General features: G+C 37.8%; 6 protein-coding genes and 1 pseudogene across 9 annotated transcripts; 3 read left to right on the top strand and 4 right to left on the bottom strand.

The window, feature by feature from the left end:
• Positions 1 to 19,937: 19,937 nt before the first annotated feature.
• On the bottom strand, positions 19,938 to 23,029 carry LOC104607502 (arginine decarboxylase-like). The gene has a single exon (XM_010273157.3). The coding sequence runs from the start codon at positions 22,402 to 22,404 to the stop codon at positions 20,239 to 20,241; it is 2,166 nt and encodes a 721-aa protein (XP_010271459.1). The 5' UTR covers positions 22,405 to 23,029; the 3' UTR covers positions 19,938 to 20,238.
• A 21,970-nt stretch (positions 23,030 to 44,999) lies between these two features.
• Positions 45,000 to 50,407, bottom strand: LOC104607501 (V-type proton ATPase 16 kDa proteolipid subunit). Its single transcript, XM_010273155.3, has 3 exons — positions 50,166 to 50,407; positions 49,752 to 50,037; positions 45,000 to 45,449 (listed from the first exon to the last, which is right to left on the bottom strand). Exons 1-3 carry the CDS (start codon positions 50,242 to 50,244, stop codon positions 45,317 to 45,319), a joined length of 498 nt encoding a protein of 165 aa, XP_010271457.1. The 5' UTR covers positions 50,245 to 50,407; the 3' UTR covers positions 45,000 to 45,316.
• A 2,427-nt stretch (positions 50,408 to 52,834) lies between these two features.
• Positions 52,835 to 65,260, bottom strand: LOC104607500 (lysine-specific histone demethylase 1 homolog 3-like). Its single transcript, XM_010273154.3, has 8 exons — positions 61,920 to 65,260; positions 60,766 to 60,907; positions 58,239 to 60,524; positions 57,864 to 57,957; positions 57,110 to 57,597; positions 54,279 to 54,995; positions 54,063 to 54,137; positions 52,835 to 53,635 (listed from the first exon to the last, which is right to left on the bottom strand). The coding sequence occupies exons 1-8, from the start codon at positions 64,751 to 64,753 to the stop codon at positions 53,570 to 53,572; spliced, it is 6,702 nt and encodes a 2,233-aa protein (XP_010271456.1). The 5' UTR covers positions 64,754 to 65,260; the 3' UTR covers positions 52,835 to 53,569.
• Positions 65,261 to 70,502: 5,242 nt separating this feature from the next.
• LOC104607499 (NADP-dependent D-sorbitol-6-phosphate dehydrogenase-like) lies at positions 70,503 to 85,339 on the top strand. The gene is made up of 6 exons (XM_010273153.3): positions 70,503 to 70,826; positions 82,194 to 82,288; positions 82,402 to 82,519; positions 83,281 to 83,413; positions 84,603 to 84,822; positions 84,933 to 85,339. The coding sequence occupies exons 1-6, from the start codon at positions 70,694 to 70,696 to the stop codon at positions 85,161 to 85,163; spliced, it is 930 nt and encodes a 309-aa protein (XP_010271455.1). The 5' UTR covers positions 70,503 to 70,693; the 3' UTR covers positions 85,164 to 85,339.
• On the top strand, positions 71,462 to 75,194 carry LOC104607599 (calcium-dependent protein kinase 5-like; annotated as a pseudogene).
• A 4,837-nt stretch (positions 85,340 to 90,176) lies between the features above and the next one.
• Positions 90,177 to 94,677, bottom strand: LOC104607497 (3-oxo-5-alpha-steroid 4-dehydrogenase family protein). Its single transcript, XM_010273147.3, has 6 exons — positions 94,522 to 94,677; positions 93,635 to 93,984; positions 91,906 to 92,140; positions 90,712 to 90,810; positions 90,532 to 90,603; positions 90,177 to 90,419 (listed from the first exon to the last, which is right to left on the bottom strand). The coding sequence occupies exons 1-6, from the start codon at positions 94,675 to 94,677 to the stop codon at positions 90,315 to 90,317; spliced, it is 1,017 nt and encodes a 338-aa protein (XP_010271449.1). The 3' UTR covers positions 90,177 to 90,314.
• Positions 94,678 to 95,300: 623 nt separating this feature from the next.
• EMB2757 (Transducin/WD40 repeat-like superfamily protein) lies at positions 95,301 to 123,397 on the top strand. Of its 4 annotated transcripts, none has more exons than XM_010273152.3 (14): positions 95,301 to 95,482; positions 95,767 to 95,887; positions 96,141 to 96,203; positions 96,317 to 96,388; positions 96,530 to 96,586; positions 98,006 to 98,268; positions 105,253 to 105,305; positions 105,393 to 105,486; positions 117,285 to 117,351; positions 118,653 to 118,735; positions 119,466 to 119,557; positions 121,502 to 121,608; positions 122,269 to 122,332; positions 122,626 to 123,397. In XM_010273152.3, exons 2-14 carry the CDS (start codon positions 95,781 to 95,783, stop codon positions 122,722 to 122,724), a joined length of 1,221 nt encoding a protein of 406 aa, XP_010271454.1. In that variant the 5' UTR covers positions 95,301 to 95,482; positions 95,767 to 95,780; the 3' UTR covers positions 122,725 to 123,397. The 4 variants fall into 4 exon arrangements, with proteins under 4 accessions (XP_010271454.1, XP_088743516.1, XP_010271452.1 ...); XM_088887390.1 differs by having other exon boundaries at positions 95,764 to 95,887; XM_010273150.3 differs by having other exon boundaries at positions 95,304 to 95,482; positions 95,764 to 95,887; positions 123,146 to 123,397.
• The last annotated feature ends 8,544 nt before the right edge of the window (positions 123,398 to 131,941 follow it).

Here is a 131,941-nt window from a genome sequence, read left to right as displayed (position 1 = left end):
TCTAAAACTCACCATGTCAGTAAGTTTTTATTTTTCAAAACTCACCTTTCGTTAGTGCAATGTTAATTCTTCTTAACAGAGGTGTCTTTGTTAGCATAAATAACAATTTTCATGACCAAATTACCCTTAAATGGTGAGTTAGAGGAAAAATGGTATTTTTCAGTTTTCAATTTTCTTGTTTTTTCTTTGCATTTTTTTAATGTTTTGTTATAATTTCCAATGTTTTTTTATAATTTCTGTTTTTTTACATTTTTCTATTTTCTACAATCTATAAATTTTCATGTATTTTTGTTATTTATTTACAATTTCTGTGTTTTTCTACATTTTTTTTTCTGATTTTGTTTTTCAATTTCTATAGTTTCTATAATTTGAAAGTAATTTTTTATTTATTTGTAATTTCTATAATTTTTATATTTTTTGTAGTTTCTATGTTTTTTATGTATTTTATATTTGAAAATATTTTTAGACAATTTCCCTTTTTTAAATTTTCTTGTTTTTTACCCTTGAATGGTGAGTTAGAGGAAAAATGGTCTTTTTCAGTTTTCAATTTTCTTGTTTTTTGCATTTTTTTAATGTTTTGTTCTAATTTCCAATATTTTTTTACATTTTTCTATTTTCTACAATCTATAAAATTTCCTGTGTTTTTGTTATTTATTTATAATTTCCGTGTTTTTCTACAATTTTTATTTTCTATAATTTGAAAATAATTTTTTACTTTATTTGTAATTTCTATGTTTTTATGTATTTTATATTTGAAAATATTTTTTTAAAATTTTTTCCTTTTTTCATGTCTAAATATTAAAATAGTAATATATTAATACCCGTTAGTTTGATTAACATCAAGTTAGTGAGATGATGAGTTTTAGACATTTTGAAAAGTTGTGGTGAGGACAAATGCTGAAAACTCATGGTGAATTTTAGACAATTTTCCTTTAAAAAAATGTTGCCTTAACTTAAAAATATTATATAAATATAAATAAATGATTGTATAATATTTATACATAAAAATGTCAGAGATAGGGTTGGATCGGCCAAGTCTTAACCCTAACCAACCCAAAGTTAAATTGGGTTCAAACATTTCAATGATAACTTTAATCCAACCCAGGTTGGGATTGGACTAACCTGGCCCAAGTGCTAACCAATCGTGATTGATCCAACTGTTATTTATTCATTAAAAACTTACGAGGATTTTTTGATTGGTCAAAAATTTTCAAGTACCATACCTCTCCCGCCGCAATGAAATTGGTATTTAGTTATTTACACACGTTCAAGAAAAAAAAAAAAAAAAACACTAACCAATCAGCTATCAAATTTTAGAAATAGATGACACTGAATTCAGAGTTTGGATTGGATACAAGTCCACACTCCACAGAGCGCATCCCATACAATTTCCATGGCACGCGTCAAGCATTCAATTAGAACATTTCCCATACTCGTAGAACCAATCTAAATTCACTGAACTACGGTGTGAATTTATAATGCTGGAGAGTCCAAATTTGGTCACAACTGTCCCCACACAACACCAATACACCACCTGTCATTAAAGTCTGTTTGGGAGGGCTTTTACATTGATTGAGCTGTTTTGGAGAAGCTACATAAGATAACTTCACTAAGGCTGTGTTTGGTTTAAAGGAAAGAGTAGGAAAGTAAAGGAAAAGTAGGAAAACCTTAACAAATCTTGTATAGGCTTTTCTGTCTTTCCTTTCCTTTCTCTCCCTTTTCCTTCAAACCAAATACAGCCTAAAAGGTCAATTTTGCATTTTCTATTAAACCCATTTATGGCTTTCTCGTTTTTATCAAACACAAAGCTTCATGGCATTTTAGGTTTATCAGCTTATTGAACCGTTGCATGAAAGCCCTCCCAAATGGAGTTAGGGTCTCCTACCAATAATACACGTTCCAATACCTTACCAACATAATCTTGATGAAGGGTGATTTGGCCCGACCTCATAGACAGGCGACGCGTGTACGTGACTTGGCATAAGCCAGCTCGGTATAAAGCGAGCTCGGGTATGCTAGTACTCCGAACTAGGATCACCTCGGCCCAAGGACACTTCGGCGTTCGCAAGGGCAGACCAAAGCGCGAGCTCGAGAAGCTCGCTACTCATTAGCTCGCTACCGAGCAGCCCGGTATCCTACAGGTAGCTTATCTATCGTACAGATCTCTGCATGGCCGTCTCGAGGAATACACCCCCATCCCTGAACCCCATAGGACCGTACTTATAACGGTAACATTAGTTCACCAACTCCCCATTCTGACGGGAAGTGACAGTATTACCGTTTGACGGCGCTTCAACCACCTAACACGCGACAGGTTCCATCGTAACAGGGGTTCAATGATCGTTCCACCTACCCACCTGAGCCAGTGTATAAAGACCCCGCTCTCACCAGGGGTGAAGGTATGTTCTATTTTTACTGTTATTGTTGTGCGAAATCTCTACTCTCTGAGCTCCCACTCTTATCACCTTCAAATTCTACACCATCACTGTGTTCTAACTTAGCCATCGGAGTATCCACACCGGGTGAGTCACCCCGGGATCTCTGAGCTCCTCTCTTTCAAGAACCCATCCTCATCAACGTTGGAAGCCAGGTCACCTCCAACAGGGAGTAGACGGATTACGCCACATCAAATCTCATTATGAAATTGTGATCCACCATAAAAGTGGAACTCTACTCAATACTTACCATGTATGAGTTATGCAATGTCAAATCATGTTGGTAGAGTGTTGGAATGTGTTTTATTGGCATGGGATCCAGACTCTCTCTCTCTCTCTCTCCCTCTCTCCCAAATGAGCACATAATACAAGCAGAACAAACACATGTGTGAAACCGATTTCGTCAATTTCACCTCCCTTGACCTCCATCTAAAACACTTTACCTCTTCCTAACCCTAAAATCCTAACTCGGCTTAATGCCTTCTTATTGGTGCTCTCATTAGCGTCATGTGAAGAGATCGACTTCCATTTCGTGCCCACACCGTTTCAACCGTCTTTTGCAACATTGCGTTGGGAATATCTTCCCATAAAATAAAGCACATAAACTGGGAGCTATTCTCAATACAAGGCTATAAAGGCTACTCGAGCGGACTTTGCCCTAATCGAAGTCGAATTCTCATTTGAATCTAAAACCCAGGTACACTTCATTTGCGTTATAGTATTGGAAGAGCTTTGACCAATCAAAATGCCCTTGTGAATTTTGATTAATATCACATGATTGGTCATCTCTTTTATGATGCCAATTGATTGGTAAAGGGATGAGAAATCCATCATATGGATGGCCGAACCATGCAGGGTGGTGGTTGGGCGAAATTTCAGAAATTTTCTTACTCCCATCCGGGAATCATATTCCCAATTTAGAAACCTGCATTTTCAAGGTTCGTTTTTGTAACCAAATCGGACCAAATTTGAAACCAAGATTAAGGAGAGGTATACCTAATATGGAATCCACACAAAAAGCTCATCCCAACGCAGGTGTTCACGCCTAAAGAGAGTACCAAATCCTCCCTCCACCAAAGATAACACAGCTTAGGATGAAGTAGGATCAGCAGGTGGTTCTTCACCAAGAACCTTAGATTCTTCAGCAAGAATCGAATGGGGCAGTGAACACAGCTTCAAAATTGTTTCTTCCAGCAAGAAACAATATCAAGATCAAATATTGATCACTTACAAGAGATGGAGATTGAACAAGGTGGGGCGGCAAGAGCAATGAGAGAGAACTGGAGGCAGAAAACAGTCAAACTGTGTAACCCTTTTCAGGTCCGCCCTGCTCTTTATGTATAGCCCTTAAAGAGATGATCTCCTAATCTGATTAGGAGTTTATTGATCCAAATCTTTATTTGGATCTGAACTCTTTAAGTGATAAGGATAATCCCTTATCTTATCTACAATTCAAGATCAACTACTCTTAATCAAATTAGAAGTTACCTAATCAAATCTCTATTTGGATCTGGACCCTTTAAGTGGACAAGAGTTATCCTCTTATCATCATCTGTTGATCCATACCCAGATTCGCCCCTAATTAATTAATCCAATTAACTTAGTCCGAAATGGGCTTTAGGCCCATTAAGCTTTCAGGCTCACTTCCTTTTAATGCTGGCTAGCATGGCTCTCTTTGTATGGCGTGGGATCCTATCATTGTTCTACACATCAGCCACATGGGTTCAGCCCAGCATTGGTTACAAGGCCTGGCCGAATTCACTATAAGACAATGAACCCCTGAGTCCATCACATGGGCTCTTAATGGGCCCAACATTTACACTAAATGGTCATTGGGTTCAGCCATCTTATGAATGCCCAAGGGCTGTGGGCAAATGCAAGATTAGGCCATTAGGTATAAACCTCAATGGTCTTACACTCAACCTCTCAACCCTTAATGATCAAATACTGCTCGACAAGAGATGACCTCTCTCTTGGCTGCAAGGTACAGTGCTGCACTTTCTACTCACATGGATCCCGGGAATTAAAACCTTTTGCAAACAATTTGAAAATATAATATATAAAGTATATCTCTATATAAATATATTTTGCAAGACCAATTTTCAAACACATTTGAAATTTACTGCTGACAGTTTAGGTTTCCACCAGAGAGAGTGCATTCCTCGATCATTCACTTTGTCCGACAAAAGGGCTGATCCTATCACTATGATCACACACTCAAGTGAATTCTCGAACTGTCCCAACATACCCAGGTTTTGACCCCCGCTAAGGATCTCACTGATTGGCATATCAAAGATAGCCCAATCCGACACCTAGTGCAATACCATAATCGAGTCTAGGAGTCAAGTGTAACATTCCAGTTTTGCTCATCTATTTCCAAGATCCAGGGCAACACTGGAATTTGGTCTGGTTCAAGGTTTCAAGAAAACCCACACTGTGTGACCCTGTCAGCTGAGACAGGCACCCCAACCAACTTGATAGCACATCAATGTCAGCCTTGACAGAATAAATCTCCCCAGATCTATCCAACGGCTGTGAATGTTCTAAATTAACACGAGTCTCATATGTATCCAGTTTAATGGTATTACATAGAAATACACCATAATAATATGAATGAAATATGTACTTTATTTATTTACAATAAATGTTATAATGTACATCAAGCTGATTGGAACTAAGGGCATACACTATCTAACAATTGGTTATGAATTTTTCTGATATCATAGTGAAACCCTATTTGTATTTGTATTTGCATATAATATTATTATTAGTTTTATATCCAATTTTACCCAATAAAAAGGTTAAAGAGAAAATAGGTGATATAAAATGGAAATGTACGATAATTTTGGAACTCTCACCGAGTCATTTCTACATTAATGCAATCCTATCAAGTTTTTATAAGCCAATGGAAGCACCACTATGAAATGCAAAATCAATTGAGGGAGAAAAGACAATAATGAAAGGGTTGGACCTTTTGCAGGGGCGTAGTCAGGATTTTTTTCTTCTCGCAAATACTATAAACATGGATGGGCCAAAATATCTTTAATTAAAAGAAATATCTTTGATTAAAAGGGCATTGAGCTTCACACACCATCGGTGAGTTTGCGGGTTAGAAGGAGGGTGTTGAGCTGAAAGTTCAGATCTGCTACCAACCATGCTATTAATATTGTCCCAACAAATGATTATAATCGCACATTGGGAAATTTCCCTATATTTGAATGTCAAAATAAATGTTCCTAATGTGCTGCTGTGTAAGTGGCCTGTTAGGAGTTAGGACAGTGTTGGAAGTGTACCCTTGAGCTGAATTAGGGTTTAGCATGAAAAATGAATAAAAAGAGGCAGAGTGTTTTTAGGTGGGGGTCGCACATGCATTGGTTTTACTCATGTGGAATTACCTTTTAATGAGGGCGTCAATGTTGGGTTGGGATGGCTATTGGGATTAGGGGTGTCAACGTTATTTGAAAATCCGATTTCGAATTCGATATTTGACATAATTGAATCGAATACAGATAATTCAAATATTTTAATCGGTCTAATTCGGATATCCTATTCTTACTGAATAGTTAATCGAATTCGAATTTGAATATGACATGATTCGATTCGATAAATATCTGAATTCGATCGATTATTTAATTCTTGTATATAATATATAAAATATTTTATATAATTTATATATAATAATTAAGTTATATAAATAATTTATATATTTATATATTTTATATCAATAAAAAATTTATTTTATATATTTATTAATTATCTAAAATAATTAACTAATCGAGTTTAAATCGAATAAAATATTCAAATATTTAATTGGATTCAAATTCAGATATTAATTTTTAATATCTGTCGGATATCAAATCAAATTCGGATATCGGATTTTCTAATCAGATTCGAATTTAGATATTGCCTAATCCGATTCGAATTCGATCCGTTCACACCTCTAGTTGGGACTTAGAGATCTGGACTCCATGTTGGAAAGGTATGCTATGGAAGAGCTTGATAGATTAAATCCCCTGTATATTTTATGGTACAGGGGTTTTGATGAACGACACTTGATTGATTACCACTTTTATGGTACTGGTTGCTTGCTTAGAAGTTTTTAGGGTGTTATGTCGACTATCATAATCAACCTTAGGCTCTGTTTGGAAAGTGTGCAAATACAAATATGTACAGTGTAAGCTTCAGAAATATCATATGCAAGGTTTTGCATGTGTAATGTTTAGAAATACTATATACAAGATTTTGGAGAGAAAGAGTGCAAATACAATATATGGTTTAGAAAATGCTCAGTTTAGAAAGAGTTCAAATACAAATGTATTCAGTGCAAAACCTTATATACAGTATTCCTAAACTATGTATCACTAGGGCTGTCAAATGAACTAGGTTTGGTCCAATCCAATATTGGTCCATTTACAAATGGATTGGACCAAATCCAGTCCATATCCATACAAACTAAGTCCAATCCAGTCCAAATAAAATGCAAGTGGACTGGATTGGGTCCAATCCAATCCAAATTGAATCAAATACCAAAATAACATGAGAAATCCAAAAAATATATGAAAAAGCTACAACACTTGCTACATTCCAATCCTGTCCAATTAAAATGCAAACAAACCATATTGGGTCTAATCCAATCCAAAGTGGATGAATAAAAGTATTTTAACAAAAGTTCTTTCATAAAAGTACATTCATAAAAATGCCTTTGTAAAAGTGCTTTCATAAATGTACTTTGATAAAAGTACTTTCGTAAAAATGCTTTCACAAAAATATTTTTATAAAAGTACTTTGATAAAAAGTGTTTTTATAAAAGTACTTTTGTAAAGGTGCTTAATGGTCCAAATCAAAACCATTTTGGACGAATTGGATGAACCAATACAACATATTGAACTGGACTAGTCCAAACTTAATGGTCCAAAGTATTTATTGGATTGGATTGGACTTGGTCAATCAGTAATGGATTTATAAGTGGACTGAATTGGATTGAACCAATATCCGGTCCATTGATAGAAGAAAAGAATATAGGTGTCAATGGACCAAGTTTGGTTTGGAACTGATCTAAATTGAAATTAATTTGAACAGATTGGACAGTTCAAGCATTGAATTAGACCAATCCAAAATGGTCCAAAATGACTCATATTGGACTGGATGGGGTTGGGTCAAATCTGATCCAATTGACACTACTAACAAATAATAGAAAATACAAAAAATAAGAGAGAGCTCTAAAAAGGAAAGTGGATAAAAATAAGAACATTCGAATTGGACCGATTTTGGTCCGATCTGATCCAATTTAACATAGGTCCACACAAATGACTTGGACCCAATCCAATCCAAATCCATACAAAGCAAGTCCAAACTGGTCCAATTGAAATGCAAATGGACCAAATTGGGTCCAATCCAGTCCAAATTGAATGAAATTTCAAAAATTACATGAAAACCCCAGAAATTATAAAAATTTACAAAAATATATAACAAATTCACAAAATATAAAAATGCATAAATATGGCTGCAAAAGATATAAATAGTTTATCCAAACAAAAACACAAATATTAAGAAAGTTATTGAAAAATACAAGTATTAATAAAAACACCAAAATTGCAAAAAAAAATGAAAAACACAAAAAAATGATATAAATTTAGAGGAAAAAAGGAAAATGATAAAATTAAGAAAACATTGTTTTAAAATGTAGAGAGTGATGTTGCGAGAGAGAGCGAGCGAAACTACGTATGTATTTGGTTCTGTTTATGTTTATTGAATAAATGTTTGTACTTTATTTGTTGGTAAAACCGAGAAATGCAATAATTATAACTGTTTATAACAACTGGGTGCCATTGGGCGCCACTAGGTGCCATATCAGGGTAACAGTGAAAAAACATCTGGTCGTTTGTGGAAGCTTCAAAAACAACTTCCACAAATGCCTGGCATGCACAAAAACCAAAGTTTACTTTTTCCTTTTTTTGATGCATGCAGGAGAGAGAAAATGTCTATGTGGTGCCTATGTGGCACTGCCAATAAACGTTTATTGAATAAACGTAAACGGAACCAAACACCCTATACAAGACAAATAAGAGTGATGTTGCATAGATAGAGAGATCGGGAATGTGACCATTTGAGCATGGAGACATCCCTAAGACCCTAACCTTCAAAATAAATGATTTTGAGCGGACCTGGATTCATCGATTTTTGTCCAATTTCGGTCCGTTGTTTGTATCCATCCATTACATTCAGACTAGTCCAACCCAACATAGTTCCTTGGATCGTCCAATCCCTCCAAATCAGATTCGGTTTGGATGGAGTCCAATCCATTATAATAATAATAATAATAATAATAATAATTATAATTATAATTATAATAATAATTGGTCGGTCAATTTTGAAGTGCAGAGGACTGCTATATTTTTTTGCTGAAGTGTGGAGGCAAAGCTGTGGGCAATTTTGAAGGCTACAATTGGAAATCTTTGAAAATTCAATTTGACTCTTTAATTTCTATTTTGGCAACTAATTAATGGAATGGAATTCGGTGGTTTTGTTGGAATAATTGGTCGGTCAAATAAAACTGTGCAATTCTACACCACTCAGTGACTACCCACTCCTATCCACCTTGATGGGACAAGTTTTTTTAGTTGAAAAATAGGTTTTGGGATTTTACAACCAGTAAAAGTATAGATAGGGTACAATATTAAGCAAAAGCTTGACTCTCCCTAACCCACATATTGTTGTAAGGTAATCCTGCAAATGAAAGTTCAGATACCTAAGTGTCACTAGTAGATATGTTCATGTACAACTCATTTCTTTTTTCTCTTCCTCTTCTTTTCACAAAAAAACACTTGTTCGATACTCAATTAGGGCATGTTTGGCATCAATGTTGTTTTTTGAGAAAATGGCACCACGTAGATGCCACATTAGAAAAAGTGGTGCTTCAAACAACGCCTCTTGTTTGGTACCGTTTTCTAGGAAAAACATTGTTCCAGACCACGCCTTGGAAATCGGGAAAGTGTGGTATGGAGCAACGCCAAATTCAATATTTTATGAGAAAATGGTGCATTGCTGCCAATGGTGCAATGATGTGGCATCATCTTGGACGTTGGATAAAATAAAACGTTGTTGCTAGCACAAGTACCAAACAAAACCAGTGTTGTTTTCTCAAAAAACAACCTATGTCGCAGCACTGACTCCAAACAAAAAATAAGCACCATTTTACAACTCCACATTCCCAGCACCGTTTTTCTCAGAAAATGGTGCGATGTAGGGGTTAACCGAACCATGGGTATGTGTGGATATTTTTGATGTGTGGATGTAGTGTCCTATGGGTATGTGTGGATAGGTCTTGTGAATAGGGATGACAATTCTACACCACTTGGTGATTACCCACTCCTATCCACCTCGATGGGGTAGGTTCTTTTGCTTGAAAAGTAGCTTTTGGGATTTTACAACCAGTAAAAGTGTAGATAAGGTACAATATTAGGCAAAAACATGACTCTCCCTAACCCGCATATTGTTGGAAGGCATATGACCTTATGTATTAGGAGTTGAAACTAATAATATTTTGAATTTTATGTGAAGAATAATTGATAGTTTTTGTGTTTTTACATGTTTTAATCAAATAATTGAAAGTTTTGATGTTTTCATACTATTTTACTTGTTTATTGCTCATATATAACATGAAATAAGAGGAAATTAGAAGAGGGTAGGGTTAAGGAGGGTTTTATATCTTCATGTGCAAGAGGTTCTGGATTCTAAAAATCCACCACGGGGTTTGGGGAGGGTACATGTTCAAAGAACTAGGGAGGGGGGTCGGATCCAAAATTTACAAAATCCTCCCCAATCCACCCCATTGGTATCCCTACTTGGTTGATTTGGTCATACCCCCAAAACCGCATTGGTTAAAAAACCAGGCAAAGTCACTAATCAAGATGCACAAACCCAAAAACCAGTGACCGGGTCCTGATTTTAGAAAATCGGCTAGTTTTTTAAAACTTTTTTAGCATATAAATGCAAACATCTGAAGCCCATAACTTTGCACTTATCTGATTGGGTGAGCTTTTTATTTTTATTTTTAATTTTGAGTAACTTTTCAAGACCTACGTGTTTCCAAGGTGCCAAGTGCCCCCACTATTTTGCCAAAAATGCCATTTTTGTATCATTAATTTTTAACATAAAAGGTTAAAACTAAAATAAAAGAATATATGTTATAGAAGTTTATAATTATATATATATATATTATATAAATTAAATTAAAACAGAACAAAATAAAAATGTTATAATATAATATAATATAATTATATATAATTATATATATCTTGTAAGCAAAAGCCCACACATATAGCATCTAGCTGCACATTTGGAATATTTGCCATACATAATGTTTGTCAAATTCATAGGGAGATGTTCCCAATATGCGATTGGATGCCCCTGTTTTAAGGGTGTGTGTAGAATTTTTGCTTGTCAGAGATCTCATTATAGTACAAGGTAATCCTGCAAATGAAAGTTCAGATGCGTAAGTGTCACTAGTAGATATGTTCAGGAATAGCTCATTTCTTTTTTCTCTTCCTCTTCTTTTTTTAAAAAACACTTGTAATTCACTTATTGATACTTAATTAGGGCATGCCCCTTGCCTCTTAACATTGAATGCTGAAAATTTATACATTTTCAGTGACAATCAAGTGGGTGTTTGACATTGTTGCCGTTCAAACAACATAGGCGCCACATTAGAGAAAACAACACTTCAGACAACACCTTCTTGTTTGGTACCATTTTTCTAGAAAAAACGTTGCTCCAGACCATGCCTTGGAAATCAGGAAAGTCTGGTATGAAGCAACGTCAAATTCAATGTTTTATGAGAAAACAGTGCGTTGCGGTCAACGGTACAATGATGTGGCATCAATGTGGTATCATCTTGGATGTTGGATAATATAAAACGTTGTTGCCAACACTAATACCAAACAAAACCGGTGTTGTTTTCTTAGAAAACAGCCTATGTGGCAACACCGGTTCCAAACAAAAAAAAATCACCGTTTTACAACTCCACATGCTCAGCATCATTTTTCTTAAAAAACAGTGTGATGTTCCCAGCACCGATGCCAAACACCTATCAAAGTGTCCGATTACCATTCTTGTTTCAGCCTTAATGCACTATTAATACATGTACTATAGCAATCATTTTAATTATTGTTTTCCAAAAGTAGGCCCAAATGTTGCTCCTATGTTATAAATTGATAAACAATATATGTAATAATAATAATAATGATGATGATAGATTAAAAATTTAATAATAATTATATTAATAATAATAATAAATAAATATTATACAATAAATATCTAATTGTAAGTAATTAATTATTTTAATTAATAATTATTACTTATTATATTGATTAGTTAAATATTAATTACAAATAAATTATTAGTTATTTCACTAATTAACAATTATGCAAGTTTTAGCTCATTTAAATATATTAATAATCAATTAATTATTAAATGCTAAATTCCTAAAAAATGATTATTCAATTAATACATTGTTATTATTTTTTTATTAAATAATTATTTACTATGTAATAAATATCTAATAATAAATAATGAATTATTTTAATTAATTAATTAACTATTATTATTTATTTCATTAATTATTAGTTAATTCATTTATTAAAAATTATGTAATTATTTATTTTGAATATATATAATAAGAAAAAAGAAAACAATAGCAAAAAACCTCTCCACCTTGAGAAGTGAAGTAAGGTTCGTATGTTCTCTATGGAGTTAATCAATTCAGCCAACATCATGAAATTAGGTTGGAAAATCCTTAATGAAGAAGATAACTTATGAGTCTAGGTCATGAGGAAAAAAAATACCTCCAAAACAAGGACTTCTTTGTTGTGAAGTGTCAAAAACGGCTTCGTGAGCCTAGAGAGGAATTTTTCACTAGCGGAAAAAGTTTTGAGGTGGAGGATGGGAAACGGAGGAACCTCAAACCTATGGAAAGATATCTGCGTTGGAAATAAACCTCTTGAGGATTATCTCTAACCTCAAGATGCTATCAAAGAGAAAAGCAATGAGAAAGTGGAGGTGTTAATAACAAGGATTAAAGTATTGGTATCGGGTATTGTATTAGACCACTCGGATACAGATACAGATACGCTTTGGAAAAATATGGATACGCCGAAAAATGCATATAAATTTCATAAATATATTAATAACATTATATTTAAGGTCAAAATAGTTATAATTAATGTATAAATACATAGAAATGCATATTCTAAAGGTATATATGAAAAATACACTACAATGCATAGAAATCATAAAATTTTATTGATAATGTAACAATCAAGAATCCCACAACATATTATATATATTTTTTACAAATTAATACATGCACAAAGCTATTATTATGTTATTTTTTACTGAATTTCATGTCACAAAACATATGCAACTATTATATGTAAATTATTATATCAATTATTTTCTATTTTGTTATTTTTAATTTTTAATACTCACCAAAAAGTCAACTAAAAATTAATTCTCAAATATTTAGTTAACAATACTTCTATTTTTGTAAACAATAAACATGTTACTATAAAATGTAATTAAAATATCAATTAAAAATGTATAAAAATATATAATATCAAGTTAAAATATATCAAATATAACAAATTTTCTAAGATACATATCATATGCAAATTCATAACTTTTAACTACTAAAATGATTATTCCATTATTAATATTTTTATTTCCATAAATTTTATGAGATAAAAAGTCATCTTTTGATATAAGTGTATATTAGTGGATTTGACAAATTCAATTTATATTATATTCCCAAGTATTTTGTAAGCAATATTTTTATTTTTATAAAAGATAAATATATTGTAATTTAATGCAAATTAAGATATTAATTAGTAATTTATAAAAATTTTAAGATACATATCATGCTTCAATTTATAAATTTTAAGTATTAAAATAATTGTTCTATTATTAATATTTTTGTGTATAAATTTCTTGAGATTAAAAACTACTTTTTGATACAAATGTGGATTTGTGAAATTATTTATTTCATTAGTTTACAAAATATTAATTCTGAATATTAATTTTTTATCTTTAATTGAAATTGTTGAAGAAAAATACATGTTATTTGTTTAGATTGCATGTAAAATTTAAATAAAAGTATTTCATTTCACTTATTATCGAAAGTTGAAAGTTGGCTTATTGGTTTAAGGTCGCTCTTAGGTTGCCAGGGTTCAAATCACGCGAGCTCCATTTTTTAATATGGACGCAAACTTGGGACTGTCAAGTGCAAACCGTGAAGTGTGAACACCAGTTAAGACGAGCTTTGAAATCAATAGGTAATATCAAGTGTCCTCCCAAAATTAAGTTCTAGCTAAGGGTGTCAATGGACCGGTTTTGGGTTGGGCTCCGTCTAAATCAAAATCTATTTGGATGGATTGGATGGACCAATAAAACATATTGAATTTGGTCGGACTGGATGGACCAATATGACATATTTGATTGGACCTGGTTCGTCCATAATGAATTTATATTGGATTGAGCCAATATTGGGTCCATTGATAGAAGATAAAAACATAGGTGTCATTGGACCAGGTCCATTTGTAATGGACTCACATTGGACTGGATAGTCAGTCATTTTAAACCTATCTGCATCGAACTCCATCAATGTACTTTTACACTGAAAACGAACACAGCCCAAGAGAAGCTACAAGTAAGGGTGTCAATTGGACTGGATTTGGTCCAATCCGGCTAGAACTTTTTTGAAGTGTGATAATTGATGCAAAGGTACATTGATAAAATTGATGTAGCATTTACATCAATTATCGATGTAAAACTCAATTGTGTATGAAGTTTGCATCGACTTTCGATATAAAGCTTACACCCTAATCAAATGGTTGAAAATACGGACAGGGAGAGGAGTTTTACACTGATCCAAATTTACAATGAAAATAAATATAGATAAATGCAAACCGACGATAGAAATTTACGTCAATTTACATTTACACCACAAACAAATGCAGCCTTAAGGAGAAGGCCTCCCACAAAAAATTTACTACCTTTCTCAAAGAGGAATCAATTGTGATCCAAATTGCTTAACTTGTGGAGTGGGTGATGATACGAATCACATCTTCATATGGAATGCCCTCTAACGTTCCAGGTGTGGTCAATCATTGAAGATTACCAACTCCAAGGCATGGTGAAAAACAAAGGTGGAATGAGATGTTAGATCAGAAAATTGGTATCAGATTTACATATTGTTGGGAAAATATTAGTTACATTTTGTGGTTATTATGGAAGAGTATGAATGAAAAAAATTTCAGTAATAGGACTTATATAACTCCTCAGGAATCATTCACAAAGCTGCTATTTTCCATAGGAGTCAACTCGAGAGGGCTTGAATAAAAAGTCTATGAGGGGTGTAGTCAAATGGATAAAGTGGATTCCGCCTAAATAAAACTAAATTAAAATAAATTTTGATGCTTTGATGGAGTTTTGTGCTTTTAAGCGTATTTAAAATTTATCAAAATTAGTCTGGGTATAGTAGCAGAAATGAGAGCAGCATTTGGAAACTCACATCCTAGTGAGCATATTCAAGGAAGAGAGTTCATAATAGGAGATTCAACGATTACTATAGAAGCTCTTTCAGGACAAGAACCCAGCTACGTGGACTCGTGGAGATGCAGCAGCATGAAAGAGGATTGCTCTCGATCGGATTATTCGAGAAAACCAGCTTCAGATCAAGTATGATCAGAAAGGCAATCAAGCTACGGATCGGTTAGCTCACAAAGGTCACTTTCAGCAGTCCTTGAGTGAAATTCTCGGTGATGCTTTTAACTGGTGATGTAGCGCGATTTGTCTGATCTCGTATGTCTGATGATTCGAAAGCTGATTCGGATGCTTGTCTCGTCAGTGGCCGAACTGTGTTAGGCCGAGCTAAGAATAACCGAGTTGTTCTGTTTTATAGGAGAAGTAGGATTAGAGTATTCGGGTTGTTTTTACTCAGGGTGGACATTTTCATACTTAAGTCAACAAGTTGAATTTAGAGTTCTTAGGAGATAAGAGAATTTGAGAGTTTAATCACGCGTACCTTAACATGTAAGAATGAGGGCTTTATATAGATGTGAGTGACCTGAGTCCTCTTACAACGGATCTCAGATTCTCGTGAAACCGTTTGAAAGTAACGTATCGTAATGTAATTCGGATGACCAAATTACCCCTCATCAGCTGGTCTTTGTTCAACTTTGGAAGAAATTTTGTCTATTAGTGGCCATGCTCGGCCCAATTAACAACAAGATGATATCATTGGCTCATAACACATTTTCCTCACGGCCTTGTCCATTTTCGGTACCCTCGTAATGTATTTATCCGGGTAAGTGTTTTTTTGGATAAAAAATTATCTGAGTAACTTCAATGTTAGTGTTCTTATGTATTTTCACTTATCCAGGTAAGAGATGGACTGGAGGGGATTAGTGTTTTCAACGGATGGGTAGGCAACTTATTCACCCTCCAAGAAGGTACCGGTTTCCTAGGTAATTGATACTCTTTAGAAAATTCACTTACTATGGGACTCATTATAACAGCATAAGAATATGAAGTAGAGATGGCAATTTGACCCATCCACATGGGGCCCCACCCTGCCCTGCCCTGGTTGGGGCGGGTTTGGGAAAGCCCAAAACTCTAGGGGTCAGGGATGGTATTTGTCCACCCGCCCCAACTATATTATATATTATATACAAAATTGTTAATATATGCTAATATATTATATAATTTTATGTTGTTACATTATACTATATTATATTACATAATCCAAAATAGTTCTAGGTAGGTTTCAAAAAAATAAAAAATAAATTTATAAGTATAAAAGAATGATCGGGGTGGGGCGGGGAATTTGAATTCAGAGTCAGTTATGAGGCATGTAAAACCCAGCCCCATCCTATTCCATTGCTATTCCTAATACGAAGAAATTGGTCAATTATCCCATTAAACAACTTATCCACGATATAATAACAAATGAATGGGGCATAATATGCATATGTTTCATGCACAACAAATACAATCCACGCTTTCCCAGTGATCAATCACATTTTTCACTTTAATATGAAAAGTAACAAGGGCGAGATTAATACATGACACAGTTTCCTAAAGAACATTGTATTCATTCTTTGTATTGCTTTCTTAGTTCTTACCAAAAAAAAGGTATCTAGCCCATAGACCATAGTATAAGCCAAACTTTGGAACCAATTCCTGGTCCAAAGTGGCCCATTTGGTATACCTGGACCATGCCCACCCTATGGCCTAGGCAATTTGTTCTCTGCTTATCTACCTCATTTTATACCTTATATCTTCGTTGTGAAGTCATCCATGTTTTGCTTTGCTGCTAGCACCAATGTTTTAAGACTCGAACCAGACTAAAAACTAAAATTTTCTACAGGTCCCGGTTTAACTGATGAACCGGGCAGTTGCCTGTTTAATCCAAAACCGTTTAACTGTAACCTGAAAAGGCCACCAATTCTCAATTTTCACAGTCCAACCGTCCAGTCCCGGTCCAGTGTTAAAACACTGGCCAGCACCATGATCCAATTAGAGCTTTTAAAGGTTATAGAACATAATTTATCTTTGTTCTCGTCTATCTTCAATTGTTTGAAAACGATGTGAGTTTTTGTAAGGATGTCCGTTAGTTGGGTTTTTGTTAAAAAGAAATTAAAGGTTGTGAACATGGTTTAGAATTCGGGGAAAGGGAATAAGAAGCTGAAGAATAAAGCAAAAACCTGCTCGTTTGAATATTAACAAAAAAAAAAAGGAAGAAGAAGAAGAAACGGGGGAAGCTGGAAGCTAGCTTGTTGACATCAGTACCTTCTCTACCAAGAGATGCCATTACCTTTCAATTCCCTAAAACTAAAACTGTCTACAATTTGTGATCGAATCAACTCTTTCTCTCTCCGTAGTAGTTAAGTAGTCTTTCTCTATTTTCTGTTAAATATGGAAATAATTAAGCTAAGAACAGACGGAATTGACATCAACACTACTGCCAAAGGGGAGTTATCTTCTCTTAATAATGTATATTTGTATAACTAAAAAATAAATCAAAATCTATGAAATCAAAGCTATAGATCCTTAATTTTTCGTGCCTTCACTCACATATAGGGCCTCCATTCATTTAGAAATTGGAACCAGTCAAGTTGTCAAGGCATCCCAGCAGTAGCTAGTTAGTCTTCGTCCAAGCGTTAAGCGTTGATTAAGTGCTGCAAATGGCCTGATCTGCCTATCAGAGTTTTGTATTCAAATTTAATATTAGTCATGGTTTTATTGTCACTTCTAATTCAACTAACAAATGTAGTCATTTCAACAAACAAAGTATATGCTCGGTATCGATTATTGACATTTACCCACAGAATGTCAAATTTGATGTTGTAGACTTGCAAATAAAAATGACAATTTGTATTAATGAATTCAATTTTTTTTTTGTGTAGAAAAATGTATTTTGTTTCGCATTTTTTATTGACCAACTCCTAATGTTGTAGGTAGCTGTGGCAATGAAACCAAACAAAACTAATTTATAGCTGACATGTATCTCAGCAGCTTGTATTGGGCTACAGTGGTACATAATCCAGACAAGCACCAAAAAGCTTCAGCTTGCACTCATAGCTTGTTATTCCCTGTTCTTTAGAAGATCTACTCATATTATTGAGCACAGTATAAGATTCTTCCATTAACACCAGCTCTAAGGAGCTATAAAGATTTTAGTGAACAGGTTGTGTTTGGATTAACTTTAGGATTTGTGCTTTCGAAGTCCAAAAGCACAGTCTCAATTTAGGCTTCATGCCTTAGGCTTAAAAGTGTTTTGGCTTTAAACTATTATGTTTTTTGAAAAGCAATTATTCCTTCCCAAATCACCTTTTTGCTCTTTGTTTTTTATAATTTAAAGCTCAAAAAAAAAAAAAAAACTTATCCAAACAGATTCTAATTTATGGGTTCCTATTCTAGCTACTTGTTTAGAGTTTAGATTGTGGGTAATGTTCACAGTGTCCATATTTTTCATAGAAATTGTTGGCCACGATACAAGGGTATAAAAAACATGTTAATTGGAACACAGAGTAATGCATAGACACGAACCTTTGGATTGTTTTCTGTCTAATTTTGTCCCTAGTTTTTGATCATCCACCAACACATTTATTTCTTCACTGTTTTTAGTTTTCCTTTCCCATTTTTATGTAATTGTTTGAATATAATTTTCAACAGTTTAATTAGGGGAAAGGGGGGGGGGGGGGGGGGGGGGGGGGGGGGGACGTCTTGGTTGATTGGATTTCTTTGATGTGTAGTTTAGAAAAGATGTATGTGGAGATAAAGATACAAGACTTTTTTGTTGAAGAAATAAATGGGCTGTGGAACAAGTCCAAGTATAGGTGAGAAAGAGAACAAAATTTTAGTTGGTTTATGAATTTGTTGAAAAATTCATTATTCTTTTTTAGTGGGAAGTGGGAACATATTATAAACAGTGGAAATTAGTTAGTTTGTTTCATTTCCGATCCGTCACCCTGAAAAGAAAACACGTGCCACAAGTAGGCGATGACCTACACGACTGACTACACTTTTTGTCTCTTCCTAATCCTACCCCCCAAGAAAACTTGGCACCATGGGCCCGCCGAGGACCCATGCAGATGAGTTCTGAGCAGACTGAAAGATATTTTTATCATCAAAGGTATTCTTCAACGGCTCCAGCAACTTTCTACTTGAACACAAGACTAGAGATAGGGTAACGATGCTGCTGCAGGATTGAAAAAGATGAGTAGAATGTCCAGTTTGAGTTTGTGAGTTTCATTTATGGAGAGGAGCTGGTACCGGTTGTTAAGGTCGTCGTATTGCTACTATAATCTTTAATTTGTTGACGGACGTGGCTGGCTGTTGCTTTTGTTGTAGAAAACAAAGCCATATTGGCCAACACCCTATTGGTATTTGTTTTTTTATGAGATGGCCGATGGGATTTGAATTGCCAAAAGAGGGAAAAGCGTTTTTAGCGTTTCCCTCGTTTGCACAAGGGGACAAAATAGAGCTGAGGGTGTATGAACAAGACTTTGAATATCCATCCAACTTTGTAAATTTTGTATGCTGGGGGATCAATTCGCTTATTTGTGGAAGGGCAACTCACAAAAAAAGGGTAAAAAATTGTGCAACGAATTTTAGTATAGTCCCGACTCGTCTACCATTTTAATATCAATTTCAACTCAATTAAAAACTTTTCAAGTAAAGGAAGTGGAACGCAAGGTTCTGTAGTCTCATTTACTAGACAGGTTCTATTAATCGAGTCGGGCGAGAGTGTCAGTCAGCTCATGATCCCCCGAATGACTGAACCAACATAGTAATTAACTCAATTATTCAATAGAATAACTCCAGTAAATGAAGCAACAACCTTCAGTTTCGTAGATTCCATTTAATAACTGAAAAAAAAATATTATAATTGGATTATAGGTAGAATCAGCGCCAAGCAAAAACTTTGAACCGGAAACCGCATGCTTTTCTTTTGAAATATTAACATGTTTATTAGAAAAATAGCTGAAATAAACTAAAAACAAACAAAGGAAACGAGATTCCGAATTTACACATGACGTATTCGGTTCTCGTCCCCAAAGGACCCGTCCTTGCATCATCATCACCTTCAGGCTCCAGCGAAGAGAAGCTACAATTAAAAACTAAAGAAAAAAAGTTACAAAAAAAAAAAACAGACGACCTCCAGAGGCAAACAAAGCAAAGCACATTAGAAGCGGTGGTTGTGGGGGGGATTTGATAAAAAAAAAAACAATTCTCTCCCAAAAACTCAAGCACAGCAATAGGTCCACTGCTCATCGTCACCCACAGCAACGCTGTTGTTGTTTTTGTCCTCGTTGCAGTAATAGTAGAAATTGTTATTGGCAGTTGCACAAGAAGCGGCTGTGGTAAGATAAGGCATGTTGTGGAAAGAGCGGGCCAGGCCGCTCGCCAGCTCGGCACGGGCGATCTCGTTCACGTGTCCGCACTCCTCTGCACGGTGCTTAAGCGCCTCGAACATGAGCTCAGGCTCGTGCTGCATCGCTCGTAGAACATCCCCGCACGAAGGTCCCGGCACCGCTCGCGTCACCGCGAAGCCGTGCGGTCCGTCACTTTGCGACACCCTAATCACGCTAGGACCGCCGAACAGGTTGTGCAATCCTCCGAGCGCCTCCTGGTAAGCACCGCCCAAGAACATCCCCAGATAATATCCACCACCACCACCACCATGAGCTTTGCCCTCACCCCCTTCCAATTCATGAAGCGGCAAGCTTGATTGGCCACCAATGAACTTATCGACCTTCCCATCACTATCGCATGTCAAATCCGATAGAATTCCCCTCACTCCAGGCCTCTGGTCGAGGCGATGAATTGGCACAATTGGGAATAACTGTCCGATTGCCCAGAAATCAGGAATTGACGTGAACAAAGAGAGATTCACATGGTATGTGCGCACAGATTCGGATACCCCGATTACCCTTGAGACAATTTCACAAAGGTCGTCAATGGCGGCAAGGTGCTCTAGGCTAACTGAGCCTTCTTTGAACTGTTGGATGCAACGTTGCTTGAGTTGATCAGCGTAAAGCAAACAGGTTTCGTACTCTCCGCGGATGGCCGCGGCCGTCAGGTTTCCGTAGTCTACACGGGCATCGTCTGTAAGCTCCTCGAGTAATCCCTGAAGGCCAGGACCAAACGAACGCATCGTCGGCCTGCTCGTTGCAGACGATGAGACCGCCTCAAATATTAGAACGGAATGGTGGGATACAATTGCCCGCCCGCTCTCGCTACAAATTATTGGATGCTTCACAAATTTTCTGTCACAAGCGTATCGGACAGCCTGAACAACAGTCTTAGCGTACTCTTTGAGCCCGTAACCGACCGAAATGTCAGAGTCGGATGATTGAGATCCATCGTAATCTATTCCGAGGCCGCCTCCAATGTCGATGACTTTCAAGCCAGCACCGAGACGGACCAGCTCACAGTAGATCTGTGCGGCCTCGCCAACGCCATCGGCCAGTAAGGAAGTTGAAGGAATCTGAGATCCAATATGAAAATGCAGAAGTTGGAGGCAATCCAGCATGCCTACTTGCTCGAGATTCCTTACGACGCGCAAGATCTGCATCGTTGTCAATCCGAACTTCCCCTTTTCGCCGGACGTCGATCCAAAATGTCCTGAATGCTTAGTTCTCAACTTCGCACGTACACCGATCATCGGACGCACGCCAAGTTTACGGCTGATGTCAATGACCAAGTCAAGTTCTTCTTCTTGCTCGATGACAATAACTGTGTCCACATGGAGCTTCCTCGCTATCAAAGCAAGCGAGATGTATTCCGCGTCTTTGTAACCGTTGCAGACAAGAAAAGCTTCAGGATTGCCTTTGCACAGACAGCTCATCGCAAGGAGGAGCTCGGGTTTCGATCCAGCTTCGAGGCCGAACCGGAAGGGCGATCCAAACTCAACGATGTCTTCCACCACGAAACGATCCTGGTTGCATTTCACTGGATACACGCCTTGATAATGCGAACCATAGCCTTGAGAAAGTATCGCGGAATCAAAAGCAGATTGCAGAGATTCGAGGCGGTTCTTCAAAACATCAGGAAAGCGCACAATTAGAGGAAATTGTAAACCTAATCCTCCGGAGAATTTCGGTTCGGAAACCTTCTTCACGACCTTCATTAGGTCAATCTCTTGGTGAGGGAGAGTCTCGGCACCGTGCGGGCTAACCGATATGTTCCCGGAAGAGTTGACGGAGAAGTAAGGGGCACCCCAGCTGTCAATCTTGTAAAGAGAGGCCGAGAGGGAAGGGGACCAATGGGAATGGTCGACGGAGGAGGTAGTGTTTGTCGCCGGAGGTACGCCGGAAAATGCTTCCGGCGCGGGAAGAGAGCTATCCCCGGCAATAGCGTAACCGGGAGGGAAGGCCGCAGCATCTATACAACATGCTAGGGTCGGCATCTCTTCCCCTGTCTGTGGGTTAGGAAAAGAATTAGGGGACTAGATCTTCCTTGTCAAGAAGGGGGCTTTGAAAGACGCCGAGGCCGGAGCCCCGGCTACCCCCCCAAAAGAAGCAGTAAAGGACTGAGAAAGGAGAGAGAAACCCTAGCTGCCCCCCACAGAAAGCAATAATCCCCACGCCGACCCCTCAGAAGAACAGGTTTTACTTTAGAAGATCTATAAAAGATTCAACGAGCTCGAAACCGAGCAAAGACCAACGATGATAAGAAAACGGAAACGAAAAGAAGCTAAAGATTGGATTAAAGCAAAGAAATATCCTTAGGAGATCAAAATATCAAATCAGAAGGAATAAAAATGAGACCAGCGAGCGGAGAACATCGAATGCATTCAGAGAACAAATAAGCAGTGGAATTAGAGAAGAAAACGTGCAGGGCACCGGAAAATCTTCGGAAACGGGGAAATATCGACAGAGAAACGTAAACAAGCAATAAGGATAGAACGGAAACCTAACCGAAAGGTAACGGCGGATAAAGGGAAGGGGACGGAGAGCTCTATATCAAGGGTTTTGAGGTTTCTCTTCGTGGAGAGAGGTGGAGGGAAGGAAAAACTGGCGAGATTTGAATGGGGGACGAGGCGGGTTTATATAGACCAAAATTCGGGGTGGCCGCTGGCCGGGCCCTGATTCTGTTGCCGAAATAAATATCTTTTCAATTTCTCGTATTTTCTTTCTTTTTTTTTTTAATGTTTTCTACTTTATGGCTTTTCTTCGGTTTTATTTTCTTTTCTCGTTCATCATCTCTTGTTGGCGAATCTGCGGCGGATGGCCGCGTGTCCATTCACCGATCCATCCCATGAGTCCCTCCCTCCTTACCGGTTTCTGTTTCTTCTTTCTCTTTCCACGTTTCTTCTCCCCCCTAGGCCAGGCCCTATCCATCATCCTAATCCCTAGCTCCCCCCCGTCTCTGTTTTATAATATCGTGAGATTAATAAAGCTATTTAAAATATCGTGATACCGATCCCGAGGAGAAAAGCCCGAGGGAAGTTTCTGAAGGCAACGGGCTAGATATGGCCACGTCAAGGCTCAGCAAGATGATCCTACAGTGGTGCCATTAAATGTTGCTGTTCTTCAGTGTAAACTCAGGAAACTTCTCTAGAAAACAATTAATTGTTACTGGCTTACAGTTCTCCCACAGGAGGGACGAGGGAGGGCAAACAACTTTCGCGACTTGTTCTCCATGGTTTACTGACTTCACTCTACCAAACTCAAAAACCAGGGCACCTGGCAATTGCAATAATCACGATTCATGTCCAGATTAAACGTGTATCGAGATGGAGGCAGGAGAGTGGAGACACACTCCTTATTACTTAAAAAATGGGTAATTATTTTGACCCAAACCCAGTATTCCGATTCGTATGAGACAATCCTTGTAATTGGTCCCACAGATCTCTGGGTTGAACTGGATTGGTTAAAAGCCCCTCAACGCAGTGATTCAGTGAATGATGAATAGATTCAGCCACTAGCCAGCATCATTTGGACCTTATGTTATCAGTAGATCATTGCTTTTAGGGATGTATCTGGGTCTGTGGGACATATTTAAACGAAATAATGAGACATTGCCGATCAATTCAGCGAGATCCCAGTTGCAAGAGAAAGGTATAAAGGCAACCAGTAAAAAGTTAACAAAAAAATTATCGGTAAAAAGAGTGTTAAGGCGTAATTTTATATCACGAAAAGATGAAGTGGCGAGCAAGAAGGAAAGAAAGGGAGAAGTATGGAGTGTGGATCCACAGCAAAACCTTATCCCGAGAGAGAATCTCTCTGAATGTTGACGACCATTTAATTGATTTGGACACCTGCGACGCGCTTTTCTTTTGTTTGACAGTTTAACATTTGACACCCACACTCCACCACAACCCCGACCCCCACCACGTTGAAAATAAAAAGAAGGTAAGAATGACGATTCACGGGTAGCTTTTAGTTAGTTCTACCTGGCCCGGTTCATTAAAATTTTCGGAGAACCAGCGCCTAGCGGGGCCAGTCGGAACTCAAAACTCAGAAAAAGAGCAAAGACGACGACGTCACGGCTTCTGCATCTTTTCAGCCTAGCTTGAGAATTACCCCCCTACCCCTCGACGATGACCAATGCAAGGGAAACTCTAATAGGAAGAAATTTCTATTTTTACCCGGAATCACTTTTTTATTTTTTTCTAGTTTTTGGATGTTCAGAAATCAGAATGGCTAGCTACTTAATAGTCAATAGGGGTTGTTCCCACCGTTGATGTTCGAAAAGCCGAACCCAGAAGCTGTGAATCAAAAAAAAAAAATAGTGAGTAGAGCGACCATTGGCCGACTGACCACGTGCCTTTGTTGCTCTGATGTGAAGTTTCTTTAGAGAAAAAAATATTCTAAAACCACCGAATTCGGGCCCTCATCTGCCAAGTAGGGTAGGCTACGACCACTTGCCGCAGATAATAATAATGGACTGGGTGGGAGTGGAGAGAGCATAACAAATTGCTTTTTTTCTGGAGAGACTCCGATCGAAGATGATTTGGTCTGGTCTGGACTCTGGAGAGACTCCGATCGAAGATGATTTGGTCTCGTCTATTGAGAGCATTTAATCAGCCACTCTATACAGCTTTTTGGGTCTATCATCCATTTTGTTTTGCATCAGTGACTAGGAGGGCATTAATATATAGCCGTGAGTCATATAATGAAAAGGTGCAGGGTGTTTTGGTCATGAAAAGAAATCAGCTTTGTTAATTGTTGGTGGGCCTGCTGTGCTCTGAATGATCTCGGCTCCGCTGCCTAATAGGCCCCCACCTGCCCGTTATTTTAGCGGTTATTTTCAGGGCGGGGGGGTACCAGGTACCACCACTGCTCCCACTCGCTCGCTCTGCGTCTGCGGGGTCATACCCTTTGTGCTGGTGGGGACCACAAGTTGCTTTTTGGCGTTTGTAAACGGGTGGGGGCGTTTTCTAGATTCTTTGACCACTTCTATGACTCGGTTGCACACATAAAACGTAAGAGATTCCATCGAGATAATCAGTTTCTTTATTTTATTTTTTTTAGGTTTTCGAGATAGATAGGTCGGTCGATGGGGAGAATCGAGAAAATACACCGTTTGCTCGTGCAAATGCATACCAGCAAACGTCCACAAAAGTCAGAGGTGTCAGCTCGACTATGTCCGAAAGGTCCACTATGTCCTTCGCTGCAGAAGTTACGTACCCCCTCAGAAGTGCTGGCTGGCTGGCCTTCGCAAGTCTTGGGCAGTTGGGCCTCTTGCCTAATAGCTCATGTGCATTTTCGTCTAGCCATTATAGCCTATGAACTACTTTTTACTGCACTAGCCAGATCATTTTACTGATTAATGTTAATCCACCAAAATGCCTATCTTTAAATTAGAAGCAAATCCACCTTTAGAAAAAAATGCAAATCCAATAGGACCAATACATTTTCAATCTTTTTTTTTTTTTGTAAGCTCATGTATTTTTCAATTTGTATAATGGCATGATTAGGGATGCCAACGGTTAGGTATTCATGCCCTTTCCATATTTTCGAATTCGCTTTTGTACTTTGATCTCAAATCCGTTTCAAATTTGTTTGGTTTTTTCTATCAAATTTTCACATCGTTAAATCTGTCATGACTCGATTCACGGGATTGTCAATTGTCAAATCTTATTATTGGTATGGTTCTTCAAATTTGAGATATAAATTTAAATACCTTAATTAATGCCTATTAAGTTTACTTTATTTAATATTTCATTTACTATATTGGCTCCATAAATAACCTTACCACTTATAGCATTAATTATATTTATTTCATAACTAATTCAAATAATTCCATTTAGATCTATTTAATATTAGTGTAAATTTAATAAGTTGTTAAAAGGATATGAAAGTGTGAAACTAAGGCTCCTTTTGGTTCGTAGTTGGAATCAGAATCGAAATTAAAATCCTTCGGAGTCAGAATGGCTTATTCCCATAGTCTGTTTGGTTCATAGAGGAATGAGAATCAACAAAAATAGGATTTCATTCCTAAGGGAGGGGCAGGAATGGCCATTCCTTCAAATTGGAGAATGCCATTCCAACTGGAATGGGAATTTATTCCACTCAACCAAATAATTAGAATCAGAATAACCCAATCCAATTCAGATCCCTATTCCTACAAATCAAATGGGGCCTAAATTATTTACTTGAAATGTAAGTGTTCTAACCACTAAACCATTCCAAAATATCATAAGTAGCATTGATAATCAATCATATTATATCCATACATATTAAAGTGCAATACCCATGTCTCGAGTCAATGCTTTTGTGTCTATAATCTCAATTATTCATTTAAGAGAATTTTTTGGGTGAATAATTTCAAAGGAGAATGTAATTGTTTTACTAAGACATATAATCATAATTTATTAAACTTAGTTTGTTGTAATATAAATTCAAAAGGATTTAATCCTTTCATTAACATTTATACTTATATATATATATATATATATATATAATTTCTAAACCTGAAGTTTTTAAAACCAAAATAGCTGAACCGAAAAAAAAAAATTCAAACCAAAATTATTGGTTCTGCTTTTTGTTTTTAAGTGATGCTCACCCCTATCTTGAGATAGACACCCATAGTATGTTTATTGACCAATTGGATTTGTTTTCCAAATTAAAGAAACCATCAAGAGAATAATTTATTTTTCTATTAAAAATAATTCTTTTAGGATATGTTTGGTTTGAAGGAAAAGGAAGGGAAAGGTAGGGAAACCTTTAGGCTCTGTTTGGTTTGTGGAAAGATTTGGGTGAGATGGGATGAGAAAGTGTAAAAATTTAACTTTCCATTGTTTGGTTTTATATGGAAAAATAGTAGGAAAATTAACCAACACAAAACAGAGTCCACCCTACTAGTCTCGAAGGACCTACCTCCTACGAAACTGAAATCAGCAGATTACTTGTTGGTCCAGACATTTCTTCTGAACATCAATCTGTAGAGTTCTCGGAGGTTCAATTTTAGAGCTAGTTTTGCTCAGAGGTTCAATCCGTAGAGTTCTTGGAGGTTCTATCCGCAAAGATCAAACAAAACGCAAACATCCATCGCCACTCCACCTACCGCCTATAATGCAATTAGAAAGCAGAAACCGCAACCTACCGCCATGGAAGAGAAAGAGAAGAAGAAATAGAGTAGCACCCCCTAACGCCCACCACTACCAAGCCGAGCTCTGCACTGGATTTCATCCCCCTAACGTCCACCTTCAACATCCTTATACAGCAACGAGGACTTGAGAATCCTAAAATCCCTTTGTTGCCACGATAATCGATGATAACGCTCAAAATCCTCAACAAGGAATCAACCACAACCTAAGCAGCGACGCTCTTCTAACTCTGACAAGCACGATCCGCTTGGATGCTCAGGTCTTTTTCGTTTACAAGAGGAGGGAGGGAGGAGGGAGATGGAAGTGAGGATATGGGAGGAGTTGAGGAGGTGGAGAATGAGAGGGAAGAGGGTAGTAAAGGAAGAAGCGGGAGAGGGTGAGTGGGAGAGCGAAAAAGCGTTGGTGGTGGTTGTAGAGGGGAAGAGGAGGATGGAAAGTAAGGCCTCAGAGATGACGGAGGACACAATGCCTGCCAACGCCCTAGGATCCATCTTTTGATTGTTGCTCATTTTGTATCTTGATCTGATTTGAACGATGCGCTTTTATCTTCTTCTTCTTCTTATGTCGTTGCTTGTTGTGGGGAATCAGATTTCATTTGGCACCCCACCAAGCACCGACGATCAAGCACACGTGATTGATACAATTTCTCCTAATTTCTCACTTTTCTTCTTCGTCAAGTTGGATGCCTAGAAAGGAGAAAGTGAAGAAGGTGGCGATGATGAAGAAACTGTTTTGGTGCGAGGATGAAGAAACTCGAGTTTTCTCAAGTTTTTCCACCGGGGTCACACTATTTTAGTACAACCCCAATTGCACAATTTTGGGATCTCGCATCCCATTTTTTTCTCATCCCATCCTCCTATTTCCCTTGAAACAAATTAGAGAAAAAGGAATATTTTTAAAATATTTCCTTTTTCTCATCCCTGTCCCACAAGCCAAACGAATCCTTACAGACCTTGTATAGGTTTTTCTATTTTTTCCTCCCTTTCCTTACCTTTTCCTTCAAACCAAACATAACCTTAGAAAACCATTAGTTTTCTTTCATTCTACATGCAACCAAGTGTCAATGGATCAAGCCTACCCTGGAACTGAAGCAACTGAGCTTTGTATCTCAAATATAATTGGGTCGATACCATTTTTTGCTATTCCGAACCGATTATGTGATTAATGATACATAAGGGTCTCCTGACTTTTGGTTATAGCTTATTTTTAAAAGAATAAATTTTGTAGACATATAATATAATTTTGGTTAAAATACTTGTTTTATAAATTGATAAATAGTTTATTATTTCATGTCAATTTTATTAAGGCTATATAATAAAAAGTGAAGTTTCAAGTTGTTATATCATAGGCAATTATAAATGTCAAGTACAATTGGGTACCGATTAATGTTTGATTGAATTATAGGTCTATTTTATAGAACCAATTAATAATTAGATCAAAACTAGTCCACCCTGTCGCTAACCTCACCTGTCCCAAGTAGACTGCTGCATATATATTTGAATCATGGATCCATGGAAAATCTTAAACAAAAAGTAATAGATTTTCGAGTTTTTAATTTATTTTGTTTTTCATCATAGTGTTATTAGGGGTGTCAACCGGTCGGTTTTGGGTTGGATCTAATCCGATTCAAATCTTATAAATTGGATTTAGATGGTCCATATAATTATTGGATTGAACCAATTCAAAATAAATTGGTTCATATTCTTATTGGTCTGAATTAGACCTAAACTAAATTTCCAATAATCCAATCATGAGGCCAAACTTTTGTCCAATTTGAAACCGGTCAAAATTGAAACCGGCATAAAATCACTTTTATGAAAGTACATTTACAAAAGCACTTTTACAAAAATAGTTTTACGAAAGAACTTTCACAAAAGTGCTTTTATGAAAGCACTTTTACTGAAGCAATTTTATAAAAACATTTTTACGAAATCACTAAGCACTTTTACAAAAATACTTTTACACGAACACACTTTTAGAAAAGAACTTTTATGGAAGTACTTTTATAAAAGCACTTTTATGGAAGTACTTATATAAAAGTACTTTTATGAAAGCACTTTTATGGAAGTACTTATATAAAAGTACTTTTATGAAAGCACTTTTATAAAAGCATTTTTACAAAAGCACTTTTAAAAGTACTTTTATGAAAATACTTTATAAAAGCACTTATACAAAGTACTTTTATAAAGGTAGTTTTACAAAAGCACTTCTACGAAAGTACTTAAGTAATTTTACAAAAGCACTTATATGAAAGTACTTTTATAAAACCTCTTCTATGGAAGTATTATTATAAAAGTACTTTTACGAAAACGCTAAAGTACTTTTATGAAAACACTTTTACAAAAGTGCTTTTTCAATGCCAAAAGGGTATATTTTTGTAATTTTTAGATTTTTTTATTTTAATATATTTTTGTAATTTTTATAAGTTCTGTTTTTATATATATTTTTTTATATTTCATTCAGTTTGGATTGGATCCAATCCAGTCCATTTACATTTTAATGGATTGGATTGGATTTGGTTTATATTGGATTTGGATTGGACTGGATACTGGCTTGGGCTGGGTTGGACCAAATCCAGTCCAATCCAATCCAATCCATTTGTAAGTGGACTCACATTGGACTGGATTGGGTTGGACCAAATCCACACCTCTAAGTGTTATCATCATCATCATAACAACAACAATAATAATAGATATTTATTAATATGGTAAGTTTATGATAATGGAAAGGTATTGTTAGGTCGATGTCCTAACTAGTTGAAGATGTCATGTGGATGTTTCTTTGGACAAAGTCCTGGGGCCACATCAATATACATCTACTCTGCCGCCCCACTGAAGACCTCGCAAGGAAGCAAAGTCATACGGAGACAAGGAGACTCATCCCCACTAGGGAGGGTAGAGCCTCCTAAAAACCTCGGTGGACAACCTCATCACGATAACCCCATGAAGCCCCTACCCGACTACTACATCATGGAACTTGTTTATTTAAAGGCATCTCCCCCTCAATATATAGGACTTTTGGCTCTTAACTCACTTTTACATCCATAGCATCCGTCATGATTTGGACTAGGCTGTTCTCTTCAGCTCATCCTAACTGATCACCCATCTCCTTTACTGGCTTGAGCATCAGAGTGCCTTCTTGGAGAAAATCTCATCGGGCCTCTAATATCTCTATGCTTGCAGATCTCAGTGCATGTCTTCATCCTTCCACCCAACCTTGTCTGTTTGGCTGGATCTTATCTGTCGCGTGGACTGGATTGACAAAATCTATGATACTAGATGGACTCACATTGGACTGGATTAAATATGGGACATTTATAATGGACTCACATTGGACTGGATTGGATTGGACCAAATCCAGTCCAATTGACATTTCTATTAACAGCAAAATTTAAATTTTATTGTTTTTGTTGATGTAACAGTTGTTTTTATTTTCAATAAACAAAACCAACAATGTTGCCTAACACCCATTAGGCTTCTTGAGGACCCACAAAGGTAGGGGGCGATAATTGGCAAATCTCAATATAAAGTAAGAAAAAAAAAAGCAAGGAAAATGACCATTTTATTCTAGTAGAGCAGTAGGTAGAATATTTGCCAATATAAAATCCCTTATTGTGTTACAACTTACAATAAACATGATATCAAAGGCTTGATGATAGTCACGTTAAACCCCAAGGATAAAAGGAAGCAACAAAAATGTGGTTGTACTTTGTATATGTACGAAAAGAAGAGCATTTGGAATGATGGGAAAAGCTTGTTTCTGAAGAAGACCGACCATTGACCAAATTCTAATGTTGGATGGGCTATATCCTTGGCTTGGGAGTTGGGATTGTTGGGGTCGAGTTCTATTTATTAACAATGTATTTTGCCTTTTGCATGTAAAAAGCACCACTCATGCAAACAAAGGATTGAGGAGTTTTGACACTTGAACATGGTTGAATTTGAATAAAGGGAGAAGAGAGAAAGCAGCTCTTTTATGTCAATAGTACTTACTGGTCGGCTTGTAATTCAAATTAAAGCTGGAGAAAGAAAAGTATGGTAATTTGAGTTTGGATTGAATCAACAACAAACCAACAAACAGAAGAGAAACAAACAAACTAACTACGTACGACTACTAAACACAGAACTACTTTTTGTCAACAGACAACACATCTAATAACCAAGAAGGGCAATGCCCTAATCACTAGCTCCTGGTCGGAAGTGAAACCCAGCATAGCAGCTGCATGCAGGCGCTGCTCCATTAGCCAACTGGCGCACAAAAGACATGCAATCTCCTTGAAGCAGTTCTGCCCACCATTAGCTGATGAGGAAGAAATTACGTACTAACAGTCAAACTCAATTGTGCAATTGCTTGCACCCAATCTCACTGCAGCTAGCTTAATACCTTCCTTGACAGCAAAAGATTCTCAGCCCATATTTGCTAGTCTGCTACAACAATTTCGTAAACAAGTAGATCCTAAGCCATGATTTTCTGTTTTAGCTAGCCCTGTGACAGTGCCGTAGCAAAAGTGAACTCAAAGCTTCTACCTCCAAAAACTGAAACAACTCTCCAAAAACTAACAGTCAATCTCAAAGTTGTTCACATCCTCATGAGCATCACCACATACATCCCAAAATTAATATTTTTGAAAGAAAAGTCTCCGAAAACCATCAAGCCCCATAACCTTTCTTGAAGCCATTTGCTTAAGAGCCGATCGAAAGGGTTTCCTCCAATCTTGGCCCGGCAAAGATTGTGGACTGAATAGATCTACACTGGTCCTCGATGCCTGTGGGATTGTTGTAGTAAAAAGCTCTCTGAAATTCATTGCAGAAAGCGCCCCTGATATCATGATCATCCTCCTTGGTTGACCATTGACCATTTGAGTTTTTAATTCTCCAAATTCTGCTTTTGGTTCTTCTTTTAATAGTTTGTGGTGTTTGTCTCCACACTTGAGCCATTTGATTTTGATTCTAGATTTCTAAGGTCCATAGCATTTACTGATCCAACTTCCTTATTCTTCCCACATCCAGATTATCGATCGAGCTTCTTACTCCTCTCCCTCATAACTTGGAAGAGTAATTCATCTCGTTAGTGCATGGCAACTACTGCTTTTATTTTCCGTTTTATTCCCTATCCAGAATGAAGTGATAGCAGACAAGGTAAGCACACGAAAGTCGAAACCCTTTTTTTTATGTAGTGGAGCTCTACCTCTAGGCTCCAGTGTTCTACTGTTCAATCTGTGAAGTGTGAAGTACAGAAGTAATCGACCCCATCAAAGCAGCGCAGCGCTTCAAGTCTAGACTCTGGAGCGAGTTGAAACCTCAGCCTCAAGATTTTGGGCATCCGAGCTGTCTGTGATCCAGAACTGAGTGGTGAGTATCAAAAAATGGATGGGGGAAGAGAAAGAGACGTTCAGTACAAGTTAAGCAAAGTAGTAGACCAGAAACATGAGAGGCAGCCCATCCAAGAAATGTGGGGTTGAGTGTGTCGTGGCAGAGCAATAACACGTAATACGAAAATGAGACCAGAAATCCATGAGGCCCAGCGTGCGTGGATGGACATGGACTGTTTCAGTTTTTTGAAGATTGAGGCAATCTCTATCGTGTTCGTTAAATTTAGCAGAGCACTCAGCCGGTCAGCCCCCCCAGTAGGCAGTAGCTCAGGGAGATGAATAAAGACACTATCAGCTTGCCTGTCCATGACGTGGCCATTAATTTCGTACCATACCTTTCAACTCGCTCCGCTTTAAATTTTTTTCTGAATCCTCTCTCCATCGGGGAGGATCGGAGAGCCTTCCTGTATCTTCTCACCCGCTGCCTTAACCTTATCCCTCAGTTCATGTTGTCACCTGTCACCCTGGCTGGCGCATCTGCGTGGGCCCGCCGACCCATATTGTCGCTTTTACCTGGGACCCTGTTACTTACTATCAATATTAATGCGGGGGTGTTTGGTATGATTTTTGTTTATAATTAATTTGTCACGTTTTTCTTTTACCTCGTTGACAATAACTAGATGTCATATAAGCAGAATAGTAAGTAAATATCTTAATGTTAGGAAAAACGTTAAAATAAAGCTTCTGCGGCGTTTGACTTACACGTAAATTAAGATAAACGTGTATTGGAAAAAAAAAAAAGACTTACCAAATAACATTTTGGTGCAAATGACTACAATGAGCTGACACCGTTTATCAAAGAAACGGAAATCATACCAAACATCACCGTGATGCCATGTATGACATCGATGCTGATTCTATTTTACAAAAATTAGTAAATTTTGTTATTTGATATCATTTCTACTATGTAATCTGATTTCTGAAAAATTGGCTTTAAGTCGATTTGCTACTGATTCTTAAAAGCCAATTATTTTTGTATTTGGGTTTATTATTCAATGTTATTTTGAATGCCATGTGCCCATGTCAACCTTAAAAAATTGGAATCAGCTATAACTCAGAAAAACACAAAAAAAAAATGATCATTTAAAAAGGGCTAATTTTCAGAATCGATTTTTAGCAAATTTCCTGAAAATCACCACAATTGCCCAACCAAATAGAAATTTCAATGCCAATTCCTCTAATGCTGATGTGGCTCAAACTTGATAGTGATTTTCAAAACAATCATCATCTAATTTGAGCCAAGTATATAAATCTTGAAAAGTTATTATCTCGCACCATACCACACAAATGCAATACATATATTGCGTGTGTTTTGTTTCGTGGGCGTTTCTTGATAGGCGTTTATTGAAACGTCACTATGTCATCGGCAAATCATCATTTTTCTCATCATATTAATCTGAATGTACTAATATTTACAAAAGTGGGTTTTGATTTATGTGTGCACCAATTGTTGGGGGAAGCTTCATTTAATGCTTCCCTCATCGGTTGAGCATTTATTCACTGTTCCACTGATGTAACACCTAGTTGTTCATAAACAATTTATCAAGTACTTTCCTCGGTTTTGAAGATACATTAATATTAAGTATGGGACCCACTCTAAAAGTAGCATAATGTTGCATGTGTTGTGTAGGATGTTGGTTTGCTTGGAAAAAAAATTAGTTGACCGGTTTTTTCTATTTAAAAGTTACAAGACCTTTTCGGTTTTTTCCAATTGGGTCGCATTAGTGTCATCACAACTATCATACGGTCTAGTAGTACAAAACATTGATTTATTGGAAGTAATGTTTTAAAAAGAAGATCGGACTAGACTAGATAGTTGGACCGAAAAAACCGAGAACCACTCACCTTATCGGTTTTGTTTAACCCCAAACCACTATTTCGCCAAAAACCATTGATTGGGCCGCATTAATGTCATCACAATTGTCATACGGTGTAGTAGTACAAAACACTGATCTATTGGAAGCAATGTTTTAAAACGCGGACCGGACAATCGAACCAAAAAAACCGGGAACTGGTCACTTGATCAGTTTTGCTTTACCCCAAACCACTATTTGGCCAAAAACCATTGATTTGGTCAACGAACTGCTGACCTAGGCAGCAGTCGAACTGTCATTTGGCCAAAAACCATTGATTGGGCCGTGTTAGTGTCATCACAACTGTCATACGATCTAGTAGTACAAAACACTGATTTTATTGGAAACAATGTTTTAAAAAGCGGACCGGACAATCGAACCAAAAAAACCGGGAACTGGTCACTTGATTGGTTATGTTTTACCCCAAACCACTATTTGGCCAAAAACCATTGATTTGGTCAGCGAACTGCTGACCTAGGTGGTCGAACTTTCATTTGGCCAAAAACCATTGATTGGGCCGTATTAGTGTCATCACAACTGTCATACGGTCTAGTAGTACGAAACATTGATCTATTGGAAGCAATGTTTTAAAAAAGCAAACCGGACCAAAAAACTAGGAACCAGTCATCTGATCGGTTCTGTTTGGCCAAAAACCATTGATTTGGTCAGCGAATTGCTGACCTAGGCAGTCGAACCATCTTTTGGTCGTTTTTCAGTTTTGTTAAAATTTTAATTTTTTTTTTAATTATTTTATCAAAACAGGCTGTCCGTTGAAACTGGATGATCAAACCGCTCGACCTAGGAACCAGGCCCAGAACAGTTCCCTGTCCGATCCAGTTTTAAAAACCTTAATTGGAAGCGAAAAAACGAAATTCCACCATGAAAATACACAAGATAAGAACAAACAATCTCGTGGCGGGTGCTTGATGCAGATGCACTATTCAATTCAATCAAACCTAACCCTATACCCCCTTCTACTTTTGCTATAAAAAAAAACCTAACCTAATTGATTGAATCCACTTACTATCTAGCGAGACCTCCTTTATTTCAGGTAATGTAATGAATCAAATCATCTCGCTTTCGCTTTGGTGCTTTTTCTGGTTCTTTAGGAAGTCGCACGGATGACCAGTACCTAATAAATAAGAATATTGTAGGAAAAGAAGAAACTTCATACCAAATATTGTTCGAGTAATGGCAGGTTTAATTAATTAGTTAATTCAGAGGCACGCGCATGGACCCTGGATGGGATAAGGTCATCTGCGTTTGAGCAGAAATGAACTGAATTTAGGCGATTAGGTCATTGCCATTTAATTAAACTAAATAACAACAGTTTTCCTGATAACAGGAGATTGGTGTGTGTTGGATCCCTCTCATTATTAATGAAGTTTTTGTCTCAATCTCCTTCGTTCACCGAAACCGAACTAGCAAATAGCAATGTAATCTCATTGTGTATAATATTTCTTGCTGATTCTGATTCTGGTTTTATCTGTTTCTTCTGTAATTTAAATTCAGTGGAGGGAATCCCCTCCCGGATGCTAGAGGCTGGAGCCACGATCTATCCAGCTGACGACACAGAAGGTCATGTCAATGGTTATCTTTACCAAATAATATTTCATGATAGGAACCAGAATCATTTGATTGCGATTGATCTAACCATGCATGACTTCATGAGATCATCGCACAATAAAATGGCTCGTGATCCATCGCAATAAGGTGATACTAAATTGGATAATGTAAAATGAACTTGGGAAGGAATTAAGACATGAGATCACGTACGGTAGCTTCACATTATCACATAACCTGGTTTCCAGTTTAGCTGAATATCTTGGGCTCGGCATAAAACATGGAGTTTGTATTTGGCCCGGGATCATTTGAATGTTAAGTTTAGTTTGTTGCGAGTTCAACATTGATCTAAACTTCGTATTAAAAATAAAAATTATACATATAAAAAATTATTTATTATTATACATAAGAAAATTACTATAAATGATTTTTTTTTTGTTTTTGACAATCCTTAAATTTTGCGAAAAAGTCACTTTTACCCTTTTATAATTTGATTGACCATTTTAGATCACAGAATAAGTTGAAAAGGCTGTTGTTAGCCCAAAAAACGCATAGTATTAGTGATATTGTTCACAATCCGTTAAATAATGAATAAAATAATCAGAACTGTTGATGTTGTATTGTTAAAGTTAAAAAATTGAAACTTGAAAGTGGGTCCCATTGGTAAAACGAAAACTATTTGATGTATAATTAATAAATGTTGAAAATAATATATAAGTGGGTTCCATTTGAAAATTCCTCAGAGAAAGGTGGGGCTCACTTGAAATTGTAAGTGGGTCCCACTTAAAATGTCTTCTTTTAAGAAAAAACTAATAGGTGGGTCCCACTTGAAATTTTCTCTTTTAAGAGAAAAATAATAGGTGTGGCTCACTTGAAATTATAAGTGGATCCCACTTAAAATGTCCTCCTTTAAGAAAAAATTAATAAGTGGGTCCCACTTGAAATTATTTGTGAATCCCACTTTAAATTCTCTTTTAAGAGAAAAATAATAGGTGGGTCCCACCTAAAATTTTCTCTTGTAAAAGAAAATTAATATGTGGGGCCCACCTATTATTTTTCTCTTAAAAGAGGAAATTTTCTAGTGGGATCCATTTATATATTATTTTCAACGTTTATTAATTATACATTAATAAATGATTTTTATTTTATTCAATGGAATTCACTTGTAATTTTTAGGTTTTTGAGTTTATTAGTGCCACGTTAACATTTTCTATTATTTTATGCATTATTTAATGGGTTATAAATGGCATCATTAATAATTTTCATTTTTAAGCTAATGGTGGCTTTTTTAATTGGGTAAATTTTTTAAACTACCATATGGTTTAGCTAATTGACTAAGTGTACCCTTATTGTTTGAAAATTGACTAATGTTATCCCTACTATTTCTGACAATTGACTAACTCTACCCATTACTATTAACATTCGTTAATATTCTGTCAAAACCCGTATACACGTGAGACCATGTTACGTTTAAGATTCTTTTAAAACTCAATATTACCCCCCTCCCTCGTCCCCTTCCTTTGACCGGCAACCCCTTCCTCTGATGGGAGTTGTGCTAGTTGTTGTCGCATTGCGAGCAACTACGCAACTGTGACATCCTGGTTGGCAGTGACAGAACCATTGCCGGCGACGCCATTGACACTGACGAGAACTGACACATTCCCCCCCAAAATGAGCATATGGTTTGCTCCTTGTTGAAATCCCACAAAGAGATGTGGCTCTTCGACATGTTTTGAAACCCTAGGCCTAACCTGTCCCCCAAAAATGAGCATATGGTTCATAACTGTTGCATCGTGGTTGGTGCCTCAGCTTAAAACCTTCCCCTCGGTCTTTGTTGTAGTTACCAAAACCCACCACTCGAAAATCTTCATCAACGGGTCTCAAATTCTCAAATGGCGGAAAAGAATTAGTCTTCATCATAGTCATCATCATCGGATGAAGATGAAGTCGAGACCGGCCATTGTGTTGCTAAACTGGGTTGCAAATCTTGCTTGTAATAGGGTCTTTGGATTGCACATGAGGGGTGCTCAGTGCTCTTGAATTGGTTCCCCCTCTTTCCATCGTTGAACTCCCATATCTTCGCCCTCTCCCTCTTGTTCTCTTCTTTGGTGTCACAGGGGAAAGCACCAATAACAGTGGCAAGCGGCAACAATGGTGCTCAATCCCAACCTTTGCAAAACTCCGATTAATTATTGTTGGATAAAAGAAACCGGAGTTCTAATCATTTCCTCCAATGGTAGCTTGTAAATCATACACAGTGGAGAGCTTCGATTCTAATGGAAACTGTGCTCCAAGTCATGTGGTAGAGCTTCAATTACTCCACCGAAATGCTCTACTTGGGATGAATCTAGGTTTCAACTTTGACACCAACCATAATTGGTCTCTCAGCAATGGGTTGGGATCTCACATCTCTCTCTCTCTCTCTCTCCTTCTTTATCTTCTTTAACTTCACCTCCCCTGTTTTTCCTCCCCTACCATCGCCATTGTAACTCTTAGCAGTGGTGATTTGGACCGAACCTCCATCACCAGACAACATGCATCTAAAATCTAAACAATACAAGACGATCGTTTCTAATCTGGGTTTCAGATCAGAAACAACTAGTTTTTTCTCTCTAATCTTAACTGTCGTTGATCTCTCTGGTGGCTCTCATCTGGGTTCAGATAAAAAACAACACAAGACAATCATCTTTTTTCTCTCATATCTCCATTGTCGTCGATCTCTCAAGTGGCTTCATCCAACGGCTCTCATCAGGGTTTGGAAGGAGAGAGAGAGAGAGGTCGAATGTTCCCTATAATGTTTAAGTTAAAACAAGGGATAAAAATGTAACTCCGTTGATCAGTAGTGTTTGAGTTTAAAGGTAAAATAGTCATTTTATATTTTCCCGTTCATGTTTAATGACCGTGATAATGTTTAAACAATTGTCAGAAACAAGTTAATCGATTAACTAACCATAACGAGTTTAGGAAATTTACCCTCATTTAAAAAGGACAAGTAATTTTTTCACAAAGTTCAAAGAGTGTAGGAGATAAAAATTGACGATGAGAGTACCAGACAAATGCACTTCAACTCATCCTAAACGAGGAGTCTCACCGGTCACCAATCACCATGAACGGCTTTTCCTACCTTACCTATCGAACCAAACGTAACCCAAGAAATCCACAAAAAAAAGTGCTTCACCTGAACCATTGAGCTAAGCAATGGCGTCATCAAGCGATTTCAGGACCATTTTGATTTTAATAATGTAGTGGTCCCACAAAAGGACGCCAAATCAACCAGACTGCCGATCACCATCATCATCAATATCATCGTCATCAGCCTAATTATTTACATACTTACAATTGTGATGATTCAATCCAGTATCCTGGAAGCCTTTGATCTGATGCAACACAGCAAGCCATAAAATTTGTGTTTATGTGCGAAGGCTGTCAACCCTTGGATTGGGATCAGAGGTGATTCACACCAAATTATTTTTCTTTTCTCAAACTAAGGAATGCTAAGCCAGTATTTTTCTTTTCTTTTCTTTTTATGTAATAAAATATATATAATACAGATGCATGTAATGCAACAAAATAAAACATATTTTGGCGACGACATCAGACACCAAATTGTGCTAAAGTTGGAGATAATAAGATATATTTTCTTGTTCAAATCTTCTGAGGTATATATTATTTTATTATGCACATTTTCTCTAACTTTTTAATCCTTTTATTTATTTAATTTTTTAGTTTATATTATCTGTTTTGTTGGTTAGCATTGGTCATTTGAAATGTCTGTTACAAAGTCCAGAACAAGAGAATAAATGAATTCCAATACGCTCATACAATACATTGAATATAAAATACAAGAGATATTCTTAATATGCGGATGGATGAACGTGACCAGCAATATATTGTGGTCACTAGATGTTTGGATTTTGTTAGTGATTATGGGGTCCAACAAAAGTAAAGAAATAAAAAAATATACAAATGCAGAGACAGTTTTGCCTAGCAAGGACAGAAATTGAGAGTGGTTTTTTGTCTTGTTTTTAAATTTTCTTTCCTTAATTTATAGACTGTAAATGCTTTTGTACAGTTTGGAATGTAAAATTGTCCCATATCAAATATTAATCAAGGGAGCATCTGTAGAGTTTTGCACTCTACATCTTTGTATTAATACACTTCCCAAACTGAGACTAAAGTGAAACGTGAAATTTGAAATAACAAATCCAAATTATGATTCAGTCTGAAAAGAGTACAAATACAAATATGTACAATGTAAATACATACAAAATAATAAAAAATACAAAGTTTTGCACTCTATGTATTTGAAAAGAGTACAAATGCAAATATAAACAGCATAAATACATACAAAATAATATAAAATATAAGGTTTTACACTTTACATATTTGCATTTGTACTCCTTCCATTTACACCATGTTTAGAGAATGCCCAAACTAGTGAGTGTCCCCAATGCATTGCTTTCAACTATTGGGACTAACATGCATCAGAATAGTCATACATTTAGTATATGTTTGGCATCGATGCTGTAGATACAACACCGTTGTGTCTTTTTTCTGTTTGGAAGCGTTGCTGTCATGTAGGATGTTTCTTGGAGCAACATCAACACTTTCTGTTTGGTACTAGTGCTCCATGTTTGTTTTCAGCACTGGTACCCTTTATAGGAAATCCATGTTACAGCCACATCACATCTTCGTTGACAATAACGAGGTACAATCTGAGAAAACGCCAAATTCAGCGTTGCTCCAAACCACGCCTTCTAAATTTCCAAGGCTTGACTTGGAGCACCGTTTTTTATAGAAAAATGGTTCCAAACAAACAGGTGTTTCCTAGAGCACCGTTTTTTTTCCAACGTGGCATTGATGTGTCACTATTTTCTAGAACAACAACATCAATGCCAAACAGACACTTAAGAAACGCATAGATGCAATGAGATGATTAAAGTATAAACTATTTTAAAAACAAAAGAAACACATTTTAATAATTTAAATGGAATATAAAATATAAACTATTAAAATATTAGCAAGTTAATTCATGCAAATGAATGGGGTTGAATAGAAATTTGCTTACGTTTGGGTTGGTGCATTTAGGTTTTGACATAATTTGATTCCAGACCAAAACCCATGTTCAAGGTTGGTCTAAGGTTGGCCCTTAAACCCGCCCAATCGTTATAATTTATACCCTTGTTTTATTAGAGGATCAAAATAGTTTCAAAGATATTTAATAAAAAATAAGGATTTAATAAGAAGGGGGAGGAGAATTAAGGATGATTTTATTAGAGAACAATAATGATGGACTTTACTATTGAAAATTAAGACACGAGGATTTTTTATGAGGAGACATGTGGGGCCAAAAGAGTTTCAAAGATATTTAACAGGTGGGTAGGGATTAAGGGGAGAGGGGAGATGTTGCAAACGTTGATTATTGAAGGCGGAGGGGAGAAACTTTTATTAGGAAACATGTTTGTATATCGAAATTTATAAGATATAAGTGGTTTTATTAGGAGACATGTTTGTATATTGAAATTTATAAGACTTTAAATTAAGATAGTTAATTTAAAACTTTTATTTTTAGGATAAATTGTTAAAACTTCCCTTAAAGTTTTTGACCATTGTTGAAACCTTTCCTGAACTTTCTAACATAATTGCAAGTACACCCCCCTTGTTAGAAACCTCTAACAAGAGGCATGAATATCCAAGATATCCATGCAGTTACTTTCAATCAAAATGTTTATTTTCCAAAATTTCTTTTTATATCAATTGCTGCACCAAATCCTTCCCGTATCTTTTCCAAATTTGATTTATTTTTCAAATGTGACCTTCATATCAATCACTCAAAAGTAAAATTGCAACCTTAAACTCTGTTTTTTAGTTGATCATAAAGTTTGCATTGTTTTTTTTTCTATATAAACCGGCCTCGATGTTAAATGCATGAGTATTTTGGACGTTTTCAAGACTCTTGTTAGAGGATTCTAACAAAAAGGTTCTACTTGCAGCTGTGTCAAAAAATTTAGAGAAAATGATTGCAATTACCAAAGTTCAGAGGAGGTTTCAAAAATTTTCCTATTTTTATTCTGTTAAATTCTTTACTTTTAATATTTCACATGTGTGCAGAGAAGGGGAGATCCGCCTGTGGTGAGAGACCCTTGGTCTCCACAAGCTCCTCTTTCGATTATACAAAGAAGTGGTAGAAGAATTATGTAAAAAAATTAATGGTGTATGTGAAATATAAAGCATAAACCACTAGAATGACACCAAAATATGGCATTGTTATCTCAATGAGTATTGCCCAATACAGACTGATAGATACATTGCTAATACTGTCAACACAGCCTGATATAGGCAACCGTCCCCCGTGCAGGTATACTAAAAAAACTGATAAACGTCACATAACACAATCATCATAATATATTGATATGCCTGATGCCCAAAAAAGGGTATCGATATCATTGATACTCTTGTTTTCTTTCTTTTTTTTTTCTTTTTTTTGTTTTAAATGTGTGAAAAGAGTGATGTTTTTTTTATTTCCTAAGGCTCAATTAGGAAGGAGCACAAATGCAAATAAGTAGAGTGCAAAATCTTATATTTTGTATATATTTGTATTATACATATTTACATTTGTACTCCTCCCAAACTGAGCCTAACTTTCAAAACCCCCCCTAACCCTATTTGTATCGGTGTATCATGCATTTCAGAGTCTCACTGATATAGATACAGTACATGTAATACCGATTATCTTGTATTGATATTTTAATTCTTGCATAACACAAGGTACATTCCACCATCCAAGTGAAACTTATGCATACAAGATACAATAATTTTCTTCTTATTTAGAAGTACAGTGGATCGGATCTAGAACATAAGGGTAGACCAAATCCATTCCCAATAAAAACATAACCCTGATCTAGGGTCTGTACCTTAAATAACAGACCCAGGGGCCAGAGCCAAGCCAGCTCTTATCGAGTCTGACCCGACAGGACCCAATTTCAACTAACAGGTCTTTAGCCTTACAATAAATCCGCTAATTTCTTGCCCTCTTCTCAAATATCTTGCATCTCCCATAAAGTGGCAACTTTTAACATTTTATATTTACAGGAGAAGCATAAATAGAATGTCACTAGATGTCTTCATCATGTGCTAAATTGTTAATATATGCTCGACAATATCTATATGCTGCAGCCTGCTGAGCATGTAAACACCATGATACTATTTTTTGGTAAATTACAAAGATCAGTGACAATTATTAACTTCCTAAAAGATTTCCATTCAGCTGTTAAAAAATTTTTTAATTTTCAAACTACCATTTTGTTATTTATTTAAATGATTCATGATTCAATACATTTTTTAAATATAATATTAAAGTCTTCCCAGATGTTCCAATAGATCCGTACAGATTTTTAGTTAGATTCAATATTAAGTTAAAATGGTAAAGGTTTTTTCTAATAAATATAAATATAAATTTATTGGAGAAAGGAGTGGATAATTTTTATATTTTAAAATAAAAAGAGACATTCATGTTAATGAAATGAAACAAGAATTTAAAGAAACTTGTTTTTTTACGTAAGTGAAATAATTAATGTTATTTTAGCTGATTTCATCTAGAGAAAATGAGAATATTTTTGGATCAATTAGAATTTAAGAGAAAATGGTAAAAATAGAAAATAAAAAAGTTCAAATATTTAACCCATTCCATCATCTGACTTACAATCGGGTGGTATTGATGCACAATGAATGTTTAGATGAATCTTTGTTGCAAATGAAAGTTTTAAGGGGACAACTGTCACTAACCCTATAGCATATAGCATAGGTAGGGGTGTCAATTGGACTGGATTTGGTCCAATCCAATCCAGTCCAATGTGAATCTATTATAAATGGACCAGATCCAGTCCAGTCCAATTAATATTTTAGACCATTTTGGACCAATCCAATTCAATGCCTGAATCATCCAATCTGTTCAAATTCATTTTGGATTAGATTTGTTTCAACCCAAACCTGGTCCATTGACACCTATATTTTTATATTATATCAATGGACCAGATTTGGCTTAATCCAACCCAATCCAATATAAATTTATTATGAACGGACCAGGTCCAGTCCAATCTAAAAAATATTTTGGACCATATTGGTCCAATCCAATGTATCTTGTTGGTCCATCTAATCCGTCCAAATTGATTTTGATCTAGACGGGGTCCAATCCAAAACCGGTCCATTGACACCCTTAATCATAGGGGGTCATTGTAATTTACACTCTTTTTTTTTTACTTTTTTGAATCATCATAAAAAAAAACTCATAATTTGCAAACATATATAAGAATATAATTATTATATTTAAAATGTATTAAATAAATCTGGTTCAAAGTATTCATTCTGTGGCCCTGAAAATCGATATTGTGATGAACCTTGACATATATCGTGGGGACGAAAATGTAGATGGTCAAGTCTGTGTAGAATCAGGATGGCCAGGACAATCTGACACGGGGTCTGAAGCCTATCTAGGCCAAACACCATAACATTGTATGAAAGCAGCTATCACGGCAGATGCAGGTAAAGCTGCACCCAACGGTCAAACGCCGTTGTGTCTATATCCACCGTTGGAGACATTTCGGTAGGAAATTGAAAACGAAGCACTTTATTTATCCAAAAGGGAAAAAAAAACGAAGCACTTCGAAAACAATACAGCTTCTATTCAATATTACATAACACCACAGTATTCTGCAAACTACAGCAGTAAGGTCTAATATCAGCGAACTACAGCAATAGATAAACGAAAAGAAACAGATCCAAAGGCTTTATTTGGGAAGAACAGCACGAGGGACGAAGCAACTAACCAAGGAAGGTCGTGAAGCAATCCACATCCCCCTATAGAACGATGCATGTGCTGAACTACCATTGATAACGACTAAAGAATTTTGAGGTTTTGAAATGATTTCAAAATTCCAATAAACGATATAGGAACAATTAGCAGGAAGCGTTTCACTTCTTAGTCTGCTCTGGATTGGCCAGCTCGTGAGGACAGGATGATGCCAACTATAAGGCCATAGAGGGCAAGAGCTTCAGCAAAGATGAGGATAAGAATCATCCCAACAAAGAGCTTGGGTTGTTGTGCATTCGCTCTGCAAAAATACAACCACCAAATCAGAAACCTGAATTTCTGAGCTAGAAGTGTAAAGTCAAATAAGCTCCAATGATCAGAAAAGTTGCCAATTAGGCTATTAAACCTTGAGCTAGAGGATAAGAATCATCCCAACAAACACTGATTTGTATTTTCATTACAAACAGCCAAACATGAAGTAGTAGTAGTAATTTTAAGGATCAATAATCAGAATCAGTTACCCTAAAACTGATAACAAAAAAAGGCCAAAATGTCCCAAGTATTCATCAAACACCAAAAACCATAATATTGTCATCCAATGAGACCTCTACAAACTTCAATTAGCATTGCAACTGTAGCATGATGCAGGGAGGAACAAATTTGGTAGTAAGAAGTAATAAACATAGATATTCGAAAGAGAAACAGACTTTATATATCAGGTTAGCAAGTTTGAACAAACCCTTAGGAACGTGAATAATATAACTAATCATTTTTTCAAGCTCATGCTGTTCATAAATGACACCACTGAATCAGCAAAACAGGATTTGGTTCGGTTTGTTTGCATTTGCATTGGTGTAAATGCATAGTGCAAATCAGTGTTTTCAACCCTGGCCAGTTGAACCATTCAAGCCATCACCCAGTCAAGATTCTGGATCCAGTTCGCATGAAACTGTCATTTTATCAAAAACCGTCTGAACCGGGCAGTTGAACCATTGACCGGTTGACCCATTCAGCGGGTCATGGGTTACACACTCAACGTATGTGAAAACTTCTAGAGGCCATAACTTTGCGCTTGGATGTCCAATTGGGGTTATCTTTTTTTAGGTAACTTTTCAAGACCTATGCATCCCAAGGTGCCTTGCCCCACTATTTTGCCAAAAAAATCTTTTTTAATACAAATTAAACATAAAATAATATTTATATCTATATATATATATTACATCAAAAAATAATAATTATACATTTTTATTGATAAAATACATGTTTATACACACAGATGGTCTGACCCATTTGACCCAGACTGCTGAACCAATGACCTGCAACTGGGAGGTGAAAATGGTTCAGCCTCTGGGTCAGTTTTTAAAACATTGGTGCGAATAGGCTGTGTAAATTCTGGTTTATGTCCCCACCTTATATGAAAGAGAATGGAGGTAGGAGGGTGGTTGTTTGTTTAGGAGTGATGCAAGAACCAAGACGATGGGGTCCGCAGTTTATATGAGAGAGAATTGATGTAGAAGGAACGTGGTGCAAATTTTGCATCAGTTTTTGGGATGCAAAATTTGCATTGCTAGTGAGTGCAAATGGATGCAAAACTGAACCAGGTGCAAAATTCCATTGACAATCTGAACCATTGATCATATATAGGGGCAAGGATTAAAATATCAATGTGATACACAGACACCCAATATGGAGCATATCACGTCCATACCAGTGCACCAAGTACACTTGGATATACAGATACAAAAAGATTTGAGGAAGTTTATAATTTCGGGAAGGCTGCATCCATCTGTTTTTTGATAGGAGAAGTAAATAAGTGGCCAATCCAAAATATCCGCTATCCAGGGATCAAAATATCAATACGATCAATTGGTGTGTATTGATACACCTGATAATTTATTTTATTTACTTGTTTGTTTTATAAGCATAAACGGATGGATGCAGCCTTCCCGAAGTTATAAACTTCCTCAAATCTTTTTGTATCTGTATATCCAAGTGTACTTGGTGCACTGGTATGGACGTGATATGCCCCATATTGGGTGTCTGTGTATCACATTGATATTTTAATCCTTCCCCATATATATATATATATATATATATATATATATATAGTTCTATTGGAGCTTTATCCTGTGCTAGTACAAACCACCAAAAGTCATAAATTCATAAGTCGACTCTGTGACTCCTGAATTAACTCCACTATCATCAAATCATGATCCATGCATATGAAAAAACTTTTACCTTGCCCATCTCTTCCTAAATGCAAATTAGATCACCAATTTCATCACCTAAACATTCTGAAACCTCTTCCAGCACAAGAGGCACTACCATGGTGGCAGTTGGCTCTTCTGTGTCATCCCTTCCAAAATCAATTTGTAAGTTCTTGATCTCCATGCCAACAACCCATCTACTAGTTCTGGCCACAATTGACTGTCTTAAGGGCACATGTAAACTGGCCTGAGAACCATATAGCTGGACTCATTGTTCATCTATTGGAAGCCTCCCTTAGTTGATCTACTCTACCTAAACTAGAACCTAATGACCAAACAAAATCAAGCCTTCATCATTGACCTCATTTCTATCCAATTATGCTGTTTAGGAGCAAACAGTCTAAGTGGAGTTATGCCAGCATACAATCAGAAGCTCCACCAAACATTCAAAGCTAACCCTGAAAAACAACTGACTAAAAACTACCAGTGACTACCTCAGTTTATAGCTCTCACCAAGATGTTCTTCTCCAATATCTATTTTATGGATATGATCTTGTTAAAAGTTGGATTCTTCAGAACCTTAGACTCTCAATCTCCCAAGAGATCATCACTATGGTCCGGTTCCTCTTCAATATCCTACTATACGAGCTACAAAAGTAGTTATCAGTTAATCCTCTGTGAGGATATCAGATATCAAATCTCATCCGGTTCATGTCAGCATGGACTGGAATCATTAGCCAGCTTCCCATCTGGTTATCCACACAATTATTCATATCCATAATCAACTTCATTGGTGGTAGCCTAGGTTTCTAAACAAAATAATAAAAGAAAGAAGGGAAAAAAGGAAAAACGAGATAAGAGTTGCTAGGTCTGTATCTAGTTTACCCCTCCCAACACACCTAGATAGCACGAACCCTGGTTTGGGTAATGGGCCTAAATAAATTAAAATGAAACACAACCAAAATAATATATTTTGCTAAGATACAAACTAGAAGTGACTTTGATACTATATATCATTTATAAAATGAGTTTAGCTTGAGAATGTGACTTCCTGTTTGTACATGGGCAGGCCTGCAGGGAATGACTGCTTGAGAAGTACATTGCATGTTATTAAAGAAATCAAACCTAACAGATTATCCTTTAAACAACATTAAACATAACATACTGCTCTCCTCACAGCAAAGATAAATATCAAGCATATGCCCCCTTCTGTTTTATGCATTTTGCATTAGCAACAGATAAAGATAGACACACCTATAATATATCAAAAAAAGATAGAAAATTCATACTTTCTTAACCTTGTAGAGCACATGGGAATTCAAAGGGAAGAAGGAACATGTCAAGAAAACAATAAGAAGACTTACAATGAAAAATCACCTGAAACAACTAGGTGTCATTAAGTCACATGCTATCACAATCCATAAATTCCCAACCATCAAGTGGAATGATCGCTGATCAGCCCCATGTGACAGAAGCAAGTTTAAGATCCAGTCCATGGAGACTCCAGTGCAGAGAGCAGCACAGGAAACACCCAGCAGAAAAACTTCCACACTTTTAATGGATAGGATATCTGGGTGATTTATTTGTTAGTAGTTACTGAGTATAGTAATGGTGGAGGAGGGATTCTTACAAGTTGAAAGCACTTTTTTCCTCAACTCTCTAAACACAGCTGAATGAAATGAAAATATTGTATGTGCTTGTATGCATGCTTGAATGCGTATTTGTGTATTCCTTTTATTTATTTTATTTTCTTTCTTTTTTAATTTTTTGTTGTTATTGGGAGAGGGGGTTGTGGGTTGTCACACTGGAGAACATAAATTGGATGGCAAGTGCTACTTGTAGCGCTAGCGCAGAAAGTGTTCATTAAAGAACATAGTCATTGAAAAAAGGAAGCCTGGTTATGATAAGTTATCTCAGAAAAATAGCCCCTCCCCCAACCTCACGCACAAAAGGAAGAAACAGGAAAACGTTGTGGATTATTATAACCAAAACAATGCCCATATGCCTTATTGCTGGGTTAGGGGTTTACATCATAAACATAGTTCTCCATAATTTCCTTAAGATCAACATTGAAATTGAAATAGCTCCAAACTTCACACCAAGATTCTGAATATCAGAATATACAAATCCGTCCAAACAATCATATGCTCAATTTCAATTGAGAAAAGCAACCAATTCAAACATATCATCCAAACCAAAATTGCAAACAAAGCAAGGAAAGAATATACATATATACATACACAAATATATGAAATCATAAATCAGAAAACAATTTAAGCAAAACAAATAAAATTATACCAATTTTAAAGCTAAGAATTACTAACCTCTAAAGCAATCGCGAACAAACAGATATAGCAACTATCAACCAAAAGAAAATCGGGAAATTAAAATCATACCTAACACCAGCATCACCAACAATTCCGATCGCCATTCCAGCAGAAAGCCCAGCAAGACCACAAGCCAGGCCAGATGAAAGATGCGCGTAACCATCAAAAAGGTAATAAGACTTGGCCTTGGGGTTTATTCCAGTACTGATTATAACAGCAATAATCAATCCATAAATACCCAGCACTCCAGCCATAACAACGGGAACTATTGATTTCATGACCAGCTCTGGCCTCATAACACCCATGGAGGCCACACCAACACCACTCTTCGCCGTTCCATAAGCAGCTCCCATACCTGAAACGCCAACAAAAACATTAGATCTACATTGAAACCCTATAGAAACATAAATGAAACCCAAGGAACAGGGGAAATTCAAATAAGCAGATTAAACGATCAAAAATTAGGGTTGCGCTTCAGCCTACAGGAGAAAACAAGGGCAGCTGCAGCGCCGAGGAAGCCAAAAAATGGAGCAGTTTCATCTCCGCTGAACGTAGAAGACATTTTCGAGGGAGGATTTGCAGCTACCACGATCGGATCTACGAATTGGAGAGATTTGGAGTTGCTTCTCTCCCCCTCTCTCCGGCGAGCGTTAAATCTAATCTCACAAGGTTGATGGAGATAAAAATCAACGAGGGAGCTTTATAAATCACATGAACTGACGCTTGAGCCTGAAGCGTGATAATGGGCTATACGTGTACGTGGTGGTGGTGGTGGTGGTGGTTTAGTCAATTACTGGACTGGGCTTTTAGGGAAATCTCGTCTTAATAACCCAACAAAAGCCTAATAAAGATATAGCCATTATATAGGGATGTCATACATCTGATTCTAACGAGCCAATTCGTATTCGGATTAGCTGAATGATCAGCAAACTGTGGGTAATGCCCTACGCCAGTGAAAATATATAGAAATTAAATGGTTGGGTTCTATGTATTTTGTTACTAGAGATATCATTAGTTTCAGTCTGTTTTAACAGCTATTGCATTCCACGATACTTTTACGGTAATCAAATCGGGTTCTAATCAAAATAGTTTGGACTTGAATTTGAACTTTGGGGTAAATTTGATTAATCAGTTATTCAAGTTCAAGTTTGATTAATAAAAAATTTGACTTGTGAATTCGCAAGATTGGTTTGATTAACATATACATACATATTATAAAATATAAAAATATATTTTATAATATTATATATATATATAGACTTTTGAGCTTTTGAGACAAATTCAAGTTCATCGAATATTTAATTGAACCAAGCTTGAACAAGAAAATGTAATTTAAATCAAACTTGGGCTTGAATTTAAACCTAATAGCATTTTAGTTGAATCGGGCCAAGACATGCAAAAGTTTGACTAGGCTCAGCTCGATTGCATTTGTACTTCGATGATATTCTAGTAATCTTGCTTTCTGCCCAATGACCAGCACAGACACAGAGTGGCCAATCTAAAATCAAAATGTGATGAAAAAAACACCAGAGTGACCCTTGGCACAACGGTTGGGTTACTCTATTGCAACCTCTCTCTATAGACGCACTTGAACGTAAACGTGAGCCTGATGGTGATGGAAGTAACTAATAAGCGCCCCTGTCGCATTTGATTTAAAACAAGAACGTGAAACAGGATACAGTTGCATTACAACTTCAATCGGAAATCAGCCTGCCTAATGCGGTAAGCATTTCTCATTTCTCATTTCTCATCTCATCCACGGTGCATGAAATAGAAGGTTTAACGTTGAAGGATCATAGTGCACTGTTAGTCTGTAGCGCTGCCACTGTAGCATCATAAAAGCTTAGATCAACGTTGCAATGAGCAAGATTGGAATACAGCTTTTAGTAATTGGTCTGAAAATAAAAATCGTGATTTACAGATTATATATAGCATCATGGGTGGAATCTCAGTCCCAAAACACAAGGTTTTTTTGTGTTTCATATATTAGAGATGAACTGGAGACGAGAATATTACCAGCTTTAGATCTTTAGTCAATTCAACCAATGGAATAACTGAGGCATATTGACTTCCCATCTCTACCCCCTAAACAAAGTAGTAAGTTTATGCGGAGGTTATCTTACCATGGGGCCATAAAAAACAGCCATGGCCAGATAAACTAGATCAGTAAAAGGGCTTCAACAGCCCGTGGAAATCTTGGTCTACACCATATATGAACAGCCTCAAAAGCCACACAATAAGCAGTTCTGAGATCAACCTGAACATGATGAGGTAAAGTTGATAACTTCAAAACAAAACTCATGCTGCTTTCAGCTGATACGCTTTTTGTCTTGTTCATGGATCAACAATTGGTATTAATAACAAAATCTAACAATAAAATTCAACATCAAGACCCACAAAACTCAAAAGACTCAAAACTCCAGACAGGAAGCTAGCGGATGCATGTAGATACACAAAGACCTGCACATAGGAAAATAAGAAAATTTGTTAGGGAGCAGAAATAGAACATATCAACAATCAAACAAGACTATTAATAGTAAAAGAAAATAACCAAGAAGCAAAAGCAAAAAAATGGCCCACATTTACAAGACAACATAAGCCTGACTTTTCACTTCTACATCATAAATAGCCAAAATATCATCAACCTTAACAAACAACTGCAGGAAGAGAGTTAAAACCTTCTAACCAAGGCCTAAACGTATAAAAAAATCTGTTCTAAGCACCATACTGAGACAGCATGTATGAACCCTTTGTGATTTACCTGGTGAAGCCCCCTCAAAGTCATCTCAATTTAATGCATTAATTTTGAGCTTTGGAATATAAATTTAAATAGAGTTTGTTAGATTGTATTAAACAAAATATCATTAACAAATTATATAAATCTTAGTATTTGCAATACAGATTATATGACATAGCAATACTGTGGACCCAACTCTGAGAGACAAGTACCAATTCTTGAGCAGTCATGGACTCATGGTTACCATTCATTTAATTTGAATTCCATAGCACGCAAAATACCTTCCTCATATTTTCAGTATAGACAAATTTCCATTAGAAAATAACTTGCTATTACCAGCATGAAGGCTGCTACGCTGACCACCAAAAAAAATTAGGCTAATTAAGAAATAAAAGATGCACTGGAAAAGCAGAGGTTTCAGATAGTAGCGGCATCTGGCAGCCATTAATTCAGACTCCTTTTATGAGAAGTTCGTTCACATGTTATGTAAGCCTGTCGATGACAGAAACAATCTTGATCTGTACAAGAAATTGAAATAAAAATAAAAATCTATAAAAAGAAAAAGAAAGGGTAGGGTGGGTTCCACGATCAATTATGGGAAATCCCTGAACAAAAAAAGGGTTAAATCTTGATCCTCTAAAAATACAATCTCTGACAGATTAAGGACCAGTTTCTATTCTGTTGGCAATCTGATGTTATCTTCAAGTGGTGTTAATACCAGAAATACGTCATCCAGATGGACATGATGCAGCATTTAATTCAACGATATTCCAAGGAAGTTCACAATACAAGGAGCCTTTACAAATGTACCACCATAGAAGATGGTCACCATACGAGGAGCCTTTGCAACTGTCAGTCTTGAGCATATCACCAACATTTCCATTTGCTGCTTGAAGACATGAATGACCCAAAAGGGACCAACCTGCAACTGCCATTCACTTCCACCACCCTGCCAGATCATTGACAGGTAACGGACAATTTGTAGAAGGCATCTTAAGTAGATGGTTCCCATCCACCCTTGTACTCCAGGGCCCAAATACCTTTAATGAATACCATAAACCACGGGGCAAATACCACAGAGCCTACTTCTGTTTGCTCATACAGAAAGGTGCCAAGAAATACCGTTCATCCCCAATAACCCTCAGGGACATCAAGATTTAACAGCTGGATTCATTGTCATGTGCCTCTCAATCAACTTGTCCACAAAAGCACGAATCTGCAAGTTGACAAGTAGAACGAATCAATAACATTTGGTTCCGGAGAAAACAGCTGAAAATAATCACTACATATAATTTAGGCTCAGTTTGGAAGGAGTACAAATACAAATATGTAGAGTGCAAAACATTGTATTTTGTATGTATTTGTACAATTGTACTGTACATATTTGTATTTGTACTCTTTCCAAACTGAGCCTTAAGTACAAAATACTAATCAAAAGAGGTACCAAACATGAACTTTCAAATGTTGGAAAACTAGGGGTGCGCAATTTTGGCAGGATCAGGTTGGGATTTTGTCAAATTTTGAATGACCCCAGGTTTGAACCTGGTCTGGTGCAGTGTAAAATCTTCAAATTGGGCTCCTGACTTGCACCCCTATAGACAACCACCACCCATAAAGTTCACATAACTAGATTGAGCACAAACCTTATTCTTCCGTTTAAAATCAAGAAACTCAGAAACAGCCATGGCTTTCTCTGCATCTGTAGTCTGTTCCATGACCTGAAAACATCAAAGCAATAAAATGGTAATACAAGAAACAAGTCAGCAGATGAAATCTCCTCCATCAATAGGAATTTATGATAATGCTAACCACCGGAAACCAAAAGGAACTTTCCATTTTAACCATAAGAAGCAACAGACCTTGGTTGCACTTTTCTTCATTATTGACTTGTACCCTTCCTTGTCAATTTTCTTGGCTTTGTATAGGGGCATGAGTAATGACGCCACATAATCCACAACAGCCTGTTTAATGCGCTCTGCTCCTCTAGATTGGTGTTCCCTCAATACCCTATTTTCCGTAACTTGTGAAACAGATGTTTCTTCTGTCCGCCTTTCATACTTTCCAGAGGGTGGTTTTGATGATGTGTTTGAATCCTCCTCATCCCTGACGTGTAAAATTGGATGGTAGAAATCAGAATCAGCAGCTGCCGCCTGAGACTGCCATCTCTCGATGGCATGATAATCCTTCACCCCTTCACTACCAGCAGTGTCCACCCATGCTTTTGTAAAGCTACTGTCTACAGCTGCACTTTCACCTGAGTGCTCTCTGAGGTTCAATTGGTATGCAACTTCATTTGAGTAGCTTCTTTGTGCAGAGTTGTCAACTGATATTCTTGAACCTTCAAGGTTTGCACAAGTGGCAGAGAAATCGACCGACCAATTCCTGACCCTGCAGTTCCTGGAGTCTATTTCTGATATACAATCTTGCCTTCCCAAAACACCCCCTGACCACTTCCTTCTTCTAAGATCAGAGTCATCCACCTGTGCATATTGCTCTCGTCTAGCAAATTTATGAAATGAGGGGATTTTGGGAAGCTCCCGTAATGTACTGCATTCTGCTTCTGAAGATGCATATGCCTACAGGAAGATCAGCATTCATATAAATGTAAATCCAACAATCAATACAATCAAGGAGAAACAGGCACAATGAAGAAAAACCAAACAACATAGTTCTGTCTAGAATTCATAATTCATTTTTTTTTTTTGAAGATAAAGAAAAAAAATATTAAACAAAAAGAAGATACAAGGAGGTGATAAGCAATCACCCGAGAGAAAAGAAACAACCCAAAGAGACCCAACTAAAATAAAACAAAACCCAGCCAGGCCAACCACCCTACCCAAGCCCACCCGTCATCAACCAAACTCCTTGGAAAAGAAATCAAAAGCAATACAAAACAAAACCCGATAAAACCCCAACCATCGAACAAACAAGACCTATGCCCTTTCAAGCCCCTCAACACCCACAACCACCACCCACCAAAGAAACCCAAAAACAAACACCCAAGCCCCTACCGGACTCCAGCTCAATTAGTCTTCTTGTTCGTGCATCCTTCTTGTTGTCTTCTGACTCCATTTTTGTTTTTTCTTACTACCTTGTTGGGCCCAATGCCAAACGGGCCTCCCTTAATCCTTGGAAAAACTTTTGAAGTTGTTATCTGCTGTTGACTTTTTCTATTTTTCGTTGTTCTGCATCTTCTAGCTATGTTTACATTTCCCACAACTTCTTCCAATTTTCTGACAGATTTCTGACCCCTCCCCCCCCTTGGTTCTTCTTCCTTTTCATTGATTCTGTTCTTGCAGCCTTCATTCGGTTCTGTCATCCCTTGAATTATCAAATTACTAGAATTACATTCAGCCACTGGAACATCTTTATTGTCGCTTTCTCCCTTTCTTTCTTCCAGATCTGAATGCTTCCTTCGCAAACTCTTCCCCACCTAAGAAGAACAGACCCAGAATTCTACTGACTTCCACTTCCTTATTTACCACTTTTTCAAAGTCACAACTCTTCTCCACTTTATGGACCTCATCTATCATCGTAGCATCCTCGCTTTCCTCCTCAGAGACCTCACCTGAGTCCGTTTTCTCCCCTCCCCCCCCCCTCTCTGTTTTCTTCTAAAGGAAAAGTTCTATATCTTTTCCTTTTGCAAGTACTAACCCCACTCCGACTCTTCCTTCCGACTCCCTCACTTCCCCCTCCCTCGTTCCTAACTCCTCTCTCCCCTTCGATATCCTCTGCTGAATCCTTATCCCCTTCTCCTCCTTTGGCACCTCCTAACTCTTCCTCTTCTCTTGTTTCCTTCGTCCTTTCAAACCCTCTCATCTCATCTCCTTGTACGATCTCCTTCTCTTCCTCGACTCTAGCTTTATCTCTTTCCTGCATAGTCCTAACTAGCTCTTCGATATTCTCTTCATCACTGCTCTTTGCTCTTCTGTATCTTCTTCCTCTGATTTTTTCCGAGCTCCGTCCTTGCCATTAGATCCTACCTGAATGTCTTTGCCATCCCCCTCTTTTTCCTGTTGAAGATCACGTCTAAAAAAACTGCCTGAACCTCTTCCTTCTCTTCAAAACACCTCTTTTCTTCCTTGTTAGTCCTCTCTGTATACGATGAAATCTTCAAAAAATTCAGATTCCTCGAGCTCTTTCGGCTTTCGACCTGCTGCAATGCCACTGAAGATGATAAACCACCAAAACTGTCTCCTGTCGCATTCTTTGAAACCCAACTCACGTGACAACTTGAAATGTCACATGGGTCGGATCTCACTAAACGACCCTCCTGTTTCAAGCCTGTCTCACCCCAGTTTAGAGGAGACTCACCGGGATTATCCAGTGGGTTACTAAAGACCCTCTGAATCCTACCTAGTTCGGAGCATCCACCCCTGTTGACCAACCCGCTTCCTCTACTTGTTTTGTCACTTAGCCTAATTGGGCCTGACATAGTGCCCAAATTTGAAACCACAGCAACTGTTTGTTTCTCAAAATTATTCCTTCCCTCTTTTAAAGCTATTACTTTTTCATAATTCATTATGGATGATAACTGCAGTAGCTATAACTATAATAGCATGACCAAATATTAGGTGCTTAGTTTTTTGCCTTGAAATTCAATCCATAGCCATATCATGTACATTATTTTTTTGATGAATGTATCATGTACATTATCCATCATATATTTGTGGCATCAAGAAAGACAAACCTTTGCAGCTGCAAGAGCAGCAGCCCGAGCTGCTTCTGCTGCAGAAAATGCAGCAGCTTCTTCCTCAGACATGGCAACAGAGTTCTCCTCCACCTTAGAATCCAGGCTCTGAACAACCTGGGGTCGTGATGAATTAACTTCAGACCTGGATTCAGCCAGGATTTCTAATTTTGAAGGCTTGCCGTGCACTTTCTTAATGTTTGGATTGGAAGGAGAATGGCTTCCTGCAGAAGGAACATGTACACTGTCTCTATTATCTAGTGTACCCTGAGTTGCACGCAAAGGTGGTTTTCCAGAGCTTAATTCTTTAGATGATCTGGCCTTTGATGAATCAGATGTCATAGCTTGCCTCAATAATTTCAATCCACCATTGGAAGCTTTTTCTTTGCGAAAGACTTCAATCCACATGCTGACTAGCTGGCTTGCCACAGCACGAATATCACGGCTAGTGTGTACACAAACCTTCTCTTTCACCGTCCTTCCTATACCTAAACCAGACAACAAGAAAAACAAAAGAAAGACCTTAATACATCATGTACAAGATTCTTTCATTTATGCAAATGGAACCATATTACATTGGAAAGAAAGCAGTAAATGAGCGACCATGAGTATGAAAAATAAAGTAACATACAGGTATAGAAAAGATAAAGATGCAACAAACCAAGTGTGAGTGTGTTCTTCAAGAGTTAAGCATTATTGCAATCTCTATCTATGGTAACATTAATCCAACAGCGAGACTGCGAGAGATGTATACCTGACAGACGGACAGCAAGCAGATCAGTTGACACAAGCACAAGCAGGCGAACACAGTGGCGCAATAGTTGAGTTGCATCCTTTCCCATTGAATCCTGTTAAAATGGAAGAAAATTCTTTTTCAGCAGACTTCACTTAGCACTGCAAAACATAAATCAATGTGTGTGCATACATAAATATTTTTTTGATCATCTATATATGCATATTTGTATAGAGCCATTACCCAATAATGGTCCCAAACATCTACAATCTTGCTTAGCCAGGAGGGGGGATACATTGGAACAAAAAAGAAAGAAAAAGTAAACACCATGCTAGAAGCTGGCTAAAAAATCTAAGTACTCAGTAAACAATATCATTGGTGTACATAAGAGATTACCAGTATCCACGAGTTGAGTGTACCAAGTCCTTCTTTGGTCCCAGCAAAGGACTTCAGAGACTCAACAGGAAGTTTCAACAATTCTTTTGCCAGGTGTAATCGTCCAGCTGTAGTCCTTGTATTAGTGAACATATCCCTTAGCAATCCCTCTTTGGTTAGCATCTGAGCCCCATCCAAGGAGCTTTTGTATAGGACACTAGAGGCTTCAACCGCATCAAGTCTCTTCAGAACATCCCTGACTTCATTCCTTTCACTGTCTGACTGTCTCTGAGCAGCCTCCATTGCTTCCACTTCTGCAGTACAATCATTTCCAGTTCTCAAAATGTCAATTATGCGTACTGCTTCTCGAAGGCCACTCATCATTGCACCACCAACAGTGTCTGGATGCTCCTTGCAAGTAGCTTCACCAGCGAAAAATAAACAGTTATCAACAGGTCTGCCCAAGATATCATAGTCCTCCCCTGATGCTCCAACAGCAACATAGGAATAAGCACCTCGACTGAAGGGATCCTTACCCCAGTTTGTCACAACAGATGCAACTGGATCAGGTACTGAAACCTCCCCAAAAAGTTTACGAAGAACCATTATAGCATGGTTCACATGATCAGATGAACTCATATTTTGGCCATCTAATGCTGCCTTACCAACCACAAGGGCAATGAGCACAGGAGATCCAACTGTCTTTTTGATGTTCCAAAACATAAAGCACTGACCTCTCCGCTCTGTTTCCTCTGCAGTTGCCCCAAAGTAATCCACACTATCATCCCAAAACACATATGGAAATTCCAAAACTACCTTATTCAGAACTCCAAAACCCAATCGTTGGATAGAAGAACGTTTCCATTCTGGTAGAACTGGGGAAAACTTTATGGTTTCTGCTTTTAAGCAACCGAGTGGTACTGTGATCAGAACAGCATCTCCAATAAACTCTCTACCATTTGATGTAGAAACCTTGACTTTACCCTTACGTTCATCAGCTTCTCTAGAATCCCTAGTGCTATAAAAAATTTCTGTTACCACGTGATTCAAGTGAATATTGAGGCCTTTCCCTAAAGATTCGACTACAGAACTGTAACCCCCTTTTATCATACAGTGGGCCCCTCCAAATCCTCCATAAACGTCATCCTGATTCCAGTAAGGAAGAGACACTGCCTTGAGCAAAGCAGCACACCCATATTCTAAGTTGGCAAAGTGCCAATTCATTACTCTCCTCTCAAGTGGACTCAGAATATCCTCTTCAGAATTAGTTCTATTAGAGGTTTTGTTCCCAAAACCATCTGTTTCAGCATCATTGTCAGAACTAACAGAGGTATATAATGCAAAGTCTTCAGCATCTGTTATTGACCGAGACATGCGACGCCTCTTTAGGGCATATTCTAATCCATCTTCCAGAGACATTCTCATTGCACGTTCACCCTGATGTGCAACAAGAACTAACATGTCATCCAGGAGGCTGTTGTACTCTGCTTCAAGTGTTTCATCCAAGTCTGCTGGAACTTTCTGCCCTGTTACAATATCATAAAGGGGACAATCACTGTTCAATACAGTCAATTCAAGGCCTAACTGAGCACAAATTAAAGATGATGGATCTGGTCTTCTTTCAGTTGCCACATCAGCCTCAACGCCTGTAATGATGCTGGCCCCAAGATCCACAGGAACTGAAAGAGACGAATGGTCAGTAAAAACACGACCACCTATCCTATTCCTAGCCTCAAGCACTGTCACAGAGAAGCCCTGACGTTGTAAATGGCGGGCTGCAGTTAAACCAGCTGGGCCAGCTCCAACAACAATGATTGTCTTACAGATTTCCAAGTCACCATGCCCATTGTTGTTCTCCATAGTATTGACTGAAGCAGCTTGGAATTTGTAAGTGTCCCGTATATGCCCCAGATCTAAGAGATGATTTTGCCCGCCTTCGACTATCTGGTCAAATGGAGTGCTACATGGTTTTGCATTCATGCAAGTATTATCCTGGTTATTATCAACCTTGCATTCTTCTGATTCTAGCAAAGACAACTCAGATCCTGTCCTTGGCAGAACTAGCTTCTTGCCTACAGTGGCTTCTGAAGTCAACTTTTCATCATCCAAGGAAATAGTATTTTTTGCTTCAGTAAGATTCTTAGAACTCTTAGCCTGACCTATGATGAATGCAACCCCATCCTCTGAATCAGCAACTCCGGTCCCACAGTCTTCCTCAGCTTTCTTTTCTTTCAAAATCTTACAATGAACTTTAGCACATGATTCTGTTTTATCCTTTTCCGAAGCAATGCCTACATTGATATAACCCTGTTGAAGACTCATCAATAGTTGGAAGTAAAGTAGAAGATTAGAAAAGATAAGACAGACTAACTTCACATACGAAAACAGTGAGTTACAACAATACGGAGGAACTGAAAGAGTAATTTGATATGAACATGAGATCTTACTGCAGCATTGAATTTTAAAAACAAAAAAAGTAGTAACAATTATTATAACAACCATAACCTTGGAAACTAACACCAATGGAGCTTGCAAAAAGAAAACTTACACTTTGATCAAGAAACTCATAGACGTCCCTGATAAGAGAGGCACGTGATGTTTCATTCTCTGTAGGAACATCAACAACTCCACAATCTATGAGAGGCAAAATGCGAGTTATGTCCTTACTCCAGAGGCTTAAAATTAGATTCCTGCATTGCAAAAACAAATGGACCCCATATACATCAACTTGCCCGTCTCAAAGAACAAATCAATGGAAATTCATGAGGAAAAGTTAGGTTCATTGATATTTCCTGAGTTTATGTTCACATAATTCTTAATACAATTACAGTTCAATGAAGAAGGCAAACCAATAAGCATTAGAAAGAAGGTTGATTGTTGAATGTCTATCACTAACTCATTGTGTTGTTAAACATCTGCCAATGTCCAAGTTCAACAATTTATGTTCACATAATTCTTAATACAATTACAGTTCAATGAAGAAGGCAAACCAATAAGCATTAGAAAGAAGGTTGATTGTTGAATGTCTATCACTAACTCATTGTGTTGTTAAACATCTGCCAATGTCCAAGTTCAACAATGTAATTAGCCACACGGCATTCAGCAATAAGTACAATTGTTTCTTGGAAGCAACCATTGGATCAAAAGATAAAAACTAGGGCATGTAAAACATAAAAGTATTTCCTTTAAGATGTCACCCATCACTACTGAAGAATGTCATAGAGAGGACATGATACAACTTACTTTTTCTATTCTGCTTGATGAAGGCTAAACTATACAACTGCTAGGAATTAATCCCAATTTTTTTTATCAATAAGGAATTAATCCCAATTGAAGGTAATAAGACATTCACGCCAAAGCAACCTGAATTAAACTACAACTTCATCAACAAAAGGATTGGCAGAAATGATGAACAGTCATACCATATCTACCACAAGCACAGTATCTGAAAGTACTATAAAGTTATTAAACATGAAATGCAGTAATGCATAAACAATGATACCATGCCATTACTAAAAATGTACCACTACATTATGCATGGAATAAGCTACACACATGTTAAGTTGCCATCAATAAAGAGGTAAAATCTCTGAGGATTAAAAAGAACTTTGTCAATAAGTGGAAACTGACTTAAAAGTTGCAAAACAACACAAGTATGCGCAATTGCAAAAGAACTCAAGGTTTCAATAAGGGACAACAAACCTGCATTCCAGGTATTCCTGAAATCCACCTCTGCGCTTTAAAACCTCCTTGAATTTAATTTTCTCAACTGGACCTGCTGCACGTGCCTTAAGCCCAGCTGCTACTGCTGCTGCACCACAATTATCAACATCTGCAGCAATACTTGTAAGGGACTCAGACTTATCTTTCATTCTAGAAGGTTTGTCTCTATCAAGAACACGATTACTTTCAAAGAAACTTTTCTCGTGCATCAGAACCTCCCAATCAGCATCCCCTTCATAAGCCATGTCCCCATGCCTACGCTTTTTAACCTTGCGCATAGCCCGCTGCATTACTGATAGCCTATCCTTGTTTTCAGGATCAGGTGCCATTTCTCCGTCTTCTGGACAATCTTCTGGATTGGTTTCTACCTTGACAGAAAGAAAATCTTGATTTCTAACACTAATCCCTTCTGAGGCATCGTAAGAAGGTATCTTCTCTTCATTAGGGACTGATGAGTCCATGAAAAGTCTATCAGAAGATGGGTTGGGGACATCACCAGTAACTGGTGATTCCGCCTTCTGATTCAGAGGGGAAGCCAGGTTGGAATTTTTAACCTCTGAAGTCGTATGAACTTCAGATCGAGAGGTTTCTTCCATTTTCTTAAGGACCAAAGCATCATGGCACTCTTCAATAGAAATTCCACGAGCTTGATTTGGACACTCAAGTTGAGAATCTTCTGAGAGTCCATCAGAAAAATTATCAATACCTTCATGCTTTAAGGTGTTATCCATCTTCACTGGAATAGAGGTTCTGTATGCTAGAGAAGTCATGGAGTTCTCCAAAACAGTACCAAAAGGCTGAACCAGTTTGTCATAAATTGGCGTTCCCTCATTCTTAACATGGCAATGAAGATCTTTAGAAACACTTTCAGAAGGTTGATTCAAACAATCACTATGGTGAATTTGGATAACATTCTCTTTAAATGTTTCTTCAGATTGTCTGTTTAATTCTATTCTTGCTATCAGAGAAGATTCAGACAGAGGTTTCTGGATTGCGGTTAAATTGCAAACCTCTTGAACACTGGCAGTTGATTGATTCAACACATCATCTAACTCACCAATTCTGCTTGTCTTTTGGACTTCACAAGTTTCATAGAAAGCAATATTTGGTTTAGGGCTTTCTTCACCAGATCCTTGAACAATGGATGATGGAATCTCTTGTGGAAACTTAAGCGGAAATCCATCAGAGACATCATCAGTAAAATGAACTCCCTCTTTCCTTTTCGGAACTTGCTCAAAACCACTTGCATTGCCTTTTGAACACTGCTTTAACCCATCCCTGAGACCCTGCCTTTCAATTGTGGCTGTTAGAATAGAAGCAGAATCAGATCCTTGGGCTTCAATTAATAGTTGCTCAGATCCCCCTTCACAAGGTGGGTCTAAACTACCACAGTTCTCTGGCAGTCTCTCAGGAATCGCTTTCTTCCATCCTTCATATTCAATATCGGAGAATGTTGAAGGCTTCCCTTCCACATCCGAACCTTGATCAGATTTTGAAAGTGCAGAAATATGAACTGAAACCTCTGTGATTCCTTCAGGTGATTTATTGCACCTATCATCACTAGTACCCATCTTGCCCTTAACCTCTGACACAGAAGCAGGCAGGCTCATTAAAGAATCATCTCGAATCCATTCTGAAGACTGAGTCACACAACCATCAGATCTCAGAGACTTCACTGTATCATTTTGATCAGGCACTGGAACTATTGGGCTTCCACCAGCCTCTGCTTTGATATCAGCATCAGGTTTTGAGTTTTCACAATCCATATTTGAAGCAGAAGCAGAATGTGATTTCCGATTAGTTGCAGATGGAACTCTCATTGAATCCCCAAAGCATTGACTCAACCCATCCCATGAAGCTGAAGTGCTCCCTCTTTGTTTCCGAGAAGATGAAGACCGGGCCTTTCTAATAGAACCAGACTGTGATTTCCTGACAAATGCAGATAGTGAAACTTCCAAGTTTTCGTCAGAAGACTGATTAAAGCTTTCCTCTGACCTTAACGCCCCAATCTTTTTCTTTGAAGAACCCCCTTGAGGTTTCTCAACAACAGAAGGTCCATCCAATCCATCATCAAAATCCCCCTTCTTTGGAACAGAAGTAAGCCTAGATCTCTTACCTCGAACTTTTGGCCTATCCCCTAACCCTCCATCGGAAGGGAAGTCTGAGTCATCAACACCAGATGTAGGGGCTTCCTCCACCACTTTTGTGGGAATTTTTTCTACTACTGCCCCGTCCTTCAAGAGCTTGTTTGAAGATCCGCCTAACGGTCCTTCCACATTGAGGGAAGAACCCTTTCCCTTAACTACACCAGATCCACTATCTTTACCCATCTTTGGACCCTTCAGCTTCTTTCTAAAATTTGCTAAGGTGTCATCCATTCCACCCGAATCCTCGTCTTCAGCCATGGAGTTGTCTGACCTAACTTCAACCTTTTCAACATTAACTTTTTCGACCTTGGCACCATCCAATCCAGACCTAACCTTTTTAGGTTTCCGAGCCCTCTTCAGCTTGAACAGAGACCCTATGGGTTCATCATCATCCGAATCAACTTCAACTTCAATCGGCTTCGATCTCCTCTTAGAACCAGACTTGTTCTCCTCTCCATCCATCTTCGCATCACCTGCCCTAGGTTTCAGATGCAATGACTTCCCTTCTGAAACTAACTCGCCATCAATGCCCGAATCAGCATGCAACCCTCCAGCCGCTCCAGAACCCAAACCTTCACCTTCCATCTCCTCCTTAACCGGACAACAACCCTCATCGTTCATATAGTTTTTGTTCCTCAAAAATAAAAAACCATAACTAAAAACCATCAAACAGAAACCAGATTCCCAACACCCACCACACTAGGATACATAAACTTTAAAAAAAATCATGAAAGAAACCTCTCAATCAGTAAACTCTCCATGCAAACACTCTCAAGGATTCCTCCTTTGCTGCAGCATACAATAGTGAACAGGCTAATAAAAAAAGTAAAATGAGGAAACCCTAGTATTTTGTTCGGATTATATTAACGACAGGAAAGGTTCCAACCAATAAAAAAAAAAATCCACACCTGTGTGTTGAAGCTCTGCTCTAGTATCGTTAATGGATTCCTCCAAAACGAGGGTGGTGCGCACGTTAGCGTATTGTTTTTGGGCTTCAAGGCTAGTCGGCCTCGGACTCTCGGTCCTGAGTAACACGCTTAAAAACGAGTAAAGCCCATTCGCGCGACGCGATACGACTCGTTAAGAGGATAGCGAGCGTTTGGAGCGGAATGACCAAAATTTGTGTTGTACATCACTCGAAGCCCCGAAGACCTTCCCTTTTTGTTTCTTTCTTGGAGTAGAGGCAGAGCATTCATATACTCAAAGTAGTGATCTCACATTCTATGGACCAATTTGGCCTCAGACCCTCAACTATCAATTATCAAAAGCTTCCTTGATCCCAATTCCCAAACACATCATCTCCAATTCTTCATGGGCCAAAACCAGATGAATGAATTTCAATTTCGACGTGGTGGGTTGAAAAATGAGTAAACACTTCATGCATTAATCGTTCAGTCAATTGGCGTCTCATAATCTTGTCTGAGGTGGCGTGAGTCGGGTCTCTTTCTCCATCTAGTCTCTATCTACTTACTCTCTCTTAAAACTGTGGTGGTGATATGATCAAATGACCTTTTAATTAAGGCTAAGTTTGGAAGAGTATAGGCTCAGTTTGAAAGGAGTATAAATACATACAAAATACAAGATTTTACCTTCTAAACTTGTATTTATACTCCTTCCACACTGAGTTATAAATACAAACACGTAGAGTGCAGAACCTTGTGTTTTTATATTTTTTCTATGTTTTGTATGTATTTAAAGTTTTAAACCATACATATTTGTATTTGTAACTTGGGTTAAGCTACCTGAATCCAACCCAACACCCAGAAGAAGGCTAGTTTTAAAATTGGGATAGGTTAATATCAGAAATGAGAATTCACTTTTGCTACGACACTATCATAGTGTAGGGCTAAACCAAAAAAGCATGGCCTTCGATCTATTGCAGTGGCCCTACCAACAAGTCACCTCATCTAATTCATGGTGGGGCCATGAGCCCATGACAACAAATCAAAGACTTTTATTTACTGGTTTCAGCACAGGGCTATGACATTGGAGTCTGCTGGATGCGTGAACCTTCAAATGGGAGAAGGACATGTCAACCAGGCCAATGTTAACGTGCGTTTCAGCGTTAATGTGGTCTAATTAATTCAATCGGACACGAACCAGTTCGTGCGGACATAAATCAGTCGCAACAAAAGGGGTTTTAACCCTCTTTTCGGTTCGTGCGGATACGAACCGGTTCGTGCGTGTCTGATTGAACCGATCAGACTATGTTAACGTTCAAACGCGCGTTAACGTTGGCTTGGTCGACGTATCATTCTCCCATTCGTAGATTCACGCGTCCAATGCACCGAATGCAGACTCACGACACTATAATAGCAAATGTGGGCTGTGGAAATGCCAACCCACTACTAGTAACCCTAACCATTAGACCAGGCTGATTAGATTTCATTTAAAGATGAATTAAGCCGGGTGTTGCCATTTCACGTGTCTCTTAGATTTGGTGACCCTATAATCTCGTGTATCAAACGAGACACATTCATTTATGCATGCAAGTATGTTTATGTGAGAGGAGGAACAAGATGCCAAAGGTCTCCGGTTGGTTGTAGCCGATGGGCAAGGGACTGACCCCGTTCACTTTACCTTGTTAGGGATAAGAACATTGGATTGAATATCAAATTGAATCAGGCTGTCAACTGATTGGATCTTTATTCAATCGAATCTAATTAATTAAAAGGGATTTATACATCCATTAAGTTATTAAGGGTCTGTTTGGTTTCTAGTTGAAATTAGAATGGTTTATTCTCATAGTCTGTTTGGTTCAAACAGGAATCGGAATAGGAATTATAATCAGTTGGAAAAGGATTTCATTCCCAAGGGAGGGGAAAAAATGATTGATGCAGCGCGATCTGGTCACTCTTAACTGGCGGAAACCTGGCTCCTACTTGGCGACGGACGGTACCTGAGAAAAAGAGGGAGGTGAAGAATTCCCGGGGAGCTCGCCTGGCAGGAATACTCCGATGCTTAAGTTAGAACTCTAAGCGAACTAGAGAGAATACAAAGAGAGAGAGCTAAGAGTGCAGATGGCGCAAGTTCAATACCTTTGCTCCTTGGGGATCGAAGTCCTTTTATATTGAAGTTCTGTCAAATCAGGCGTAACCGCCTCTGCCGCAGTCGTTACTACCAGAGCTGAGGTGGCGGGTGCAGGCAGCCGTTGCAGGGTACGAACCTGTCAGGCGTGCCACATCTTTCAGAAATGGCAAGCACAACGCTGCCTAACGAGGGACGTGGGCGCAACCTCCAGATTCGGCAAGTACTGTTGTCAGGCAGATCTTTCCTGCAGGTTGCCGAGCTACTTTGCACCAAGCTACCTTGGGCCGAGGTGTTGGGGGTGCGCCGAGGTGCTTATGCTTGAGGTGAGCCTTAGGCAAGCATGGACAATAGTGTTAATGGTGCTGACCCGAAGTGTTTCCACTTCGGGATACTTAGCTGCATGTCAGGGTGTTCCCTTCTCAGAAAGGAAGAGTTGGGGACTCATTGGGAGGAGCTTGAGGCGCTCCTCCCTTAGAGAGAACTCGGGGTAAGCTGGGTATTACTTCCCGGCAGGTTGCCACATCTACCAAGTTGTCCGGCTGTACTCCGACGAGTTTGTTAAGCCGAATTAGTTCTTTTGCTTCTAAGCATTTTCTTTCCTCATCTTCACCAAATTACTTAAGAGATGTTTAATTAGTTCTTTTGCTTTCTTCCTTATGTGTATGTTCATGTAAACTTCTTGACTTTTTTATACTTTATAAATAATGAATCAATATATCACAGTATTATTTTTTTAATAATTTGACTTATCACGGCCATTTTGTTGCCATAAGCTAAAAAAATGTTATATAACTTCCTCCCCCCAAGAGAAAATTCATGGTTCCACCACTGAGGGATAGGCTTGGATTTTTTAGCCCTCGCGCTAGGGTTGGTTTCAAAACATTAGTTTTTTTGTTTGTTTTTTTAATTTGTCTAATGAAACTTGGCCTAAAGTAACTAGAGATTGACTAACCCCATCATACATATAATATACATACATGCATGTTTGTATGCAAAATATACAATGTTCCAAGCACTTGATAGCGTTTAAGGAATGGAAGCTAAAGCTGCACTTGCTAGCCTTAAGTTTGCTCATGCTCTTGGAGTTACAATCTTTGTTTTTGAAGGACATTATAGATTAATCATCGACTATCTGTTGGGGGTTATTGACCCTCCTTGTCACATTCACTTGCTGATTGCAGATTCCAAGCTATTCATGTTAGATCTCCTTGGTGGTTGCTCGGTAATTTGGACCCCTAGATTAGGCAATCAAGCTGCACATATAAATTAACTAAATTTGCTCTCTTGATTTCTAATTGCATTACTTAGGGTTCCACATGACAATTTTTACATGATGTTATACTTGATATTTCTTCAGGCAATGAACAAGCTGCACATAAATTAACTAAATTTGCTCTCTTGATTTCTAATTGCATTACTTAGGGTTCCACATGACAATTTTTACATGATGTTATACTTGATATTTCTTCAGGCAATGAATGAAAATTTCCTCGTCTTTTTGCGAGCGGCAAGGTTCTCTAAAGAAAAAGGGTAAATCACAAAGACCCCTTGTACTATGGGGTTAATGACAATTGCCCCCATGGACTTTCGTTTGCAACAATGACCCCTTAAACTTTCACTTTGAGACAAATACCCTTGGCCATTAAGTCAAACAATGAGATGCATTGATTTACCAAAATACCCACATGAATTATTCTTATTTTCTCTTCCTCACCCTTTTTTCTCTTAAACCCTAATTGACCCCAAAATACCTCCATTTTCTCCAAAGGAAACCAGCTACAACAATAAGAATCATTTCATGTCAAAAATACAAGTTTCTTTAAATTATTGTTTCATTTCACTAACATGAATGCCTCTCTTCATCTTAAATATATAAAAATTATCCACCCCTTTAAATTAAGAAAAATCATACGAAAGTTCAAATAAATAAGAGTAATTTGGAGATTTAAAAATTTGTTTAATCTTTTTTGAAGTTAGTTGGTAGAATTCTAGGGGGGGGGAGAGGTATTTGTCACAAAGTGAAAGTTTAGAGGAATAATTGTCACTAACCATATAGTAGAGGGGGGGGGTCTTTGTTGTAAGTGAAACTCTAACCCCATAGTACAGGGGGTCTTTATAATTTACCCAAAAATAATTTATGTTACTAATTTTAAATAGGTTTAGGAATTGAACCTGATCCAAGTTTAATTAGACTTGACATTGGTCTTTATCCAGGCTTAGGCATGGAATTCGGATCTCCTATTCACAAGAACCCTACACACACACACCTATCGACACTTCATTACAATTGTACATTGAGAGCATTTATTGTACTTACATGTTACCCACACTCATAGGGACATGCTCCCAATGTACAACTATAGTGTCATGAGGGTAGGATTATTGTAGATAAGAAATCTCAATTCTCAAAGATCAGATGGAGCGCCCCACAAGTGGCCTACAACACAACATCTCCCCATGACAAATACAGGAATATGTTCCCAATGCATGTGGGGCGTCAATGTAATATCCAATTCTCAGGCATGAGCCTTATTTAGTAATAAGATTGGGCTTGAATTGACCTTAAACTTGGTCCAACCTGTTCAAATTGCACCTGTAACTTACTTATTAAGGACAGGAGCCTTAAAATCACACACACACACATGCTTAACACGATTATTTGGGAACATTGCACTCCATGCTATAGCAAAAAGTGTCTAGACAATAGGGGTGGCCACGAGTTGAGCCTTTCACGAGCTATTTGAGCTCGACTCAACTTAGTTTAAACCAAGTTTCGAGTTTAATTCAAGTCCGATATATAGGCTTGTTTGCTAATCGAGCTGAGCTCGAGCCCAATGAAGCTCAACTTGTGAGTCTAGTATTAAATAAATAATTTTTAATATATATATATATATATATTATACATACATATGTATAATAAATAATTTTATTATCTATAATAATAATTTTATTTTTTACGTATAGTAGTAAATAATTTTTATAAATCTTATTTTTTTGTATATTAAATAAAAATATTTTTGTATATGTAATATTAAATAACTTTTATAATTCTTAATTTATTATTTAAAAATTAAAAAATAATTTTATACATATAATTTTTATTTTTAAAAAAACTTAACTTATAGTCGAACTCAAACCAAACTGATCAAATTCAAACTTACAAACTATGAACTAAGCCGATCTCGAGCTTAAACTCGAGTTCAAATCTCTAACTCTAATTGAGGTTGAACTCGAACATGATACTATTACTGCGAGCTAAGCTCAAATATCGAATCCACCCCTAGACGATTACAATTTTGATTACATTAAAAGCTGGTCGGATGCTAACCGTTGAGCGGAGATTCTTGCAAAATATTAAATATTCCAGTGGAGGGATATTTTGGATGTATTTGTTCTGCTTGGTGGACGACTGGATGGGTCGACCAGAAATTTGTGCTCATTCGAAGTCTCAATTATTGAAAGGGTAAAGTGACGTCCATCCCCCATCTTTATCCACAAGCCACTCCTGTCTGTGAGACTGTGAGTCTGTGACATTGCATAGGCACTGAGCTTCTAAGAGAAATAGAGCCCAGTTCAATGGCAATCACCCTCAACAATGGCTTCAAGATGCCAATAATCGGCCTTGGTGTCTGGCGCATGGAAGAAAAATCCATGAGAGACCTTATCATCAACGCCATCAAAATTGGATACCGTCACTTCGACTGCGCTGGTTCCTTACTTCATTCCCTATTCTTGTTACTCTTGAACTTTTTGATGCTTATTATTTCATTACTTATAGCTGTGAGTTTTTCACTAGTATTTCCAATTTGGCAATAGCATATAGGTTCCTATATGGACGGAATTCTGGACTATACTCGGTTCCTTTTTGTTTGTTTGTTTGTTTTTTTTTTTTTAAATCTTGCTTCATGGTTTCAGCGCTGTTTGGCTATTTTCTACTGTTATTTACTATTTTATCAAGAAAAAGGAATAAGATTCAGAGTTCGTTTTAACTATACTTTGGTAAACGAATATCGGCGCATTTGGTTTTTTGTGGAATAGCACAGGAAATGAATGATTCGGGGTGGCTTTACGTTATTGGGCGTTATTGGGAAGTTGAAACCGAGTGCAGGGATTTCATGCTTGCTGGATTCCTTTGAATTCGGGAAGTTTGAGATCCGAGAAAGGGGAAAAAATTGAAAAGAAAAATAGCATTGGCATTGGATCACTCCTTATCTGTTGTCTGGGTTATATTATCACTTATCAGATGATGAAACGAGTCACCCTTTTGTGGAAATTTATTAAGTAACACCCTGATAGCATCATATCTCATTGTTCATCAGTGTCTTATCAGGTTAGGAATGACCAATGGGTTCATCTTACAAAAATGAAGACCCTCCTACACAGATAACAAAGAAGAAGCTCCCAACAACTAGAAACTTACCATTTACTTCGATTCTTGACATTGTAGGCTTCATAGCTTTCACACCCAGTTATTGACAAGGTCTACACGGGGTGGATGGTGCATTGTTGCATACAACTCTAAATGGGATTTGTAATGCTAGTAGGATGGCACTCGAGACATCAAACTGAATTTTTAAAATTTTATCTGGTGGATTATAGGAAAGTGATGCTACAATGTAAAGATTTGCTTGGTTATGCTCAAATTTCTGAACTGATAAAGATTCTAGTATCTAAAGGAGCATTTACTCCTTTCCGTATCACTTAAGCATTCTGCATGATTCATCACCTACTTCCTGCAGGTATGGATTACTGGGAGAGAGGAGGGAAGGAAGGTGAGTGTGGCGTTGTGGGAGAGATCCCATATACCTTCTACAAGTTGAAACCTTGTAGAAGGCTTCAGGCGTGTTCATGGGACTATGGACCATAATATTAGAATGGCAATCATATATTTCTACTATTGCCATTCAAAGGCTTTCTGATGCTGAAGCCTAAGAGTCATCTTTTACATATGAAATTTATGCTCAAAAGATTGAAGTATATACATGAACTTGTATGGTTATATGGGTGTCATAGGTTCCCGGAGTTCCAGTTTCCAAACTTGGGCCTTATGTCCATTTCCTGTTCATCTACAAGAGAATATACCCACTTTAACCTCTTTGGATGGACAGAGTTCCCTTAATTAATTAATAGGAAAATACCATGATATGCCTCATTTTATGGTTTTCTCGTGCTCATAGCCTCTATGTTTAATAAGGCTTAATAGCTGCCTTGTTTTTAGATTTCTGTGGTTAATTTAAATACCATTTAGATGTTGACTTGGAAAGACAACAGTGGCTAACAGCCTTGCTATGAGAACCTTTCTATCATGGATTTTTAAATGCCAACTAATTATATTTTCCTACAAAAAACACCAAATAACACTGACATTCTGAAGTGCATTTGGCACAACTGATAATGATGGCTGAATTTTGTGGTATAATAGCGTTGAAACAGTGAAAACCTTCATTCTGATTGGTTTTCAAGTAAGGGTATCTTCATCTTTTAAACAAGGGTAATTACAAAGACCCTCCTTGTACTATGGGGTCAGTGACAAAGTCCCCCCTGTACTTTTTTTTTGCAACGAAGACCCCCCTAAACTTTAGCCATTAGACAAAGACCCCCTTCTGTTGGCATTCTGTCAGTTAAATTCAAAAAAAATCCAACTGTTTAAAGTTTTCTAAATGCCCAAATTACCCTTTTGTACTGTTCATTGTCTTCTCCATTGAAGTTAACTGAAATGGCCATATTATTATCGTTGGGGTTGTTGAAGCCTACCATTCGCTTAGGGTTATGCATAGGGATTTGAAGACAGAGAATTTCTTGTTGGTTAATGATGTAGCCGTTTTTGGTCACGTACCATTTTTTGTGATGTATAAATTTTTTGGCTAAGTACCTCGTGTTTGACCTGGTGATGCTCCCTGGTGATGAGCTACTTGGTGGCGAACTCCCTGCGGGAGAACTACTTGGTGACAAACTGCTTGATGGCGGTCTGGTGGCGAACTGCCTGATGGCGAACTGCCTGGTAGTGCTCCCTGGTGGCGAACTGCCTGGTGGCGAACTACCTGGTGGCGAGCTACCTGGTGGCGAACTGCCTGGGGGCGAACTGCCTGGTGGCGAACTGCCTGGTGGCGAACTGCCTGGTGGCGAACTGCCTGGTGGCGAGCTACCTGATGGCAAACTGCCTGATGGCGAACTCGTCACTTGACTTGCTCCTAGGCGGTCTGCAACTCAGAGGATGGTGGAGCTCCCTGGTGCAGCGCAACCCGACTACCCTCCGCGTGAGGTGATTTTCTCTCCTTTGTAGACGGCGGAAGCTGAGGGACCTGCGGGAACTGAATCAGAGGACCCAGGGGTATTTTCCCGGCGGGGACTCTCCGATGCCTAAGTTAGCATTCTGATTACAGAGGGCTTGGAGAGAAATGAGAGAGCTAGAGAGCGGGGGTTACCATACTTTTTTCTCCCCTTTGGCTTTGGGGGTCGGAGTCCTTATATAGTGGTGCCCTCGCGGGTTAGGTGGGTGAAAAAGCCTTCAAATGGTAAGACGTCATATCCCGTCAGAACCGGGGTACGGTGATGAACTCCTCGAGGTTGTCAGGCTAGCGCTTGTGCCAGGCGGCCAGGTCGGCGCCTGGGCCAGGTTGTCAGGTCGGCGCCTGTCAGTCGGTGGGTCGGTGTCCGGGCCAGGTTGCCAGGCCGGTGCCTGTGTCTGTCGGCGGGTCGGTGTCCGGGCCAGGTCGCCAGGTCGGCGCCTGTGTCAGTCGGCGGGTCGGTGTCCGGGCCAGGTTGCCAGGTTGGCGCCTGTGTCAGTCGGCGGGTCGGTGTCCGGGCCAGGCTGCCAGGTCGGCGCTTGTGTCTGGGCCAGGTTGCCAGGTCGGCGCCTGTGGCAGGCTGATCCGGCCAGGTCGCGCAGGCCGCGCGCAGGTCGCGCCAGGTCGCGCGCATGTCGCGTGCAGGTCGCACGCAGGCCGCGCGCAGGCCGCGCACAGGCCGCGCCAGGCCGCGCAAGTCGCGCGCAGGCCGCGCCAGGCCGCGTGCAGGTCGCGCCAGGCCAGCCAGACCGGTGTCCGGGGGGGAGACCAACTTGGTAAGTTGTTGCCTGGGTGCTTGCCTAGTTGTCACGAGGTGCCACGTGTCGCAATTTCACTGGAGGGCCAAATCTGCCCTCATCAGTTAACAAAGACAATTTTCTCTCAAAGACATTGATTTTGGTCTCTCAATCTTATTTAAACCAAGTCAAGTATTTACCGATGTTGGATGTCCATATTATGTGGCTCCGGAGGTACTTTGCAAGCATTATGGACTAGAGGCAGGCAGATGTATGGACTGCAGGAGTGGTACTGTATATATTGCTCAGTGGTGTGTCACCTTTTTGGGCAGAAACCCAGCAAGGAATTTTTTATGCGGTTCTGAAGGGAGTTATTGCCTTTGAATTAGACCCCTAGCCTCAAATCTTAGACAGTGTCAAGGATCTTATTAGGAAGATGCTCTGTTCTCAGCGCTTGACTGCTCATTTAGTACTATGTCATCCATGTATTTGTCAAAATGGAGTTGCTCCTGACTGAGCATTGGATCCGACTGTCCTTTCTTGCCTAAAACAGTTCTCTGAAATGAGTAAATTAAGGAATATGGCTTTGAGGGTAATAGTTGAAAGCCTCTCTGAAGAGGAACTTGCTGGTATATGAGAGATGCTTAAGGCAATGGATACTGACAATGGTGGTGCAATCACATTTGATGAACTAAAAGCTGGTTGGAAAAGATATGACTCTAATTTGAAGTAGTCTGAAATTCGTGATCTTATGGATGCGGCTGATGTGGACAACAATGGCACCATTGACTATGGAGAATTTATTGCTGGCACAGTTAATTTTAACAAGCTGAAACGGGAAGAGCATCTCATTGCAATATTTTCATACTTCGAAAATGATGGGAGTGGTTATATAACAGTTGATGAATGGTAGTGTTGAGTTTTGGGCTGATATTACTTGTTTTTATTTACATAACATAGTTAGGGAGTTATTGGGCCTTAGGCCCATTAGTTTATTTTTTAAGTTAAGTGAGCTTATTCAGTTCTTACAATTAGCTGACTTACTAAGGGCATACTTTTCTTTGTACCCTCTTTTATTTGTGAGTATATAATCAAATGAAAGGGGCGTCTTGACCTAATTTTTGGCTTCTCCCATTCTTTTTTATCTCTCTTCTCTTTCTTTCTCAGCTGAAACCTTTTCTTCTCTTTTTTTTCTTCTTTCCTTTATAGTTTGTATATCAAAACAGGTCATCTAAACTTTTCTACTTGGTATTAGAGCAAGTTTAAAGATTCTTTGAGCTGCTCCATCATGCAGCCCTAGATTGGCCGACTGCACGATGAGGTAAAGGGCTGATCGAAGACTTTAGGTAAGCCTAGTTCTTGGATTTTTTGGTGGATTTGCAATCTCTTGTAGTTGGTCTAGGGTTTAATAGCAAAATCAAGAAGAACTGGAGAAAGGGGGAGAGTCCTGATCTAGGACTCCTCAATTTTGACCTAGGAAGTAGCGCTCTAGTTTTCTAGGCTTCCTTGAGGTTTTCTGAAGGGGGCGGTTCAAGTCCTAGCCTTTTTGGAGGTCCTTGGAGGGAGCGGCAACATCTTCTCTCTCTTCTCCCGCTCCCACGAAAAAGGGAATCTTTGGAGGGAGGGGCTTCTAGGGTACCAAGAAGGTGTTTGACGTTTCTAAAGGAGATAAATACCTTTCTTTTCATTTAAATTGATTTCCTAATCTATTTTGTGAGTTATGGAGGGCTGTGGAGTTGAAAACAAATTTGCAGGTGAAATGGGATATGGGGGAGGAGGTGTTGTAGACCTTTAGGGCTGGGACCATCACTACAGTTAAGTTGGACGGTACAAACTACTTAGAATGGTCACAATTATGCAAAGATGGCCATTGATGCTTGTGGGAAATTGGGTTATGTCACCGCTGAAGTAAAGAAACCTGAAACTAACCACTCCCAGTGGGTACAAGAAAACTATATGGTGATGACTTGGCTGTGCAATTCCATGTTACCCCATATTAGTAAGAACTTTTTATGGGCTAACACAACTAAGGAGATTTGGGATGGAGTAGCATAAACCTTTTTTTTTTTTTTTTTTGATAAATAACATCAATTCCATTAAAATAATGAATAGATACAAGAAGATCCCCTTAGAGGCGCGAGGAGCAGCCTCTCCAAACAGCAAATACACAAACTACAACAGAGAAAACATGAATGTTGAAATTAAAACAATAGTTACAATTGTGCCCAGAACAATGTTTCCCTATTTATACATTGTTTTGACAAGACATCAGCAAAAGCATTAGCTGATCTCCCAACCCATTGTACTCTTATAGACATATTTCTTGTCAGCCATTTGAATTTCTTTAACTCATTTTTGTAGCCCCAAGTGACATCCTTCGGATTATTTAACCAGTCCACCACTGTCTTAGAGTCTCCTTCAATCAGATGCTGCTCCACGCCCACTTCTTTTGCAAGAAGTATTCCTTGTATTGCATTTAGCAGTTCTGCCTGGATAGAGTTCCCAACTCCTAAAGGGCCAGGGTAGATTAAGACAACCTCTCCAGCCTCATTCCTCAGTACACCTCCCATCCCAGAGGGACTCGGGTTACCTTGGCTACTCCCATCAAAATTCAGCTTCAAAGAACCAAGAGGAGGGGGGACCCAACTAGTCACTGCCCTTCCCTTGTAGGAGGAACAACTTGCTACCAACTTCCAATCCTTCCAACAATCAGCAAAAGTAAAATGGTTAAATAATTCTAGAGTCTTTAACCAATGTAAAGACCTGGACAAAATGCAGTCCTTTAAGGTTTGACTGCTTCTTCGTTTTTCTTGGAAGATTCTGACATTCCTTTCTTCCCATACTGTCCATAACAATGCTGCTCGTGAGCATCTCCACATTTTCCTTCCTCTTTTATGGGGCCAAGAGAAGAAAGAAGGGTTAAAAAATTGTGCTTACTTCTGCTGGCATATCCCAACTAGACCCAAACAAAGATAGAAGCCAAGCCCAGAGCTCTACAGTGACACTACAAGATAAAAATAGATGATTACAATCCTCACCATGAGATTTGCAAAGAATGCACCAGTTTGGTGAAATACAAAGGACGAGTCTTCTCTTTTGTAGGTTGTCCATTGTGTTTACTTTACCATGCCACACTTCCCAACACAAAGCCATAACCTTGGGGGGACCGGCCTACACCAGACTTCTTTGAAAGGGAAACTCTGATGAGAGGGAGATTGGCAGAGGAACTTGAAAAAGGAACCACAAGAAAAAGACCCTTTGGGGTGAATGGCCCAAATTCTTTTATCAGGTTTCGAGGGATCCAACCAAACCTTATCAAGGAGGCATAGAAGAGTAGACAAACACTCAATTTCCTCATCCCTTAATCCTCTACGGAAACCAAAATCCCAAGACAAAGTTGGTAAGGATAAATTCGACGGAAGGAATTTTGAGATCACCTCATTTTTATAAAAGGAAACAGAGTACAATGAAGGAAAAAGGTCTTTCAAAGGGAGATCTCCAACCCAATTGTCCTCCCAAAACCGAATAGAATTACCTGAACAAGTATCATACCTGACATAGCTAAGGAACTGCGGAAGAACTTTGTGAATTGCTTTCCAAGGTGTGGCTAGGTTAGCCCTCCTTGATGCACCAGCATCCCAACCACTCTCTGAACATCCATGAATACTCTTCACTACTTTGTGCCAAAGTCTATCCCGCTCCAAAGGCCATCTTCACAACCACTTCCCTAACAAAGCTGAGTTCTTTTTAAGCACATTCCCGAGCCCTAGTCCTCCCTCCTCTTTGCTTCTACCCACAACCCCCCACTTAATTAAATGGTCTTTTTTACCTTCTCCCGGTTCCCACAGAAAATCTCTCATCAATTTTTCCAACTTCTTCGCTTCCCTAGACGGTATCTTAAAGATAGAGAGATAATAGGTAGGTAGATTCATGAGGGTAGCTTTTATCAAAGTGATCCTCCCACCCAAAGAGATATAATTTTTCTTCCAAACAGCTAGTCTCTTTTCTAACTTCTTCAAGATTGGGGTCCAGAACCTATTCTCCCTAGGGTTTGCTCCCGACGGAAGCCCTAAGTAAGACAAAGGTCAGGAGGAAATGGAGCACTCAAGACAGCCTGCAATCGCCTCAACCTCCTCAAAAACTAAATTTACTCCGGCCATGCAACTTTTTCCTAGATTGTTTTTTAAATTAGAGACTCCTTCAAAAACTGTAATCAATTCTTTCAAATTTTCCACCTTCTCACCGAAACCTCCCTCACAGAAGATCATCAAGTCATCTGCAAACTGAAGGTGAGTGACTGGCATTCGGTTTGTGCCTACTCTCCAACCCCTTATCACATTTTCCCTATCAGCACTAGTGATAATTCGACTAAACACATCAGCTACCAAGGTAAAGAGGAAGGGTGAAAGTGGGTCCCCTTGTCTAATTCCCCTACTAGTTGGAAAAAAATCCCTCACCACCCCGTTTACTAGGATGGAATAGTGACAAGAGCTAACACAACCAGTCATCCAACTACACCATCTTTCCCCAAACCCACACTTCCTCAAAACCTCTAGTAGGAATTGCCAGTCCACCAAATCATAGGCTTTCTCTAGATCAAGCTTACAAACAAAGCCTCTCTGCTTGGACCTCTTCATCTCTTCCACACATTCATTGGCAATCAGAATCTGATCAATTATCTGGTGCCCTTGGATGAAAGCCCCTTGAGCCTGACTAATTGACCTATTCATAGAATGAAAATGTTGCTAGAGCCTACTGGTTGAGAAACCAAGTGATTGTTACTAGGCAGGGTGATTGTTAGTAAAGCTCTCTCCAAACCTGAGCGGAAGACAACAATGTAGGAGGAAATGAAAGCCTTGATCTAAAATCAAATGTGGGAGATTGTGGATTTACTTGATGGCAAGGAGATAGTTGGCTGCAGATGGGTTTATATAGTGAAGTATAAGGTTGATGGGAGTATAGAAAGGTACAAGGCAAGGCTGATTGCAAAAGGGTACACCCAGACTTATGGCATAAATTACTTGGAAACTTTTGCACTAGTGGTAAAGATGAGCTTAGTTCGGATTTTTTTATCACTAGCAGCTACATACTCTTGGCCACTCTTCCAACTTGATGTGAAGAATGCTTTTCTCAATGTGGACTTGCAAGAAAAGGTGTATATGGATCTTCTAGTTGGCTTCTACAATGATGTGGAAAAAGGAAAGGTATGCAGGTTGAAGAAGTCTCTATATGGTTTGAAGCAATCACCTAGAGCTTGGTTTGACAGGTTTTAAAGCACATTGGTTGTATTTGGCTATACTCAAACTCAATTTGATCACACTCTTTTTGTGAAAAGGTGGAGGTCACTGGTGTCGGTTTTGATAGTGTATGTGGATGGCATTTGTAGTGATTCGAGCGAGATTGATACCTTGAAGAAGAATCTACACAAAGAGCTTGAGATTAAGGATCTTGGGGAGTTGAAGTACTTTTTGGGCATTGAGGTGGAAAGGTCCAAGCATGGAATCTTTATCTCACAGAGGAAGTATGTTCTAGATCTACTACATGAGACAGGAAATCTTGGGGCAAGGGCAACTGAGACACCTATTGATCAGAATAAGGTGAACTAGTGAAGGATGTTGGAAGGTATCAGTGGGGCGGTTGCTATACTTGTGTACGACACGACCATGCATCTCTTATGCTGTGAGTGTGGTGAGTCAATACATGCATGCCTCACGAGTTCAGCATTGAGAGGCTATTTATAGGATACTTTCCCATTTGAAGGGACACCCAGGTAGAGGCATATTATTTGCTGACCATGGACAGTTGAAGTTAGAAGCTTACACATATGCTGATTGGGCAAGGTGTCTAGATGATAGGAGATCTACATTAGGGGTTTGCACTCTTGTTGGTGGTATTCTAGTTTCATGGAAGAGTAAGAAATAGACAATTGTGGCAAGGTTAAGTGCAAAATCTGAATATAGAGCCATGGCACATGGTGTTTCAGAGCTCCTTTGGATTTGTTCCTTATCAGGGGGGATTGGAGTTGAGGCTAAAGAACCTATGGTGCTATATTGTGACAATTAAGAAGCAATTAACATTGCCCACAACCCAGTTCAACATGATAGGATGAAGCATATAGAAGTGGATAAACACTTTATAAGGGAAAGGGTGACATCCAGAGAAGTTTGCTTACCATATGTTGCATCTGACTTGTAGTTTGCTGATGTTCTTACAAAAGGTGTTGCAAGAAACAAGCTGGAGCATGATCTACACAAGTTGGGAATGTGTGACAATTATTCCCAACTTGAGGGGGAGTGGAGTTTTGGGCTTATATTACTTGTTTTTATTTACATAACATAGTTAGGGAGTTATTGGGCCTTAGGCCTATTAGTTTATTTTTAAGTTAAGAGTGCTCATTCAGTTCTTACAAGTAGGCGACTTACTAAGGTCATACTTGTCTTTGTACCCTCTTTTATTTATGAGTATATAATTTAATGAAAGGGATGGTCAAATTTAATTTTTTGGCTTCTCCAATTCTCTTCTATCTCTTTTCTCTTTCTTTCTCAGCTGAAACCTTTTCTTCTTTCTTTTATAGTTTTTATATCAAAATAGGTCATCCAAACTTTTCTACTGGCAGCAAGCATGTTCTCAGCATAACATAACATACATTCTTGTTGAAGATATTATCAAAGAAGTTGATCAAGAAAATGATGGTAGAATAGACTACGGTGATTTTTTTGCTATGATTCAAAAAGGAAATGGGGGAATTGGAAGACGAACCATGAGGAACAGTCTGAATATGAGCAAGATAGATGCACCAGAATCTCATTAGCCTTTGATTATGCACATCATGTACAGGGATATTGGCAAGTACAACAAGGCCTGAAGAGAAGAATCGATGGTAATGACTTCAAAGATGCAAGTTTGGTTGGTATCCATCTTTGAAACCTTGAGACATATTACAGAAGCTTCAAGAATGAAGGTTCTATGACTGAGCATTTTGTTAGTCATGCCTGTTTGTGGCCAAAAAATTGGAAAAAAGAAAATCCATATGACTTCGTTGAATGTATGCTTCTCCCATTTGAAGTTTGAAGTTTTGTTTGTGAAAAAAAATACTGTTTCTTCTCCTTGTTATCGATTATATTGCTAATTCTGTAAAAAATTATTAATTTTGTTTGTGTAATAGGATGTGATGTTTGGTGGCACTGAGACCATGGCGTCAACAATTGAGTGGGTCTAAAATGAAGGGTTCAGGAGAGTAACTGAATAAACTCCGGGTTAACCAGCGAGGGCATCGGAACTAGCCTTTGTAAATCTTCTTGTAGATGACCATGATGTTTTGATCATGGAAGGGAAGATAACCAGCCATCAAAACAAACAAAATCACTCCGCTAAGAGGAGATATCCACCATATAGGTATTTTTGAGTCAGAGGTTTTAAGAGAAAACGGGCAAGAAAAAGAAAATAGAGAAAGTTTAGTGGGGTATTTTGGTAATTTAATGCATTCCGTTATCTGACTTAATGACTGAGGGGGTCTTTGTCTAACGATTAAAGTTCAAGGGGGTCTTTGTCGCAAAAAAAGTACAAGGGGGACTTTGTCACTGACCCCATAGTACAGGGGCGTCTTTGTAATTTACCCTTTAAACAATAACTAACATTGTTTGATATATGTCAGAAATTAACAAGAAACTCTTGGCCATATTTAGAAATGATGTGACATAGAAACAACTCTAAAATGAGGCAATTCAAGATAATTTTTCTTTAATAAACTAATTATTCATCATCATTGTTATCAATAAGAGTATTCTCTGATACTGAACTCTCATGTACTAATTACCCTACCTCTTGTGATTGCTCATTGCTAGGATGTGAATAACCAAATCCTCTACGATTCCATAGTGACAATGTTAATAAGTTAAATTGGGCTATTATGTCTGTAACAGTCAAGTAAAATGATTCATGATTGGCTATTTTCTTTTGTAAACATTCAATTTGGCATTTCCCTGTTGCTTTTATTAGATTTATTACCTTTTGAGGAAGTAATAATATGGCTCAACTGATGTTTTCTTGCAGCTGATTACCAAAATGAAGCAGAAGTTGGTGAGGCACTAGCAGAAGCATTTCAGACTGGCCTTGTGAAGAGGGAGGACCTTTTCATTACCACCAAGGTCAGTTTAGTTGAAGCTCTAGTAACTCTTTGTCTCTCCATGGTTGTCTTATACCTAATTCCAGATTATCCAAACTACTGACAAATAATTTCCATCCACTCTTCTGGCTGCAGCTTTGGAACTCGGACCATGGACATGTTCTTGAGGCTTGTAAGGACAGCCTAAAGAAACTTCAGCTAGAATATCTGAATCTATATCTTGTTCACTTCCCTGTAGCCACAAGGCATACTGGTGCTCCCTTGCTGCTTTTCATCTTCTACATCTCTTTGTATGATTTGCATGTTGTAATTTTAATTTTGATGAACTTGGTACCAAGTATTATATATGTTTATTAATTCAGCTACACACAGTATTGGAGGGTCTGCATCTTCAATGGTACATGGCCTGAAAATTGTGATAACTGGAGTATCTTAAAATCTAACACTTGGATGGCTAGGAAAATATGAAATTTATTTAACTTTGAGGACTATGCCAGATAGTTGTGAGTGATCAATTGGCCTGGTGATTGATCTCTACCCTATTAAGGATATGGAGTGGGATAGGGGAGGGAGGCACCATTACTTGGTATAGTGGTAAAATCTCGGTCTGTCATGCATGAGAACACAGGTTTGAGTCTGAGAGTGGCCACTTTGTGCCAAAAGTGCCAAAGGTTAGGACCTTATCCAGTCCACCCCTCCCAATACCCCAGATGGCTGGGACCAACATTGGGTAATGGCCTTTTGGTGGGATAGGGGAGGGGATGGATGTAAGATGGGTTAATTAAAGATTATGAAACTCAGTTATTGCCCCTTCACTTGTACACATGTGGTTAACTGATCCATTTTATGGACTTGTGAAGTTTGATGGTTTGGTGATATTAGTTGGTAATTTGTTCGTTCTATGATTGGTTGTTATTTCAGTAGCTTCTTTCATCATCTTTTTTTTTTTTGACGCGCTTTTTTCATCTTCTGAGTGTTTAAGTTCTGGATCTGTCTTTTTTCCCAAATATGTAGGTGTAGGTACAACTTCCTCTGCTCTTGGTGAAGATGGTGTTCTGGACATAGACACAAACATATCCCTGGAAACTACCTGGCATTCTATGGAAGATCTAGTCTCCATGGGTTTAGTACGTAGCATTGGTATCAGGTATACTATGAGCTTCTTGATCAAATTTTGATGATCAGTTAGCAGTTTTAGATTGTCATCAACTATATCCTGATGAAATAATTAAGAAAATCAATACTGGGGTCTGATTTTGAAGTATTACACCTATGAACATAATTATCACGAAGCACCAATAAAAAAAACACAATTAATAAAAAAGCTACCCGAGCAGCTAAATCGTCCAATTTATCCATTTCTTTTGAAATGTTAAATGATGTTGAAGATGATTTAAAAGAAAAAAAAAATAAAGAGAGAAATGCAGTGTTTTCAACCCCCTGCCGCCCCGTTGACCCGGCCGGTTAAACTGTTCAAACTGTCACCTGGCTATTAGTCCGGGTCTAATTCTACTAAAACCCAGACGTTGGTCAAAAACTGCCCAACCTGGGCGGTTGGACCATTGGCCCATTAGACCTGATGACCAGGTCATGGGTTGCACACTAAATGTGTATGCAAAATTCCAGAGGCCATAACTTTGCACTACTATATTCGATTGTGAATTTTTTTTTCCATTTTGGGCAACTTTTTGAGTTTGATCTATGTGTCCCAAGGCACCAAATCCCCCACTTTTTTTTTTTTACCAAAACCCCCCTTTGGCCTCAAATTGCAAATTTTAGCATTTTCTACAAATAAAAATAAAAAACTGAGTAAAAAAATATAAAACGATGCATATAATAAAATACGTGTTTATATATATATATATATATATTCTGATGTTGCATAGTTTGACTTGGATGGTTGAGCTGGTGACCCGCGATCCGGAGGCAAAAATTGTTCGGCCTCCGGATTTGTTTTTAAAACATCGGAGAATGAAGAAGAAATGCATGTGGCCAACCTCCAATATGCGACATGCATGTCATGTGCGTATGTAAGAAAGGCAGGGACCTCCTTGTTCTGTCTGGACTTGGGTATCCTCCAACTTGGAACTTCTGTCCAAAGAGACTGATCAAAACCAGTTTTTAATGTGATTGAAACAATAGTTGCACTTGATTCGAAAAATGATTCCAAGCGTGCCATGCGTGGCAGGATTACAAACTAGGGGAGGAAAATTTCCACCTAACCGTTGTTCAAACTTGAGTTGCTCGTTTTGTTTTTGAAAGCTCATTCAGTATTTCTTCAATTTAGATTTTAGAATACCAAATCTATTAGAATAACAAGAATGATTTATTTGCAGCAACTATGACATATTTCTTACAAGAGATTGTCTAGCCTACTCAAAAGTGAAGCCTGCGGTTAACCAGATTGAAACACATCCTTACTTCCAACGTGATTGTCTTGTTAAGTTCTGTCAGAAGCATGGGATCTGTGTCACAGCTCATACTCCACTTGGGGGCTCAGTAGCCAACGTTGAGTGGTTTGGTTCAGTCTCGTGTTTGGAAGATCCAAATCTCAAGGTATGTGCAATCACACACAAATATCAATTCTCTCATAAATTCATCTATTTGTGAAAGCGAAGAGTAGTTCTAAGTGGTCCTCTGATGGTGAATGATTTCTCCTTGATCAGGGTCTTGCTGAAAAATATAAGAAAACAGTTGCGCAGATACTTCTCCGCTGGGGGATCCAGAGGAACACAGTTGTCATCCCTAAAACATCAAAACTTGAGAGGTTGCAGGAGAATTTTCAAGTTTTCGATTTTGAGCTGACCAAGGAGGACATGGATTTGATCAAGACTGTGGATAGGAAACATAGGACCAACCAACCAGCCAAGTTTTGGGGCATAGATCTTTATGCATAAATAGGTCCGACAAATCTATATGAAGTGGACCCCCTTTTTTTTTTTACAGAACTGCACCGAAAGACTGAGAAATGGATAATCCGTCATTTTACTCGTTTTTATCGGTAATATACAATATCTGACCATTTTAGTTAATTTATTAATGTTATTCAATCGCAATCGGGTTCTAGGAAAAACTTGTATGATTGTATTATAAAGGTGGTAATCAATCAGGTGGTGTTCACTACAATTCACCCAGGGGTGGGGTGGGGTGGGGGGTTTGATTGAACAAAGCTCTTTTGATACCATACCTTTCCATATTATAGATTTATCCGCTATGGGAACATATCCCTTTTAGTCTCCTTGCAGATAAATAAGGCTCTGTTTGGACAAATCTTTACTCTTGAGCTTTGGGTTGTGAAAAATAAAATTGAGTAAAAAGTGTTTAAAGTGTTTGGTTGCAGTTGCTTTTAGAAAGATAATAGTTTTTAAACCCCAAGACACAGTGCCTTTGGGAGGACTGAGCTTAAGATTCAGCTAAGTTGTTTTGGAGGACTTTAGACAAACTATTTAAAGAGGCTGAAGTGGACAGTCCTTCAAATGACTGGGTGACGGTTGATTCAGGTTCTCTGTATTTATCACAAAGCAAAGCTTATAGGCTATCCGTGTTGGGACTATCTAGAAGTCAATGTGGCAATGTGATTTAACCCTCCCAAAGGGGCAGCAGAATTGGGTCTTTGTGCTTTTTAGGCTTTAAAAACATAAATCGTGACGCTTATAATCTGAAAAGTTAAACAGATATATATAGTGTTTGAAATTTGAAAAGAGTCATGAATGCTTTTCAACTTTGAGGCTATGAATAGATAAAGTTGGTTGTGTTGGATAACATCTAAAATTCCCTTTATTATTTTACCCTTAAAACATACTATGGTAAATTTGAGTTCATAAATAATTTATTAAATTCAAAATAACATTAAAAATAAGAATAAAATTGAAAAATACATATAAATTTATATTGAAAATAAATTATTAAGAGTTAAAATAATAATGAAAATAGTAATAAATCCCATGAAGCAATGAAAACAATATTTAATAATTATCAAATTATTAAATTAAAACTATTAAAATATTTAAAAATTTAAAAATTAATAATTAATACAAATAAAAAATATAAAAAATAAAAACATTAATATTTAATAAATTTATAAATTAAAAATAAATTTATAATTTGATAATTATTATAAATTATCAAATTGAGATGGCCCGAGTCAGAATTGCCATCTCCATGGAAGGTTTCACTTCTCAGTGGTCCCTAGCGTGATCTCTATGTCCATGTCCTGTTTTTCTAGCTCTCTCAAAATTGAAAAGATAATCCATTAATCCAAAAAATAATCCATCCATCCATGACTTTCAGTTTTAGCTTCTCTCTACCACTCTCGAAACCTTCCTTGTTGCTTCCTTCTCCCTCTCATGAACTCCACAGACACAACCACTAAGCTAGACTCAGAACCTGAGCCGTTCAAATCTCCGTCAACTCCCTGGTGTTATCTGACTCCTTGCTGGAAAAGAGCATAGGAGTTGTCGTTGTTGGAGTTGGGCTCACCGGATTAGCTGCTGCTACTAGGCTCCACTCGGATAGTATCCCATTTGTCCTCCTAGAAGCTTCGGACGGAGTTGGTGACCGTGTTAGAACCGACGTTGTCGAGGGATTTATCCTGGATCGAGGGTTTCAGATCTTCATTACTGCCTACCTTAAACAAGACCGCTGCCAGCCGACTGAGAACAACGATAGTGGCGGCCGACAGGAAGACAGGGGAGGGAGGGAGAGGGAAATCGAACAGGACCGCTGATTGAGAACGCCGCTGCTGAGAAATCAAAGAGGACCGCCGCTGAATGACTGAAAACAACGGTAGTGGCGGTTGGCGAATATGGTGTTTCTTCGAGTTCTCCGTCGTCATCTCCCTTCGAGTCTTGTCCCTGCACCACCGATGGTTAGGAGTCAAATAAAAAAAAATTGGGTTTAAAAAGGGATGTATATTTGAATATTATGAGGGGCATTTAAGACTTTCAAACACATCTGAAACGTATTTGAGTGTGTTCAGTAATGGCCCATGATCTAAACATTTCGGATTTGAAACTCAATTTCAAATCAATTTTAAGATGAATACCGCTTTTGGAGTTTAAAAAGTAATGTTATTAGATTTCAAACCTCTTAAAAGCATTATCAAACGCTACCTTAGTGTAAACTTGATTGCATGGACCGCAGAATAGCTATTTATCTGGCTGGGTAATTTCTATTTAATTTTTTGCTTCACAATAGGAAAGGACATTCACAATATGAATGTGAATTGTTATGAGTTCCACATATAAATTAAAGCCATCCTCCTTGGAAACAAATTGCTTCTTAAAACAAACAAAGAAAACACATTCCTACTTGAATGCACATTTTATTTACAAAACAGAAACTAAATTTCTTGTTCAAACATGATTCCATCCACCGTAGTGGGGGGTTGGCAACATAACAACTGTCAAATTAGCAAAATGAATATATTCTTGCTGATGTGGCAACTGTTTTTCTTTTGGAAAACAAAACCATACACATTTATAAATACCCCACTATTGATTTGATATCTTGTTTTAGAAATCACATAACATCTGCTTTCCAAATTTTGTTTGCAAGTTCCAAAAACCAAATCAAAACCATTTGGTTTGATAAGAAGTTGGTTCTTAAAACAAACACATGAAATATGCTTTTGGTTATGTATACATTTTTTTTTTCAAATTTCATACAAAAATGTCATCTTCAATTTAAAGCCAAGTCTAGGAGTGCTTAAAAATAATCACTTATTTTGGGCCGGAACCATACAATTAAGTATTTATTGATGATTGGGAAGTAAGTCTGGAATAACCCCAAATTTCCAGCTTTTTTTTAGTGCTTAAGGTTATATTTGGTTGCAGTGCAATTTTATTTGTACTAATACAAATGCATGAGATTGCATGAAAAAAATGCAAATTCTCATTTCATTTTGTTTTAGGTTTTATTTTATTCTTTTTTATATCTTAATTTCATTTGTACTGCAATCAAACAAAATAAGCTAAAAATTGAAATAAAAATAGGCCAGAATTTTGCACTCTAATCATTTATACGGCCATAGTTTTTGCATCAGTGCAAATTTATTTGCATTGCAACCAAACACAACCTAAACAATAAGTACTCGTTCAAATTTTATTTATCAAAACTGTCCCCGTTTATTTTTTAAATTTCCAATCATGCCCTTCGAAGGTAAAAATGTAGGGTTTGAGACATCAGGCTGTCTTCTCCTTTGCCTTCTGCAACGAGTGGCATAAGGCAGGCGTGTACAGAAGCCTCTAGGCCCTCTACCACGTACACCCAATAGACGATTGGTCAATTGTTGTAGAGGTACAAGCTTCTACCACGTATACCCAATAGACGAAGCATCTCGACCCCGCGAAACCTATTTCTCGAATTCTCTCTCTACGCCTTCCCTCCGACATGTAGTAACTAGCGACTGATTCGTTTCGTCACCCTTCACCGAAAAGAAAACCTAAGTTGTGACTTGTGAGGGATTACAAATATTCAAATCGTGTCATTTCAGTCGTGACTTCGAATCTACTGGTTGCAGAAGGCAACCAGCGGCGGAGGGAAGTTGAGACATCAGATATTCTTCTCCTTTACCCATCTTCAATCTACCACCGGTGGATTTTGAATCTACGGTTTCCCTGTGGTCACATCTTCTCACTGTTTCCCTGCGGGCAGTAATCTTCTGCGTCCAGATTGCCATATATTTTGAAAATTTAAAGAAAAATAAAAGACAAAAGAGTCAAAGTGTATTTAAGTGCTTATGAAAGAAAAAGATCACCAATTCCCAAACATGGCCTAAGATTTATAAAGCCTATTTTGATCTATATATTTAATGTCATATTTGTCTTTTTAAACCATATTTTTTATAGTTTCAAAATGTCTTTGAAATCATCAGAATGATGGTTTTTAAAGCAAAAACAAATCTTTTAGTAAAGAAATTATATGATTCATAGAACATCATATTAAATAAATAGATGAAAACATATTCTTTATACCAGAAATTAAAGAACACTTGTTTTTGTTTCAGTTTTGGAAACAAATTACAAATATATAACCAAGAACATTTTTTCTGCGATTTTTGTTAAGAACTAATTTGTTTTCAAACTAGCTGGTTTTGTTTTGTTTTCGGAAACTTGCAATCAGGGAAAAAAAAAACATTTCACATTGAAGAACACCCCCTTGATGGTTCAAAACCTTGAATTATTTTCGAGATAAAACCAACATGCTTTTGCTTCTCAAAACAAAAAAAACACAGTTCAAGAATGTCTTTCATTTTTTTTTTTTGATTTGACAATTTTATAAACAGATGAAAAACATTCATGTTGTAGAATTCCCCCCTTGGTGAAAAACATAACAAATTAATCACAACAGTTCATTTGAATTTGGCATGTTGTTTGGTCAGAGGTGTATAATCATATTAATTTTAATTTCAATATTTTGTGTATAAGAAAAATTGATCTGGTGGTTATTCTCATAGAAGGGCTAAAGGGAGGCTAGAAAGAAAAGAGGCAAATAAGAAATAATCTAGGAACTCAAAGTTCGACTGAGGAAATAGCCTTGATAGTGTAGCATGACCAAATAGGATTTGATAATAGCTGATTTAATGTAGTGACCAGTGCTTTCAGACCATTGTTGACTGAGACGGTTGAACAGGTGACCTGAATATATCCCGTTATTTGATGGTTTTGACTTTGGTCAATGAGCTAAGTCTAATTGAACTACCAAACCTGCCACCTGGCCAATTGTCTGGGTGTCAAAAGGTCCAGATTTTGAAACACCGGTAGTGACTGGGGTTTGCTGATTTAAGTTTTTTATCTCCTTCGGTGACACAAATTCCTTTTCCTTCTAATTCTTTTCAGAGTTAGATCTTATACAAAGCATTTCCATAATTTACATAAAGAAAAAATCGAAAAGACAACCAAATAGAATACTTCCATTAAGCTCAACTGAGATCATTAAAACTTAAAAGAGCCTCTTGCTGGTATTAAGTACATATTGGCTTTATAGCCTCACTAAAGCACATTGAACAATCTAAAGACCATATACAAGCCCTCTAAAGGGGCGCATGTTTAATAAATATAAGGAATAATAGCACGCCTGTTAGGGGGGTAGTTATCAAACTTACGTATATACCACCTTTGTGTTTCTGCCGCTGCAAAGGCAAGATTTGCCACCTATGACGCCATTCAATGCAAAAGCTTTGGTTTCAGAGAAAAATGAAAAGACAAAAAGTGATACAGAAGTATTCAGAACGAATTTCTGATAAGAGTCAGGGAGGGAAGATACCACAAATCCAAAGAGTAACCAAATTGTAAGGTCTGAACCTCCACTAGCAATCACAAGACCAGCATATATAACCTGCATTACACCAGAGAAGAAATTTGAATATTAACAAACCAGGACAAAAAAGAATGCAAAGCGCTTAAGCATTAGCATGATGAAGCACTTTCCCCAGAAAAATCTTACAATTTCAGCAAGGTAATGTGGACATGAAACAATTTCAAACCAATCACCCTGAGGGATTACATACTCATCAGTTTGATCTCTTTGTTCTCGCAGTGAACCCTGTTAAACACTTGGAAATTTTGGTAAATGTGCAAAACAAGAAAACAGAATTCCAATTTAGAACTTTACCTCCTCCCCCCAAGAAAAGGGAAAGTCACATTTTAGTGTGATCAGGAATTTAAAAATCTATATTGTGATCAGGAATTTAAAAAGAGAAATTCACCCATGTTTTTGAGGCTCCATCTGGCACTATTAACGACTGATCCCCTGGGTGGTGTTTGTGTGTTTTTACCCAAGGATCTACTATTTTTCTATTTTCTTTCTATTTCCTTATTTCCCCCTATTTCTCTTGATTTACTCATGGAAACATGGATTGACCTGCTGAGTCAGATGGCTGAAAATACGCCATTCATGCATGAATTATAGCTTTAGTATATTTCTTTCAAATAAGAAGTTAATTATGAAAGGACCGTTGGATGAAATGAGATTGAACTTGGTGGATATGTAGGAATCTTTAGCGTTGCCACCTCAGCTGCCATATATTACTGAATTGTATACCAGTTCTGCAGTTTGATCCCAATTCCCTCTTGAAACTCCATCTTTGATAGATCAATAATAAAAAGCTTGTTGTTCAAGCTTTCTATTTCCAAAACAGTTCCAACACCAAAAAATAAATTTAGATAAATCATTACAAACTCAAGATGCATGAGTACAGTTAACAAGAACATATGTGGTACCAGGACATGATTCTAAATGATCAAATAATTCTTATTTTGTCAAGCAAATTAACTGATGGTTCAACACTGACTGGCAGGACATAATTCTTACAAGAGACGTTTGGGTGGAGAGGAATGTTAAAATATTTGAAAAAATGCTCAGTCAGAAGAGGTAGTGGTTAGAAAGATACAATGCATGCTTTCTCATGTCTGGGAGTGCATAAATTGTTAAAGGGAATACCTTATAGTCTCACTTTCTGAAAGAGATTCTTTTTGTGTAAAAGGGATTAGGTGATGAGGTGGCCTTTTTGTATATCATTTGTGCACAGTTCCTGGGTAAATGTGGGGCTATTGTAATTTTGTTTTGACACAGCAATACGATACAAAATTACAAATCTTTACTTTGCTCTTTTTCATAAAGAAAAAAAAAACCACTTACAAGAATTGAATGGCAACGGTGCTGATGAATCCAACCCCAAATAAAAATAGCAGCTCCAATCCACTGAAACCATCCAAGCATTATAAGAGGCTTCATACATCCCCACAAATCAAACTCAATAACTGACATGTTTTGTTGGCCTTTAACAATGAATTCAGCTACTTGATGAGCAGAAAATCTCAACACCTCCAGTGCATACCTACTGCAAAGTGATAATGGTGCTGCTGTATAAAAACTACCTTCAGAAAAATCAGAAAAGTCAAATGATATGGTTTAGCACATATGTACAAGTTACAGAAATGGTAACAAAAATAAAATATAAAAGCTGATATGGTATTAATCCAAAAATGATCTAGTTTTTTTTTATTGATCAAGAAAACAGGAAAAATCTCAATGTCAATATCCATTCCAAAACAAAAATCTAATAATAGGATATTGAGTTTCAATGCTGTATAGCTGGTGATAAAATGAGGGCACCTTCATGCATGCAAAGCCCAAGGCCTGCAAATTCAAAGGTTCTGAATAAAGTTATTACATGTTAAATAGTGATGGCCAGTTTTCAGCCAGTATGGTGGTAAAACTAGAAATGGCTTAGGAAAAATTGCAGTCATATTTTCATAGATATGCATCCCTCAAGCATCATTTTATACAAGGTTTGAGTTATTCACCAGGGTTTAATTACTGTTGTAGCCTTAGGCATTGAGAAAATTGTTTTTTAACTGCAAACTTTCCTTGTTGCATTTTCTCATCTGAAGGGGTGTCCTTGGGATCTAGGTTGCACCCTATACTTGATTTCTTCCCTTGCAAAAGAGTTCTTATGGAAAGAGAGTAAAGAGACTAGTAACCAAAACTATTTCATCCCCATTAAAATAGCACTGATAGCCGAACTCACAAAGTCACAATGGCTGGCACCCAATACAGTTCTCCTCATACAACTCTTCTGGCTAACTCCTGTTGATATTCTATTTATCTTGTTAGTGGTTGTAAGTTTTTATAAGTTTGAGAAGCATTACTATGGTTGCAGATCATCTAGCAACTTTATAAGTTAGTCTTGGATATGTCATTTATACTCTGTTTTTCTCATTATTTGTACAGGATGCATCTGTTTGAGATAATGAACTTTTGTGTCCCAGATTCTGTGAGTTGACAATAATGTTTTTCTCACCAGCAATTTTGATGAATATGACAAGTTCACAATAATAGTAAAACTGCAAGACAAATGGAACAACTCCAAAAGGACACAGCAATTTCTACAAGCCAGACATTATCCAAAGTACTAAACTAAATTTAAAAAATAAACTATGAAATAAGAAAATGTGAAGGAAATTTTCACAGGCATCAACGGACCAATAAAAAAAAGTATCCCTTGAAACAAAACGAATATAAATCATAGATTTAGCAATTGGTGAATTCAAACAAGCAATTATAATAGAGTTCAACCAGAAGGTATGTAATAAGCTTTTTTGAACATATATAGAAATGCGACACCATTCAAGCTTTAGCAAATGGATACCATGAAATGCATTATTCAGGTCAGCAGGATGTTTGAATTGACTTGCAACGTATGCTAATACATAAACCATACAGATACCATTTTAGTGGAGAAGAAACAATACTTCATATTGGAGATTGTTAAATTATCATATAGTCAAAACCAAAAGTAATTTGTGTATGGAAGAGGAGGTTACAAGGAAAAAAAATATAGATTGAGAAATGATCAGGAACTCACAAGATCCCAGTTAGATAGCCGAAAATGTGCATTCGAGCAGAAGGGCTATAGTTAAAAACATGAAGTGTCTCATAAAGGCGTCTCAAGACTTGAATTTCCATCAATAAAAGCAAAAACACAGTCTTCCAAACACTGTATCTATGCTTTACTGTGGTTGAATGAGACTTGTGCATGGAAAAGATATGTGCACCTCCAGTCAAGTAGCTCGCAACTGTTGAGTAATGCAGAGACTCAGAACCCAATGGAACCATCCGACATGCATAGAACCATGTCATAAGTAGCAGGACTGTTGTCCATATTACAGCCACCACATAAAAATGCAAGAAGAATTTCTGAGGGACAGTAAATTTCTACAGGTCCACAAGATAACAAGTCAGTTGAAACTTGACTAAGCCAATTAGGTTAGTTGGAAGAATAAGCAAATGAACTCGAAAGGATGTGTTGCAGTAGAGTTTTAATAGCACAGTAAACCAAACTTTAGCCCTTTGTTAAATATCTGCTTTTTCTTTGGTGATGAGGATGGGGGCATCTAATTCATTAAAAAGTAGTCCTAAATTTTGAAAAATTTAGCAAATGCCACTGTAATGAAAATTAAGTTAGCCATGAATCAACAACAATGGAGAAAACTACCTAATAGTAATTCAGTAACATAGATTTTTATTCTTTTCTTCTACCAAAAACAGAGTAATGTCGATATTTTTAGTTCTGCAATTGCCCAATATGGAAGTTTAGAAACTTCAGACACAAAATAGACAAAACTTGAATAGAAAGAGAAGTCTTTACCAAAAAAAAAAAAAAGAAAGAGAAGCAAAACAGATTAACAGAATGAGCTTTTCTTCTGATTACCAAAAAAAAGAGCTTTTCTTCTACAGTTCTACTAGACTTACATTTGAAGAAAACTGCATGATCTTCCCTCTTTTCGCGAATCCCAAGATAGCTCCATGAAAAGAACTGAGACGAGAGGAGGGTATGGAAGCAACCAGTATGGGCAATATTCCTGCGATCCATGCTGCTCTGAGCACTAAAGCAAGCCTTAACTTCATGGTTGCAAGAGCTACTGCGATGGAAACAGGAAAGGAGAGAGAGCTTTCAGCTTCAAAACAGAGGTTTCTGGTGGAATCCCTAAATTCTTTAGGTACACGGCTACACGCACACGGCAGTTTCCTTTTTGTTTTGGCTCGAAATAGAAAGAAGTTGCAATTTTTTTTTTTTTTGTTTTTTGAATTTTCAAGAGCAGCCACTGAGTGGTAGACACCGTATGGTTCTCGTGAGTTACTGAACGATCAAATAATCGCTCTCAGGAAGGCGAGTGAGCTCGAAGTAATACCAGGCGTGAAGTTTTGGAATTCAGAAGGGAGCTTGTCACTGCGTAATGTGCATTTCTGGAAGCAAAGAAAGAAGGAACAAGGAGACAAGACAATACCTTTCTCTTACCACGGTCTTCTTTTTCTTCTTCCTCTGTTCAGAAGGATCTCGAGACGCAGAGTCCGACAGAGGGAGGATTGGAAGACGCTACCATTGTAACGATAGCAATGCTCTTCGACAAATGAAGGTCTCTGACTAGGATGGGGTCTATTGGATGGCGTTGACTAGATTCCAATCTGACGTTAAATAAATGCTTTCCACTGTCATCTTTACTATACGGTCCAGATACTTGCCTTGGCTTCACCGTCTCTGGAGTCTGATCTCTCTCTCTCTCGTACGTGGAGCCATTCAACTAGGAACAAATGAAGCAGAAAGTAGTCAAAGCCGCGCGGCAGCAAAAGCAATATGCCACATTTGACGGTCATTCTAGTTGGACGCAATAAGACGAGTGTCGAGGGTTTTCAGCTCCTATCGCACAATTTCGTAATCTTCGAACTCTACAGAATTCGAACTCTCTTTGGTTTATTTAGAAAATAAGAATGATAGTAGATAACTTGTGTGCGTATAGCGCCACTAATCGTGTTTTGCTCTCTACATCCAATTCCGCATAGTAATATTTCCTCACTCGAAGGTTTCCTTCAATGGTTTTGCAAAAATAGCAAACAAGTATTAATTCTACTGCTACCTAGGGTTCTATAACGTACACCCACTCTGGACCTTTTTGTCTGGGCTGGTAATGGTAACGATTCTTCAATGTTTAATAGCAGAGTTGTGATTCAGAATGAATACAAGGCGTCCTCCTCCCGATCCAGTTGCAGTTCTGAGAGGCCATCGTGCTTCTGTAATGGATGTTTGCTTCCATCCAACTAAACCTTTACTGTTTACAGGGTATAGCTATTTACTTGCTTTTTCTTTCTTTTCTTTACTATTTCCTTTTTTTCCTGTTGTTATTTATCTATTTCATCATATATATAATATATATAGATAGATAGATAGATAGATACTGGTGAATTTGAAAGTTCCGGATGTGTTTTATCCATTTTTTTTTCTTAGTAACCGTAGTACTAAGAAAAATAAGAAAATATAATGAAGGATATTCGATATTTAAGGGCCTTATTTGAATTGGTGGATGTTTATACAGTGCTACTAATGGTGAGTTGCGGATTTGGGACACAACCCAACACAGGACACTTTCTTCTTCATGGTACAGTCTTTTGATTTCTTTAATTCGCCCAGATTTCACTTTTGATGTTGAGCCCATGGAGTTCCAAATTTATGCATATCATTGGACAAGTTCTGGTGGAAAATGTATTCCAGGGTGCATACTGCAGCACATGGGATCATTTGCATTGCTACCAGTCCTTTGATTGGAAACAACAAAATTGTCAGGTGCATTTCCTTCCTGTTCATTCATTCTTACCAGGAATTTTAAGATTTTGAATAATCTTGAATATCTCACAAAATTTCAGGCTTCTTTTGACTTTGAATTGAGTTTGATGATTTACTTTTATTTCGTTTAATTGCATGTAGCCAAGGTAGGGATGGAACTGTTAAGTATTGGGATATCGAAGAGGGAGGCCTTCTCAGGTAGTTGACCTTATGATTTGTTTGTCCATGTTTTTCTTTTTTCATGAATTTCAAACCTTTTGAATTATCCATGGATGGATTTGTCTGCTAATATTTCTTTGAGTAATTTTCTGTTTGGATGTTGTTGGTATACATGATTAATTGATAATTTGGCCTTTTTTTTGTTTTTGTATGGTCAGGTTAATGAAATGACTACTAAATTCCAAAGTTTCTAAGTTTCTTGGCCAATATAAATTAGGAAACCTGGGTATGTCAAAAAAGCATGGGAAGCAATCATGTTTTATGAGGCAGACAGGTTCCAGGCACATTGTGGGTTAAGTTCATCCATTTGTGTTTTAGGCTTTCAGCTTATACCTGGAAGGTTCAGTTACCTTTTCTCACAAAAAAGGGTTGAGTTTTGGCCCAGAGATATCCTATTTGTGATGGAACAGATTGTTTCCCTGTTCACATGTGGCATCACATCCCCACAGTATGAGATTTCTGTTATAAATGTACCTTATTTTAACTCATAAGACACACAAACATTTTTGTAGGTCCTAAGGTTGAGAAAAGGGAAAGCAGAAGAAAAGAAAAATGGATAAAAGTTCTCGAGGTTTATATGGGCCTTTTTATGGCTTCCACAATTGTCAATAGCCTGCTTTTCACAAATCCATATGAACCCAATCCCATGCCATGGGCTTACAATTACGCTTTACACATATAGGCCCAAGCCTAATGAATCTTGTAGTTGAGCCTGAAGTACGTGAGTTTAGATCCATGCAAGAGAGTCTATCTTGTGATAATTTAACTCAATTGTCCAGCATGAATAGGTGCTACTTAATATGCAAAGGGTTCTCCCCAATCTTTTCATGAGATGGTTTAGATCCTCAAGATTTTCTGGAACTATGTAGGATTTATTTGTTTAGTGCAACTTGTTGTACATTTCAGCCTTAAAACCGTTAGCTTTAAACACTCAAAGAGTTATACAGAAAACTAAATAAAGTTGAACTTATTTTCAAAAAAGCCCTTAGCTTTAGAATGTAGCCTAACTTACAACCCTTAAACCCCTTTAATATATATTCAATACCTTACCTTTAGGCTATGTTTGGTTTGGAGGAAAAGGTAAGGAAAGGAAGGGAAAGGTATGAAAACCTATACAAAGTTTGTAAAGGTTTCCTTACCTTTCCCTACTTTTTCCTTCAAACCAAACATAGCTTTAATTCTTAAAAATAATTCTCAATTATTTGCATTCTGGTTGAGCATCATACATATAAACTTCTGCATGTAATTTAATGTTAGTTCTGAAATTATAAGTTGCTGTCATCTGGCCTCAAACTTTGGCAGTTTGGCTTTCATTTTTCTTTCTTTCTTCTATTTGTTCCTTCTTTTTTTGCTGTTCTTTTTTTTTGCTCTAAACTCTTGCACTTTGATTCTTGACAGGACACCTTCAGTTACTATCAAAACAAATTCTTACCATTTCTGCAAACTTTCATTAGTGAAGACACCAAGTCATTGTTTGGTGCAAACCCAAGCTGATATCTCCCCTATTGATGTACCTGTTGAGCAACTAAGTAATAAAGTACTCAAAGAATGTAAGGATGATGATATGGAAGCACGACAAACTTCTAGTGTGGAAGTTCTAGATGGTATTAAAAGTGAAAGTATTGAAGGAGGTCAAACTGAGAGCATTTTTCAAATGAAAGGTTTGTATATTTTGCAAATTATTATCCAAAATTAATGTATATTTGGATGCATTTGTACTTGATGACTTGATCTTTTTTTTTTTTTTATTAGTAGTGGTTAAAATTTTATTGATGTATTTAAAAGAATGATGTACAGTCATGATTCTACAAAGCACCTTTAAGATTGGGCCAGTATCAGTGACCCACGCCTGTTTATGATTTTTAACTTACAAATTACATACTTCCCTCTTGGAAAGCGTCCCACCAATATAGTTGATCTATTGTTACTCCTTGTCATGCCAGAGCATCAACCTAATTGTTGGCTGATCTTTGAATCCAATTAAATGTTACACTTAGTTTGGCTAGTATAGCTTGCTCGTTTCAGTTGCTTGCCAATGCTTTGATAACCTACTTGTTGCTAATGTTATTCATTTGTTGATTTTTGGGCTGATATCACTTTTTTTTTCTTTATTTACATAACATAGTTAGGGAGTTATTGGGCCCAAGGCCCATTGGTTTATGTTTAATTTAAGAGTGTTTATATAGATTTACAAGTAGCCGACTTACTAAGAGCATACTTGTCTTTGTATTCAGTTTTTATTTGTGAGTATATAAGCTAATGAAAGGGGCAGCCAAACCTAATTTTGGGCTTCTCCCATTATCTTCAATTTCTTTCTTCTTTTCTTCTCTTCTTAAACCTTCTATTCTCTTTCTTTTCTCTTTCTTACACAGATTTTATATCAAAATAGATTTACACTTTTCTACTTGGTATTAGAGCAAGTCCAGAGATTATTTGAGCTGTTTCATCATGCAACCCTAGATCAACCAATTGCATGATGAGGTAAAGAGCTGATAGAAGGCTTTAAGTAAGCTCAGTTTTTGGATTTTTTGGTGGATTTGCAATCCCTTGTAGCTGGCGCTCTAGTTTTTTAGGGTTTCTTGAGGTTTTTTGAAGAGGGGGGTTCAAGTCCCAGCCATTTTGGAGGTCTCTGGAGGGAGTGACAACCTTTTCTCTTTCTTTTCCTACTCCCACAGAGAAGGGAATCTTTGGAGGGAGGAGCTTCTAGGGTACCAGGAAGGCCTTTGAGGTTTCTAAAGGAGATAAATCTCTTTCTTTTCATCTCAAATTGATTTCTTGATTTACTCTGGGAGTTATGGAGGGTTATGGAGTTGAAAACAAATTTGTAGGTGAAATGGGACTAGGTGAAGGAGGAGGTACTGGTGATCTCTTCGGGGCTGAGACCATCACTACAGTCAAGATGGATGGTATAAGCTACTTAGAATGTTCACAATCTGCAAATATGACCATTAGAGCTCGTGGGAAATTGGGGAAAGAAACTTGAGAATAACTACTCTCGGTGAGTATAGGAGAACTACATGGTGATGACTTGGCTGTGTAATTCCATGTTACCTTATATAAGAACTTTTTATGGGCTAACACAACTAAGGAGATTTGGGATGGAGTGGCAGAAACTTATTCATAGAATGAGAATGTTGCTAGAGCCTACTGGTTGAGAAACCAAGTGATTGCTACTAGGTAGGGAGATAAGTCTGTTGCCATTTATTTTTCAGCCCTCAAAACCTTATGGCAGGAGATGGATCATTTGGAGACTGTGGTTTGGGAAAGTAGCAAAGATGCATCAACTTATCAAAAGTTGGTAGAGAAGAATAGGGTTTTTGAGTTTCTAGTAGGACTTAACCTTGAATATGACATTGCACGACAACATATTCTTTCTTGAGATAGTGTAACTCTCTCTCAGACATATGCCTTTGTGTTTGGAGCAAGGTTTTAAAAGGCTAAAGGTGGAGGCAAGGCAGTTGGATGTAAAAGAGGCAAAGCCTAAGCCTCAAGGCGTTTTGAGGTGTAAGCCTCGAACAAGAAAAAAAGAAAAGAAAAGCTATGCATTTATATTTATTAGAAAAGAAATAAATGAAGGAAAGATAAGTTATTTTTTCTAGATTTACATTACTCGACCCAACCTGAATTTGACATGATTTAGGGATCAAGCTAACAATTTTTTTTTATTAAAAAAATAATCATATATAGTGCCAAACTTTTTATTTTCTTTTCATTTTATATTTTCTCTAATACTTTTTTCCTTGGGTTGTTTTTTTTTATTAAAAAAATAATCATATATAGTGCCAAACTTTTTATTTTCTTTTCATTTTATATTTTCTCTAATACTTTTTTCCTTGGGTTGTTTTTTTTTTTTTCATTGTGGTTTAAAAGCATGGAGGTTGGTTTATTCTTTGTATCTCCATTGTTGATAAAAAAATACTTTGTAGTTCTATTGGTTTGTTTTAGACTTTTAATTTTAGCTACATGGTCCATAAAGAAGTTATTTGGATGAGGTAACTTAGAGATGATTTGATAATAGCTGAATATGCTGAATTGAAAAAGGTTATTGCTTTGTCTTTTAGTGAATAAGTTCTTAAGGAGGTTGTGGACTCCTTAATGGCATAAACTAAAATTGGGTAGATTACTTTACCCTTGAAAATTTTATCATTTAATTATTTTAACAACTAAGTTAATACTAACTCCTCTTAATAATATTTTTTCTTTTGAGAAAAGTTAACAATTTTATTGAAGAAAGGAGAGGTACACAAGAGTGTGTACAAATACAAGAGAGGGGCGAGTCCCCTGAGAATTACATAGGAGGGCAGGAATCACAGTACAAAGACTCTAGAATAACTCCTAATTTTGCTAGACCATCTGCCATTACATTTAGTTCCCTTGGGATCCAGGTTAGAGAAACATTCAAAGGAGCCAGGAGGTCCCTTGGCTCTGATAGGAAGTGATTAAGTCTCCAAGGTCCAGTTTCCTGTTGTTCCAACCATCTTATAGTATTGGTTGAGTCACCTTCAATTGAGAAGCTTTGGATACCCAGTTTGCTGACTAGGCAAATCCCTGTTAGAGCTGCTAACACTTCTGCCTTTGTTGAGTCAGCTATCCCAATCGGACCACTATAAACCCAGCATGTGTGGCCATTCTCATCTCTTAGAATTCCTCCAATGCCGGCAGCTCTGGGGTTACCATAAGCACTCCTCTTAATAATATTCCCCAAAAAAGTCCTTATTTAAGCCTTAGGCCTTGTACATCACAAGGCTAAAGGCTTAAAGGCGTAGGCCTCGAACAACTCAAGGCCTAAGCCTTGGCAATGGAGAGAAAGGCTATAGAGGTCACGCCTTTTTGGTTAGCCTTGCCTTGAGGCTTAGGCCTTTGGCCTCGCCTCAATAGCCTTTTAAAACCATGGTCTGGAGAGGAGTGTAGGAGTGTGATGATGAGAAACCCAAGCCTTGAGCAGTCAGCTATGGCTAGCACACTGAAGCCTAAGCCGAGTGGGGATAAGGGTGGAAATGAACCGAGGAAGGATGACAAGAAGGATTAGAGTCATCATGTCAGTGAGAACATTGAGTCAGAGTCGGTGGGTTAGATTATGCTTTAGCATAATCAATTAGGGCATTGTCTTTTGCTTCTTTGTGTTTTTTGTTTCCAAAATTGTTTTAGTTTGTCAGTTTGTCCAACTTAGAGTGTGAGGGTTGCCAACTTGGAAAGCATTGTAGACATTCCTTTAAAGTAAGCAAGAAAAGATGTTCTTTTGTTTTTGATATTGTTCATATTGATGTGTGGGGGCCATACCATATTTCCTCTATGGGTGGACATTGGTACTTTCTTTTGTTTGTTGATGATTATTCTTGACACTCTTGGATATATTTGATTAGATGCCGTGATGAAGTAGTCTTTGGTTTAGCAGTTCTATCAGATTGTGCTGACGCAGTTTGGGGTACGAGTGAAAGTATTTATATCAGATAATTCTAGGGAATACTTTGAAAAAAATCTGGCATCATACCTATTAGAGCATGGAGTAGTCCATCAGAGTAGTTGTACATACACTCCATAACAGAATGGTGTAGCAGAAAGGAAGAACAAATATATTGTGGAAGTAGCAAGAAGCATGATGTTGAGCTCTACAGCTCTAGTTTGTTTTCGGGGTGATGCAGTTCTTATAGCAGTTTTTTTTTTTGATTAATCGGGTGCCTTATAGTGTTCTTGGATATAGCACTCCATTCAACCTTTTTCCTGAGGAAGAGATGATCCATATTCCTCTAAGGGTTTTTGGATGTGTTTGCTTTGTCTAGGTTCTTGGTCCTCACTGCTTAAAACTAGACCCTAAGGCGAAGAAGTGTGTCTTCCTTGGGTATGCTAGAAATCAGAAGGGGTATTATTGTTATGGTCCAATCTTCGGGAGTCGGTATGTTACTATGGATGTCACTTTTTTTGAACCCATACATTTTTTCTCGGGGGTTTCTTCTCAGGGGGAGTGTTTTGGGGAAGGAAGTGAGCAATCTATACCACTTCCTGTACTAGCTCCTTTGTCCACTCCAGTGTCTGACCCACCTACTCCACCCACTTTGCCACTGTCATTGCGTCTTGCCTCTTAGTGTTTTACACAACAGTGCCTACAAAACGAAAACACATGGAGGTTGATTCCACAACAGAGGAACCCATGTCACTCCATATCGGCTGATCGGAGATTCCAGGTTCGATTGACATGGACCCAGGTATGCCTCATGTTTCCTTTGATGGTTTAGTTCCTTTTGATACTACTACCCCTGCTCCTAACACCATTGCAGATGACCTAGATCTCCATATTGCACTTCGAGAAAGGAAGATGAAGTGTATTGCTCATTGCATCTCATACTATCTTTCTTATAGTGGATTATCTCCTTCCTACCGGGCCTTCCTTTCCTCCCTTGACTCTGTGTCTATACTCAGGAGTGTTAGTGAGGTTCTTTCCAAACCTGAGTGGAAGACAACTATGCAGGAGGAAATGAAAGTATTGATTAAAAATTAGACATGGGAGATTGTGGATTTACCTAATGGCAAGGAGATAATTGGATGTAGATGGGTTTATACAGTGAAGTCCAATGTTGATGGAAGTATAGAAAGGTACAAGGCGAGATTGGTTGCAAAAGGGTGCATTCAGACTTATGGCATAGATTACTTGGAAATTTTTGCACCAGTGGCAAAGATGAGCTTAGTCCGGATTCTTCTGTCACAAGTAGCTACATACTCTTGGCCACTCTTCCAATTTGATGTGAAGAATGCTTTTCTCAATGGGGACTTGCAAGAGGAGGTGTATATGGATCTTCTAGCTAGCTTCTACAATGATGCAACAAAAGGAAAGGTATGTAGGTTGAAGAAGTCTTTATATGGTTTGAAGCAATCACTTAGAGCTTGGTTTGATAAGTTTAGAAGTGCATTGGTTGTATTTGGCTATACTCAAACTTAATCTGATCATACCCTTTTTGTTAAAAGGAGGGAGTCATTGGTGTTGGTTTTAATAGTGTATGTGGATATCATTGTAATCATAGGAAACAATTTGAGTGAGATTGATACCTTGAAGAGGAACCTGCATAAAGAGTTTGAGATTAAGGATCTTGGGGAGCTTAAATACTTTATGGGCATTTAGGTGGCAAGGTCCAAGCATGGGATCTTTATCTCTTAGAGGAAGTATGTTTTGGACTTACTACAGGAGACAAGCTTAGGGCTAGGGTAGCTGATACACCTATTGATCAGAACCACAAGATAATTGCTTCAGAAAGTGAGCTAGTAAAGGATGTTGGAAGGTATTAGAGTTTAGTGGGCCGGTTGCTATACTTATGTATGACACGACCAAACATCTTTTATGCAGTGAATGGTGAGTCAATACATGCTTGCCCCACGAGTTCAGCATTGGGAGGCCATTTTCAAGATACTTTTCCTATTGGAAGGGACACCTAGGTAGAGGCATATTGTTTGCTGACCATGGACAGTTGAAGTTAGTGGCTTACACAAATGCTGATTGGGTAGGGTGCCTAGATGACGGGAGATCTATATAAGGAGTTTGCACTCTTGTTGGAGGTAATATAGTTTCACGGAAGAGTAAGAAACAACCAGTTGTAGCACGATCAAGTGTAGAAGCTGAATACAGAGCCATGACACATGGTGTTTCAGAGCTCCTCTGGGTTCGGTCCTTGTTAGGGGAGATTGGAGTTGAGGCCAAAGATCCTATGATGCTATACTGTGACAATCAAGCAACAATTAACATTGTCCACAACCTAGTTCAGCATGATAGGGCGAAGCATATAGAAGTGGATAGACACTTTATAAGGGAAAATGTGACATTCGGGGAAGTGTGCTTACCATATGTTGCATTTGACTTGCAGCTTGCTGATGTTCTTACAAAAGGTGTTGCAAGAAACAAGTTGGAACATGATCTACACAAGTTGGGAATGTGTGACATCTATTCCCAACTTGAGGGAGAGTGTTGAGTTTTGTGTTGATATCACCTGTTTTTTATTTAGATAGCATAGTTAGGGAGTTATTGGGCCCAAGGTCCATTAGTTTATGTTTAAGTTAAGAGTGTTTATTTAGATTTTACAAGTATCTGACTTACTAAGGGCACAGCTCCAGCCCTTGAAGTAGTGCCTTCAATTCTGCTGTTATAGGGTCTGCAACTCCTATGGTCCAGAGAAGATTGTAATGAAATCCCCATTTAAATAAGTGTCCATGCATTATTTTTTTTTATCAATAATGAGGTAACCTTTATTAACACGATGGTTCAATTATCAAAAAAAAAAAAAAAGGAACATGGTGGTTCTAGAAAAGAGTCACAATGTGTAAAATTTTTATTTGCTACATTTGGTTGTTAATCCTGTATCTGGTGTCTTAATTGTTTGGTGGCCTTGTAATATGTTTTCAGCCTTAATTTACTTTTTTTAATAAATTAAACTGAAGTGCTTTTTACATGATTCCAAACCTTCCAATATAGATAATTTTATCTTTTAATGCACCACTCTTATCTTTTCTATTTGTGTCTGACCCAAATGAATTGCCTGCCTGAAGGAGCAAAATACTTAACAATGTTACCCTCTAGCTGATTATTTTCTGTTTCGATTCTTAACATATATTTCAAGATTGTTTATACCTCCAACTGGTTACCTGATTTTTTAAGTGATCAGATTCTACTGAAGGATCAAAATTTGTGGCTGTAGCAGGGGAACAACCTTCTCAGGTAGAAATATTGCTTTTTCATATTTTGTTTCCTGGTTTCACTTGGCCATATCATTGCCTTACGTTACTATGTCATTAATATGCAAAGGTTGAGATTTGGGATCTCAATACTGCAGAAAGATTAGCATGCTTGCCTCAGATTTGTAATGAGGACTCCCTGAATCGTTCAACAAAGTCAAGAGGTTTGTTTCTGATTCCTATATCAGCTTTTGGCTTGTAAGACAATCTTGCCACATCTTTGAAGCCATCTCCATATTAGTATTGGTTGGACTTTGTGTCATGCCTCTTCACTCTATTTAAGAAGCATGACGATGAGATGCCATTTGAACATTTATAATGTGTTCTTTAGGCTCAGTTTGAGAAAAGTGTAAATACAAATATATGTAGTACAAAACCTTGTATATGTTATTTCTAAACCTTGTTTTTGCACTCTTCCCAAACTAAGCCTTATATGGGGTGAAGGCACTAATAGACTTTTTTTTTTATTGTGCTTTTTATTGAATAACAATTTTAGAAGTGTTGGATCGAGTGGTTTAGTGTTGGTGGGCTTATTTATCTTTTATGTTCCAGTTCTATAGTTTGTTATGGGCCTTTAGTTATTGGGCTTAAACCTGTTTTATTTTATTATGTCTAGGTGCCCCATCACTAATTAGGGGCATTCTAGTCTATTCCTGTAATATCTTATTGTTAATATATATAATAGCTTCTAGGGATGGCTGAGAACACATTGCCACCCATTCACAAGCTTCTTCTCTTCTCTCCTCTTCTCTTCTTCTTCTTCTACTATTGTACTTCAGCAAACATGGTATCTGAGCACCAATTGGCCTTGTTGTAAGGCTTGAGTGTTCATTGTAATTGATGTTAGTGGGACAGTTTCAGTTACTTTACTAGTCCTTTCTTTTTTTCTTTTCCTATTGTTCTTATTCTAGGATATGCCGCCAGGGGCATACTTGTAATTTAGCCTTTTTATAAAGATTAATATAAATAGAAAACTGGCGGCTGCCAGTACTGAGTTTTTTGGCCTTTCCTTTCTATCATCCGTACCTATCTCTCTCTCTCTCTCTCAATCATCACAAGAAACTACATGGTATCAGAGCGGAATTTCTGGGCTGGAGAAGACCTACGATCCTAGCATCAGTCTTTCCGAAGGGGATTGGATGTGACTACTTTTGTTTTAGAAGGAAAAGGAGAAAAGGAAAAAAAACCTAGCGGCGGCTTGTGTTTTTTAATTCTCTATGGCGACTGTTGCAGAAACCTACTGTTCTCTCTGGCGACTGTGTTTGCAGAAACCCACTGTGCTTGCAGAAACCCTAGTCAGTCCTGCGGCTGTACTTCTACTGAAACCCTAGTGGACTCATGCGACAGTTGCTGAAAACCCTACCTGTGTCTGGCCGTGGGATGGTGCTGGTCTGTTGAAACCCTAATCAAAGGAGGGAGTTGATGGTGCAATGAAACCCTAGCAGGTTCTGATCTAGTGTTGAACAGGTATGTTTTAGTTTTAGTTTCTCTCAGTCTCCTTTATCCAATGGTGCGTAGGGCTTAGGCCTTGATTATATGATTACTAGTTTGAATAATTGGATGGTTAGAGTGGGAGAACCACATTCAGACTGACAGTAATGTCTGTATTTGTGGTGCTGAACTGATGACTGGACTCTTTATTGTTCTGTTTGGACGTTGTAGTGACTGATTTCTCATTCTCAACAATAGTTCTTGTGCTCTCAGCAGTATTGAATAGCTTGTTGCTCCCATCCATAGGAGTAAATCCTGAGTTGCCACATTCCAGTTGTGGCGGCTGTGCTGTTAGGTGGCATTTGGACTGGTTGGTTGTAATTTCCAATGGCAAGTCAGGAACTGACCTCACTGGGGAACACCTCAACCTGCAATACAGCAGGTATGGGAGGTGAAACCATGGTCTTTCCCATGCCAATCACCCCCTTGAATGGTCTGAACTACCTGGAGTGGGCTAAGAGTGTAAAACTCTATGTAACAGCAAGGGGTGAGGCCGGTTACATCAATGGAAGGGTGAAAGAACCTAAGGGTGATACAGCTGAACATGATAGGTGGGACCAAGAAAACAGTATGGTGATGTCTTGGCTCTTTGCAGCTATGGAACCTGATGTGAAGAAGAATTTTATGTGGGCAGACACCGCCAATGAGATCTGGGAACAGGCCAGAAGTACCTACTCTGAGCAAAGGCATTATGCCAAGATTTACCAACTACAAGCTGAGTCCTCCACTTGTAAATAGGGAAACCGCAGCTTGTCCTCATATTATTCGGCTCTTACCTCCATATGGAAGGAGTTGGACCATTATCAGGCCATAGAGTGGAAGCACGATGATGATGCTAAGGCCTACAGGAAACTGATCTCTCAGCAGCGAGTGTTTGCCTTCTTGTTAGGGCTGAACCCTTTATATGAACCATTAAGGGTGCAGATTCTAGGAAGCAAGGAATTGCCTACAGTACACGAAGTATACTCCCTCGTCCAATCTGAAGAAAGCATGCGGAGTGTGATGGTTACAGCCGAGGGGGAGCAACAAGTTGCCTTGGCTGCGGTGAATAACAACCCAATAGGAAAGAAAGGTGATCCTAAGAAGGCAGATGATAAAGATAAACTCTTTTGTACCCACTGTAGAAGGTCACGACATACACGTGACACCTGTTGGGACATCCACGGGAAACCCAAGTGGGCAGCAAAGAATCAAGAACAGGGTAAAGGTCACGTGAAAAGAACGAGTGCAACACATGTGGCAACCCAAGACACTCAGGTTGCCGGTAGTACCCGGGACTCTCCTAATAAACTTGACCCCAAGGAGGATATAATGAATTCATTCAGGGAGCATCTGAAATCTTATGGTAGGGCATTGCGGCAATTGGATAGCTTAGTCACTGGTACTCCCTCTACCTCCTTTGCATCCACTTCAGGTAATGTGGCTTCTGCATTCCATGCCACTCCCACAGATTCCCCTTGGATTTTTGACTCAGGGGCCTCAAATCACATGACCGGTAAGCCTAACCTATTCCATTCTTATAGCCTTTTGTCAGGAAGGGATAGAGTGAGACTTGCAGATGGTTCATTTTCTTCCATTGTCGGTCAAGGATCGATATCCCTTCCCCATGGCCTTAACCTGAATTGTGTGTTGCATGTCCCTCAACTTCCCATAAATTTTCTTTCAATTAGTAGCATTACAAGTTCTTTAAACTGTAGTGTAACCTTTTTTGCTGATTCATGTGTTTTTCAGGACCGAACTTCTGGGAGGACGATTGGTAGAGGAAGCCTGGTGGACGGTCTCTACATTCTCGACAACAAAGCTGGTCTTTCTGTGTCATCCTCAGAGTCACGTAGTCAGTCAAATAAGAGTCAAATTTTGTTGTGGCACAGTCGTTTAGGTCATGTTTCTTTTGAAGTAATAAAATGTTTGTTTCCACTTTTATTTAAGTCGTGTTCAGTGTCAGAGTTCATGTGTCAAACGTGTCAGTTGAGTAAACAATGTAGAACAACTTTTCATTCCAGCAATAAAAGATCAAGTGTTCCTTTTTATATTGTGTATTCTGATGTATGGGGGCCTACAAATGTAACCTCTGAGGGTGGATATCGATATTTTATTACACTGATTGATGATTACTCTCGCTATACATGGGTAATCCCTATGCGTAGCAGAGAGAGGTTCCAAAGATAGTGCAAGACTTCCAGAGGATGGTGTTTACACAGTTCCATGTTGAAATACAGATCTTCCAATCCGATAATGCGAAGGAATACTTCCATGGGGAGCTAAATGAGTTATTCGCCTCCCATGGGTCTATTCATAGAAGCTCATGCGACAGAACACCACAACAAAATGGGGTTGCAGAAAGGAAAAACAGGCACCTCCTTGAGATAGCCCACGGGATGATGTTCCACATGAATGTACCAAAAAGGTTTTGGGCGGATGCTATACTTACAGCTGCGTATGTCATCAACCGCATGCCCTCCAGAGTGTTAAATTACATGGCTCCTCATCAGTTACTGTACCCTCAGTCACCTTTATTTTCCATCCCCATGAGAGTCTTTGGTTGTTGGGCCTTTGTCCACAATTTGTCTCCATCCAGAGGTAAGTTAGACCCTCGGTCCATTCCTTGTGTCTTCCTGGGGTACCCATCCTCTCAAAAGGGGTATCGGTGTTTTGATCCAGTCAGTCGTAAATATTTTGTGTCTATGGACGTGTCCTTCTTTGAATCCGAGCCATTCTTCCCTCCTCCTCAGGGGGAGAGCCGTAGTGTGGAAGAGGAGAAGCAGGTTCAGGTGTTCGTTCCTTCTATTCCGGACCTCACTCCCTTCCATGTCTTCCAGCGTACTCGTTGGAGAGATCAACAGTGTGATAGAAATGTGGAGCAGCCAACCACTGAGCAACTAACATCATCAGAATCCCAGGAGGTAAGTCCAACCCCTAACCCTTCTCCCACTGTGGACGACCTAGACATCCCTATTGCTCAACGAAAGGGAGTCAGGTCGTGCACTACCAAACATCCCATTACCCACTTTGTTTCCTATGACCACATCTCTCCCGTGTACCGAGCCTTCCTATCGGCAGTTGACTGTGTCCCTGTTCCCAAGAATGTTGCAGAAGCCTTAAAATTCCCTGAGTGGATAGGTGCCATGAAGGAGGAGATTGATGCCCTCCACAAAAATCAGACTTGGGAATTAGTGGATCCTCCAGAGGGGAAAGAACCCGTGGGGTGCAGATGGGTGTTCACAGTTAAGCACAAGGCAGATGGAACAGTTGAAAGGTACAAAGCAAGACTAGTAACCAAAGGGTACACACAGGTATATGGAGTTGACTATGATGAGACTTTTGCCCCGGTGGCTAAGATGAACTCGATTAGGGTTCTCCTATCCTTAGCTGCTAATTTTGACTGGGAATTGCATCAACTGGACATAAAGAATGCCTTCCTGAATGGTGACTTGGAAGAAGAGGTATACATGGTTCAACCTCCTGGATTCTCTGCCAAGGGAAGTGAAAACAAGGTGTGCAAGTTGCGGAAGTCTCTCTACGGCTTAAAACAGTCTCCCAGAGCCTGGTTTAGTAAGTTTCACATGGCAGCTCAAGAGATGGGGTTCCAACAGTGCCAGTTTGATCATACACTTTTTGTGAAGAGATGTCAGGAGCAGGTTGCCGTATTGATAGTGTATGTAGACGACATCATCATTACAGGGAGTTGGAGTTCAGAGATACAGAAATTGAAACAATTCCTTGCATCCAAATTTGAAGTGAAAGATCTAGGACTCCTAAAGTATTTCCTTGGGATCGAAGTTGCCCATTCAAAAAGGGGTATCTTTGTCTCTCAAAGGAAATACACCCTTGATCTATTACGGGATACAGGTAAGTTAGGTGCAAGGCCGGCAGACACTCCTATGGATGCGGACCACAAGCTAGGTGACTGTATTGGTGAACCTCTGAAAGATGTAAAGCAGTTCCAAAGGTTAGTGGGAAAGCTGATTTATCTGTCCATGACCCGTCCAGATATTGCCTATTCAGTTGGAGTTCTGAGCCAGTTTATGCATTCTCCTAAGAAGCCACACATGGAGGCAGCAGAGAGATTCCTTAGATACCTGAAGAAACATCCAGGAACAGGCCTACTATTCAGTAAACACAATCACCTGAAGGTGGAAGTCTTTACAGATGCTGATTGGGCAGGAGCAGTGGATGATAGAAAGTCCACTAGTGGGTATTGCACATTTGTGGGAGGAAATCTGGTTACTTGGAAGAGCAAGAAGCAAAGTGTGGTAGCAAGATCAAGTGCAGAAGCTGAGTATAGAGCTATGGCACATGGGGTGGCTGAAGTCCTTTGGCTAAAGAACCTCCTAGGTGAGCTTGGAGTTTCTGTTCATAACCCTATGTCTCTTTGTTGTGACAACAAGGCTGCAATAAACATCGCCAACAACCCGGTCCTACATGAGAGGACTAAGCATATTGAGGTGGATAAGCACTTCATAAGAGAGAAATTGGAAAAAAGGGAAATTTGTATCCCTTATGTCAATACCAAGGAACAACTTGCTGATGTCCTCACAAAAGGACTTCCGTGTTCGAGGCACAATGAGCTATGTGACAAGCTGGGCATGATAGACATCTTCAGTCCAACTTGAGGGGGAGTGTTGTAAGGCTTGAGTGTTCATTGTAATTGATGTTAGTGGGACAGTTTCAGTTACTTTACTAGTCATTTCTTTTTTTCTTTTCCTATTGTTCTTATTCTAGGATATACCGCCAGGGGCATACTTGTAATTTTGCCTTTTTTTATAAAGATTAATATAAATAGAAAACTGGCGGCTGCCAGTACTGAGTTTTTTGGCCTTTCCTTTCTATCATCCGTACCTATCTCTCTCTCTCTCAATCATCACAAGAAACTACAGGCCTGACTGATTACATCTAGTTTCTTTCCTTTTTCCTTTTTCCTTCTTCTCTCTTCTATTTTTTTTTCTCTTCTCTTATCTCTGCAACTGTGAAGAAGCCCTAGGACTAGGACTGATTGTAGACTACAGAAATGTCTGTGTCTAGGGTTTCTCTTTGCGTGTAGGGACCAAGTAGAGGTTTTCCTAGCCGTTTATGCCCTACTAGTGTTTCTGCAGCAGTTAGTAGCCATTTGGCTACTAGAGTGATCTGTGTAGAACAGATCTTGGACTGAGTGGACAATCCTAGTTGCTGTCTAGGAGTTAGAACAGATGGCAGGGGGTGGTCACAGCCTAGGTTTGACTTCCAGAAGTTGTGGTTTTGGCCATAGAAGTTGCTCTCAGCCCAGAACTGGTTACAGAGAGTATTTTCAGTCCATTTACAGAAGTTTTTTTTTGTCGAGGTTTGAGTTCAGAGGTCTCAGGAACTACAAGAAGCTAATCTCACAGCCTAGTAACGACTCCGGTAAGTCTGAAATCTTGTCCCTCTCATTTAGATTACAGCTGCTATCAGAGGTAGGATATGTCTTGAATATCAGGAGAAGTGTTTTTTAAGGACAATAGGACTGGTGGGAGGTCTTCAAACCTAGAAAACCCAAATCTGCATAGCCTGCAGATCACCAGTGTGTTGTAGATGAATACAACTTCAAAGAATGGTCTGTTTCATCCAAGCTTTTCATTATTTCCCGGGAACTTATGAGTTATATAGATGGACAAAAGGAGCCTAAAAAGGATGATGTTGATTACTCAACTTGGCACAAGGAGAATGCTACTATTATGTCCTGGCTGCTTGTCTAAGTGACTCCAATAGTAGCAAGGACTGTTCAACACTTCCCTACAGCCTCTAAGATTTGGGGAAGGTGTCTAAAACCTACGGACAATGGAAGAACAATGCAAGAATTTATAGGCTAATCCAAGATATTGTTGCATTGAGACAAGGGGATATGTCTGTTGCAACTTTGCAACTTTAGGACTATGGGAAGAACTGAACCACCACCTTGTATTTGACTTGGAAAATACAAGAGGTAAGGAGAGTCATGATAAACAAATTGAAGAAGGTAGAGCTTTTAAGTTCTTGGCTGGCCTAGACCCAATGTATGAAAGCATAAGATCCCAAATTTTGGGAAGGGATGAGCTTCCAGATTTACATCATGTTTACTATCTTGTAAGGAATGAAGAGGTTAGAAGGAAAGAGATGCAAGTAGACATCCAAGTGCAGCCTGCTGAGCATTCAGCCTTGATTTCTTCAACCCAAAAGGGGGGCAAGCATTTAGACAAGAGGCATCTCAAGTGCTCTCATTGTGGAGGAGACATACATTTGAAAGAGACTTGCTGGATTCTTTATCCTCACCTGAAACCAATTACATTAAGGAAAGACAAGAAGCCTTAGAAGGGTCAAACAACAAGTGGAAATGTTGTCATAAGTAACAGTGGTGAAAGCCCAAAGGACACACCTATAGTTGCACCTCCTCTAATGGGACAGACCACTAATTCCCACATATCAGGGTCCTACTTTGATTTCACAGCTGATGAGGTAGAAATCCTTAGACGAGCCATAAAAAACAATTTCCTTGCATCCACCTCTCTTGCCAAATCAGGTATTGTCTCTGCTCATAGTGTGACTGGTCCTATAATGCCTAATTCTTGGATTATTGATTCCGGTGCTATTGACCACATGACGCACATGTCTTCTTTATTTTCTTATCATTTGATGTCTAGCCAAGATAAGATGAGAGTTGCTGATGGTTCCGTCTCCACCATCTTTGGAAAAGGGGCGGTTAACCTAAGCAAGGATCTTTCTCTTAAATCCACCATCTTCCGTCTCCACCATGTTTCTAAGCTTACCAAAAATTTAAACTATAGCATAACATTATTTCCTACTCATTGTGTCTTTCAGGACAGATTGACGAAGAGAACGATTGGGAGCGGTCATGAGTTTAAGGTCTATTATTTTGATGTAGACATCAGTTCAGCCTTACAATCATCTGCTTTTAGTGGTCGGGATAATGAGGAGTCAGTAGCTAGGTTACATTTGTGGCATGCTTGACTAGGTCATTTACCTTTTTCTTTAATGCAAGGATTGTTTCTTGAGTTGTTCAAGTGTGTTTCGAGTCAGAGTTTGGTTTGTAAAGTGTGTTAGTTGTCAAAACAATGTAGAACTCTTTATCCAATTTCTAGTAATGAAATTCAAGCTCCTTTTGATTTAGTTCATTCTGATGTATGGGGCCCTTCACCTCTTGTTTCTATTAGATAACTTTCGTTACTTTATTAGCTTTATTGATCACTATTCACGATGCACATGGATCTACTTGTTAAAAGGGTGTGATGAAGTATCACGGATAGCCATGGCATTTTATAAAATGATTGAAACTCAATTTGGCAAGAAAATTAAACAATTTCGTTCAGATAATGCTGTTGAGTATTTTGAAAGCTCCTTGAATCTGTTCATGGAGGATGCATGTATTTACATCAGTCATCTTGTGCTAGTACCCCTCAACAGAATGGGGTTGCTGAGCGCAAAAATAGACATTTATTGGAGATAGCTCGAGCCTTACTATTTCAGCACAAGGTTCCCAAGCACTATTGGTCTCAAATAGTCCTTGCAACATCGTGTCTGATAAATAGAATGCCATCTAGGGTGTTGGGTATGAGAACTCCTTTCTCTGTCATTTGTCCTAACCTTCCAAATTTCCCTCTTCCTCCTAGAGTCATTGGCTGTGTGTGTTTTGTTCATGTTAAGGATCCTAAGAAGACTAAGTTGGATCCTAGGGCTACAAATGGGGTTTTCCTAGGATACTCTCCCACACAAAAAATGTTATAAGTGCTATGATCCAATTACCAAGAAAAAATATGTCACCAAGGATGTGGTGTTTTTCGAGTCAGTCCTATTTTCAGTCCTCTAGGAATTCTCTTCAAGGGGAGACTATTAGGATGGAAGAGGATTCTTCCTCTCCTTCCTTCTTTGTGCCTCTTTCAGCCTTGGGTCTTCCATCTCCTCCTGATCATCCCAGTTTTAGTTGCCTAGGTGAATTTAGTGAGACTCCCATTGAACCTGTTACTGCTCCTGATGTTGAGGATGTGACTGGTGACATTAATAGACAACAAAATGATTCGAGAATTGCCTACAGAAGAAGAAAAAAGATCCTCCAACTTGTGGCAACAACCAATTGGACTCGGATCAATCTGTCTCATTGGTTCCAGGTAATCCTATCACTCCTACTTTTGATTTGGATCTTCCCATTGCTCTTCGCAAGCCTACCCGTTCTTCTACTACTTGATATCCCATTGCTGAATACGTTTCTTATTCATGTTTATCTGCTCGCTATTATTCCTTTGTGTTTGCTCTTTCTTCTGTTCATGTCCCTGCTAGGTACTCAGAGGCAGAGTCTGACCCAAGATGGATAGAGGCAATGAATGAGGAAATGAAAGCCTTAATGAAGGCCAGGACTTGGGAATTAGTGGATCTACTAGAAGGGAAGAGCATTGTGGGATGTAAGTGGGTGTTCACTGTGAAGCACAAGGGGGATGGTTCCATTGAAAGATATAAGGCCAGACTAGTGGCAAAAGGGTTTAGTCAAAAGGAAGGGATTGACTACAAGGAGACTTTTGCTCTAGTTGCAAAGCTTAATACAATCCGGGTTCTATTGTCATTAGCTACAAATTTTTCATGGGAGCTACATTAGTTGGATGTGAATAATGTTTTCCTGAATGATGATCTACATGAGGAGGTATTCATGAATTCTCCACCTGGTTATGATTTTCATGGGAAGGTTTGTAGGCTAAGGAGAGCATTATATGGACTTGACCAATCTCCTCGAGCTTGGTTTGAAAGGCTCTGTGGGGTCATGAAGAAAGTGGGATACACTCAGAGTGGTGTAGATCATACCTTGTTCATAAGAAAATAGGGTAGCAGGTTTACAACACTCATAGTCTATGTGGATGATATGGTGATTATAGGGAATGATCCGGAAGAGATAAAAAGATTAAAGGAGTTCTTGGCATCTGAATTTGAGATCAAAGATTTAGGCCATCTGAGATACTTCCTTGGAATTGAAGTTGCAAGGTCACAAGAGGGTGTCAAAGGAAGTATGTTCTTGATCATCTAGAGGAGACAAGTATGATGGGGAGTAGACCAGTAGATACTCCAATTGAGAAGAATCATTGTCTCTAGGAATCAGTTGGAGATGACTACCTTGATAAAGAAAGATACCAAAAGCTGGTGGGAAAATTGATATATCTATCTCTTACCCGACCTGATATAGCTTATGCAGTGCATGTTGTTAGCCAGTTCATGCACTCTCCCAAGATTCCTCATATGAATGCAGTTGAAAGGATCCTTAGGTATTTGAAGAAATGCCAAGGGAAAGGAATTTTGTTCAAAAAACACAATAAAATTGAAATTGTGGCATATATTGATGCAGATTGGGCTGGATCAATTGGAGATAGGAAGTCTACTTCCAGATATTGCACATTTGTTGGAGGGAATTTGGTTACTTGGAGAAGTAAAAAGCAAAATGTGGTTGCAAGATCAAGTGTGGAAGCTGAATATCAGGCTATGGCACATGGTGTTGCAAAACTATTGTGGCTTAGGACCCTCCTTGGTGAGCTCGAGATGAAGGTTGATGGTCCTCTCAAGCTGTATTGTGACAACAAGGCTGCCATCAACATTGCAAATAACCCAGTACAACATGATAGGACTAAGCATATTGAGATTGATCGACACTTTGTAAGAGAGAGAATTGTTTTGGGCGAACTTTGCATTCCTTATACACCCTCTGAGATGCAGATTGCTGATGTTTTGACAAAAGGACTGTCTTCAGTGATCCTACGCTTACTTGGCAAGCTAAACATGATTGACATCCATGCTTTAGCTTGGGGGGGGGGTGTTGGATCGAGTGGTTAAGTGTTGGTGGGCTTATTTATCTTTTATGTTCCAGTTCTATAGTCTGTTATGGGCCTTTAGTTATTGGGCCTAAACCTGTTTTATTTTATTATGTCCAAGGTTCAAAGTATCGACATCGGCCGATACGTATTGTTTCGGGAGCTCCCTGATATGCCCCTACAGAGGGTGTATCGGGGTTCTGACTGGTTCAGGGGGTGGAGGAGCCTTAAACCGGCCCCCCTGAACTGGTTTTGAAAAAAAAATTGAAAAAAAGTAAAAAAAAGGTACTGATATGGCCCGATAAGCCCCTACTGGCGTATCGGGCATATTGATATTTTGGACCTTGATTATGTCTAGGTGTCCCATCACTAATCAGGGGCATTCTAGTCTATTCCTGTAATATCTTATTGTTAATACACATAATAGCTTCTAGGGCCAGCTGAGAACACATTGCCGCCCATTCACAAGCTTCTTCTACTGCTGTACTTCAGCAAACAAGAAGATCTAAATCCTGTTTATCTAGACTAACTGGCAACCTGTGTCTCTGTAAATGCTTATCTGTCAATTGTTTACATATTTTGACTCGTTGCATATTGTAGTGTACATCATTCTTTGCCTTACCGAAGTAAACATTCTGATGGATGATTTTGACATGTAACTTATGGTTCTGTGGCAGGAATGTGTATGGCTGTTCAAGCTTTTCTACCATCAGAATATCAGAGTTTCCTAAATGTTTTGGCTGGGTTTGTTAATACCTTTATCCTATTTAGTGTATGATGAAAATATTGTCTGCACAAGTGTATAACTAAATGTGGATGTTAATCTATTACCCCCACCTCTAGCAGCAGGTTGAAAATTTTCTCAATGGGCATGTGCAGTGATGTTTCTTTCAGCTTAGTGATGTTTCTTTCAGCTTCCTCAATGTTTTAAGATCACACCCTTCAAAATCAAATTTTGCTTTGAAACTAAGGTTCAGTTTGGAAAGAGTACAAATACAAATATGCATAGTACAAATACATACAAAATAATACAAAATATAAGGTTTTGTACCCTACATATACTCCTTGCAAACTAAGCCTTTGGAAAACAATTATCTAATTCCCTAAACATTTTGGGGAGATTATTAAGATATTTATCAGTTATCATGCTTAGCATATGATGTGTGTATCTTGTACTGCATGAAAAGATGGGCAAAGGATTCATGCTGGCTTCCAACTCTTGAGAAAATTTAATGGTATAAAATTATATTAGCTATAGGCAAGTGGTATACATGAAAGGATGTATGCACTACCATAGAAAAGATCAGATTGCCATACAAGAATGCCATTGCTTGCAAGTCCATTGTCAACCATATTTAATTCTCTTGGGGATCACTGGATCTGGGATGCAAGATATGCTATGGTCTCCCTAATCTTGCTAAAATATGTGTTAATATTGAAGGTCCACTCCCTACATCTTTGGCTTCACCCACTGCTTGGTAATCCTATCAGTGGTTACCAGAGCAGCAATCTCAGCCATGGTGGTATCTGCATCACCAAGGTTGACTTCCAACTTGGTACATTACTTTTCTTGCATTTGTGCTTGGGACCAGCCAATGTTTTGGAATCTGGACAAAGACCAGATGGTTGGATTGGTTGGACTGGTACCTGGACCTCTTTGATTTCAGCTTTGTTCTTAAACTATTGTGGTATAAAATCAGACTTAATGTTTGAACTTTCCTGCTTTTAGGAAACATGCAAACTGTCCGGTTTGATAAACATGAGTAAAAGAAAAACTTGAAAATATTGACATAATTTCCTTTATTATTCTATTTACAAATTGTTTATTTAGGCAGGAAAAGGTGTGGTTTATTATCATTGTTATTATTGTTATTGTTGTTATTATCTCGTTATTGTAGTCATCATACTAAATGGTGATAATGTTAATGTTGTTGCTGTTATTATTATTATTTAATATTCTTTTTAGAGGGTCACTCTTCCCTCACCTCAATATACAACTATTACTGGGGAGGTAGTATTAGCCTGACTTGCTTCACTGGTTGCAGTTATGAAGATGGAAGCATCGCCTGGTGGGACATGAGAAATCCTGCTATCCCATTAACTTCTGTGAAATTTCATTCAGAGCCAGGTTTGTAGCCCAACATGTGGAATCTGTCTCATACTTGTGCGTGTTGCAATCTGGGTTTAATTGTCAGCCAGTCTTTTCCTTTCCTTTTTCTTTTATCAGTAAACTTGAAAATTTTTATTGCAAATAGATAACAAGTACAAAGGTTATGCACAACATGCCACTGTGCATTATATTACGAGGAGCATATTATGGGCCAGCGCGGCCCATTCTCCCCGGGTCAACCCAAGAATCACTAGGGACTATTTGCCTTAAACTAAGGGTAGGTCCACAAGAGAGTGACACAATTTTCCATGTAGTTCAGTGCAAGACCACATTCAACCCAAGGTAGCCCAATAGCCTTTTCTGTCAATCTAATGGATAACTTCCTCAAGCTAATCCCTGTCTATTAATTCCTTCACAAGCTGGAGAGTCTACAATAAGATTAGATGATCGGGGGACCCATGTAGATACAGCCTGTAAACTCTGATCCGGAAATTTAACCTTCTCCTTTTCCCTTCTCTTTGTTCGTTCTTTAAGATGGAGATCCTGTCAATTTGCTCCTTGTGCAGTGTTGAACTTAACATGTGGAGTATGTCTCATACTTATTCATGTTGTAGTTTCTCTGTTTCTCACCAGTTTTATAAAGAAGCCCATTCACTACTAGGTCTAGTGTTGCCAGCCAGTTTTTTTCTATCCCTTCTCTTTGTTCTTTCTTTGAGATGGAGATCATGTCTATTTGTTTCTTGTGCAGTGTTAAGCCTAACAGTTGATTCACCATGCACTGGTGGTATCTCTGGAGCTGCAGATGACAAAATTGTGCTATTTACTCTGGATCATCAGATGGTAACAAGTAGTTGAGCTTATCTAAATGCTTTACTAGTGCGCTAAAATGAGACTTCTATGAATTTTATCTGTATCCATGCAAAGTGTCCCCAAAGAATTGAATGATTTGGATTGATGCATTTATGGGATATAATCCACACGCATTGCTCCAAATAAACAAACCTCTTTGAAAGTTTCATAATACCTGGATATCTTTATATGCTTAGCTTACCAATGTTGACATGATGGCATCAGTGCCGACACTGGATACTGCATGGATATTTATTGTAGTATTTCTCAGTATCACAAAACTTCTACATGCATGTATTTGTTAATTAAAAGGAGACTGAAAAGATACATGACCATGGGTCTGAATAACTAGGGTCCCAATCCACATTTTTCCTTATGAAGTGCAACCCAATCTACACTATAAAGAGGTGTGAAAAAATTGGAAAAAAAACAGATTATACTGAATGGGAAAACAACAAACAATAAAAAAGAGAAAGCCCAATCTTTACCCAAGGAGAGAAGGTCCCTAACACAACTCAGGTCTGCCTACCCTGCCACTAGCCAATATATTCCTAGATGAGTTAGTTAATATAAGGATCCATCCGTCTTTGCATTTTTTTAATCAATAAAGATGTTTTACATTAGCATTGATAGCAATCATTGGGATTTACATGGACTATGCTAAATTGATGAAGTGTCCATATTGGACACATCTCAGATACTGACACTCCATAGATACTTGAGAGAAACTTCTATGTAACATTTTGTTTTCTTTCCTTTCTTATTTGACATAAATGAACAACTAATGTACACAAGGAATGCCATTTTTCCTACAAAAATTTTGTCGAGTAGCAAATTTGAACTTTAAAGAGTATATAATGTTAGAATAAGTGTGTGTACTCTCTATCTGAGTCAGATTTCTGGACACAAGTCAGATTCTGATTACGTGTCCATGTCCATGAAACACTAGATCCATCTGAATGAGATATTAACTCTAGATGTCAAATTTCTCTCCTCAATGGAATTATCCAACTCCAAGGCATTTAGAGGTTTCTCATCCAGCTAATAATATTCTAGGAGTCCCACCTCTACCTAAATCATCTCAAAACCCAAATAATATATCAATACTGTCAGAAGTTATATACATAGGTGGAAGATCTTGGACTGCCTGGATAGATCTTGGACTTTCCTACAGCCTTATGCACAGGAGAAATCTCTCTGCACATTGGAAAAGATCAAGACAGCTTGCTGTGAATGATCATGCCAAAGAAAACAGGCACTAATGCCTTAGTTTGGATTTATTTGTGTAGCTCAAGTGGAGTTATAAATTTCCTCTTTGGCACTTTGAAGAGGGACATGTCGGTGGTTGTTTCAGGTTTGGTTTTACTCCTTACTTGGAAAAGTAAAAAAGTAAAGTATAGTTGCAGCTAAAAGAAACTAAACCATAGGAAATTAAAATCATTTCTTTGATTTTCTCCAACAGTTCTTCCCCATAGCAATTTACCGATTAATTAATATGGAGAAAGTACTTGCATCCAGACATTATGCAAAACTCAACCATGACTCATTGCACAATAATCTACTACGCTGAACAAATTATTAAACATTATGTGCAGGAAAATCATGCAAAAAGTTGCAACTAATCAAAGTAGAAGCGTACCCCCCTAGCAAACCTTATTCAGCTGAATCACGAACATGAATTCAAACCAACCTACAAATCAGGTAACCATGGTCTTAAAAGAAACTACAGGTTTAAACTCTGAAGACGGGTTCCATTGAGACCCAGAAAGGGTATGAACTAAAAATATGAAGGGAATCTTTTGTTTCTATTAACAGTTGCCTTTTTGATTCAATATGCTGATCTTCTACGATCTAGCTACTTTATATCTAGCAGAACATTTTGTGTTCAGATTTTCTTCCAAATATTCAAGTTTCTCCATTTGTTCTTTGGCATAGGGTTCTTGTCAAGTCAAAAAGGAAATTGCTCTGGATCGGCCTGGCATAGCTGGCACCTCAATTCGTACAGATGGCAAAATTGTTGCTACTGCTGGTTGGGATCACAGGTTCATGTTTCCATTTTTTCATTCCATTGTCTGGAGATGTGTGTTTATGTTGTCTGTATTTTATACGATGTCTCATTTTCTATGGGGATTATACAAATGAAACGGACAAATAAGATATAGCTACATGTATATGTAAAACATTCACAATCCAAAATAGCCAATTCTGTACATTCTGAAGAGCTTACTAGCTCAGAAATGAATATGCGCAAGATAAATTGTTGCTTTCAGAGAACTATACTTAAATGAGCAAAACCTCCCAGTTACAAAAGATTATCAATGGTTCCATGAAAGGTTGCAATCTGACATTTCTTATCCACGTAATTACCTGATTTCCATGGTCCTGTTCACATGTGGAATGACTATTCCCTTACCCTGAGATTCTGTATCTTTCTAGAGTAACCATCTATCTTGTTGGTCTTTTAGTTCTTAGCATAATTTATTGATTTACTGAATTTGATTTTTCATATTGATCTTTTAGAATAAAGATTCAATATCAATTCTGTTTCTATTCTGTTGTTCAATCAGCATAAAATGGAATAATCCGGAAGATCTGGACATGTGTATTGCTTAATTGCTTTATTTATTTCTAATTGTGACTATCTTTTACTCAGTTTATGATCTATTTCCAGAATTCATTTTTTTCTATTTCCTCTATGGCAGAATACGGATATATAATTATCACAAAGGAAATGCTTTAGCAATATTGAAGTATCACAGTGCTATGGTATGCCGAAAATCTCTCTTTAACTTTAGAAATTCTTATTCTGGCTGTGCTTGCTCTTTTGCTTGTTAAACATGTTCAGAATGAAGCTCACTGGTTGGGGCATTTGGGGATGATTATTCTCTAGACATGCACATATACACACTTATATAGAAGAGTCTTCGTTATAGCGCCTACCTACACATGCTTTATAGATTTTAGAAGCTGAGATTCTATTTGGCTATTGTTCTTCCACCGTTTATTTTTTAAATCATAAAGATATATTAAAAACAGGTGTTCTCCCCATCTTTTTGTAGTGTAATGCTGTGTCATTCTCAACCAATTGTAAGCTACTGGCCTCCTCTTCAGAAGACACTGCAGTGGCCTTGTGGGAACTCTACCCACCACGAGCTTAATGCAAAAGAAATTGTCTTGGATGACATTAAAATTTATACATTTCCTGTTTGCTTGCCTGAGAAATCATGGAGGCATCTGGAGCTTCCAGATTCTTTAGTGCTAGCAGGAATAGAAATGGCTTCTGGGACTTCACTTAGAGTTGTCAACTGGGCCTTGCGCTGAATTCTTGTGCTCTACCCACCACGAGTTTAATGCAAAAGAAATTGTCTTGGATGACATTAAAATTTATACATTTCCTGTTTGCTTGCCTGAGAAATCATGGAGGCATCTGGAGCTTCCAGATTCTTTAGTGCTAGCAGGAATAGAAATGGCTTCTGGGACTTCACTTAGAGTTGTCAACTGGGCCTTGCGCTGAATTCTTGTGGTCGTTCCTGTAATTTGTGAATGGTATTGATTTTTTGCCTTTGTATTTCTTTCTAGATGACAAATCGGGATTTGGGTTTTTCTATATCTCCTCTTTTGGATTCTGAAAAAAAAGCCAATCTTGTGGTTACAGATCGAGGTTTAGTTGTGCAGTTCTCTTTCTTTCTGCACATAAGCATGATGTGTTAAATTTATATAATGTATATATATTTGGTTAAAGTTCTTTGAATTTGGAAGATGTTTTACTTTTTGGCAGATGTTGTAGACTTGTAGTCATTTCTTAAAAAGGTCATGATAGACAAGTGTAAATGTGTGCTTTGCATCTTTCATTGATTTACTATTAACGAGAGCCATGCTTTTGAGGCTTTAGAGAAGCTCTCCAGTGGAGACCAATCATAATCTTCAGATCAGGTGGAAAAGACAACTCTGTTTTGACATATATCTCCCACGGGGTAATCCTTTCTTATGTTGGATCCAAGTTCAAAGTATTGGTATCCAATAGTTTTCAAGGTGCCAAGGCGAGGCTAGGTGACAGGGGAGCGTCTAGGCAATGGATTTTTTTAAGTGAAATATATATCCTAGGTAGTTCCTTAGGTTCCATAACCATCTTTCCTTAATAACTATCCATAATTTTCATAAGAAAATTATAAACTTCATGTTTATGTTTAGAAAATTAACATATTTATGAGAAGAAAAAGAAGAAAGAAGAAAAATCAAAAAATATGGGGACTGAACCCCTATTTTTGTTATAGGAAAAGAAGAAAAAGAAAAGGTGGAAGAAGAAGAAGGAAAAGAAGAAGATGTGGAGGAAGAAATGTGTTGATTAGATAAAACTTTAAGTTTTTTCCTTATTGTTCAAATTCTGAAGTCTTTTGAGGGTTCAATACAGCAGTTAGCAATGTTTGTGTTGATTAAACCCTAACAAATAAGAAAATAATAAAAAGAAATTAGTTTATAAACACAAAAAGTGAATATTTTTGTTTAATAATGTCTATTTTATAATTATAATCTAAAAAAAGTAACAATTTAAAAAGTATTTTATAAGACAATACAAAACTGCTAGGCGACTGGGTGAGGCAAGCCTCCAAGGGCGCCTTGTCGCCTAGGCGTCGCCTTGACAAATATGTTGGTATCCCAAAGACTACTTAGGAAGACAAGGCAATTTCTAGAGGCATGTTAAGATAAAAGTTAGGAAACAATTTTTTTTAGGGGTAGAAAAAGCACTTCATTCAACAAAAACAGAACAGAGAAACAAAGAGATACAAATACAGACCAACATAAACCAGAAAAAAAAAAAAAAACAGACAAACCAACACATCAGGCTATTCAAATCCAAACGCACAGCATCTGCTAACCACATGGTCCACATCGGCATAGATTCAGCAAAATGGAATTGATCGGAGAGGCCTTTAATGGCAAGCTTGTGAGCCACCCCATTAGCTCCTCGAGGGACCCAATTAAAGACACAGGACCTGCTATGACATAGCTTCCTTAAGTCCAGACAGAAAAAGATTATATCACGATGGCAGTTATCTTCAGCAGAACAAACACTGTCAACTAAAACTTTACAGTCCGATTCAAAAATAACATAATCCAAGTTAAAAAAAATTGCTGCTTTCACTGCTTCAATCAGGGCTTTTGCTTCAGCAATTAAAGAAGCTGCTTGAACTGGCCCAGATGCAGTGGAATGACGAGGATATTTGCAGTCATGCACAAGGGAAACATACATAAATACAATAAGTACTCAAATCATATAAATTCTTAGAAGCTAATAACTATCAACTGATAGTTGGGCCTGTTGGTATGGTCGCTGGCTCGCTTCGGCAGACTTGGGTCTAAATGTCTAATCCCACTGCTACCAGGGGTTGGAAGGGAGTCTGGATTGGTTTCCCACGGAGCGCTCCCCACTCAACCCCCAGAGCACAATGCAGCCACACATCGAGGAGCGCTCTGGAGTGGTCTGAATTGGTTGGAGGGGTTATGGGTATGGGGCAAGGTTTTTAAAACCGGGACTGGACAGAAAACTGTTCTGGGGACAGGTTCCCAGGCTGAATGGTGACCGTTTGGTTTGAATGGATGGCCTATTTTAATTTAAGAGAATAAAAAAAACAAAAAATGACTAAAACTCTTGTCCCGTTTGATGGTTTGACTGTCTGGGTCAGCGGGCTGCTGACTAAATCTATGATTTTTGGTCAAAAAATGGTTTTAGGGTGAAATCGAAGCAGTTACTTGACCAGTTCGTGGGTTTTCTGGTCTGCCCGTCTGATTGGGTCCGGTTTTGAAAACCGTGGGGTGGGGCAGAGCAAGCTGCACATGAGGCCCGCTGGCCATACATCAGAGAGCCTGCGATTCTGCAGGTTTGATCCCATGCCTAGACTGTGAAGCAACAGATAGACAGGAATGTTAATAATAGTAGTGCATTACATGATGATGCACATCTCAACTCTCAAATTATTGTCAACTTTACATGAAGAAACAATTATACATTAATATGTGAGAAACAAACTAATACATTATTTTTATGCTGAAAATAGTGCATTAAATTGGTCAGTTTATTTTTGAAAATAGTGCATGAAGGGGGCATTCCACAACAGGAATGTTTTTGTTTTCAATAGTTTTTGGAGTTGCTACATCAGTGAAAAAATAAAAACATGTTCTTGAATTCTATTTTTGTTTTAAAAGGGAAAACAAGTTGGTTTTGTTTCAAAAAACAATACATGTTCTTGAAATTAATAAAATATTAGTTTTTAAAACAAAAATAAATTTTCTAAAATAGAAATTCTATGATTTATGGAATATGATGTTGAATAATCAGATGAAAATACGCCCTTGAAACCAGATTCAAAAACATGTCTTTTGTTTTAATTTTAAAAACAAAAAATACACACACAACCAAGAATTTGTTTTTAGTGTTATGATTTTGACCTTTGATTTATTTTTGGAATTGGCAATAAGAAAACAATTTACATTGTAGAACGTCCCCTAAATTCAGTTGAAATCACGAATTCAAGGCAACTTAGTTTTAATATGCCATGCATCCCATTTTTAAGGGATGCCAATTAAGCATTTCGATTATTGTGTCGATATTTGCTTTGCGTTCTGTGTGCAGTAAGGGTGTTCATGGTTCAGTTAACCAAAGTTGAACATATTTTCTTAATCAAATTGAAACTTTCAAAACAAAATTGAACCAAATTAATTCGTAACCAGCTTGATTGATTGGTTTTTTGGTTTTTCCTTAAACCAAATCAATCAATCAATCAGTTTGGTTACCTGCATTTATGGTTTTTCATGTTTTCATGAGCACCCCTACCGTAACGACCAAATAGATTACATCAAAATATTTTTGTTCAGTTTGAAAAGAGTACAAATACAAATATACAGTGCAAGTATATACAAACTACAAGGTTTTACACTTTATATTTGTATTTATACATTACGCTACTTCCAAATTGAAACATATCCTTGCTCTAGTTTTAGTATAAAAAAGGCATTTTTCCATAGAGGTGTAAAATGGGCCATGCCGCCCTCCTCGGGGATAATTTGGGGGTTGGCTTGGCACAGCCCACAGCCCAAGTCCATATGGGCCCGTGTCTGAGTCAGCCAGGCTATAGACCATGCCATGGGCTTGGGCTATGCCGGGCTGGACTAGGGGTGAGCATTATTCAGTTAAAATCGAAAAAAATGAACAAAAAATTTTGGTTTTGGTTTCAGTTTTAGAATTAGAAATTTGGTTAACTAGAAAAACCAAATTACCGAACTTTGCTATATAGCATGTAATATATAATATATAACATATTATATTTAATATATAATATATTTATATATTAATATATAATATAATAAAATTTGATTTCATAATATATATTTATATATTATATTTATGATATATATAATATAGAATATAGTATATATTTTTGAAATTTGGCTTTAATTGAAATAAACGAAAACCAAACCGGAATTTTTGGCTTCAATTATTTTGATTTTCCTCTAATTCAGTTTTGGGTCGGCTTTTAAAATTTCAGTTTGTTCGGTTCGGTTTTTAGACGGATAAACCGAATGCTTACCCCTAGGTTGGGCCATAGGCTGGGCCTTGGGCATGGGCGGAATCGGGTCAGACTGATTTTTTTTTGTTTTTTTTTTGACATTTTTGATTTTTTATTCCTTTGCTAAGTAAAACTAAAATATTTAACTTTCCTTTGGGAACTATTTGAAAAAATAAGAAATTTAACAAAGAAATAAAAAAAATACTTAACCAAATAAGAACTCAAAGAGACAAAAACTCAAAGTGAATAACAAAGAAAAATAGAAATTTTATTTCATTTAAATTCGAATGATACAAAGCATACAATGGTTGGATAAATGAAATTTGAAAATTGGAAAATGGAATAAATTAATAAAATATAAAAAATACATTATGGTTGCATATTGAAAATAAAAAATTACGTTATTAAAAAATATCAAATAAATTAAAATAAAATTTACAATAATTTGAAAAAAATACTATACAACTATTGAGTATACAAAAAATATTCGTTTCATCATTTTCTCCTATTGTTTTTGACTTTGATCGTCTTCTTCAAGTGAAACATGTATATTGTCATGACCTCCTTTGTCTTGTAATCTATTTTCAGCATCCAACCAATTTTTAAAGTAAATGAATATCTCTAGACTTTTATCATTCATATAGCTTCTCTTGTTGTCCAAAACCCTAGTAATTGCACTAAAACAAGACTTCAATAGAACTGTAGACACTGGAGGGGTTAATAGACCACATGCTATGGTGGTGGGAACTAGATAATTTTTTGCAGGTTCACTCCATTAGGCTAAAATATCAAAATCTTTTGTTCCATCTGAGGTAAAAGAAGAATCACTTATGATAGAAAAATTTGTTTATAAATAAAAATTAAGTTAAGTAAATGAACTTGTTGTCGAGACAGTGGATTTTCGCCTCTTACTTATTAGATAAAAAAGTTTTTCATTTCCACTATTAGACTTAAGTTCAAAAGTGGAAGATGCAGCTGTACAAGTTGTAGAATTTTTATTATTCCCTGTTATTTCAAATTCATATAAACCATACATTTCAAATAATAAACTATTAATTTCTTCCTTTTTATTTCCAATTTCAATATTCATATTTTCATAATATGTTTTAAGTAAAATATCTAAACCATCTTTCGTAATCGTAGGATCTAATATTGTAGTTAAGCAATAAAGAAGAGAAATGTTCTTCCAATAATTTTTAAATTTATTTTCCATTATTTCAACAATACTTTTAAATTTATTTTCCAATAATTTTGCAAAACAATCACTAATCATCATTAATTGATAAGCTAAATTACAACTAGTCGGATAATAAATACCTGATAATTCATTAGTTGCATCATTAAAATGTTTTAAAAAATCTCTTATACAAATTGTCATTTCCAGTCTTCCTCAAATATAATATCAGTAGGCATTTTGGCATTATAAGAATCACTAACAATTTGTTTGTGAGAAATACGACTTTCTAACATAGCATAGGTAGAATTTCATCTATGTTTAACATCTAATATAAAATGTTTATATTTTAAACCATGATTTTGACATAAATATTTAAATTATTGTTTTCTTACTCCAGAACTCTTAATATATATATATATATAATATAATATAATTTCTAATTTTAGAAATATGAGTAGAAATAATATTTAAAGCATCCTAAATACATAAATTTATGATGTGACATGCACATCTAATATGAAATAATTTACCATATATATATATATATAATTTCTAATTTTAGAAATATGAGTAGAAATAATATTTAAAGCATCCTAAATACATAAATTTATGATGTGACATGCACATCTAATATGAAATAATTTACCATTTAAACATAGTTTAATTGAGATTTTAAAATATTTATTGTTGAATCATTATTATTAGTATTATCAAAACTAATAGAAAATAATTTATTGTCAATTCAATAAGCATGTACAATATTTAAAATACTTGCATCAATAGTTGGGCTAGTATGTGGCCATTCAAGCCTAGTAAAACTTAATATTCTTTTATTTAAAATCCAATTTTCATCAATAAAATGACCATTAACATAAATGTTACTTATGTTAAAATTAGAAATCTAAATATCAGAAGTAATTGCAACTTTAGAATTAAGATTTGATAACATATAAATTAAATTTTGTTTATATGAATAAAATTTTTTTAAAGCATTTGATCTAATAGTATTCCTAAAAGCTTTTTTAAATTGTGGATTTATAGAATTAGGTAACCATTTTTCAAGTTTAGTATCTTCAGCTAACAAAAATGGTTGTTCAGCATGTATAATGTATTTTGCTAATTCTTGCCTCATTTTTTCTTGAGAATATTTAAAAGTGCCAAACCCCACCTAATTTGTGTTTTTGTTGTTTGATTGTTTCTCTCCCTTCTTCTTCTTCTTCTTCTTCATGGGTGAGCAAATGTCTACCCAAATGGCTAGAACCACCCATGCTACAATAGTTAAAGTCTTTCTTACATTTTTGGCAAGCAGTTTTTTTTTTTTTTTTTTCATTCCTCTAAACCTCATCTACATTAAATATTTTCCGAACCGGGCTAATCAACTTAGTGACATTCTTTTTCTTTCCCTTAGTATCAGTAATAGGGGTGGAAGTTTCATCAATATCAATAGCATCTATATTGGTGCTAACACTACTATGCTACGACTGAATATCGTTGACATTGAACATGTTGGGGAATTGGTTTTGGGAGAAATCAACCATTTTTTTAAATTCTAAAAAAATAAAAATTAATTTAATTGCACTTACCCGGAATGCCGGTTCGGAATCCGAACTTGATTTCAACGGTTGAAGCCTTTTAACTCCAAGAGAATATGAGAGGTTGAAACTTAAGATACTTGAGCTATTGAGCAAGCCTTATTCTTGTTGAAAGTTCAACAAAGTTGAGAATTGGAGAATTGGAGAATTAGAGAATATATGAGAAATTGAGACTTAAGAGAGTATGAAAACTAGATAAGAGATTAAGAGAATTGTTGAATTGGTGTGATGAGAATGGTGGAGGATAGGATTATTTATAGGAATTGAAAATAATTCAATTACCCAAAATACCCTAAAAATAGCCATTTTTTAGTTGTTGTGAGGGGTATTTTGGTCATTGTAAAGTTATTTATCACTTTACCTAAAATGCCCCCCCCAAACTAGTTGTTATATAGCTATTGGGGGCATTTGTATCATTCTTTCTCCCAAAAAACTAAATTATATAAATACTCTCATATATAGTTATTTATAGCTGTTAGGAGTATTTCTATAAAATTACACCCCAAAAAGTTGAAACTAGCCATTAGGGACTCCTCAACAGCTAGTTGCTCGGTCCGCTATAGGCCCACGGGCCGTGCTGTGCCGGTGGACATACAATCCCGGGCCCAACATGACCTGAACCATCGTGTTAGGCCTGACACAATCTGATTTACACCTATAATTTTCCGTATTAACAAAGCCATATCGTAAGTATCAATGAGAATCAATTGAAATCGATACAAACTGGTACCCAATGACATGGAAATTTCCAATCATGAATCGTGTAAGTATCATGGTAAATTGATACAGAATAGTCACTTTCAAGGCTAGGTGGATCTCAATTCCCAAACGCCCTCAACACTCGATGAGTCATTTTACGGGCAAAAAACATATAGAACTTAAAATGCTTCAAACTTGTAAAAATGATACGTTGTTTTGATAATAACTTCGGCCAATTTACGTGAAAAGTAATGAAATATATTTGATACAAGCTTTTATCTAACAAAAAAAGTTGATACAAGCCTTTGGATTCTTCGCCCCGCATGTCGTCGTAGTTGGACCCATGAGAAGACAGACTGCAAGGCGAAGGTGGGAATGAATGTCTCATCAGCCCCATCCCAACTTGTCGTGTAGAGTGAAGCAAAAAGTTGCGTAAGCCGGTTGTTTAGTACCATTCCTCATCAATTATTCTTTCATGTAAGGGTCAACAGCATAATTAATATCATATTTTTACGGCAAAAGTCTTTGATACGGGAAGATATGATATGCAAAGAGTTTTGATGAATCAAAATATTCATAATTAATAATACAGGATTCGTGGCATGGTTTTGGTTTTAATTTATTGGTCAATCGTTTTTTCGAACCCTATTTTATGATGATTGATAATTTAACAGTTAACACAATGTTTTAAGACTTGGCCTGGATCGGACCGGGCGATTGGACCATAAAAATCAAGAACCAGTGGTATTTTTGGGTCCCAATTAAATGACGGTTTTGGTGAATTGGATAGACAAACCACCTGGTTAATTGGTAAAGTGGAGACTTAGTATTCTATTCTGGTTTTTACTCTACTCTCACTCTTAAAATACTGATTTAGCATAGAATTGGTCTGTTTTGAAGAGATCGGATTAAATGAATGCAAAGACTATAATAGTGGGTTGAGGAACCGATAATAACACTACCCACAATCACTCAATCTCTTATTCAGCAATTATTGTTGGGTGGAACATTATCGTTCATGGTTTTTAAAACTGATTCGGAGAATAAACTGGTCAGGGGTCCAGTTCCTAGGTCGAAACAGTTTGAATCGAACAGTTGGCCCGTTTTAACAAAAAAAATGGTCAAAGCTGTCTGAACAGTTTGAATAATTAATTGTCTGATTCAGAGATTTATTGACCAAAATCAATGGTTTTTAACAAAAATCCAATTTTGGGGGAAAACGGAACCACCGATTCCCAATTTTTCTGTTCTGACCATAGACATTGTATTCAATTAATCTGAATTAATTGTATTGAGTATGGGCACCTATGTCTATGTCTAAGGGTATAACTTGCGTCATGCG

Source organism: Nelumbo nucifera, chromosome 5, assembly GCF_055504915.1.
Source record: "Nelumbo nucifera cultivar China Antique chromosome 5, China Antique-T2T, whole genome shotgun sequence".
NCBI lineage: Eukaryota > Viridiplantae > Streptophyta > Magnoliopsida > Proteales > Nelumbonaceae > Nelumbo > Nelumbo nucifera.
The sequence above is the reverse complement of the archived record's forward strand: the minus strand, read 5'-3'. Positions and strand labels throughout refer to the sequence as shown.

Coding starts and splice junctions, on each gene's coding strand:
- LOC104607502 (XM_010273157.3), bottom strand. CDS start 22,404: ATGCCGACCCTAGCATGTTGTATAGATGCTGCGGCCTTCCCTCCCGGT.
- LOC104607501 (XM_010273155.3), bottom strand. CDS start 50,244: ATGTCTTCTACGTTCAGCGGAGATGAAACTGCTCCATTTTTTGGCTTC. Junction 50,038..50,165: donor AGCTGCCCTTGTTTTCTCCT/GTAGGCTGAAGC, acceptor TTGGCGTTTCAG/GTATGGGAGCTGCTTATGGA. Junction 45,450..49,751: donor GTTGGTGATGCTGGTGTTAG/GTATGATTTTAA, acceptor GTATTTTTGCAG/AGCGAATGCACAACAACCCA.
- LOC104607500 (XM_010273154.3), bottom strand. CDS start 64,753: ATGGTTTTTAGTTATGGTTTTTTATTTTTGAGGAACAAAAACTATATG. Junction 60,525..60,765: donor ATGAGTTTCTTGATCAAAGT/GTAAGTTTTCTT, acceptor AGTCTTCAACAG/GGTTATATCAATGTAGGCAT. Junction 54,138..54,278: donor TGAAGAAAAGTGCAACCAAG/GTCTGTTGCTTC, acceptor TGATGTTTTCAG/GTCATGGAACAGACTACAGA.
- LOC104607499 (XM_010273153.3), top strand. CDS start 70,694: ATGGCAATCACCCTCAACAATGGCTTCAAGATGCCAATAATCGGCCTT. Junction 82,289..82,401: donor ACCTTTTCATTACCACCAAG/GTCAGTTTAGTT, acceptor TTCTGGCTGCAG/CTTTGGAACTCGGACCATGG. Junction 84,823..84,932: donor TGGAAGATCCAAATCTCAAG/GTATGTGCAATC, acceptor CTCCTTGATCAG/GGTCTTGCTGAAAAATATAA.
- LOC104607497 (XM_010273147.3), bottom strand. CDS start 94,677: ATGAAGTTAAGGCTTGCTTTAGTGCTCAGAGCAGCATGGATCGCAGGA. Junction 92,141..93,634: donor GGCTATCTAACTGGGATCTT/GTGAGTTCCTGA, acceptor TTCTGAAGGTAG/TTTTTATACAGCAGCACCAT. Junction 90,420..90,531: donor GGTTACTCTTTGGATTTGTG/GTATCTTCCCTC, acceptor ATGGCGTCATAG/GTGGCAAATCTTGCCTTTGC.
- EMB2757 (XM_010273150.3), top strand. CDS start 95,781: ATGAATACAAGGCGTCCTCCTCCCGATCCAGTTGCAGTTCTGAGAGGC. Junction 96,587..98,005: donor GAAGAGGGAGGCCTTCTCAG/GTAGTTGACCTT, acceptor GATTCTTGACAG/GACACCTTCAGTTACTATCA. Junction 98,269..105,252: donor GAGCATTTTTCAAATGAAAG/GTTTGTATATTT, acceptor TTAAGTGATCAG/ATTCTACTGAAGGATCAAAA.